Source organism: Mytilus californianus, unplaced genomic scaffold (genome assembly GCF_021869535.1).
Source record: "Mytilus californianus isolate M0D057914Y unplaced genomic scaffold, xbMytCali1.0.p SCAF_6, whole genome shotgun sequence".
Taxonomy (NCBI): domain Eukaryota; kingdom Metazoa; phylum Mollusca; class Bivalvia; order Mytilida; family Mytilidae; genus Mytilus; species Mytilus californianus.
The window spans coordinates 106140270-106284448 of NW_026262712.1; the positions used below are offsets into that span (position 1 = coordinate 106140270).

A 144179-nucleotide genomic window follows, 5' to 3' on the forward strand; every position below is an offset into this window, starting at 1 on the left:
TCTTTATTCCTTATGTTTAAGCACCCCATTATTCTCTATTCCTTATGTTTAAGCACCCCATTATTCTTTATTCCTTATGTTTAAGCACCCCATTATTCTTTATTCCTTATGTTTAAGCACCCCATTATTCTTTATTCTTTATTTTTTTGTCCATTTTTCTCTATTCTTTATTTTTTCGCGCATAATACTCTATTCTGTAAACCCCCTTCCAGACCCTCATACTAATATGAATGATTAGGATATACTATATACATGACTGTGTTCAAGTTAAAATAGGAAGAAGATATGATTAAAATTCGAAAAAGTTAAGACCTGATAAATATTATCGTAATTTAAAATACTTTTTTTCAGTAATCAACTTTATCCTTTATAAAATTTAACTCAACTATTTGCACTAACAGTAATTTGTTGCAGTCTTCCTCAATACCTTCAACCAAATGATTGCTTTTACTTCGATAATATATGCAAGCTAGTATTTATCCGACTTCAAAGTCACTGAGACTTTACGTGACATCTAATGCCTCGTTCACACGTTCATTTAATTCGAATTGAATTCGAATCGAATGCGAATCGAATTCGCTAATCTCGTTCACACACTCTTCTTTTTTAATTCGAATTGATTCGAATTGGCTAATTCGCATTAGCCAATTCGCATTACAAATACGTTTTTGTTAATACGAATTAAAAGTTAACGTCGTTCGAATTTGACGCGCATTGCAATTCGAATTAGAATATACGTTCGGACGTAAAACGTTTCGAATGCGTATTGAACTAATTCGAATTAGTTAATGCGAATCGAATTCGAATTACGTGTGAACGCAGCATTAGTAAAGTCAACGACGTGTCCAGTCAAAGTAACGTCTTTGACAACGACGTCACAAATGTAACCTACAGCGACTTTTCTTTTGGATCATGCAACTTGAGACGGCAAGATGCACAGCTTACCCAGTCGGCAGAAAATTGTGAAGTCGCCCAAATACAAGATCCACAGACGTCAAACACCAGAGTTCCGTGGTACATTTCCGGAAGAATGCATCGTTCCTCAAAACACACCACGCGAAAATGGCTACGAACGCCCAGAATCAGTTCTTTGGAGGAAATTTCCAGTATTGAAGAGCAGTTCAACCTCAAAAATCGAAATCCATTCTCGTCCTTCTTCACAGACTGGGTTAATAGGAGGATGTGGACGTTTAAGTGTGACTCCCAATATGACCTTCGAGAAGATTCCAGCAGAAAAGCGTTTGCCGCCCATTGTAACTGTACAAGACTGGCGGGAAATATCTCCAGAGCTATTGAAAAGAGATACTGCATGGAATGTTTTGTGTAAGCATTGCCCTGGAATAGGTTCCCACTCTAGAAGAGAGTACTTTCAGCGTGTTATAAAATGGAGGAAAGGAATTGTTGATGAAAATGAGAAGAGAAAATGTCTTATATGTAAAATCCAGAAAGCAACGACAAAGCCAATAAAAGTGGAACAATCTGCTTACAATGACTATGATCGAGTTGTCAGCAGATTGGCATATTCGCATAATTATTACAACAAACTTATTAAAAAGGGAGAACTAAAACAAGAAGGAGATACTTCATCAAATATACAGTTAAGTAGGAAGAAGGACTTACAGAAGAAGTGCAAAATTTCAATTCCGACCCCTCCTCCACTGCCAGGTTCACCTTTAACGTATAATCCGACTCCTCCTCCATTGCCAGGTTCACCTTTAACGCATAATCCGTCTCCGGAATACAAACAGATAGAGTCTGTCGACACTCCCGATATGGCATATTCTGTTAGAAAAGTAGCACGATATTTGCAGTTATATTATCCACAAAAAAAGGCAATACATTCCAAATGTAGACCATTAAACAAGATTTTCGAGCCTGCTTATCAAAGTTTACTAGGACCCTTAAAAATAGTATATAAAAGGAAGGGACTTCCAGGATTACTTCAAAAGAAAACTAAGCCTCAACAACCTGACGTTCAAAATAAAAAAATGTATCAACAGTTTGAATGTGAAGTTGGAAATTTAGGACTTGTTTATAGCTTGCTGGATAACAATCCAAATTTGGGAAAAAGACACGTGAGCATTCCCCGTAATACAGACTTCACGCGCTCACGTGAGATACATAAGAAGATCGATCGCACAGCGTCAACTCCAGTAATCCCTGCCATTCCGAGATTTAACAAACCTCTAAAAAATATGTAAACTAGGACAATTGATTAGAGAAAAATATGTAAATCATAATAGTGTAGTTTATTTCCAAATAAAGTTAGTGTTATTTAACTTAACCGATATCTTGTTTTTAATGAAATCAATTTTGAATATGTTGTGATTTATTTTCCCTGTGAAAAAAAGTTTAAAAAATGACACAAATCTAGTTACTAATTAGAGCTATTCTTCCATATAATCTTTCACATAATTCTCACTTAAAGAAATCATAATAATTGGGTCATAAAGAATTTGGCGTGGAATTATATATGATGAAAAAGATCCTTGAATTCTATGATATAACCAATATACAACTTTATACTTTTAGAATCTGAAGTGGCTTATTCGGTTTTGAAAGATATAAACACCAATATAGAATCGTGACTTCTTTGCCACCCTTCCCCATTTTGAATATTGAGAGATTTCTCTCGGTCATCCTGTTTGACATTTTTATAATTTTATATTTTCAATAAAACACCGTTTACGCCTGAAAAAAATATCTAACTCGAAATAGAAACAGATAAAACCACAAAATCTTAACAATTAACAACGAAGTATGAAAATGAGGTCAAGGTCATATGAACCCTACCAGACACACATGTACACCTTACAATCTTTCTCTAAATCAGATATAGTTGAACTATTTCTTAAAGCATCTGATAAACTGATAAACTGACAAAATTACAAATACTTATCATTGACCAATGAACTATAAAAATGAGGTCAAGGTCATTTAAACCCTGCCAGACTGTGCAGACATGTATAACTTGCAATCGTTCCATACATCAGATATAATTGACCTATAGCTTATAATATTCGAGAAAAAGACCAAACCACAAAAACTAAACATTGTCCAGTTAACCATGAAAATGAGGTCAGGGTCAGATGAAACCTGTTAGAGGGACATGTATACCTTAAAATAATTCCATACACCAAATATAGTGGTCCTACAGCTTATAGTACATGAGAAAGAGACCAAACCACAAAAAAGGATGAAATTTGAAAAAAAGGCAGGACAGGAGTTTTGAGTAAAAAAAAAAAGGCAGAATGAGCAACTTGGCAAAAAAAAAAAAGCAGGATGACAATTTATGTAAAAAAAGTCAGGATAAACTAATAAAAAAAGTTAGGACCGAATAGAGCGAAAAATAAAAAGGCAGGACAGAGATTACAACTAAAAAAAATGCAGGACAACATTTTTCATCCTAGCTCCCCCATAAAAATCAAATGGTAGCTCCCTAAAACAGACGAAACATCGTAACATAAGGTATCTATATACAAGGTAAAAAGCATCCAGGTCTTCTACCTTATGAAATATAATAAGCTCTATACAAATAGTTTACACCGCCGTGGTTGCCGCCGGATTGTAAACCCCTGTCTCTCATTCTATGACTTTCCTCGCAGGCGAGACGAAAAATCAGCCTGTTTTATATTTGGAATAAACTGCTATTTGGCTATAAATAATGGGTAGATAAGATAATACTTATGACACACACACTAATTGTCAGTCTGTAATTTTTTTAGGGAATTCAGAATAGATTTCAAAGTATAATCCATTTAATTAGTGAGGAAAGTTCAAATTAAAACAGTTTTCGATATAAATCAAGCAAAAAGATGCATTTACTTTATCTTGAAGCAACTAAAGAATAAAACTAGAGGCTCTAAAGAGCCTGTGTCGCTCACCTGCCTCTTCAACAATGGCCATTTTTTTAGTACAAATCAGCATTAAAGGGGAACAACTCTATTAAGAGCTAACTGACAATTTCAGTAATACTGACATATTTGTAGATCTTATCCTGCTGATAATTTTTCATTTTCAAAGTTTCTATTTACCTATTATTGTTTTCAAGATGATAGGCAAAAATTGCAAAAAAATGTAAAAAAATATCATTAAAGGGCATCTCAAAAACGAGTCTACTGAAGATTTCGGCCATTTTGGCTCATTTAATTGTAGATCTTGTATTGCTAATCATTTGTGCTATTTTGAGTTTCTATCTATCTATAACAGTTTTCGATATAATAGGCAATAATGGGGAAAATTGTCATTAAAGGGCAATAACTTCAATAAGGTGTCGACTAACCATTTTGGAAACGCTGACTTATTTGAGGATCTTGTCTTGTTGATCCTTTTTACTTAGTATTGTTTCTATCTATCTATTATACTTTTTAAGATATTAGGCAAAAGCGCAAAAAATTGTTAAAAATCGTCCTTAAAGGTCCATAACTCTAATAAGGAGTTGTCTGACGATTTTAGTCATGTTTAATTTAATTTGTAGATCGTGTCTTTCTGAAAATTTTTGCTTTTTAAAGTTTCTGTCTATCTATTCTTATTTTCGAGATAATAGTAAATAAATTGCTTCGCCAAGCGCAGCTGGATACGACCGCAGAGGTCCAACCCTGAACAGTTGGGGCAAAAATGGACACAATATTCTCGCTTGATACAGGTCTGAATTTGGATTGTAATTAAATGTTTGACACATAATAGGTTTCTGACACAGAATAACTGTAGTCAAAGAACTTAGAATTGGTTATATGATTACGATATACAAAGAATTAGCAATTGTGACACACAATTTTTCTTTGGAAAATTGACAATTTCTTAAATCTTGAAGAAAAATTGCCCCCCCCCCCCCCCCCCCCAAAAAAAAAAATTATTTTCTTTCCCTCAATATATGGTCATAATCTCAATTCAAATTTCCAATGGAGTTTGCAACCATAAAAACCCATTTAAATACATCATAAAAGTATTAAAATAGAAAATGACATACCTAATCATGGCTAAAATTAATATACCTTCATCAGCATTTAATAGTAACTTCTAAAAATAAATTGACAGCTAATCACCTCAAGACAATACAACATTTCTTTATAACAAAGCCATTGTAAGAGAGGTAACTCTTAATGCTAAAAAAAACCCAAACAATTGATATTGATCACAAATAAACAATTCTGAATATGAAATTTTTTAACCACTGAACCCTTTGATAAACACTATTATTATATTATATATACTTCCATCACAGTATTTGATGTTTCTAGAAACAGCTAAAAAATAATTCATACTAGGACTAGCTGACAACTTTACATAATTTAAAAGCAATGTAAGGGAGGTCATTCAAATATAACATTGTAATTATTATCTTTTAAATTTTATTTAATGTTTATTAAATCAAACAAAACAAATTGTATAGCCTTAGGACCAAAATTTGGGCCAATTAGAAAATGGGCCCAACAACCAAATACACAGTTAGATTCAGCATATGAAAAAAATTGTAATACTTATAGCATGAAAAATTGTAATAATTATAGCAAAAAGTCCCAAATAAAGAATCAAAGCTTTCTCAAAATCAAAATCCCAAAATATTGTTCTCTTCTATATACTGTAAAATATCACGAATCAATCGAATGATATCCCTTATATAATGCTTAATGGTCCAATATATATTTCATAGAGATCCAAAGACCAATACTTAAGTAATTGTCCATTAACCAGGAAACCCTTGTTTTCCCCCCTTTTTTGCCCATAATTCCTTAACGGTTTGAGCCATAACCCCCCCCCCCCCCCCAAAGCCAATCCTAACCATCCCTTTGTGATATGGAAACTTGTGGTATAATTTCAGAGAGATCCATACACTGTTCCACAAGTTATTGTCTGGAAACTAGAAAAATGCTTATTTGGGCCCCTTTTTGGCCCCTAATTACTAAACTGTTTGGACCATAACCCCCAAAATCAATCCTAACCTTCCTTTTGTGGTTTCAAACCTTGTGTTAAAATTTCATAGATTTCTATTTACTTATACTAAAGTTATTGTCCGAAAACCAAATGTCTTCGGACGACGCTGACGCCGACGACGACGTGATACCAATATACGACCGCAAAATTTTTTGCGGTCGTATAAAAAGTTTTAAAAATGGTAAAATTTATCATTTAAGGGCAATAACTCCTATAAGAAGTCATCTGACTTTATCGACACAAATAGACAATAGGTAAAGCTCAACATTCTGAACATTTTTGCTCCTGTTGAAATTTCTCTTTTTATAGCAGTTTACAAAATAATAGGCAAAACCTGCATTTTACCCCTATGTTCTATATTTAGCCATGTCGGCCATCTTGGTTGGCAAAGTAGTTTCAGAGGAGAAGATTTTTGTAAAAGTTAACAGACGACGATGGACTCCAAGTGATGAGAAAAGCTCACCTGGCCTAAAGACCAGGTGAGCTAAAAAGCAATTCAACAAAGTGGCGTTTACACGATGCTAAAATGACAAATGCTTTTAAAAACCAATTAAAGCCAATGACATCTAAAAGTTCATTACATGTATAGATTTCGGACAATCCACTTTACAAGCTTCCCTGCTTAGAAATTGCCACTGGATGTTAAACAAACAACAACCTACCAATCAATCACTGCTGAGAGAATTGGTTGGATCATAAGCACTTTAGACCACTTGACAAGTGTGATGCAATATTGATTTCTGTCACTTTGGTCTGAGTAAACTTCTCAGTTAAATATATTTCGTTAGTTTATTGTAAAATAATCTCATAAGCAAGATGTTAACTGTTTCCATGTTTGCTTTTTGTATGAAGCTGTGTATGGTGTTATCATGTTTTTGTTTCTGCATTGTTAAATGTATATTTTATCCTGTAATAATTGTCTATCCTATTTTTCCTTTGATAGAAATCAATAAAAGGAGATGTGGGGTATACATCAATAAAACCGGAACCCAACGTCAAAGAAAACAAGAGTACACATGCTGAAACGTCTTTCCCTCTTTACTGACCATTGATTTTATGATGATAGTCCTAAATATAAAGCTTTACTACAACTATCACACAAAATTAACATGATCCAAGAAAAAGAGGTCAAGGTCAGATAAACCAAACTGGAAATACATGTACACCTTACAATCATTCCATACACCAAATATGCTTCAAATATAGTTGACCTATTGCACACAGTATCTAAGAAACAAACTGAACCAGGAAAACTTAACATCGATCAATAACTATGAAAATGTGGTCAAGGTCGGATGAACCCTACCAGACAGACATGTACACCTTACAATCATTACATGCTTTAAATATAGTTGACCTATTCATATAGTATCTAAGAAACAAACTTAACCAGGAAAACTAAAGATTGATCAATGAACCATGAAAATGAGGTCAAGGTCAGATGATAATTGCTAGACAGACAACACACCTTACAATCATTCCATACAACAAATATAGTTGACCTATTGCTTATAATATTAGAATAAATTGCTTCGCCCAGCGCAGCTGGATACGACCGCAGAGGTCCAACCCTGGACAGTTGGGCCAAAAAATTGAAACACAATATTCGCGCTTGATACAGGTCTGAATTTGGATTGTAATTAAATATTTGACCCATAATAGGTTTCTGACACAGAATAATTGGTAGTCAAAGAACTTAGAATTGGTTATATGATTTGAATTTATTTATATTCAATTTCTTGCTTTTGTGCAATACACTATTGACAAAATTGACAACCCCCCCCCCCCCCAAAAAAAAAACAATTTACCCCCCCCCCCCTTTTTGGGGGAAAATTTTTTTTTTTAATTTCTGAAATCTGAAACAATTTCTTTTTTACCAAAAAAAAATCTTTCCCTCAAGATATGGTCATAATATCAATTCAAATTACCCATTTAAATACATCATAAAAGTCTTAAAATAGAAAATGACATACATAATCATGGCTAAAAATTAATATTCCTTAATCAGCATTTTTAAATAGTAACTTCTAAAAATAAATTTACAGCTAATCACCTCAAGACAATACAACATTTCTTTATATATAATTAAAAGCAGTGTAAGGGAGGTAATCCAAACATAACATTGTACTTTTTTTTAATTGTTCATTAACCAGGAAACTCTTGTTTCCCCCTTTTCTGCCCCTAATTCCTAAACGGTTTGAGCCATAACCCCCCAAAGCCAATCCTAACCATCCCTCTGTGGTATGGAAACTTGTGGTATAATTTCAGAGAGATCCATACACCTTTCCACAAGTTATTGTCTAGAAAAATGCTTATTTGGGCCCCCTTTTGGCCCCTAATTCCTAAACTGTTAGGACTATAACCCCCAAAATCAATCCCAACCTTCCTTTTGTGGTTATAAACCTAGTGTTTAAATTTCAAAGATTTCTATTTTCATCTACTTAAAGTTATTGTCCAGAAACCAAATGTCTTCGGACGACGACGTGATACCAATATACGACCGCAAATTTTTGCGGTCGTATAAAAACAGACCAAATAAATGGAGAATGTGTCCCCATGGACACAGATGATGCCCCCGCATGCATACAACATTATAAAGGGACATAACTCAAGACCAATAAAAGTGACACTACCCAAATATGTACTTGATCTTAGTTTTGTGATAATAAGTATTGTGTATAGGTTTCATGTTTGGTTGGGGCAAACTTAAGTTACAGAACGGAAATTAAAAATTTTGCAATTTTTATACGACCGCAAAAAAAATTTTGCGGTCGTATATTGGTATGACGTTGGCGTCGTCGTCGTCGTCGTCCGAAGACACATTGGTTTTTGCACTCTAACTCAGTTAGTTTAAGTGAATGGATCTCTATGAAATTTTACCATAAGGTTCAATACCACAAAAGGAAGGTTGGAATTGATTTTGGGGGTTATGGTACCAACAGTTAAGGAATTAAGGGCCAAAAAGGGGCCAAAAATAAGCATTTTTGTAACTTCCAGATATAACTTGTGTGTTAGTGTATGGATCTCACTGACATTGTACCACAAGGTTCCATATCACAAAGGGAATGCTGGGATTGATTTTGGGGTTTATTGCCTCAAAATTTTAGGAATTAGGGGCAAAAAAAGGGGCAAAAAACAAGCATTTTTCTAGTTTCATGACAATAACTTGTGTGTAAGTGTATGGATCTTTCTGAAATTGTTCTACAAGGTTCCATATCACAAAGGGAAAGCTGGAATTGAGTTTGGGGGTAATTGCCCAAAACGTTTAGGAATAAGGGGCCAAAGAGGGGCCAAAAATAAGCATTTTTCTAGTTTCCAGACAATAACTTGTTTTCAAGTGTATGGATCTCTCTGAAATTGTACTGCAAGGTACCATACCACAAAGGGAATGCTTGGATTGATCTTGGGGGTATTTGCCTCAAAATTTTAGGAATTAGGGGCAAAAAAAGGGGCAAAAAACAAGCATTTTTCTAGTTTCAGGACAATAACTTGTGTGTAAGTGTATGGATCATTATGAAATTGTACTACAAGGTTCCGTATCACAAAGGGAAAACTGGGTTTGAGTTTGGGGGTAATTGCCCTAATCGTTTAGGAATAAGGGGCCAAAAAGGGGCCTAAAAACAAGCATTTTTATAGTTTCCAGACAATAACTTGTGTTCAAGTGTATGGATCTCTCTGAAATTGTACTGCAAGGTACTATACCACAAAGGGAAGGCTGGGATTGAGTTTGGGGGTGATGAATCATAAGGGGTTCAAAAACTTTGGGGGAGGGATTTTTTTTTCCTTTTTTTCCTTTTTTTGTCTTTAAAATTTTCCATTTTAAATTGGTTATTTCTGATTTATATATAAAAGCAAATAATAATGATATGGTTTGAATAGGTAAATTAAAAATTTTTAAGTTCCTATACCACATTCATTCTGTGTCAGAAACCTATGCTGTGTCAAATATTTAATCACAATCCAAATTCAGTGCTGTATCAAGCTTGAATGTTGTGTCCATACTTGCCCCAACTGTTCAGGGTTCGACCTCTGCGGTCGTATCAAGCTGCACCCATGAGCACCCAAATCCAACTTGATCTGTGTTTTATCAGTGGAAGGCAAAATTAAACATTGCATTGTATAAAGCTTTGATTGTAGTTGATTCAACTATAATCATGGACAAAGGAAGATAACTCCAATTTAAAAATAATTACTTGAACAATGACATCATTGATATTTTAACAAAAAAAATAAAAAATTTAGCAATTTTTCAATTTGTAAAGGGGAATAACTCTAGAACAGTAAAAGTGATGCCACCAAAATTCAAACTTGATCAGTGTACTGTGGTAATAAGCATTGTGTATAAGTTTCATAACATTTGGTTGAGGCAAACTTAAGTTAGAGAACGGAAATGAAAAATTTTGCAATTTTTCCATTTATAAAGGGGCATAACTCTAGAACTGTTAAAGTGACGCCACCAAAATTCAAACTTGATCTGTGTTTTGTGGTAATAAGCATTGTGTATAAGTTTGATAACATTTGGTTGAGGCAAACTAAAGTAAGAGAACTGAAACCAATTTTGGGACGTACTGACAGACGGACAAGGGTAAAACTTAATGCCCCCTCCTCTTCTGCGGGGGCATAAAAACAAAAAATTAATATTGAGCAATGAACTGTAAAAATGAGGTCAAGGTCAAATAAAACATGCCAGACTGACATGTACATCGTATAATACTTTCATACACCAAATACAGTTGACCTATTACATACAGTACTAGAAAAACAGACTAAAACACAAAAACTTAACTTTAACCACTGAACCATGAAAATGAGGTCAAGGTCAAATGACACCTGCCAGTTGGACATGTACACCTTACATTCATTCCATACACCATATATAGTAGACCTATTGCTTATAGTATCTGAGATATGGACTTGACCACGAAAACTTAACCTTGTTCACTGATCAATGAAATGAGGTCGAGGTCAAGTGAAAACTGTCTGACAGGCATAAGGACCGTGCAAGGTACGCACATACCAAATATAGTTATCCTATTACTCACAATAAGAGAGAAATTAAGAATACTAAAAATGATAACTTTTTCAAGCATTCTCTGAACCATTAAAATGAGGTCAAGAACAATGGACATATGACAGACGGAAACTTCATAACATATGACATCTATATACAAAGTATGAAGGATCCAGGTCTTCCACCTTCTGAAATATTTAAAAGCGGTTAAAAAGTTTGTTAATGCCATTGAATCACTATCCCTATGTCGAGCTTTCTGTGACAGAAGTCGCAGGCTCGACAAAAACCAAATGACATCAGAAAGCTTGTATAAATCTTTGTATGGTATTATCATGTTTCTGTCTCAATTTTGTGCCAATATAATTTATTAGTCTTTTTTTCTAGATGGATTTTTCTTGTTTTCTCTTGTATTTTTTCTCATTCTGTCTGTCTGTCTTACATAGTTGTTGTTACTGTATTTGTTGCCTGTTCGTTCAATATATTTAGTATTTAAAATTTGAATATTTTTGTTAATCTCTCATGAATTGTTTCACTAAATTTTGTAGCAGTACAACTATAATTCACCATAGGATTGAGTGTCTATTCATCATTGTGTCCTTCTAGAAGATAATTTTTAGCATCTGAGTATTATTGGTTGCTGTCGGACTGACTTTTACCTCATTTCTCCTACCATTTAACCACCTTTTCCTGTTTTCCAATAGGCGAACTAACACTTTCTGGATTTAGCTGAATTGTCTCCAAATGACCCTAGATATGTCTCTGAATAACCTTCTGATGTCATGCAACAATAACTTTTTAAAATTATGATGTTATTTTGCCTGATTTTGTGTGATCTTTAGTAATGGCAGACAAATTTTCATACAACTGTAAATATGTCTTTGCAACTAAACATGGAACTTGTGAACAAAATAAAAAGTTGACATGGATATTATGATGAGGAATGTTTATTTGAGCTGTAATAGAACATCCTCAAATCAGATCATAAATATACAATATATCAAAAACACTCAAATCACTTCTTTTCACTGATGTCATCATTTTTTAAAGGTATTCTGTGTTGATAAATATAAATGAATTATAAAGTTTATAAGTAAGACAACATTGAGATAATAGATAAGTAAATAAATATTTGGATCTCATTTCTCTTTTTTCTATTTCTTCTCTTCAAATTTTAAGAAAAATATTTAAGTAAAATTGTTGGAAAAAAATGGTTGTTACAGTTCTGTGAGAACATTGAAAAGTTTTAAGATTTTAGTTTTTTTTCTTTCATCTATGCTAGTTTTAATAAAATAATACTTAATCTAAAACAAATCCATTAAGGCCACATTATGTTAATTTTCAGATTTTTAGTCACCCATCACCAGAAAAATTGGGTAGGTGATAGGATTTCCTTTTGCAGGGTATTAGGATAACATGCTTAATCGGAATTTCACTCCTTTCTGTTTTTTATTTGTGAATAATTTTCCCATTAAATAACTGGTGGCTATAAAACTACTATGTTTTTCTCAATTTAGACTGTAATCACAAACTTCATAATACAGATCACAATGATTTCCCCCAAGAAAAAATGATACCAATTTGAGATTTGTTCCGTGTTTTATAAGTAGATGTTGATATAAGTTATCTAAGGGAGAGAACTGACTAATAGATGAACATTCAGACATGTGCAAAATGCGAAAGTAGATTCGTACAAAATGGTTTTCAAGGATAACAAAAATAAAATTGATAAAAATTGGGACTTGGCCATTGCAGTGAGGACAGGCAGTCTTAAGGATGGTAAATTAATTTATTGTGACCTTAACATACAGAATTTTCTTCCCCTAATTATGGATTGTTACTATCAAAAGTGATATTAGATTATTAATACACCTATGACCATTTCACTATACAAAAGCTAAATAAATCAATACATGGGATTTCATCTGATAAATAGATGAATTAAACAAAGTACATGTATAATTACAAATACTTTCACATTTAAATATCAGTGCATCCACAAATATTCCAATGTAAATATGTGCATACATAAAATAACACTACAATGTAACCACAGACCATATCCAACAAATTAATATAAAAATTATGATTAACACTTCCCCTACATTTTCTTTTTAAACTGACTTTTTCTTAACAGGTATATACAGAAGACTGGTAATAAAACAGATTCTATGAATCATTTAATTTTAAACTTCATTAGCACAAGGAAAAATAATTGAAACATTTAAAATCAAATTTCTTTGTATGAAAGCTATTTGAGTAGTGTACTTTTTTCTTAAGAATTTTGTGTCATGCTCAATATTGACACAACATTAGAGTGCTTTTCAATCCCTAAATTTCCTCTGACAGCTGTCATATAAGCCATTTTCTTAACCAGTTCAACAACTCACAAGTGAATACCTTTACAAATGTTTCCAAAAACATACTGAAGATCAAAATGTCTTCTCTTGTCATCATTATTCTGATTTTACAAAATGTGAAAAACTCGAACCTCAGGATTAAAAGGATCTTTATTTGTGGAACAAAAGGCAAGTGTTTTAGAGGTTTTTAATTATGTTAATCAATTAAGTGATCATTCTATTTCAATTGGTTTGCCTAAAAAAGTTAGTAATGTATACATGATCTTTTCATATATATGGAATAACAATAAATCATCAGTTAAAAAAAATCTGAGACTTGGAAATCTGTAGAAATGCCAAGTCCTTGTCCAGCCTTTATATCTGTTTCTTACTATGTATCAAGAAAATTTCTATCCAAGACACTGCATGGTCGCTCCTCTTGTATTGAGACACTTCTTAACTATTCAAAAGATGGTATTTTTTTTTTTAATTTTTAAATTTTGGATCAATGCAAAAACCACATAAACTTATCAAATTCAAAACATTTTATTAAAGTTATAAGAAATTCTTATATATTTACAAATGTTTTTTACAGTCAATACAAACTGACTGTCTACATAGCACAATTGTGGTATAGAACAGTTCATATGTAGATATTAATATTATTTTTAATTGTATCTATTCTTATATGATTTAAAGAAATTTTGAACTTTAATCCAATATATACAAAATTTAAACATGAGAACAAATATAAAAAAAAAAGGTTGGAAAATTTAATTCAGAAGGTCAGTCTTAGAAAAATACAAATTGAATATAAATATAAATCAAATTCTACAAAAAGAAGAGCCCACTGGGTTGCAGTAAATTATTTCTATATAAACTAACAACAGCTGATTCTGTATAACACCTAATATAAGAAAAAAGCTTATTTGGCTTTTTTAACAGTTCAACAAACTACTCTGAACTAAAAATAGCCAATTTGTTTCAGGCTGCATGTGGTCAATGGTTTCATATGTTTTGGTATTACCACATCATTAGAAAGAAATACTACCCAACAGGTGCTAATTGGCTAACTTTCACAGTAATTATTGAATTGTCATTATCGGGGATACATTTTCACGTACAATTATAAGAACCAGAACCAGAAAGAGAAGAAATATTACTAAAACAATTCAATGTTTTTAAATACATGTAATTATATTAACCATTCATTTTTAATATTGCCAAAACTAGCAACAGTTAAATTTTCAAGTACAAAAAAAGGCCTATATATCATAACCTGGGCTCATTCCAATTAACTATTGTAAATTAATTATGGTATAAAAATTCTACTTCTATATAACAATATTTTGAAACAGCTAATTAAAATAAGAATATCCAAATCAAATTAAATGCTACTAAAAAAAATAAATGCTATTGAAGCAGATAGAAAAAAACTTTTTTCGTGTCAATAATGAGTCTAGATTAATATGTTTCTAATTAAAAAACTACCTGATGTACATATAAGTTATAAATATAAAATTAAAGAAAAGTCATTAATTTGACTGATATTTTAGAAGATTAAGAGTAAAATATTAACAATCTAAATTTCATTATGTTTAAATCAATTTGAAAAAGTGGGTTAAATAAATGTACATGTATTACCATGTTGTGCAAATATAAGTTATGTAAATAAAAATATAAAACCCATTATTTTATTGGTTACTAATTACAATAACATCAAAAACAATTTTTTTAATGTTTTGGTCCAATTTTTTAAATGTTTTGGTCACTGGACCTCATAAATTTGCCCTTTTCTTGCTCTGTGTGGATCAGTAAGGTTACTACTTCTACACAAGTACAAATTATTCACATATTAAAACCAAAATGGTACCAACAAAAAACAAAATACAAGAAAAATATTTGTGCCATTGTTCACATAGTTTTTTTGCCTTATAATAAATCAATGTTTTATGATTTGTATGTGTAACTGGAATTTTATCTACCTTAGGTGAAAATATACATGAACATGTATGTCAAATATTATTTTCTTTATGAATGTGCAACATTCACCTACAAGACATACACAATTTATGATATTATCTTGTGTACTTCATTCATAAAAGCAACAATGCACCTAAATTTGAGACCTAATGCATATGCTAATTAGCTATAAAAATTGAATGTCTGCCCGTACTATGCTTCAACTGATTTTGTCCTATCAAAAATATTTCATTAAAACAATATCCTTACTTTCTTAAAAACAATAAAATTGTGTTAAATTTGAGAAGATTCTTGTTTTAATACTTTGAACAAATTATTTTCAGATAATCCCCTATAGATTCTAAAGTTGACAAGACCTTACTTATATGTATCTATTTCCCATATAAATCTTGAAAACTCAAAAGCTGAAGTGATGATTTACAAATGAGGGACACAGGACGTCACTACAGACACATGACTAGTTACACAGTATGGACTAGTGCAAAAAGGTGCTCTGTTATAAATATTCACAAAGGAGTAAACTATCTAGAAACTAACCATACCCACAAATGTAATTCATTGAATAAATATTTAAACTTTGCTTTACGAGATTTTACTGATACTAGGCAGTATTCTTCTCATGTAAATGTTAACATTTTTATATGTGAACATTTCCCCCTTATTTTCTTATAATTGATTATTGGTGTTTAAGGCCACTTTCAGCACTATTGGCTGTATCGTGGCGGCCAGTTCAATTGTCGGAGGAAGATGAAGTGCCCAGAGAGAACTATGGACCTTTGGCCGGAAAACTGGCAATCTTAGTCAATAAAGATTAGACTTGAAAGCACTTGCCACATGCAGGGGTCTTACTCACAACCTCAGTGTTGACTGGCTAGTGATTGCTGTAGATGAACTACTTAGACCACACAGCCACCGAGGCACCTATATTTCCCTTAGAAAAATAACCCAAATGTATTAACATATATATGTGCAAATGATATTATGCTATGAGATAACGAAAACTGAGTACAGTGCCTGCAGACAAAATTGTCATTTTTTATTTTAAAATGCCCCCGAAATAAATATTTTTCTCTTATAAAACTCAAAATCCCTCAAATCAATATTGAGGAACAGATTACAGCTGTTAAACATAATATTACAAAAAATGTTACAAAAATGACAGAAAAAATTTAAAATGTTCTTGTCTTCATATTAATAAGCACCTTGGCTTCTTTTTTCCTTTCTTTGGACCTTTTCTTTCTTTCTGTAAAATAAAGGTAAAACATAAATAATACAAAAATTGAATGATAAATCTGAACTTTATCAAGTAATAAGTTATACAATGTATTTTCATGGTCAGTCCTAGCTTATTATTTTTCATGCATACCACCACATGGTGTAGTTTGTTAGGTGTGAAGCTTCATAAAAATCCTCTGAAATTTTACCTTTACAAGGTCAATAACACAGGGAAAAATAAATTGGTGTATTTTAGTTATAATATAATTTTGGATGTACAAATGTAACACATCTTCTGATTGGCTGAAAGTTTTTTATCTATCAGCTCATAGACATAATTTTGTCATGTGACTGTGACTTCATGAACATTTTTTCATAATTTACTCCTTAAAAATGGAATAAGAATCAAATTATAAGAAAAGACTAATATTTTTTCTGTCTAATCGAAATAACCTTAAAAATGTTGTGCAGACTTTTAAATAACCTGCTACGCTACGCAGGTTATTCATTGTGCACCACATTTTTGATGTTATTTCTTCATAGACAGAAAAAATATTACAGTCATTCCTTCAATATCCCTATCAGATGCAAGTCCAGATTTATTTTACTTCATCAATCGTCTCTTCATATGGTGTACTATCCTGGTGTGAATATTTGATGGAATTTTACCAGATGCTTTTGGAAGACTTGGACTTACAAAGTAGGTATCATATCACAGATTTACAATGTAGTTTAAACATATTTAACTTGCATCAACACTATTGATAAGACACAAGTCAAACAGACTTATGAAGTCTTTTTCATTTAATAATTAACAATACAATATATAAGACAATGCATACATTAAATATTATTTCAACATTTGCATAAACTGGACAGAAAATCAAAAAGGCCAAAAGATGAATATCATTAATCATATACATTAGTTAAAACTGTCTGCCCTTAAAGAGTCTTGCAGGAATTAATTTGCTGCATGCACATCTCAGTACACTGTAATCACAGAAGTAAGAAGGAGTTAAGCCAGTTTAAAAGATTAGTTTTAACATACTTTATTTACTTAAACATTCAAACTCATAAGTCGAAAATTAACTGACAACGCCATGGTAAAAAAAGAAAAAGACCAACAGACAAACAACAGTATATAAAACAGAACATAGAAAACTAAAGACTGAGCAGCATGAACCCCACAAAAAACTGGGGGTGATCTCAGGTGCTCTGGAAGGGTCAGCAGATCCTGCTCCACATGTGGCACACAAGTTAATCAAATATACAAAGTCTTCTTCCATGAGAACAAGAATTATGGACAAAGAGGTAATTACAGTATACAAAAAGCTTTACTAATTGCTTATAAATTTTAGGGTTTGATTTTTTTAACCTTTTACATTTACTATGGAGATTTGGACATCTTGAGAATGTTTACTTTATAGACAGCAATAATGTATTCAAGATAAAAGTAGCTACGTTCTTAAATAACTTGACTTACATATTTTCTAATTTCTCTCACTAGAGTATAAAAAGCATCATCAACACCCTGTCTTGTTTTGGCTGAGGTCTCTACATATGGTATATTATAACTATCGGCTACTGGCCTTGCTTGCTTTGCATCTACTGTCCGTGTCGGTAAATCTACTTTATTTCCTACCACTGAAAATAAATGAAAATAAGTTATAGATAATGCATATTTTTCAGGTTTTTCTTGTTGTTTAACACATCCCAGGTATATATAACAAGAATAAATGGGGAATGTGTCCATGGGACACAGATGATGCCCCCGCTTGCATATAATGTAATAAGATAAGATATTTTTTTTTTTTTTTAAGATAAGATATTTTATTTCCAATTATGGGCCCCAAAGGGCATAAACATTACAACATCAATAATTTTTTCATAATACAATACAAACAATGAGATAAAAAAAAAAAAAAAGTTAAACGAGAACTATTTAAGTTCTTAAAGAATACGTAGATAAAGAATCTATAGTATGTTGTTTTTTTTAATACTAATGCATTTTATTGCAAGTGTGGTTGATATAGATAACAAACAAGCAGCCCAAAAAGAAAAAAAAGAAAAATAGATATCCACATATGTATAGTACACAAAAAATTGGATCAATTAAATATATAATAATTAGTTATAAAGGGACATTAATCAAGAACCATAAAAGTGACGCTACCCAAATTTGTACTTGATCTGAGTTTTGTGGTAATGAGTATTGTGTATAAGTTTCATAACATTTGGTTGAGGCAAACTGAAGTTAGAGAACGGAAAGGATACGCCAAATATCAAATCAATATCTTCAAGCATGAGGAAAACAGAAACGAAAAATTCAGCAATTTTTCCATTTTTTAAGGGCATAACTCTAGAACAGTAGAAGTGACGCCATGAAAATTCAATCTTTATCTGTTTTTTGTGGTAATTAGCATTGTGCATAAGTCTCATAACATTTGGTTGAGGCAAACTGAAGTTAGAGAACAGAAACAAATATTTCAGGAATTTTGAAATTTGTAAAGGGGCATTACTCTAGAATGGTAAAAGTGACGCAACCAAAATTCAAATTTGATCTGTGTTTTGTGGTAATAAGCATTGTGTATAAGTTTCATAACATTTGGTTAAGGCAAACTAAAGTTGGAGAACGGAAACAAAAAATTCAGCAATTTTTCCATTTGTAAAGGGGCACAACTCTAGAACTGTTACAGTGATGCCACCAAAATTCAAACTTGATCTGTGTTTTGTGGTAATAAGCATTGTGTATAAGTTTCAAAACATTTGGTTGAGGCAAACTAAAGTAAGAGAACGGAAACGAAAAATTCAGCAATTCTTCCATCTGTAAAGGGGCATAACTCTAGAACGGTAAAAGTGACGCCACCAAAATTCGAACTTGATCTGTGTTTTGTGCTAATAAGCATTGTGTATAAGTTTCATAACATTTGGTTAAGGCAAACTTAAGTTAGAGAAAGGAAACCAATTTTGGGACGTTCGGCCGTACGTACGTATAGACAGACAAGGGTAAAACTTAATGCCCCCTCCGCTACGGCGGGGCATAACAATCTTAAAATATGTACATCTGACTTATATACCATAAAAAATATCATTCTCTGTAAAGATTTGCACGAAATTGTATCCCATTTTATCAATATCATTTAAGTGGGAGATGCTTTCTTACATGTTTAGGTATAACCACCCCCAACCACTCAATTAGAAGGTTAAATAAAACTTACTAATCTAGATATATATATTAGCAATCACTGTCCTGATTCATTATAAATCTTACTGTATAAGTCAGAAACAAGAAACAAATGAATTGTTACAGTGTTAGAAAAATGAAAATGCATGAACTGTCATGAATACAAAATTTGTCTTTATTTTCCTGGCACTACTTTTCCAATACACAAATACACATAAAATAACTTTGTTTACAGTCATTATGACTGATATACTTACAGACCATTGGCACTTCATCTGCATCTTTTACTCTTTTGATCTGAAAAAAGTACATGTAAAGGGTAAATAGTTATAAAAGGTATTCCTCAATTAATGTATTTTAACTTTAACAATTCAAGTTTCCAAAAGTCTATTTCATGATCATGTAATATATACATTATCTATATAATTTAGACTTGTTTATAATTTTTCGTTTGGGCTTGTATCATATTTGCCTTCGGGTTTATATGATCCGTTCATCCTATTTCGACTCTTTCAAAATTCAAGAGTCTATCCTAAATTGAGGTAAATCATATGGCCTTCCAAATACCGTTTCGATTCCTAACATCACTGAAGAGACATTAATTGTCGAAATCCAGATATGGTGTACAAATTTTTGTACCTCATGTTTGCGGTATACCATCTTTTCCGCAGGTTTATTGTTTTCTGTTTGGTAATCAATTAATAATAAGATCCATTTTGTTACATCTGGTGATCTGTTTATTTGGCAATCGCCAATGGCAGTCAGCAGGGTTTAAGAACATCAGTTGTTCGACCTGCTAGTCAAATGCATTTTGTTAAAATATACTTTTTCACTTTTTTGGTCTTTTGGAAAATGTTGTTTGTGCTGTATTTAGACCCCTCTACCAAGAAATTTGTTTTGCATGCACATGTGTAAAAATTGCGGTTTTTATCCAACTCAACCATAGGTTTGAACGTTGTTTTCAATTTAGACTTGTTAATAATCTATATATATTCATCACACTGCAGCCAGACAATACACAAAATGTAGGTGTGGTTGCTGCAAGTAAACAACTCGGTAAACATATTGTTCGGTATCTCAAGTGTATAAATTTACTTTACATTCCATCTGGTTTATCACAGGAATTATTCCCAAATATATGGAGAATCAATGCGTTCATGGGACACAGATGATGCCCCAGCTTGCATATAACATTACAAAGCGACATAATTAGAGTACTGTACAAGTGACATCACCCAAATTCGAACTTGATCTGTGTTTTATGGTAATAAGCACTGTGTATGAGTTTCATAACATTTGGTGGGGCAAACTAAAGGTAATTTTCGTACGGATGGACAAGGGTAACACTAAATGCCCCCTCCGCTGCTGCATGGGCATTTAAAAATGTTAACGTTAATTTTTAAAAATACTGAAATCAATATGAATCATGAGTATTTTTTTTCAGACGATTTTCGAAACCTGATATCATACATTTAGTGGAGTTGTTAGTTTATGATTCAAAATACTATTAGTCTATGCCATGATGGACTTTTGTTGTCTCTAAATTATTGGGTAATTAAAGTTCCATAATAATATCTTCTGGTATATTCTTTTTTACAACTTATGACTTATAAAAAGTTTCTTAAGTTCTGCACTTCAATGGAAAACTAAACACTACACAATATTAAATATAAGTAGCAAGCTTTTAAAAAGTAGACCATAGAGATAACATAGTGAGTTTTTACTTCTTATTTTTGATAGAAAAGTAAAAGACAATCTGATATTGAGGAAAACACTCATCGTATGTAATTCAGATGACCTAATTATATATAAATACATTACAATAGACCTGAAAATTTCAAACTGTTAGAATATATATTTTTTTTTCTTTGTGTCAGTCATATGCTCAAACTAGTACATGTATATATAATACAAAACAGTAACATGGCCACAAGATTTTCTGTAAGTCATGGAAAAATTAAATAAAAGAACAGAGTTTCAATGTTTTTTTTTGCACATATTTTATCTGACCATGGTCCAAGGACAATAACTAAAATGAAAACTTTTTTTTGTTCTTTATAACTTTTTGAAAATATCTTAGAGAAATGAAGGCTTGAGAGCAAATGCAATGCAATTTCCAACATAGTTAATATTTCCAAGGGCCATAACTCCTTAATAAATAATTGATGGGCACTGATTTTCAAACTCATCCAAGACATTGCTAATAAGCTAAAGCTATGATATGAGTTTCATAAAAAAAATTGCAAGACTTATACACATGAGAGCACTAAAGATGCAATTTCCTATATAATTAATGTTTCCAAGGGCATAACTCTTTTTAAAAATAATTGATCGGCACTGATTTTTTAACTCGTCCAAGACATTGCTGATATAAATCTACAATATAAGTTTCATAAAAATCTGGCAAGAATTGTACAAATGAGAGCGCTAACGATGCAATTTTCCATATAATTAATGTTTCCAAGAGCATAACTCTTAAAAATACTTCATCGGTACTGATATTCGAAGTTGTTCTAGACATTGCTGATATAAACCTATCAAATAAGTTTCATAAACTCTGGCAAAAATTGAACACATGAGAGTGCTAACAAGACCGGAGAGACAGACACACAGACGGACAGATGTCCGTCAGGTATTTCTATGTCCCCATCAACGGATGGCGCGGGGGACAAAAACAATGACATTCTTGGCAAGACAATATATTATATATGAGATTTAATTGGTGTTTTGTATCTTGATAGATAGCCCAAGGTGTTAAGCAATAAACATTCTATACATTCCAGTTATATGGTACCTTAGCATCTGTTATTGCAAACCCAATGAAAGTTTTCCACAGTGCCATCTCTATCTTGACCAGGTATTTAAACTTTTGCAAGTTCACCTGTCCTATTGAATGAATACAATAGCTATTTTTCTCTGTGTAGTTTATTCACTGGGACCTTTAAATTTCTTCTAAGAGAAATCTTTCATTCATTGATTAAATTACCTGTGTAAAAAAAAATTCTTATATATAGACAAAAATACTTTTTTTATACTCATTAATTGCGTGTGCTCAATATTAATAATATATTTTCATTCAGTTTAATATAAACATTGATTCAATCATAAAAAGTTGATTTCTGACAAAACTTTCAACATTGTTCCTTTTAAAAAAAAATTTGTTTGATATGAATAAAAACTTGAAAATTATGATGTTCTAATTAAGATCTTCTTAAATGTATACTATAACTAGACAAAAAAAAATCAAATTTCAATAGGAACATTGATAAAACTTTTGTTTGAAATCAACTTTTTATGATTGAATCAATGTTTATATTAAACTGAATGAAAATATATTATTAATATTGAATAAATACATCATCACACGCAGTTATTCAGTATAAAAAAAGTATTTTTGTCTTTTTATAAGAATTTTTTTTTACTCAGGTAAATTAATCAATGAGTGATAGATTTCTCTTAGAAGAAATTTAAAGGTCCCAGTGAATAAACCACACAGAGAAAAATAGCTATTGTATTCATTCAATAGGACAGGTGAACTTGCAAAAGTTTAAATACCTGGTCAAGATAGAGATGGCACTGTGGAAAACTTTCATTGGGTTCGCAATAAAAATCACTATTCCTTCTATTCCCACATGCAAATAACAATAGATGTTTTGATAAATAGTTTGTTTTTATAACAATCAAGGTTAATTAAAAATTCACCTAAGATTTACCTGTATTTTATTTTTTTAAGAAAACATGTTTCTTACAATGTTTAAGTATAATATTAAAAAAAAAATAATTCAATACAATGTTTATTTGTAATATGTTTTTTTCTTCTTCAAAGAAATACTGAAAAATAAAGAATAAGTCAGATAAATAGAAGTAAGATTAAAAAATCATTGAATTTGTAAACTTAAAAAAATGTCATCCGAATAAATAAATTGATGATAGATAATATTATAACAAAATATAATCTTAAGATGTGAAATAATGTTACTTGGACCAATAATCAAAGATGTGAAATAATGGGTGAAAACTGTTCACTTTACTTCTAAGCATGGATAATAAATGGACAGCAATCAGATTTGATTGATTTTATTGCGAACCCAATGAAAGTTTTCCACAGTGCCATCTCTATCTTGACCAGGTATTTAAACTTTTGCAAGTTCACCTGTCCTATTGAATGAATACAATAGCTATTTTTCTCTGTGTAGTTTATTCACTGGGACCTTTAAATTTCTTCTAAGAGAAATCTATCATTCATTGATTAAATTACCTGTGTAAAAAAAAATTCTTATATATAGACAAAAATACTTTTTTTATACTCATTAATTGCGTGTGCTGATGTATTTATTCAATATTAATAATATATTTTCATTCAGTTTAATATAAACATTGATTCAATCATAAAAAGTTGATTTCTAACAAAAGTTTTATCAATGTTCCTATTGAAATTTGATTTTTTTTTGTTTAGTTATAGAATACATTTAAGAAGATCTTAATTTGAAACATCATTATTTTCAAGTTCTTATTCATGTCAAACAAATTTTTTTTTAAAAGGAACAATGCTGAAAGTTTTGTCAGAAATCAAATTTTTATGATTGAATCAATGTTTATATTAAACTGAATGAAAATATATTATTAATATTGAATAACTACATCATCACATGCAATTAATGAGTATAAAAACAGTATTTTTGTCTATATATAAGAAATTTTTTTTACTCAGGTAATTTAATCAATGAATGATAGATTTCTCTTAGAAGAAATTTAAAGGTCCCAGAGAATAAACTACACAGAGAACAATAGCTATTGTATCTATTCAATAGGACAGGTGAACTTGCAAAAGTTTAAATACCTGGTCAAGATAGAGATGGCACTGTGGAAAACTTTCATTGGGTTCGCAATAAAGCAAAACTTATATTTATCTTTAGTTACAAGTTTGACAGAATCTCAGCTGTCTAAATTAAATAATAACATAATCTACCTGTTCTCGATACTGATTAATGTCTTCAAATGATTTTGTATTATTTACAGCAAATACACAAAGGAATCCTTCTCCTGTTCTCATATACTGATCCCTCATAGCACTGAAGAAATAAAATAAAATATAACACAAACTTCATAATAGTGAAATATTTCTGTTTGAATCTCTGATAAAATTTAAATAACTAAGAAAATATGATATTTGTCTTCTTTTTAATTCCAAACATTTATGTAATATCTCCACATTAAAGTTATAGGATTTTACTACTGCTATGTAAAAACTCCACATTAAAGTTATAGGACTTTACTACTTCTATGTAAAAACTCCACATTAAGTTATAGGATTTTACTACTTTAGATGTCAATTTTTATGCTGTTTGACCTAATGGTGTTTCCCTTAAGGTGGTACATAACACTACAGGGAGATAACTCTGTAAAAATCAGCTGAACGTTTTAATCACATTCTATTGTTAAAGAAATATTAAGCTTCTCAATGATCAAAATTAGTGTTTGTCAAACTGCTATAATTATATCCAAATATTTTTCCGATAAAGTGTGTGGTTCAAGTTTTTTGAAATTTTTATATTTTTGTCAAAGGGTCAAAGTAAATATTTTGTCAAAATTTTATGAAAATTAAACGAGCCAAATTAATTTTAGTCAAGGTGTTTGGTACCACCTTAAAACAATCACTTTTGACTTGTGACTTCAAAAGTCTTCTGTTGTAAATCCACAAAATGGTATGATAAAATGCCCTTTACTACTGTGAACAGGGCCTAAAATATAAAATCATCAAAGCCATTGGATCTATATTTTTCATAATCCCCTCTTTCGTTATGCAACTTATTTTCATACTGCAAATCTCTTCATATTTGTATTTTAATTCATATAAACTCTTTGCTAACAAAGCCTTTGTTTCTAGGTTCTTAAGGTAGTGCTGACAGAACCAACCATTATCTGGGCATATATACAAAGTTTGCACAAATAAAATATAAGAAACTATACAGTATGGGTTTTTCTCATTGATGAAGACCATACAGTGACCTACAATTGGTTTTACACGTATCTTTGTTATTTAAACTGTGTTGGATAGTTGTTTCACTGGCAATCATATCACATCTCTTTATTTTTATATTGTTTTTGTACCTGTATTCTTCTTGTCCTGCAGTATCTAGGATATCTAGTAGACATGTTTCTCCATCAATTACCACTTGTTTTCTGTAAGAATCCTCTAAAAGAATACAAAATTTTATTGTGTAAGGGGAGTTAAATCTTGATCAGCAGTATCCATATATTAAATTCTATTGATATTTAACTGCATAAACATGAGAAATGTATATAAAACTGAAATATGATCTTTAAAAATCAATAAAAATGATTATATAAAAGATATCAACACGAACATATGGTCTCTGAAAGTAAATAAGTGTACCTTAATATTCATTAAATTCTGGTGATATGAATAAATTTGCAACAGTTCATTAAAAGTTGGATATAAAAATTTTATTTAAGAAGGACAAACTGATAAAAGTCTAATTAAGAACGTTATACAATACAGAGACATATTAACTGCAAATTGGAACTTTTAAATCAGATGCTAATTTCCACTGTTCCAGTTTCAGACTAATGGTCCAAGGACACAGTTATCGTCCTTCGGTTTTCGTTGTCTACGAATATAGTCCCTAGTGTGAACAGTGTATAACTTGCATTTTTTTTTGATACACTTTCCCAATTTATTTCTTGATATTTTATGCATGAAATATTAAGTAAGGGGATGAAATTACATGTTAAAAAAATTTGGGTGCTGAATCTTTATGTTAAGTAGTGATTCGGTCCAGTTTAAAAAGGGCAAAAATTAGAATGTCGGAAGCTGTCAAACTGAATTTTAGCCCCCCTTAACACAGAATTGTCAATATTTTGAGTTAGAGCTGGTAGAAGTTTCTATAATTTTGATATTATTTGTATCAATAGTAGTACACTACACTGTAAAAATCTTTTTGAGATAGAGCAGGTGCGATTTTTTTAATTTGAATTTATTGTCTAAAAGAAATGCACTACAAAATAACTGTGTTCTCGGGCCTAAGAGATGAATTCCGTAAATGTAGATTCTGTACTTTGGCAACTTTCCTGAATGGTTTTCTGGTTTCAATTTGTCAAACTCAATAAAAGTAAAGGATTTACATCTTTGTTTGACAGAAATTCTGTTAAAATGTCCCATTTTGGCATTATACGGCTAAAATAAGCATTTTAAAGCAGTTTCCATTTTATGCCTAAGAGCCATGCTGACTTCCTATCTGACAGCTTTTTATGTTCCTGATATTTGTGTTTCTATGCTTAAATCAAATTAAATTAACCATTTGTGAACTCGGAATCTAGAGAAAAGTAGATTATCACAGAAAAAATGTGCAGAATATTTGTATTTATGTCCCTGGTTAAACGGCCTGTTTGATGTATGTGAAATGTGAAGAGCTTTGTACATAAAATCTGTAGTCCGTCACAAATATTTCACTAAATCTGTAAAAAAAACACTTTAGAATGATCAGTACACCCTATTCATTTCATATGCTACCATAATTTTCTTCTTTAGGATAGTAAGTGGTTCAAATATATGCCAAATGAGACTAAAACTACATGCAAGTTTTCCATTGAAAAGTGAAAAACTGGTCATCAGACCATACTGTCTGCAAAAAAAAGTTGAATTCAAGAGTCCTTTTGCAATTAGACTTCTTGTATCATGACATCTTAGCATAGAAATGAGCAAAAAGTAACAAATTTCACTTCCTTATAGCCTCTGTGTGCATTTTTATATGTAAATATGGGCTACGGCCTAAATCAACTCTAAATAATTCTCAGTCTTACATGGCCTAAGACCATTTTATACTCATGTGGTATGCTTTTTGTAACTTTTCTTTACATTTAAAGTACATTTAATATATATGGAAGAATAATGTATGGTTAAAAACCTTCAAAAACTTCAAATTGGTTGAAAAAAATGCATGTTTATGTAAGGCTTCCCTTAATTCGAAAATCTCTATTTTCAGGCACAGGCTCATATAAATTTGACTTTTGAATAACTGTAATAAATCTGATAAATCAAATGAGTGTTCCGTTGCTTTTAATACTTATTATATTAAATTCAAGAGTATTTAAAAAGCAAATTTTTGCAATATTTAAATTTTTTAGGCCAAAATCTTGACAGTTGAAAATATTTGATTTAAACGTCAAAAATAAACATCCAAATTTCAATATTAAAATGACCCTAGTTTCTATAATATATATCCTATGGCCATGAAACTTGGCCAACTATCTTAAAATTGCCTAAGCTTAGGTCATGCAAAGTTTTATTAAAATTGGTCAAGTCTTTCTATCCTATTAGGTCCAAGGACACAGTTATCGTCCTTTGGTTTTCGTTGTCTACGAATATAGTCCCTAGTGTGAACAGTGTATAACTTGCATTTTTTTTTGATACACTTTCCCAATTTATTTCTTGATATTTTATGCATGAAATATTAAGGGGATGAAATTACATGTTAAAAAAATTTGGGTGCTGAATCTTTATGTTAAGTAGTGATTCGGTCCAGTTAAAAAAGGGCAAAAATTAGAATGTCGGAAGCTGTCAAACTGAATTTTAGCCCCCCTTAACACAGAATTGTCAATATTTTGAGTTAGAGCTGGTAGAAGTTTCTATAATTTTGATATTATTTGTATCAATAGTAGTACACTACACTGTAAAAATCTTTTTGAGATAGAGCAGGTGCGATTTTTTTAATTTGAATTTATTGTCTAAAAGAAATGCACTACGAAATAACTGTGTTCTCGGGCCTAATATAACATAACAGACTAAATAATGACTGGTACCTAACTGTTACCTACCTATTGTAGGATCATATTCTTCTACAAAACTGAAAAGATAAATAAACCAGATCAATGACTAAGAACCACATGTTACAGTGCCGTAAATAAATAAATCATGTATTTCAAAATGTAATCACAATATGTGTCTGATGTAGTTTCTGTATCATATAGTCACAACGTTATAGATTTAGGACAAGTAAGAGGTTGACATATTGTTTTAACAGCAGAGGTGGGCTTTTTTTTTAGGGGGGACAAGAAGCTGGTTAATGCATAGACTTTTACATGTCCCACTCTAAATGATGTCTAAATGATGTCTAGTAAGTTTTGGGGCCCCAGGCCCCCCTTTTTCAAAATCCTGGATCCACATCTGAACAGGTATATGTTGAACATTAGATTTCTTATGGTTATTTTTGTTGTTGTTAGTTTGCTGTCTCATTGATGTACAGTGTATACCCCACATCTCATTTTATTCAAATTCTACGTATGCATCAACTTTTTTATCAGCTGAGTTTGTAGAATTCCTGTTTCATCTATGCCTATCAAAGATCTCTTCTTTATTTAGATATTTAAATTTCTTCTTAAAATCAATTTTGAAATTCATGTATTACTTCTTTTTTAAACACATATTTCTATTTAGTATAAAAGTGTTTCCTGCAAAGCATGTTTTTCTCCATTAAACTCAAGTGTAAACATATTTGACACACCAGTAATTTCAGTTCATTAAAACTTCAAGCTTATAAATCTGTTATCAAATACCCTCATTACGCAGAAAATAAATCACTGAAAAACAGTTGGAGATTTTTTTCTGTTTTTTATCCAATTTCATTGGGATTGACTCTTCATGTTTTCACGACTAAGAAATTTTTATAAATAAAATAAGAGTGGGCAACTTATTGAATTTCAGGAATTAAATCAAGTATTGTATCATAATTTGTTGCTTTATCACTTTTTGTCTTATTTTGTTATCAAACATTAATTATATCCCACCCTTTGGAAATGTTTATTATATCCCACTCTTTGTCAGATAAATCTGCTTAACAGATTAAGATGAACATAGGTACATGTACAAATAAAACGAATTTGACCTCAACCACAGGTTAACATGTCTGTCCCATGTCAGTAGTTTCTCTAGTTACATATTAGTGTTTTGTGCTTCAAAGAATTTGGCGTTTATGACAGACTATAACTAGTCTCTGTTACCATTGTTACATTTAAAACTTGACATATCAAAAGTATCTATAGACACATGTTTTATGTTTTTTTATGACCGTATCTTGACCACTAGTTTTATTGTCGTGTTTTGGTTGCTCTCATTGATGAGGGTCCTCCATTCTTTTTTTTTAAGATCATTTCTCTCTATCCTTCATCTTTTTTGTCCATTATACTCTATTATTTTTATTTTAACACCCCAATATTATCTTTTCTTTATTTTGTTTGCCTTTTTTTTTCTGTCTTCTTTATTTTCTTAGTCCTTTATTCTGTACCTTTTGCTCATTACTCCCTATTCTGTAGACCCCATCCAGACCCTTATTAATATGCCTTTTTTTTTACTCCTTTCAATCATGAGTTATCAATACAATGCGTTGCTTGTGGCTAGTTGCCATGAAATAACAGCTATTTTTAAGTTTTCAGAATTTTAAAATTATCTAAATATTTGAATACAACTAAAGAGGACAAGACAAGAGTTATATAATATGATCTTTAAACAAACAACTATGCAATGAGTGCATGTCACCTCCCATTTGCAAGCAATCATTAAGTTGTTTATTTCCAGGTTCACAGTGAAAACTTCAGTTGAACAATTGAAATGGAAATGAGATGCGCCAATGCTAATATGAACTACTTACTAAATATCATTGATTTACAATAAGTGGTTCCCCTAAAACAGACCTTAATACCAGCTTTTTCACTCTGTCAAGGTGAGACAAAAATGTCTCATGGAAAAATTTTGATAATGACTAGTAGAAACAAAATTAATTAATGCTACAGGTAGTTTCGGTAAAAGAAGTAGAAAAATGCCCAATATTTATTGAGCAGAGTAATTTTGAAATGGTGTCAAGTCATATCATAGAAATTTAAATGAAAATAGTCCTTGAGGAATCTTACCATAGCTTTTTTAAACATTTAAAATTTGTTTTCCCTTAGGTTTGTTGTTTTTTAGAATGCTAAGTTGCTGTTGACAAGGAAGCGAAATTTAACATTTTTGAAATGAGATATGCCAATGCTTATACAACTGCACACTAAATATTATTGACCTATCACTAGTGGTTCCCCATAAACTGACCTAATCACAAACTAATACATGTAAACTAAGCAAAGTTTCAAAGTCAATAGACCTTGACTGAGGGGGCGGGGCCAAATAATCTCAATGGTAATGAGATGTGCCAATGCTAGTACAACTGCATACCAAATATCACTGACCTACCACTAGTGGTTCCCCATAAACTGACCTAATCACAAACTAATACATGTAAACTAAGCAAAGTTTCAAAGTCAATAGACCTTGACTGAGGGGGCAAGGCCAAATAATCTCTATAGTAATGAGATGTGCCAATGCTAATACAACTGCATACCAAATATCATTGACCTTCCACTAGTGGTTCACCATGAACTAGACCTAATCACAAACTAATACATTGTTGATGCCGCCGCCTCCGCCGGAAACAGCATACGTATGTCTGGCTTTTTGACTCCGTCAATGCGAGACAAAAACAAGTCGACGATCCTGTGACATCAGTCAAGCGAAAATTTATGTATTAACAAAATATCAATTTATAAGAAAATGATTTTAAATCTATGCATTGGTTATTGGAGATTTGATGATTTTAAGAAACGTTTTTCGTAGATTTTAAGTGCTCTCTATACATATGTGTATTTTTTCTTAATTCAGTAATATTTCAGAAAATAAAACTGATAAATGTTTTTTTCCGATTTCTGTTACTATAGTTCAACAAGCCAATGTTGTATGTAAATTTAAACCAACATTTGTGACATAGTGCACTTTAGAAAATTTTTACTGGCAATGTAAAGGTCCTAGAGAACTTTTCTAAAGGGTACAAATTGAAATATGTCATCAAGACTTTAAGCTTCCTTTAGATAACACCAGATCCTTTCAGGTTGTAATTAATTTCCAATAATTAACTGGATTTTAACATGAATAAAAAGGACAATGCCAGGTGAGAAAAGAATTTCTTAGGGCTCCTGATTACATCATCAGTTTACATGTACCTCTTCACCAAAGGTATTTTAAATTTCTCTATTACATTCAGTGTAAAGTATCATCTTTCAGAGCAGACCCATTTATTCTCATTTTTTATGAAAAGTTTTCCTTTGTCGGTATATACATAGGATTTCTCTATTTTCAAGACACTGACAGTAAAACAGATTGACAAGCTTTTTTTTGAACTTTGAAAGGAGTGACTATAGAAGAAAAATAGCAATTATTACTCCAAAAAATCTAATTTCAGAACTGTTCATTGGAACCTCTATCAGTAAAGAAAGAGTAGGATGATTCTACATCCCGTTCTATTTCTTAGGTGTAGTATTATGGCTTACAATGCATGTTGTTCAATGACTGAAGATACACAAATATCTTTCATTTCTTCACTTGGTGACAGTCAGACACACATTTGCACATGAACATATGCTTGCATTTAGGCCATTTCTTTTGCACAGATTTTCAATTAAAGTTTAAAAAACAAAGAGATAATTATATGTATATATAATACCTGTCTGAAAAAATGTGTTAATATAAACTATATCTTTAAGTTCAGCATTCCACAGGCTGTTGTTAATCATGGTAATTGTTTTCAATGTATAATAGAAAGGTCATCTACCTTACAACATGGCTACACTCCACCTTTTTTTTAACATCATTTATGCAAACAATATTGGATGTTAACTTTGTGAACGTAATATTGATCTAGTATCTTTAATTTTTATCTACTTGTGAAGTCTAGGTATAAAAGTATAAGTCTGGGTTAAAAGTATAAGTCTAGGTATAAAAGTATAGCTATGTAAATTATGGACATCTTCTACAAGTAACCCCATTTGTTATAGTTTTCATCATAAATGGCTTACTTCCATAGTATGCAATGATGTGTGTGTACAGAAATGTATGTACCGGTATTATAATTTTATGGCGACAAACTTTTAACAAGATTATAGTCTTCAAAAAATTATACTGACAAAGAATTATTTTCCAATCTTATCACATAATATCTCAAAATTTAAGATAAACATGATTAATACCTAGAAAATCAAGAGTGGTGCTAACCACCCTTTTTAAATAGTCTGTGGTGATCCCTGTTTTTAATTTTACCAAAATGGAATTATTGTAAAGACAGTATCTAATGAAATTTTACAAGTTTAATACCCTGTTTTGTTTTATAGCTTTCTGATGTTGTGAGTCTTTGCTAATTCTTTGTTTCTGTGAATCTGAAGAATTGTGGGTAATTTCATCGTTTGTATAAGATGCAACACTATTGGTTAGATATTCATTAAGACATTGTTAGCCAATCACATTGTTTTGGTTTAACAATATTTCCCAGAATGCATTAGATTTTAAAACCAGACATTGCCAAAGATCCTCAGTGACAGTACACACATGCTACATATTTAAAGTAAAAACAAATCTTAATGTCTTAAAAATCAAGATAACATGAGAATAAAAGTTTTCTTAGATCTAATCTAGGCCTAAATCTTGTATCATTAATTGGGATATTTTTTTGGAGGGGGTCCTAAGATATGTTTCCAAAGTTAAACACTAAAATAAAATATTCATCAAACAAAAAATGTAAGAATTTCAATAATCATAAGTCAAACCCTTTAGATTAATAATTATAATAAAAAATTAAATTTGACCAATATAGTTTAATGAAGGTTAATGACAGAAAAATAAATGGAAAATGTGTCCCCATGGACACAGATGATGCCCCCGCTTGCATACAACATTATAAATGGACATAACTCAAGAACAATAAAAGTGATGCTACCCAAATTTGTACTTGATCTTAGTTTTGTGGTAATAAGTATTGTGTATAGGTTTCATGTTTGGTTGGGGCAAACTTAAGTTACAGAACGGAAACAAAAAATTTTGCAATTTTTCGATTAATAAAGGGGCATAACTCAATAATGATTAAAGTGACACTACCCAAATTCAACTTGATCTGTGTTTTATCAGTGGAAGGCAAAATTAAACATTGCATTGTATAAAGTATTGATTGTAGTTGATTCAACTATAATCATGGACAAAGGAAGATAACTCCAATTTTAAAAATTACTTGAACAATGACATCATTGATATTTTAGAAAAAAAAATAAAGGGGCATAACTCTAGAACAGTAAAAGTGATGCCACCAAAATTCAAACTTGATCTGTGTATTGTGGTAATAAGCATTGTGTATAAGTTTCATAACATTTGGTTGAGGCAAACTTAGAGTTAGAGAACGGAAATGAAAAATTGCAAAATTTTTCCATTTATAAAGCGGCATAACTCTAGAACAGTTAAAGTGATGCCACCAAAATTCAAACTTGATCTGTGTTTTGTGTAATAAGCATTGGGTATAAGTTTGATAACATTTGGTTGAGGCAAACTTAAGTTAGAGAACGAAAACCAATTTTGGGATGTACGGACAGACGGACAAGGGTAAAAATTAATGCCCCCTCCGCTTCGTCAGGGGCATAAAAAATAAACAGTTACATTACATATAGAATTAAGATGAGCAGGATCAAAACATCAAATAATGTAAAAGTTTAATGGCCTTCTTGCTTGATTCCAGATCAATAGATTATTGTACATGTGTTTTAATTCACTTGGTAACACAGACAAAATACAGTGTAAATTTCATTTGATACCCCCAGTTCTAATGTCAAATGATTTATTGCAATTAATATTAACAGATTGATTTTTTAATTCTTTATGCTTATCATCATAATGGTGTTCATCTGTAATACTATATTTTTATTTTAATTTGTCTTCTTTTTTCATTTTTAGGTGCCGAAACAATTTAATTTCCAATATTAACTAGTCACTAGAAATATCACTAGACCAGACTATCCTAATTTACTGTACTGCATTGTTGACAATAGTTTGGTAAGAATAAGCGACTGATTATGACCTGGATTAGTATACATATTAGGCCAAAAATAAAATCTAAATTGTTTGATGTTGCCTACCTTAACCCACCTAAAAAGCAGCCTCCCCGAAAACATTTTGACACAAAATGTTTCAAATTTTTTTTTTTATATTTTTTTCCTGCTCTAACATAATTTTCTTGTCTAAAACATGATGTAACTTATGTTTTTGGTCAAAAAAAAAAGTAAAATCCCTACCTACCTACCAACCCTACAACTTCCAAGACATGGGTATAGTAAGCAACATCAAACAAGGATTTTTTCAAGGATGGCCTAAGTTCATCTTTAACTTTTTACGTTGTTCTAGCAACAGATTGCATTTAATTGATTGATTGATTGTTGGTTGCTTAACGTCCAGTGGCAAATATTTCATGCATATTCAGGACGAGAACAAATTAACAATAAATACAATAGGTAGGTTCTGTAATAGAGGCGTCTGGGATTGAGGTCGGAGAAATTTAGACTGCCATGGGAAATGAGGGTATATTGGATAGGGACAGAAATTTAGCCTTGCAACAGGTCACCTACGGACTTCTCAAAGAGTTGTTGCAAGGGTTCTTAACGTGCACAGAGCGTGGCACTCTCTTTACACGAGGCATCGGATTTAACGTCCCCATTCTGACCGGACGTGGCTGCAAATTTGTACATCCCGCACAGCCAAACGGACGCCCCACTTTGACGAGGGTTTTACCGCCGGTCAGAGGAAGACCAATGGTGACCATACTTCTATTCCCCAGTCACCCTTGGGGATGATTGCATTTAAAGCTAAGGTTCCAATTGCATGGCCACTTAAACTTACTTCATTCGACAGGTTTTTCATTTTAGAAAAGCAGTAGTTCTGGTCTTTATAGATTATTTATCAATACATGCATATAAAATTGGACAAATTTAGTAGTTGTAGTTATCCAGAAATGCACAAAAAAGTAGGTATATCCCAGAGATGCATCAAATTGTAGCTCACATTCTCGTAAGGTTATTTTTTGATTAAAAACATACATACTTGTATCATTAAAAAGATAATGTATATCATGGCAATTTAATCAAAATACAGATCCCGTGTCCAAGCTTTGCTAACACGGAAGGATCTGTAAATGCTCTGTTCTACTCCTCTGGTTTTGTCGGATTAATACACACCTTCAAAAAATTTGTAAGGGTTCCACAGAACCCAGTGTCTCGCCTACTTTTGCTGTTAATCGCAGGCTCAACAAAAAAGAGGAAAAAAATTAATAAAAATATTCCTCTCTATACTATTTTTTTATTGTAAGTAGCTTCTGTCCAAATTTGGTAAAAATCCAGGATAGTAATAGTTTATGAATCTAATAAATGTTTTAAAAATTTAAACTGCAGACTGTATGTAATGTTAACTGGAAGAAAAACTGAGTCCATTTATAAGTAAAATACGGAAAAAATGGAATAAAATTTCCTTCTAGATACTAGCTTTTAATCATAAACAAGCTTCTGTCCAAGTTTGGTACAAATTACAATCCAGCATAGTTTAAGAAAGTTGTTAAAATTTTAAAAACTTTAACCACAGAGTGAATGTAATGTTAACTGGCAGAAAAACTAAGTCCATTTATAAGTAAAATACGGAACAAATTGAATTTTTTTTTTTACAAAATTTACTTCTGGATACTATCTTATGATCATAAACAAGCTTCTTTCCATGTTTGGTAGAAATCCAGGATAGTTTAAGAAAGTTATCAAAATTTCAAAAACTTTAACCACAGAGTGAATGTAATGTTTCCTGGCAGAAAAACTAAGTCCATTTATAAGTAAAATACGGAAAAAATGGAATTTTTTTTTTACAAAATTTACTTTTGAATATTATCTCATGATCATAAACAAGCTTCTGTCCAAGTTTGGTAGAAATCCAGGATAGTTTAAGAAAATTATTAAAATTTCAAAAACTTTAACCACAGAGTGAATATTTGTGGACGCCGCCGCCGCCGGAATGTAGGATCGCTATGTCTCGCTTTTTCTACAAAAGTCGAAAGCTCGACAAAAATTGAAGGCTGAAATTTCGTTGGCAAATATAAAATTACCAGAACAGAAAGGAGACATGGTAAAATGGGGTATTGTCAGACCTGTGTAAGCATAGCTTGGACAAAGGATCTATATTTCAATCAGATTGTATAACATGGTATATTCTGACTTAAACCTGAAAACATTAGGACTCTACTGAATCATACTGATACTATCACAACACACTATACTCAAATTGACAACTGAATCGTACTGATACCATCATAACACACTATACACAAATTGACAAAGTATTACCGTAGGTGTGCCACATTGATGATCAAGACAGCACAGTATTTTTAAAACATTTTTTTTCACAATAAACCTCGATCATAAAGGAAACAATAAGACCAGTGCTGATTACATTACATATGAAGATTTACCACTCAACTAGACTTTACTACACTAGACTTTAGTCGGAGAGAACATAATGACATTAATGTATTTACTTGATATTGGTTTTGATCTAGCTTTCAGTAAATTTTTGTCTTTTGTTTTTATGTTAGTTATTTTTTGCTTTATGCCAATCTGCCATTTCCAACAAATGTTTCATTACAGTTTGTTCTTATGTTGTGCTGAAAAGTGACATCACGGTCCCAGGTTAGGAGAGGGTTGAGCACTAACAAACATGTTCAACTTTTCCACATTTTGTGCCTGTCCAAAGTCAGGAGTCTGCTCATTGTTGAAGACTGTATGGTGGCCTATAGTTGATTGAAATCCACATAATTTGGACTCTGTGGGATAGTTCTCTCATTGGCAATAATACCAAATCTCCTTATTTTATAAACTTACTGATTCTGTATAAGTTGGATGGTTAATGCACTTTTGCCTACGCCACCAGCTGAAAGAGAGAAATAAACTTACTGATTTTGAATAAGCTGTATTGTCAGGGCACTTTTACCAACACCACCAGCTAAAAGTAAAAAGCAACAGTTAAAGCAACAAATAAAATATAGAATCTTTAAACCCTACATGTAAGTGTGATATGGCACCTACAATGGAACTTAAAAGAAACATTGGTTACACACATATATATTCATGTTAAATTCAACACTGTGTCCAAAATCGGTATCTATATAGTAACTAACCACTGCATTGTCAACCAATCAAATGCCACTATCAGTTACATGTAAAATATATATAGAACAAGCTATATTTAGTCCCCTACGGACGAAGTCGAAGGGGACTTTAGTTTTGCACTCTGTCCGTCTGTCTGTCTATCCGTCAGTCCAGCAAATCAGTTTTCCTCACTTTTTTTCTTCGTGCTTGAAGATATTGATTTGAAATTTGGTATATACTATTATCATGACAAGTTACAGATCAAGTTCGAATTATGTTCCAGTCTGATGATTTTGTGCAGAGTTATGGTCCTTGGACTTAGAAAATTCACTCAAATTATCAGTTTTACGCACTTTTTTTTGCCATGCTTGAAGATGTTGATTTAATAATTGGTATATAGTTTTATCATGACAAGTTACAGGTCAAGTTCGAATTTTGTTCAGGTCTGATGATTTTGTGCAGAGTTATGGTCCTTGGACTAAGAAAATTCACTCCAATAATAAGTTTTCCACACTTTTTTTCGTCATGCTTGAAGATATTGACTTAATATTTTTTATATAGTTTCACTCAAACTCATTTCATATAGAACCATTCAATCTCAAAAGTCAAAAACAAACTGACACAACGCCATGGCACAAAACAAAATAAAATGCTTCGCTGAGCACAGCCAGATACGACCGCAGAGGTCTGACCCTGAACAGTTGGGGCAAGTTTGGACACAATATTCAAACTTGATACTGTCTGAATTTGGATTGTGATCAAATTTTTGACAATATACAGGTTTCTGACACAAAATAAATGTGGTCAAATTAAAGATCTTAAAAATTTGAAATGGGACATTTAATTTACATAGAATGGTCTGATATCCAAAATCTAACGACATGGTTAGATTCAGCATATAAAAAAAACACCAAAAATTTAATTTTATTTGAAATCAAACAAAGTTTAATTTTAGACCCTTCAAACCTTAATATAGACTAATTTGAAAACAGGGCCCAAAATAAAAAATCTAAATGCACAATAAGATTCAGCATATCATACAGCCACAATAATTCAGTTTATGATGAAATCAAACAAAGTTTAATTCTGGACCCTTTTGACCTCAATGTAGACCAATTTAAAAATAGGGCCCACTATCCAAAAAAGTAATACAAGGTTAGAACCCCCAAAAATTTAAGACTTTAAATTTATCCCATTGAAATTGGTTAAAAGATTTGTATTTATTTTCAATTGAAGATTTCTTGCTATTGTGTAATACTGTGCAATTAAAGATTTCTTGCTATTGTGTATAAATACTGTGCTATTGCGCAATACTGTGCAATTGAAGATTTCTTGCTATTGCGCAATACTGTGCAATTAAAGATTTCTAGCTATTGCCCAATACTGTGCTATAGTGCAATACTGTGCAATTGAAGATTACTTGCTATTGCGCAATACTGTGCAATCATTTGAAATTTCAAAAATTTTAAAGAAAAAGAATATGAACCTCCAAATAAAATTGGAAAAATAAAATCCCCCCAAATTTTTTGAACCCCTCCCCCTTGGAGTAATTACCCCCAAATTAATCCCAGCCTTCCCTTTGTGGTATGGAACCTTGTAGTACAATTTAAGAGAGATCCATACACTTAAACACAAGTTACTGTCTGGAAACTGGAAAAATGATTGTCTTTGGCCCCTTTTTTGCCCCCAATTCCTGAACCGTTGGGGCAAAATCCCCAAACTCATTCCCAGCCTTCCCTTTATGATATGGCACCTTGTGGTACAATTTCTGAGAGATCTATACACTAACACACAAGTTATTGTCCAGAAACTACAATAAATTGCTTCGCCAAGCGCATCTGGATACAACCGTAGAGGTCCAACCCTTAACAGTAGGGGCAAAAATGGACACAATATTTGCGCTTGATACAGGTCTGAATTCAAATTGTAATTAAATATTTGACACATAATAGGTTTCTGACACAGAATAACTGTAGTCAAAGAACTTAGAATTGGTTATATGATTTGAATTTATATTGAATTTTTTGCTTTTGTGCAATACACTTTGCTGTTGTGAATTGACCCCCCTCCCCCACAAAAAAAAAAAAAATTACACCCCTTTTTTTTTTGCTTTTGTGCAATACACTATGGTGTTGTGTATTGACCCCCCACCCCCACTTTTTTTTTGCAAAAAAAAATAGTATGTGACGAATTTTAATTTTTAATTTCTGAAATCTGAAATGAGAAGAAATTTATCCCCCACAATTTCTTTAAACCCCCCCCCCCCCAAATTTTTTTTAACCTCCCCTCTTTTTTCCCCCAAAAAAATTCTTAATTCCCTCAAGATATGGTCATAATCTCAATTCAAATTTCCAATGGAGTTTACCCATAATTACCCATTTAAATTTACCATATTGCTAACTTAATCTATTTTATAAAAGAATTTAAAATATGGTGTCAAATCTTTCATATGGATTTTTTTGTAAAAAAAAATATGCAACATTTGCAGATATTTTTACTTGTCTTCCTTTATAAATATGCATTTCTTTATACATAATTTAAAAGCAGTGTAAGGGAGGTAATCAAAACGTTGTGTTTGGATTACCTCCCTTATACTGCTTTAAAATTGTCTGTTGACCATTTCTTTATACGTAATTTAAAAGCAGTGTAAGAGATGTAATTCAAATGATGTGTTGAATTATCTCCCTTACACTGCTTTAAATTATGTTTTGTACTAAAGTTATTGTCCATTAACCAGGACACCCTTGTTTTTCCCCCTTTTTTACCCCTAATTCCTAAACGGTTTGAGCCATAACCCCCCAATGCAAATCCTAACCATCCCTTTGTGGTATGGAAACTTGTGGTATAATTTCAGAGAGATTCATACACCGTTCCACAAATTATTGTCTATAAACAGAAAAATGCTTATTTGGGCCCCTTTTTGGCCCCTAATTCCTGAACTGTTAGGACCATAACCCATAAAATCAATCCCAACCTTCCTTTCGTGGTTATAAACCTTGTGTTTAAATTTCTTAGATTTCTATTTATTAATACTATAGTTATTATCCGGAAACCAACTGTCTTCCTACGTGGACAACGTGATACCAATATACCACCGCAAAAAAATTTTTTCTGTCTTATAAAAATGCTTGTTGTTGGCCCCTTATTCCTAAACTGTTGGTACCATAACCCCCAAAATCAATCCCAACCTTCCTTTTGTGGTATTGAACCTTCTGGTAAAATTTCTTAGTGATCCATTAACTTAAACTAAAGTTATGTCCGGAAACCAAATGTGTCTTCGTACTACGCAGACACCATAGCATTATACGACGCAAAAAATTTTTTGGCTGTCGTATAAAAATGACCACAAGACGGTATACAAAATATAACTTGTAAAACTAAAGATGCGGTCAACATATTCACCAAACTTTGAATTATTAATTACGAGGACATTATCTATAAGGCTATATAGCTGAAAGAGAAGTTAAAGGATAATGCTAGCTTCTCTTCATTCTGTATGAACTAAGACGTCAGCCTCATATGAATAAAGGAACAAGTTGTCAAGATGAGGAGCACAGTTGGTTCAAATGGGATTGTTTGTTGAAAAACATGTCCTTCAAACGTAACAAATGTGTTGTCAGTCAGGAAATCTTGATAATGTCAGTTTCAGAGAATTTTTTGTTTGAATTTTTACTAAGTACAGTCACTGTATGATATACATGTATCCCTCCTTAAGACAAGATACTTGTACATGTGTATTAATGGTTGCCATTCTTTTTCATGAAGCAAAGCAGGAACAATTCTTTCAATTTGTCTTTAAGTTTGGAATGGGAAATACTTGTATAGAACCTGTCTCATATTATTAATAACATGTTAGCTGAAACACAGGTACAAATAAATGGAAAATGTGTCCCCATGGACACAGATAATGCCCCCCCCCCCCCCTTGCATACATTATAAAGGCACATAACTCAAAAACAATAAAAGTGACGCTACACAAATTCGTACTGAATCTGAGTTTTGTGGTAATAAGTATTGTGTATAGGTTTCATAATGTTTGGTTGGGGCAAACTTAAGTTACAGAACTGAAACTAAAAATTTTGCAATTTTTCGATTTATAAAGGGGCATAACTTGATAATGGTTAAAGTGACGCCACCAAAATTCAACTTGATCTGTGTTTTGTGGTAATGAGCATTGTGTATAAGTTTCATAACATTTGGTAGAGGCAAACTTAAGTTAGAGAAAGGAAACCAATTTTGGGACGTACAGATGTACGTAGAGACGGACAAGGGTAAAACTTTATGCCCCTTCCACTACAGCGGGGGCATAAAAATGTTGTACATTTGTACATATGTATTATCTTTTTGGACCTTAGGTTTGTGACATTGGGAATGTTCAAGAAAATATGCATGAATTCAAGTTGTTTATACATGTAGTTTTGTTCAAAGATAGTTACATTTTGTAGTCTGGGAACATGTATAACATATATCATTTACATGTATATAGTCCAATCTCATTTTACACACACCAGTCATGTGATAACACTATATTCATAAGATCTAAGCACATGATGCAGTGTAAGGATTAAAACAACATAATCTGCATGAATTCTCAATTTATGTGTATGTCACCTTACCATAGGTTTCTTGAGATTAGGGGTTAAAAAAACAAAGTGGTAGAATATTTCAATTTACTTAATTTGGCTGTTTTAAAACTAAGCCGATGCACATGTAATACGAAACAACAACTATCTCAGAACTATTCTATTGATTTTACTGAAACATAAAGTCCTCAGGGTCATAGTAATATCACCAAAACATGTACTTATATCAGGTTATTTGGTCATAATGTCTACCAATAATCGGAAAATGTTTTGAGACAAATTCATATACTTTAGTTTCATGACATCTTCTATCAGTACAATTTCACCCTGAAGATTTGTTTTATTCATGTCCCAAATTGAGCAAAACCCTTTTGTTTTACAGCTTTTCAAATCAGAGGCTGATTTTGTGGGAAACATTTGGTTGATTATTTAGGGAATCACTGAAGCATTACCAAGCGGGCCCCCTCTTATGGCAGTCAGTTGTCGCCCCCCCCCCCCCCCCCACTTTACGAAAATTTCTGAATCACCACTGCAAATGTCTTACATGTATAATTCTGTGTGTAAAATTGAGAATGGAAACTAGGAATGTGTCAAAGAGACAACAACCCGACCATAGAACAGACAACAGCCACCAATGGGTCTTCAATGCAGCAAGAAACTCCCACACCCGGAGGCGTCCTTCAGCTGGCCCCTAAACAAATATGTATGTGCCTTAAAAAAAAATAGTTATGGTTCAATAAAGGAAAGATTTTATACAAGAAATACTCGTCAGTTTAAATCAGACTGCTTACTTGGCAAAGGATGCAGACCAACTACATCATCATGTATTATTTTATTTTGGTAAAATTGGCCTTCAAAGAAAAAAATTATTTGAAGATGACACAATTTAAATGGAAAATGGTTAAATATAAATTTATGCCTATACTTATCAATATAATTTTTTTCTGTCCCTTCAAAAGACTGAAAGAAGTACAAGACAAATTCCATTTACGTTACATTTTGGATATGAAATAATCAGGTTATGCACAATATCACTGGCCGCAGGTACACAGGGGATTGTGTAAATGCTCTTTTGTTCCGACGTTGGAAAGTTCCGGGCGGAAAGAACTAACTAGCCGAAAAGTTCCGGAGGAATTTGTTAACTAGTTACTTTGTTCTTCCTCTGGTTTAAAAGTTCCACCGGAACAAAGTGACTAGTTGAAAAGTTCCAACGGAACATATCAACTAGTTAGAAAGTTCCTTTTTGCCAAATTAGTCAAAACCGGAACTAACAAACTAGCCCAAAAGTTCTAGCGGAACTTATCAACCATGCAGAAAGTTCCATTTGGAGAAATGATGCAAATTAAAAGCGCAACATATTATATTTGAACCTTTCAAAGGGAAACCAAAATACTGATTACAAAAGTCAAAAGGAACTTATCAACTAGCCACATGTTCCTCTTTTGCAAATAAGTCAAAACCGGAACTTACAAACTAGCCCAAAAGTTCCAACGGAACTTATCAACCAGTCACAAAGTTCCATTTGGAGAATTGATGCAAAGAACCACATGAGGAGGGGGGTATTCTTCCCTCTCTTGAGGGTACTATGAATACTAAATTTGCATGATAATGCAACTTATTCCGTTTTATGTGAGCTATGAAATACAACTTAAATTTTGCACATTTGTCCCCAAAGAAACCCCTTTCAGTGCGTTGGGTATTCTTGTAAATTAATGATTTGCTCTTATATATATACTGATACTCATTCTTCCCCCTCTTTCTACAAAAAGGACGAAATATGGTATATTCGGAACGATGTAACTAGTTGTTCTGTTCCGCCAGAACTATTCAACTAGCTACATTGTTCCGGGACTTTTCAACTAGGTACTTTTTTCCGGAACTTTTCGACTGCACTCGGAATAAAACAACTAGTTAGAAAGTTCCATCGGAACGAAATAACTAGTTGGAAAGTTTTGCCGGAACAAAGTAACTGACAGAACATAGTGGCTGTTACAATTTCACTTTATGTTAATTATACCCCCAAACAGTTGGACAATTCACATTTATCTATGTATATGATCTTGTAGTACACTGTATTATATGAAAATATATGCATAATATTCAACAGGTTGCACTCTTAAAATACTCAGTCTATATGTTTTGTCATCATGACAATAGTATTTAGTGTTGCTTCTATCACATTTTATTCAGTTATTGTAATATTTCCTAAGACTAAATGCTAGAAATCATTTATGTTCTATACTTATAATTTAAGGGAAAATAGTCATGAATTTTCAATGTGAAGTAAACAATGCTCTCATGGGCGATGTCTGTTTTGGTGTCTTCTGTTCTGAGATACAACAAAAATATAACAGCTGACACACAGTAAATGGCAGTTTGTCATCCTCTTCTTTTATACAATTTATTCAAAATACAAACCTCCAACAACCACAAGCTTGTATTCTGTCATTTGAAAGACCAGTTCATAAATCCACTCAAAATAAGATGCACAAATATTACAAATTTTCACCACACACAAAGATTTTTAACCCAGTGACCCTCCGTTCTTTGAAGCGAGGCACAAAACAGGCAGTTATGACCCATTTTTTCTCAGTCGCATTTTATATACCCCACAATTAGTTTGAAACGTAAGGGATAAATTGTCATTTACCAAATGAAAATGGTCGTATTTCTTAGATAACAAGGATTTTCATTTAATTGTTTTTCTGTTTTGATTATTAGTATTTTAAATACACATTAAAACTTTTAAAAATCAATTTTATTCATCTAAAGAAAATATGGAATTTAACAGCAATCTGTTCAACGGTTTTCAAGGGGTTACCGTGCTATAAATAGAAAATTATTTTGATTAAAAATAGTAACACATAGTCTCACTTGTTGATTCGTCGGTTTTTTCGGAAGCTTTGAATCATTATCCACACCAACGAAAAAAATGAATGAGATCAATGTGTATTTTTTCATAACTAATAAATCATTAGAGTTGAGGATCACGCTGATAAAAAAATTATCAATCAATTTTAAAACTGTGATTCCTTCAAGGTGCCCCATTTTTGAGGTCTTTATCATTCTTGCGCTTGTTCTTTTCGTGGTTTTTATACAATACAAGCATCTTTCCAACAACGATTTCTTTTGGCCGGGCTGCCTCGGTGCTTTCCGTGACTGAAGACCCCAGAAAGAAGATAACTCAAAATTTCAAAGTGCGTGGCTTTCGGACTCCACTTTATGTAGGTATTCCGAGTGATGCCGATTTGCTGTTTCACTTTTTCTGTTGTGATCACATAAAATTTTATGAAAACATCGGAAAAAATGACGTCTAAACCCTGCAACATCATTTCCTTGAAAGAAGGAAATCAAAATGGTGGGCGTCACATTTCTTCCCGCGTCCATAATGTCCAGAGTACAACTATTGTCCTTTTGAAGCGGGAATAATCTCTACTGTTTTTTTGTTTTGAAACTTTTACTTTTAATACTTATAAATATACAAGGATTCGAACAATGATTTTCCCCTTTTGGGCTTTTAACCTTACCTGAGTCACTTCTTCTCTAAAGTTCCCTTAGTCCAAATATAATTGTGAAGTAAGAAATGAGAAAATGCATCAGATCATGTCTGATAATTTCTGTCATTATGATTATTGCAAATAAAAATAAAAAAAGGAAAAGCGTGGGAAATTCAGTTGCAACTTTATTTGAAGATCAATGAAAACAGTTCCATATGGCACCCCACATAATTAACTTAAGATGTCATTGCGTCATATTATGGAACTCTTGTGTTTCACCATATCTTTTGGTTAAAAATTTATTCTAAGTACAGACAAAAAGATTTAAAAATAATTATTTAGAATGTAAGTACATGTAGATACCTTGTAAGCATCTCTTGTTGAAACATTTGTTTTTGTTTGTCAATTACATATATGTACTTAGTAGTCCTATAACATGACTTCAGGGTCATTATTTTCTATTTCTGTTTATTTCTGATATTTTCTCTTGAGTACTTTACTTATTTTGCTTTTTTCATTTATATTTTATGTTTTTAATATCAATGTGCCACCCGGCACAGAAATAGCAGAGGCAGCCCGGCCAAAAAAATCTTTTTTGGAAAGATGCTTGTATCGCATTATAAAAAATAAATAAAATATCAGCATGAAAATGTTGAAAACTGAATAATCTGACTTCAATGTGAATATTTGTATAGGATAATTATATGTAAACAAACTCATCATCAATATCAGGATCATAGCCTGATTAATTTAACGATAGACACTGTTCTAAAGAATATAGTTCTATGATAGACCAAATGTAGATTAGATAGATAGACACTGTTCTAAAGAACATAGTTCTATGATAGACCAAATGTAGATTAGATAGATAGACACTGTTCTAAAGGACATAGTTCTATGATAGACCAAATGTAGATAAGATAGATAGACACTGTTCTAAAGGACATAGTTCTATGATAGGCCAAATGTAGATAAGATATCTAGATAGATATTTTGCCCCTTTTAACAGTACAACTTTTTTCTGCAAAACTGATGAAAATATTTGAGAATATCAATTTATATCACTTATACATACATGTAACAAGCCAAAAGTCAAAAATTTATGTTAAGTATTGCATTTACCAGTCAATTAATTATATAAAGATAGAGCTCTTGTTTCTACATGTATGTTAATTTGTACGTGTAAATATGAAAAACCTTACTTTAAATAAAGATTACTTACTGTAAAGATTACTTTACTTTATTTACCTAGCTCTGCTAAATGTTTCTATGTAATTAAGATTCCTCGGTTGTAAAATCATCCATCTTATTCTGCAAAGGTTAAAAAACAAATGTTACATTCCAAACCAGTAGCAGGTAGTCCAGTGGTCTTTGGTTGCTGTCTGTTATAATTGGTTTGTTTTACATTTAAATTATACAAAATGTAGTACAAATCAGATGGTTGGTTTTCACTTTTAAATCGTTTCAAATTTTTTTGTCATCTCTGGGCTTTTTATAGCTGACTTTACGGTATGGGGCTTACTCTTTGTTGAAGGCTGTACTGTGACCTATAGTTGTTCACATCTTTGTCCATTGGTCTTTACCTTGTCTCATTGGCAATCAAAGCCAATCATACCAAATCTACTTATATATATTTATCCCATGTTTGATTGAACTTTAAAAGAAATTATAGAAATGCAAGTGATAAGTCTTGCACAGATTATTTACTAAAGCATTATTTATTTTGTATATTTTTCAGAATTGAACTATAATCCTGGATAATAATGACAACTGTAGAGATTACTGCTCCAGTTGGTGGCGACACCAGATTACTTGCTCTTAGAGTGACCCCAGAGCAAGAGATTGCCATTTATGCCTTTTTCCAGATAAATGGATGGACAATAGTTACAGAAGGTATTTCCTTAACAGAATTTAAGAGTTATAGACATGTACATTATTACTTCAGCTTGGCAAAAAGCAATGATGAGGTTTTGCCATCGTTTGGCATCTGTGGTCTGTCATTAACTATTTTCATAGATATTCCTCAAAATTACTGAACCAATTCAAACCAAACTTAACATGATTGATCCTTAAAAGGTGTCTAGATAATACCATTATATTATGGTCCATCAACCAACATGACTATCACAGCTAAAAACAGTACATAGAAGGTAATAAACAAGTAATTATATCAAATCTTGAAAATCATATATTGATACAGATAAAGATAATCTGATTAGAAGCAACATTCTGACAGTAGTAAAACATCTACCCTCTTTTTATTTGTATCAAAATTATATCAGATGAACCCTCAGAGTTCTTTCCCTTGAATGATGATTTTTAGCCTATTTTAGTGTTTTACCTATTTACAAGAAAATTGTAATAGATTGACAGAAACAGTTAACAGCAATACAAGATCTTCAAAAATGCTGATATGACTGAAACCTTAAATTGACCCCTTAGAGGAGTTATTGTCCTGATATGACAACTTATGATGAATTGTAGCATTTTTGTATAGGATCTTGAAAACTATGGTACATGTAGATAAGACAGAACAAGTAAACAGTAAAAATGATCACCAGTACAAATCAACAAAAATGTGGCTATGACATAAAAGGATTAACTGACTCCGGATAAGGGATACATTTTATGGTTGTATTTGGTACATTTCATAGTAGGGACTCATTTTTTGGAATCCTAGAATTGTATTTTAAAAATTATTTTGGTTTCAAAAAGTCATTGTTTTGTAACTACATGTACATGTAAGTATTTTTTGGCTGAATTTAATTTGCTTTGATTTCAGAAATTGCCAAAAAGTGTGAGAATTGTGGGATAGGGATAAATGGTGGAGATGATCCTCCAACATGTCACATCTGCCAAAAAGCCATTGAAAATGCTGAGGCTTTAATGGATGAAACTAACGAGGAAGAGAATGGAGAGATGAGTGATACAGGTGACATCCAGCAGAATCAGCCAACTATAATTCAGGTACAAGACGCTCACGGGAAAAAAATTGTATATGTAGGTAATGCAATGACGGTGGCAAAACAGCCGGCACCCCCTCCACCAGTTAAGACAGAGATTGTCACCACAAACAGTGTTGGTACAGAAACTAGAGTACCTCAATCTGTAGCACCAAAAATATACAATGTCAATAACAGTGCTGAAAATCGTCCATACAAATGTGAACATTGTGGTAAACATTTTCGCAAAAAATCTCATGTTGTTGCTCATGTAAGATATCACAATGGTGAAACATTACCTAAATGTAATGTATGTGGGAAAGAATTCCTTTACAAGCACAATCTGATTTCTCACATGACAATCCACTCTGGAGAAAGACCATTCCACTGTACTGAGTGCCAGAAGACATTCCGTAGGAAAGATGACTTACAGGTTCACATGAGAACACACACAGGTGAACGTCCGTATGTTTGTGACATTTGTGGAAAGGCATTCACGACACAAAACCAGCTTCCTAAACATCGCAGAACACACACTGGTGAAAAACCTTATGAATGCGAGATCTGTCACAAATGTTTTCGTACAAAACCTCATCTGGAGAAGCATTATAGGACTCATAGCGGTGAACGTCCTTATCCCTGTGTCGAATGTGGTAGAGCTTTCTCACAGAATGCACACTTGATGGCACACATGAGAATACATACTGGTGAGAAACCCTATAAATGTGACTTGTGTGATAAAGCATTCAAAGAGAGTAAGACATTAAAGAAACATAAACTTATCCACGAAAATGGCATGCCATATATTTGTACCATCTGTGGAAAAGGTTTTCTTCGATCCCAGAATTTAGATGTCCACATGTGTGTGCACTCTGATGATCTTCCAAAGTATAAACGTAAGTTGTTGATGAAGAAGAAACTACTAGAAGAAATTGAAGCAGAATCTAGTCAGACATTTGACAATTCCAACATTGAAACAGACATAATCACAGAAGAAACAATTGCGGAGGTGGAAACACACATCCATGAAGCTGAACAGGCAGGACAAATTATACAAGTACAGAATGTAGAAGATCATCACATCAAAGAAGAACAAGTTGCTGAAGTTGTTACTGATGGACAAGATGAAAATTCCATCGCGAATAGTCTGTTGACTCTCGTAGAAATGATCACAAGTTCTAATCAAGATGCTCACACAACTACTTCTGCCAATGGTAATTCACATGTTGATCTTTCTAATGTACAGATTGATGACTCGGCACAGAGGCAAAATATCATCATAACTACTTCAGATGGAACACAAATTCAGCAGCAAGATACCGTCATGGAGGATGGAAGTATGCAAGAAGTTAAAACCATCTTTGTTGATGAACATGGCAGAGAAATTGGCACTAGTAATGAAAATGTAGTCATCACATCTATGGGAGATACTCAAGTAACCACAGAACAAGTCATTGACAGTGTTACTGGACAGTATGTAGATGGCAATACATATGTCATGGAAGTAGAATATGTAGAGCAACAGTAAAGGGAATCCATATGGTATGGAAGTAGAATAAGTAGAGGAACAGTAAAGGGAATGTGTATAGCATGGAAGTAGAATATGTAGAGCAACAATTTGTTATCAAGGTGTTTAATGTCAAAAGTTTATCATTATGTTTTAAGACTTTTTTTTATTGTAAATGGCAAATTAGCTACAATTGAAAAAAAATATGTGTTGAAACATTGTATATTTAAAATAAAAATAATATGGATAAATAATGTTACAAGAGCATGAGAATACAATTGCAATAATGCTTAATCATTGTTAACTCATAATGAAAACATTCTGCCAACTGCACAAAAGTCAATCAACAATTAATTTCTTGTTAAATTATACATGTTGCTCCGTGTTGAAGATCGTACTTTGACCTGGTTTACTTTTATAGATTGTGACTTGGATGGAGAGTTGTCTCATTGGCACTCATACCACATCTTCTTATATCTATATATAGTAAGATTTCTTTTTGAAAAAGGGTTAATAATAACAACAACAACAATACTTTATTTTAAGAGGTTTACACAGTTACATTTTTGTAGCTACATTGTATATAACTAATCTTCCCTGAGGCCCTCATTATAGAAAAAGCATAAACAAAAAATGCAAACATATAGTACACATGGTACATGGCATACATTAGTATGAACGTATAATGATATTATGTTCAATACAAGAAGTAATCAGTTGTTATAGGCTATTTAAAATACATCATCTCAGATGGATGAACATTTTTTCATCATAAATGAGTTAACTTTTTATGTATAATGTATACCATAATGGTACAACAGAGAGAATGCTTTTAGACAACCTGGATACAATATCAAACCCATATTATGTTTTTATAACAAAATTTCCTTCCTCTCAGACTGATGGAAAATTCACATAGATTTGTTTTTTAATGTCAATTAGTAAGCTGAATCTATTTAACCTAGAATTTAAAACCACAGAATTTAATGACACACCATGCATACCATGTGAAAGTAATAATTTTTATTTAAGACTTTTCATTGTCTTTAAATGAAGATTTATTAATGTTTTTGATGTTTTAATCCAGTTGGGTTTAGTCAGATACAGTGCACCTCCACTTTGTCTTAACATGCGTCTGGCATACAAAATTTCAATCAATGTGTATAGGATGACTTTATATAGAAGTCTTCTCTTATCAAAACTGGATTAAGTAAAAACAAGGGAAGAATTGATATTCAGTAAAATGAGGATTTGAAAGAATTTTGAATAAATGGAAACATTGTAAGGCATAAAAAGTTTAAAGACATTATGTGTAACCTTTTTAATTAAACTTGTAGACATACATGAATAAATTTTTTAGGGGGAGGAAGGGAGGATTTCAGTTTATTTAAAAGTTAAATTTGCCAACAAGCAGGCAATTGTCGTTCCATTTACCTACAGAAAATGAAAGGATATGGAGTAAATGTACATGGGACAAAATCGCACACAATACATAGAAAACATAGAAAATTACCTACACTTGTCTAGTCTATTGTTGAAGACCATGTATTGACCTCTAGATGTCTTTTTTTTTTTTTAATTGTGTGGTTCGGTTGCTGACTTTTATCCAACATCTTATTTATTTTATTTCTATGAATTAAGACGGCGGTATTTTTAGAGAGTTCAGTATTTGTATTATTAATGAATTTTCATGTAAATATGTTTTTTGTTAAATGAATGTTAATTATAAAGATATAGACCAAAGTTTGGAATGTGTGTGTTTTAGCTGCAAAATTAAGATAGTTAAAACATTAATTTAACTACAGTCAAACCGGTAACTGTTGATTTTTTTTAAGTACATTTTTTTGTACATTGCACTTTGAAATCAACAATCAGAGAATTTTACCTCTGAATAATCCTTTAGAAAATATTAAAGTATTACTGATGACTGTTTCATGACTGTTACTATTGTACATTTGTAATTGTAACACTTTTCAGTAAACTTACAGAATTTCATTCTGTTCATGATAAATCATATATAGTATTTATTTATTGTAAAAAGATAGTGTATATAAGTTGAATACAGTACCAAGCATGTTTTGAATCTTTCTCTTTTTTTTCCTGTTTGCATTCTCATTCAATGTTCATGTAATGTACATGTATATCTACATTTTCTTCTGAATTGGTTATCACAGAGACATAATTTCTGCATAGCTGATCTTCAGTCAAGACAACAGTAAATAAATATATGCAATTTTACTATAATTTTCACTAATTATTTGTCTTTTTTTATTTGACTCTTATATATAATTAATAATATGGGATCCAATGATGTTGTTCTTTTGCATTACACATTGGCAATATAAAGTCACAGCTTTTGCTCATGCTTTAAATCCATTCTCTTTTTGGTTTGATTTTAATCAAAAAAGGTAAAAGGATGAAACATGCTCAGTGTATGGCCTGACTAAATCATATACGATGTTTATAATGTAATATAGTAAGTTATACTAGGTAAAATATTTATCTTATGAGATATTTTACATTTATCAAAATTTTAAAATAACTATTTATATACTGGAAAATTTGATCAAATTAATATATATAATACATTGTAATTAAAAATCATAAATAATGTACAGAATAAAAATTACTTTGAAATTAGGGCATGTTTGTATTTTGATTAGTGTGTTAAAAATGAAAATGTCTTACCTTCAATCTGATTAAAATACAGATCTTGTTTTCAAGCTTTGCTTACAAGGATCTTAAAACTCTCTACTTTCTGTTTTAAAGACCTTTAGGGATCCTCTGGTTTTGTCAGATTAATATACACTTTCAAAAATTTGAAGGCTGAAATTTCATTGGCTTTTGATGTTATAATTACTGGAACAGAAAGTAAAACAGAGTATTGTCAGATCCTTGTAAGCAAAGCTTGGACACATGATCTATATCTTTATCAGATTGTATTATCTTGAGACATTGCTATGCCTGGCTGGTGAAATAATTTTTCAACAAATATTGTCTGTATTTTAGTCGAGTTAATATTTTCTGAAATCCATAGCTTTGGTAATGTTACTTATGAGTGAACTTATTGTAATGCAAGATTTTATTTTGTTAATTTAACATTCACCAATTAATAAAAATGTTTACTTTTAATTGTATTATTGAATGAATAATATTGCAGTACAGCTGTTTCAGTACAGATAAGATCTAATAGGTAAAACATATAATTTTCAAGCAAAATGGCTAAAATTAATCAAGATGTTATTTTCATGGCTTCCAATTATGAGTCCCCTACCGACGAAGTCATAGGGGACTTTAGGTTTGCACTCCGTCCATCCGTCTTTTCTGTCTGTCTGTCTGTCAGTTTGGCAAATCAGTTTTCCACACTTTTTAATGCCTCCGCCGTAGCGGAGGGGGCATTAAGTTTTACCCTTGTCCGTCTGTAAGTCCATACATAAAAAATACTTTTTGAATTTTGGTGGCGTCACTTTCTACTGTTCTAGAGTTATGCCCTTTAAAAATGGAAAAATTGCTTAATTTTTCGTTTCTGTTTTCTTCATGCTTGAAGATATTGATTTGATATTTGGCATATTGTTTTATCATGACAAGTTACAGTTCAAATTAGAATTTTGTTCCAGTCTGATGATTTTGTGCAGAGATATGGTCCTTTTACTTAGAAAATTCACTCAAATAATCAGTTTTCCACACTTTTTTTCTTCATGCTTGAAGATATTGATTTGAAAATTAGTATATAGTTTTATCATGACAAGTTACAGATCAAGTTCGAATTTTGTTCTGGTCTGATGATTTTGTGCAGAGTTATCTGCCTTGGACTTAGAAAATTCACTTAAATAATCAGTTTTCAACACTTTTTTTCGTCATGCTTGAAGATATTGACTTGATATTTGTTATATAGTTACACCATGACAAGTTATAGATCAGGTTAGAATTTTGTTCCAATTCAATGAATTTTTAACCGGTAGGGGACTATGTATTGCCATGCAATACCCACAGAATGCTTGTTATTAGCAGTATTTGGACCAGTTATAGATTCAGCCATTACTATAACTTTGCTTTGAACTCTTAAAGGACTTTTATAAACTTTCTGGACTTTTGCCCATAGAAAATAAAAGATGTGATATGATTCCAATGAGAAAACTATCCTTTAGAGACGAGATTATGTAGATGTAAGAAACAGTAGATAGAGAATAATCAAAACAAGAAAACATGTGTCTTGTCTGCTTAACTGATCATGATTGAATTTATAAAGTTGACATAATGCTTACAGTACCTGAGATACAGACCTGCCTTGAAAACCTAATATTGACTTGTGAACCATGAAAATGAGGTCAAGGTCAGATGAACTGTTCCAGACAGACATGTACACCTTACAATCATGCTATCAGAGACATATAATACAATTATTGTATTATATGTCTCTGATGCTATATACCAAATATATTTAACCTATTGCTTATATGTCTGAGAAATGGACAACCATGAAAACCAGACATTGACCAATGAAGCATGAAAATAATGTCAAGCTCAGATAAACCTTGCCAGACAGACATGTACAACCTTAAAATCATTTCATACACCAAATATAGTTGCTATTGCTTATAGTTCTAAAAAAGTACTAAAACACAAAACTTTAAAACCTATACTACTAAAACACAAAACTTAACATTGACCAATGAACCATGAAAAATGAGTTAAAGGTCAGATGAAACCTGCCAGACAGACCTGTACATCTTACAATCATTCAATACACCAAATATATATTGTTGACCTACTGCTTATAGTATTTGAGATACAGATTTTACCATGAAAACTTAACCTATATCACTGTTCCATGAAATCAGGTGAACCCTGTTTAATGGACATGTAGACCTTACAAGGACCCCATATACCAAGTATAGTTATCCTAATACTTATAATAAGTGAGAAATTGACATGACAAAAAAATATACATTTTGTTTAAGCAGTCACTGAACAAGGAAAATGGACTTTAACACACAAAAACTTTATAAAATAATGTATCTGTTTTCAAGGTGTGAAGCATCCAGTTCTTTTTCCCTGAAATATATAGCTTTCTGCAACCTCTGGATTGTAATCCCTATGTAATGCATTCAGCAACTTTCATCGCAGGCTAGACAAATATCAATTGAATAAGCTAGGCTTTATTCATCAGATTGACACGAAGCAAAATAAAAAAAATAAAAAATAAATAAAGACACTTTATACAGATCTTTGAGAACTGAGAGTTACTGAAAGCTAGAACAAAGCCAATTATCATACAACTATTGAATATATAATGTTTTCAAGACAAAAATATCAATCAGTAAACATCCAATGGATTTAGTGTAAGACGTTATTAACAGTCGGAGAAAAACATGACTTTTTGCAATGCCAAAATATAAGTATGGACAGTTTTCTAGAAAAACATGACTTTTTGCAATGCCAAAATATAAGTATGGACAGAACATAGGTCAGAAATTGTTCATAACTCTTAACTTACGAAAACATGAAGTTTTAAGTAATTTGTGGTAGCGAAATCCTAGAATTGACCTATTAATGTAAGAGTTATAAAATTGAGAATGGAAACGGAGAATGTGTCAAAGAGACAACAACCCAACCAAAGAGCAGAAAACAGCCCAAGACCACCAATGGGTCTTCAACACAGCCAGAAAATCCCAAACCCGGAGGCCGGCTTCAGCTGGCTCTTAAACAATAATGTATACTAGCTCAGAAAAAAAATGGATGTCACACTAAACTCCGAAACATATAAATGAACCAAAATTAAAAAAACATACAACACTAACGAAGGCCAGAGGTTCCTGACTTGGGACAGGCGCAAAAATGTGGCAGTGTTAAACATATCTTGTGAGATCTCAACCCTCCCTTATACCTCTAGCCAATGTGGAATAAACAAATACACCGACGGTAATACGCACAGTAAAATTCAGTTTAAAAGAAGTCGGAGTCCGATGTTAGAATAGGTAACAGAAGAAACTAAGTAAAATGACAATAATCAACATAAATTAACAAAGGACTACTTGCAGTAAGGGGACGACCATTTGATATTCTGGGGGGGGGGGGGGCAGGAGGATTTGTTTTGGATCGGTTATTCATTTTTGTAAACTAAGAGGACAGATTATTTATTTTCTGCACTGTTGAAGCAAGATTTTTCATTTTCATTAAAACAAGGGACTGATTATTCATTTTCATAACTATATTAATAATATTTGAAAACATACAATTTTTAAATTCATTTTTTATTATAAATAATACATGTACAGTCAAGTCATTAATGTACCATTTAATCAGAATTAATCATCATCCTCTGCGGAAATGAATCTTCTGAATTCCAAACTGCATATACATGTATTGCATACATACACGGTATTAGAGTTGGGCTGTGACTAGCCTCTTTTAAAAGTATTGCCAAATATATTTACGCCGAGCGGAGCGAGGCAAACAAATTTTGAAGGGTTTTGAAGCCCCTGAAGGCCCAAAGAAACTATAGAACACATGATGCAAAATCGTGCTTACTGGGCGTTCCCAGACCCTTTCTTATTCTGAAAACGCAAGTTCTGTTTTAATAATTTTTTGACAATATTTTGGTCTCAAAGCAAAATGTATAGATTCAGCGTAAGACTTAAGTTTTTATGGACAACATCAAAAGACCAATATGAAGAATAAAGTAAAAATGTAATTCACATAGTTAAGTATGTGGCTGCTGTTTTTTTTTTTTTTTTTTGTTGTTTCGGCATGCAGAATTTAAATCTTTTATATCTGTAAATAATATGGGGTTTTATTCAAATTAAGTTAAGAGGGGGCTGATTATCAGTGATGTAACTATGACAAGTAATTTTTAATAACACATTTCAATTACAACTTGATGTAGCTCTTAACTGGGATACAATTTAAAGTAGTTAAGTTGAAAAATTAGCTAAAAAGTCTTAAATAAAATAAAACTCATGATCAAGTTGAAAACAAAATTACTAAATCACAAAAGGAATGCAACACTAAGAGAATACAGAAGGGCAATCAATGAACAAAAGACAAATTTAAAGAAACATTGATCCTGAAAAAAACAGGTGCTACGTCCAAGGGAGAACAGAACTTGCTTCTTGCAAACACTCGCTGTGAAAACAATTTGATATGAAGACAAGCTTTTGGTTTTAAAATTTCCTACATAAAGGCATTTGCCTCAATGTAGTTACAGCCCTGTAAATTAATAAAAGTGAGGTAAGTGTTCCTGAGCCAATATACCTCAAGTTAATGAAACCATGTTCAGACATTTCAAGTATATTTAAATAATATTTATACCTTTATTATTAAAAGATTTGGGAAGTGTTTCCCGAATTTTTTTTTGAAAAAAAGATGAATTTTATGAAGAATCTGGTGCCACCTCATACTTTTGAATAGCATTTATAAAATGGCTTAAAGACCTGCCGAGTTATTCATTTTCAATACATTGTAAGTCAGGTTATTTATTTTCGAACTACCACAGAACAAACCATTTATTTTTGTGATTATCAAGGCGGAGTTATTTCTTTTCAAAATCCTCCAGGCCTCCAGTTTTGTTTAATTTATCAATTAAATGGAATTTAGACAGGTTTTTACTGAGTTTGGCCATAAACTGATTCATAATGATACAGGAAGTATCAGGTATTAAAGGGTCACAATTGATGCTAGTAGAGATGCCTACAATCTGTCAATAAACTTTTTTGCTGAATCATGAATAGATATTGTTATTGTGAAATTTAAATAATCTCATCACATTTCCAGAAAGAATAATGGCATATTATTTTTTTTTCATTTCAGAAGAAGGGTTTATATGAGTTCCAGCAAATAAATTTGCAATCAGATTTTTAAGGACCATTTAATTAAATAAAAACACTGTGTACATCAGACCTTCAGAATGAAACTTTTGATTTAATCAGTCCAAAATTATGTTTAGGTCTTCAACTGTGATTTAATTTCTAAATATAGAGGACCTATACAATCAGTAGTGACTAGTCAGCATACAATTGTCATATAGTCTAAAGTTTTTATTCAGCTAATGTTAACACTTCAATAAACTATGAAAAAATAGTCTTTATTACTTATAATTTCAATAAAATGCCTTATTGATACATGAAGTTTTGGCATTGATTTCCTATACTGTAAACATATTTATGTGGTGTAGTCATAGTAATAATTTTACAGTACATCATCAATATTCGGTGTTGTTGCATATTTAAAGCATGTGTAACAGTTTTATTAAAACCCTTTTCCTTTGTCAGTGACTAGTTTCATCTTTTTCAAAGAAAATGTTTAATAGGTCTTCCTATACAGAATAACTTGTGATGGACCATTGATTTTATAGAATGCTCTTGAATTAGCTTCTGAAAGTCTCATTTCCAAGAGATTGTGAAAACTCACTCGAGTCATATTCCACTTAAATTTAAGTGATTTCTAGTATTAAAGCTAGATGTTTCCTGATTAATACTTGTTATAATATATTTATTTTTTCAAATCTTTTATGACCCTGCTTCTTTTTTAAAGGATATTCGGTACATAATCCTTGTTGATTGATTCAGATCAGTAAGGCTGACTTCCTCGGTCATGTATAAGCATGCTTGCCATGAGGGCATGAGGTATCTGGTTTACACCGTCTGGTTTAAACTGAAAACTTAAGATTGGTATTGGATTTCTTCTCTGCCAATCTATGGCATTTGTAATAAAATGCTTCGCTGGGCGCAGCTTGATACGACCGCAGAGGTCGAACCCTGAACAGTTGGGGCATGTATGGACACAACATTCAAGCTTGATACAGCTCTGAATTTGGATTGTGATTAAATATTTGACACAGCATAGGTTTCTGACAAAGAAAAAATGTGGTCTAAGAACTTGAATTTTTTTGATGATTTACCTATTATGGTCCAATGTCCAAAATCAAAATACATGGTTAGATTCAGCATATCAAAGAACCCCATATATTCAATTTTTGTTGAAATCAAACAAAGTTTAATTTTGGACCCCAATTTGGACCAACTTGAAAACTGGGCCAAAAATCTAAAATCTAAATACATGTTTAGATTCAGCATATCAAAGAACCCCAAGAATTCAATTTTTGTTAAAATCAAACTAAGTTTAATTTTGGACCCTTTGGACCTTAATGTAGACAAATTTAAGAAACAGGACCTAAAATTAAAAATCTAAATACACGGTTAGATTTGGCATATCAAAGAACCCCTATAATTCAATTTTTGATGAAATCAAACAAATTTTAATTTTGGACCCTTTTGACCTCAATATGAACAAATTTGATAGCGGGGTCCACAAATAAAATATCTAAATACATGGTTAGATTCAGCATATCAAAGAACCCCATATATTCAATTTTTGTTGAAATAAAACAAAGTTTAATTTTGGACCCCAACTTGGACCAACTTGAAAACTGGGCCCATAATCAAAAATCTAAACACATGTTTAGATTCAGCATATCAAAGAACCCCAAGAATTCAATTTTTGTTAAAATCAAACTAAGTTTAATTTTGGACCCTTTGGACCTTAATGTAGACCAATTTTAAAAACTGGACCCAAAATTAAAAATCAAAATACACGGTTAGAATCGGCATAACAAATAAATAAATGTGGTCAAAGATTTTTAAAATCTAATGCGCCATACTGTGCAACTAAGGATTACTTCTTGAAATTTTTCAATATTTGAAATTTGAAAAAAAATAATATATGAAGAATAATTCTTTTTAATTTCTGAAATCTGAAATGAGAAAAAATTGACCCCCCACAATTTCTTTTTACCCCCCCCCCCCCCTTTTTTCCCCCAAAAAATTCTTTCCCTCAAGATATGGTCATAATCTCAATCAAATTTCCAATGGAGTTTGCAACCATAATTACCCATTTAAATTTACCATAGTGCTAACTTAATCTATTTTATAACAGAATTTAAAATATAGTGTCAAATCTTTCATATGGATTTTTTGGTAAAAAAAAAAAGATGCAACATTTGCAGATATTTTTACTGGTCTTCCTTTATAAATATGCATTTCTTTAAACATAATTTAAAAGCAGTGTAAGGGAAGTAACCAAAACGTATTTGGATTACCTCCCTTACACTGTTTTAAATTATCTTAATTGTTCATTAACCATTACTTTATTCATAATTTAAAAGCAGTGTAAGGGAGATAATTTCAATGATGTATTTGATTTATCTCCCTTACACTGCTTTAAATTATGTTTTGTACTAAAGTATTTGTCCATTAACCAGGACAACCTTGTTTTTCCCCCTTTTTTGCCCCTAATTCCTAAACGGTTTGAGCCATAACCCCCCCCAAACCAAATCCTAACCATCCCTTTGTGGTATGGAAACTTGTAGTATAATTTCAGAGAGATCCATACACTTACACACAAGTTATGTCTGGAAGTTACAAAAATGCTTATTTTTGGCCCCTTTTTGGCCCCTAATTCCTTAACTGTGGGTACAATAACCCCCAAAATCAATCCCCACCTTCCTTTTGTGGTATAGAACCTTATGGTAAAATTTCATTGAGATCCATTCACTTAAACTAAAGTTAGAGTGCGAAAACCAATGTGTCTTCGGACGACGCCGGACGACGACGACGCCATCGTCATACCAATATACAACCGCAAAATTTTTTTGTGGTCGTATAAAAACAAAAGCAAAATCTGAATGGCTGAAAGTCAGAATAATATAACTGGATAAGGTGACATGTCTTCCTGTGGACTAAAGTTTGTGAACTAGCACCTTTTAAAAATGTCCCAGCTTGTCATTATACTACTTAGCAAGGTGTATTCATATCTAATTAAAATGTTATCATCCTAGTATCCATATATCGTTATATTTAAGTCTGGATATTATGCAGCCATCAATCAATCTCCAGGTTGAAACTGTGTGACATCATTATCTTATATATATGCCACTTCATCAACAAATGATACATTTCTTAAAAGCTTGAAAAAATAGGCAATTAATTTAAAAAGACATTTGAAAATTGATCTACTGAAATAAATATTTGCTTTTGAAAGCCATTTTAATACCCATGCAACTTACAATGTTTTTACCAATCACTTTGTTGTTTCCAGGATAGCACCTTTACTTTTTTTGTGGTATCCTCTTTAAATTTGGAACAAGGTTTCCCTTCATCCAACCTTGAATTTGTTAATATTCAGAAAAATCTTGAACGAGCGGACCATTTTTACAGGAAAGGAACTTGGAAAATATCCCATTTTAATTCTTGTTGCCAGGACAGCAATCTGATTAAAATACAGATCATGTGACCAGATCCAACAAGCTCTGTCCACTTTCTGTTTTAAAGACTTTTCAGGATCTAGTTTTGTAGTTTCAGAGAAAAATTTTGAAATTTGGTTAATCAGAATCTAAAATTGTCTCTGGCAGCTATGTTTTTCATCCAATTAACCAAATGAGGATATAAGTATTGGACTTTTCATACATTATTCTGCAAAATTGGTTAAAATATGCCAAGTTGTTTCAGAGAAGAAAATAAAATGTGATTTTTCCTTGGGTTTCTCCAATGTTGCCAATCAATGATAATGATGATCATTTGTAGAGTGTCTTCCTATCATCAATCCACAAACATCTACAAACATTTCGTTTAAACCCGCTGCATTTGTTTGCACCGGTCAGGAACCTGTTTCAGTGGTTGTCGTTTGTTGATGTGGTTCTTAAGTGTTTCTCGTTTCTCATTTTTTATATAGATTAGACCATTGGTTTTCCTGTTTGAATGGTTTTACACTAGTCATTTTGGGGCCCTTTATAGCTTGCTGTTTGGTGTGAGTCATTAGCTTGGCTCTGTGTTGAAAACTGTACTTTGACCAATAATTGTTTACTTTTTACACATTGTGACTTGGATGGAGAGTTGTCTCATTGGCACTCATACCACATCTTCTTATTTCTATTTCCTCTTGTACACAGGAAAAATTGCAACATATGTTTTTCATATGTTTTCAAAACATATGAAAAACATATGATTTTCATATGTTTTTCATATGTTTGTCCCAAACATATGAAAAACATATGTTTACAAACATATGTTTACATATGTTTTGAAACATATGAAAACATATGGAAGCAAACATATGTTTTCATATGTTTTAAAAAATGGGTTTACATATGTTTTAAAAAATGGGTTTACATATGTTTGTAAACATATGAAAAACATATGATTTTCATATGTTGTCATATGTTTTAAAGGGCATTTAAAAAAAAAAGTTTTGAGAAAATGTCAAAATTTGTCATTTAATTATCACATACATTTTTTCATTCATTATCTATATAGTGTATTTCTCAAACAGAAAAGTGCACTCAATTCTTTTTTTTATCAATAATCCCAATATTTATTCTCTATGATTCTTTATTCCATATTTCTGCTTTTTTTTAGTATCTGTTCTTTATTTTTTTTGTTCTTTATTTTGCACTTTTTGTCATTATTTTCTATATTCTTAAACCCCAATCTTGATTCCAGACCATCATATATATATATACGTAAATGTACGAAAGCTTGCATGGTACGTCGAATACGGAAACTCGGAAATCTTTTCACCGTTACCGTTTTTTGATACTATGACGCAAAATCCATGGACGCTCACGCGATCTGCTGTTGTCATTTAAAAAGTTTGAATGGACAGAGATAGATGATACAAAGAACTTTGGTTTTTCAAACTGGTGAATCAAAATTTATTATAAACAGATAAATTGAAATGGGTGACTTGTCGATTAACTGGAAGAAACTGGGGAACGAAACATAGAAAATTTATAGAAAGTCAACGCAACGAAACAGCGAAAGTGTTTTTGTTTTGATGGATAGTTTTACGTACCCTAAAAGCACAACGAAAGGTAAATATAATTATGCACATTTTGTTTAATTATTGGATAAAAGCAGGAAGATGTGTGTGCTTTATTTTTCACGAAAAACTATTTGACTGTAGATATTTCACATAATTGTAAACCTGAGTCTGAGAACGATATTGTAATATAAATATAATTGCATTGGGTAATCCGTTTCATTATCTATTTATATGTCAGAATGAGAATGTTACAAGATTAAGACACAAATACATCCAAAATAACCATATAATTTGTAAACCCTTTGACAATATAAGACAAACTTGGAAAAGGGGGGGGGGGCATCATATACTTGATGTAATGTATTGAAATTGTTTATCTAATGTCACTACAGAACTTAATTACTTTAACTGATGCTGACCTGCATAATCGTGTCTTATGGTGTGTGATATTTGTATTTGTTTATCAGTTGTTTTAAAACCATGACACTGTGCAGAAGACTTTATAATCTCTTTAGCAATTAGTAGCTATTTTACAATTAATACATGTAGATAAGGGTGCCCCTGGGGATCAATGAATCTGGGTCCGTTTGCGCCCAATCACGTTCGCCCACCTTCCATTTTCAAACCCTACACGTTCGCACCCAAAGTCTGTTCGCATCCTACACGTTCGCGCCCAATTTTTATTGGTTTTGTGTTTAATAATTTGTAAACGAGTTTTGGTAAATGTATTGCTATAAATATATATTTTTTCATTGTTTCTAAATAAAGTGAGATTCTGACGACCAGTATTTTATTTTTGTGTTGAATAATTTTTAATCATGTTTAGGTAAGTGTATTGCTCTATATATATCTATATATATACATATAAATTATTTTTGTTCATTGTTTCTAAATAAAGTTGAGATTCTGACAACGTTTTTTTAGGTGTTGATAAAATCTTAATCATGTTTTGGTTAGTGTTTTTTTAGGTGTTGATAAAATCTTAATCATGTTTTGGTTAGCAGTCAGGGGACTTACTTAAATGAGTGATTTTCTAAATCACTGATTCAAGTAACATTATGTCCATAAAGGTTGGAAGTAAGAGTTGTCTTTCTTTAAAAATCACCTATTTAAGTAGTACAAATTAATCACTAGACTAAGTGATTTAATTTTATTGTAGCTTTAAATATAGAATACTAATGATCCAGGGACTAATTATGTTGCTAAAATTATCAGAACCAACATCTGTGTTGATAGGATGACCGGGTCATGTCAGGTGATGACCTTGTACTAAATCTAGGATAATGACATAAAAATCACTTGTTTAAGTATCATACCTCAATTTCCTTCCAAAAAATCACTTCTTTAAGTATCATTATTTTAATAACCCCCACTAATTTCAACACCCCCGAACAGTGAAATTTTGATCGTGAACAGTAGAATTTTATTACATAATCTATAAGATGAAACCTTGAATTTTACAGGAAAAATACTCCCACTGCTGGGAAAAATCTGTTAAAGAAAGTATCAGTTCATTATGTAAAGCCATTTTTATAGCATTTTTTCAACTAAAACAGAATTTGCAGCTAAATGATTGCATCAAAGGCATAAACCTTGCTGCTTAAAAGAAGCAAAAAGTTCATTTTTTTCAATTTTACTAATGAAAAGATATTATCTAACCCTATGTGTTTAAAATTTTAGTAAAACTACAAAATCACAATTTGTGACAAAACTTCAAATTTGCTACTTAAATAAGTGATTTAAAAATCACTTATTTCAATAAGTCCCCTGACTGGTTAGTGTATTGGTATAAATATTTCTTTTTTATTGTTTCAAAAGGAAATGGGATTCTGACAACGTTTTATTTATGTGTTGAATAATTCGTAATCATGTTTTGGATAGTGTATTGCAATAAATATTTTTTTCATTGTTTATGAATAAAGTGAGATTCTGACACACATTTATTTTCAAACTTTTACTCATACCAAGCTAAATACATGCAGTATTTACATTTAAAGCAAGTTAAAACAACCATGACAACAATCATGATTTTTAAACACTCAACAACAACACCAAATTAGGCTGTGTATAAATACCAATTAGCAGTAATCATACATAATTAACATTTAATAATTAACCATCATATCAATTTAAAACAATATTTCATTTAAAAATTCCCAAATTTTTATTTATGAAAATAAAAATATTTTGATATAAACATCTACAAAACATCTAAAAATTTATCAGGTTTTTGAATAAAAAAAAAGGGTGCGAACGTGTAGGGGGCGAACGTGTGGGGTGCGAACGTGTAGGGTGCGAACGTGTATTGGGCGCGAACGGACCCGATACCAGGATCGATTACTCCCCCCTTTTCATTAAATTGAGATTTAAAAAATGTATATATACCTTTTCATACATTGCGTAGGTAATAATGTACATGTAACCTTTTCCAAATTTTAATTATGAGCATGATGAGTGATTCCAGGACATGCTGGAGCAGACAAGAATCACATTCTGGCATTACCGAGAAAATCATCACATTTGATTAAAGCTCAAATCTGAGGCTCAAATTCCTTATGTTATGTTAACTTAAGGCAAAACAAGACTTGCAACTAAGAAAATTACAGGGCTTTGCATATGACAAGTACAATAAGCCTTAATTATCCTGAGTCTGAGACTACTATTACTGAGTACTATAACAATAAACATCTAGTAATTCTCAGCCTTATCATACATGTCATACATGTATTATACTTCTGATAGTTTTCCACACCTATTCACATATTTTTAAGCTGAAAAATATGATCCAGGCTATGACAGCGGCAGGTCTTATCACCTGGTTGAAGTTGTACATTATAAGAAGTGGACCCCTAGAGTGCATGAATGGTCTACTTTATATATACTTTAATGTGAATATAAAAATAAGAAGATGTGGTACATGTACATGTACAAATGATGTATGCCATTGAGAAGAGTCCAATTCTCCACCAGAGATCAAATGACATAGAAGCTAACAACTATAATAAGTTATGGTACAAGATGACTTCAACAATGAGCAAAGCCCATACCACAAAGTCAGATATAAAAGACATTTAATGAAAATGACAAATGTAAAACAATGCAAATGAGGAAACTAAAAGACTGATATATACATGTAATGATTTATAACAAAACAAGGAACAAATAAACAAATATGATATACAGCAACAAAGTGAACAAACGACAGCTTGAACCGCTGAATTACAGGCTCCTGACTTGGAACAGGAACATACAGGATGTGGTGGAGTCAGACTAGTTTATTGGTGCCAAACCTTCCCCTTAAGGGAGCTATAATTTGTTTTTTATGTGTGTGTGTGTGTGGGGGGGGGGGGGGGGGGGGGGGGGGGGGGTCTAGGATGAAATTTGAAAAAAGGCAGGATGAGACACTTTGCCCCCAAAAAAAGGCAGGATGACAATTGATGTAAAACAAAAGTCAGGATAAACTATAAATAAAAAAAAGACAGGACTGAATAGAGTGAAAAAATGGAAATGCAGGACAAACTTTTTCATCCTACACCCCCCCCCCCCCCTAAATCAAATGGTAGCTCCCTAACATGGGATAGTGGTGTGAAAAGGCTTAACTCATCTGACATGAGATCTGTGCAAAGCAGATTTAACCACTTTGATTCATCACTTCATACAACGGTCATATGGATTTAATAAACATACATTGTAAGATGGATTAGAACATTCAAATAATTTAATACTTTTTACATAGTTAATTTTTTTTTCAGGGCAAGTGTAGATCTGTTGTTCTTGTTTTCAAAGATCAAAATAAGCCAATTTTGTCATATAAAAAATTTTAAGGCAATAAATTTGGCAGATATACATATTAATATTGTAACTTCATTTTATTATACATTTGTACATGTCATACATTATTTCTTTTAGCATTTTCAATGAAAGTACATTTTGTACTTCAAGAAGTAGAAGAATCTAAGCAACAGAACAGAATTCATTTGAGGCATTGCTTTCTAGATTATATAATGGATTCATAGATTGTCATATTGATTTATGTGCGTATAAGGAGCAGCAGGCAATAATTATTTTGTGATAAGAGGTATGTAATGAAAAGGATAACTTTGTTTAAATATTTTGTTTATTCATGTAAAATAAAGGCAACAGTAGTATACCGCTGTTCGAAACTCATAAATCGATAGAGATAAAAACAAATCTGGGTTACAAACTAAAACTGAGGGAAACGCATGAAATATAAGAGGAGAACAACGACACAACATTAAAATGTAACACACACAGAAACGAACTATAATATAACAATGGCCATTTTCCTGACTTGGTACAGGACATTTTAAGAAAAAAATGGTGGGTTGAACCTGGTTTTGTGGCATGCCAAACCTCCCGCTTTTATGGCAACGTCAACACAACACCAAAACGACAACATCACATGACAGGACCACAATACAAATAAATGGGAGAACATATAGGACAAAGAAACACACAAATAATAGCTAACAAAAGGTACTAGGCTTAAAATTCAATATGCCAGACGTGCGTCTCATCCACACAAGATTAACCAGTGACGCTCAAATTGACTATAAAGGGCAATAACTCCTAAAGGGGTCGACTGACAATTTTAGTCATATGACTTATTTGTAGATCTTACTTTGCTGAACATTATTGCTGTTTACAGTTTATCTCTATCTATAATATATTTGAGGTCCAAAGGGTCCAAAATTAAACTTTTGTTGATTTCATCAAACATTGAATTATTGGGGTTCTTTGATATGCCGAATCTAACCGTGTATTTAGATTTTTAATTTTTGGTCCCGTTTTCAAATTGGTCTACATTAAGGTCCAAAGGGTTCAATATAAAACTTAGTTCGATTTTAACAAAATTGAATTCTTGGGGTTCTTTGATATGCTGAATCTAAACATGTATTTAGACTTTTGATTATTGGCCCAGTTTTCAAGTTGGTCCAAATAGAGTGCAAAATTTAACTTTGTTTGAGTTTAACAAAAATTGAATATATGGGGTTCTTTGATATGCTGAATCTAACCATGTATTTAGATTTTTGATTTTGGGCTCCGTTATCAAATTGGTCCACATTGAGGTCAAAAGGGTCCATAATAAAACTTTGTTTGATTTCATAAAAAAATTGAATTCTTGGGGGTTCTTTTATATGCTGAATCTAACCATGTATTTAGATTTAGGATATTGGACCATAATAGGTAAATGTCTAATTTAAAATTTTTAAGTTCTTAGACCACATTCATTCTGTGTCAGAAACCTATGCCATGTATGCTGTGTCAAATATTTAATCACAAACCAAATTCAGAGCTGTATCAAGCTTGAATATTGTGTCAATACTTGCCCCATCTGTTTGGGGTTCGACCTCTGCGGTCGTATCAAGCTGCGCCCTGGGGAGCATTTTATTCTAAACTGTAGACAGCAGAATAGATCATCTTATATTAGAAAAAGTTCATACTATACTGAGACGGGCTTAGGCTATACATATATTAATAATATTAGCTACACTGTTGATCTTTTTGTTGTTTGTTGCATATTGTTTCCATTCACTCAAAAGTAAAAATATAAATTAGTGAGCATCAGTTCATACTACGTCTACAAAAATGATCTTGTTTTTGTCTGGACTTCTGGATTAAATTAAGATTTACAATTTCAGCTTATATGGTTACCAAATGAAAGGAAAGTACAGTATTAGAATCAATGGTGTACATGTAGGTGCGGATGTCAGGCAAAAAGGACTGGTATCAAAGTAAGTTCATCTGTAGAATTGCAGTTAATTTAAATAATTTAATGTTATCTATTTAAAACTTTTTCAAGTGTAATTGTACATGTTACAGCATGTATACCATGTATACTGTTGTTTATTTATGTCTTTCTGATGTCAAGTATGCATCAATTTGGTGGCCTTCGGCTGTTGTCTACTCTATGGTCGGGTTGTTGTCTCTTTCACACATTCCCCATTTCCATTCTCAATTTTATCAAGGAATCCTTCTTCTGCTCCACACACACACACGCATAAGATGTCAGAATTTAAAATAATTATAGCATTTGCTTATATTATGAATTGTATATTTAAAAGTTGTTCTCATCTTGAATATACATAAAATATTTGCCACTGAATCTTAAATTAAAATTATTAAGCTAGAAAAGTCAATCAATTATTGTTTTTGCATTATAGGAAAGAGTTTTCAAACATATAACAATTGAATAATTTCCTTTTAAGATTTTTTATGAACCAGCATATAGATATAACATGTTTAACATGTATGAGGAGATGAGGTACATGTATGATTCTAAATATGACAACTATCAATTAAAAAACCAAGGGACGAAGATGTAAACATTTCCTGGTCACTGTACAGCCATAAACAATGATCAAAATACATACCATAAAGTAACCTATTATGGCTATAACTTGTATAAGGATGAAAAAATGTGAACCAATGAAAAAAATAAAACTACACACAGTATGGCAGACAGCACCCAACATAAGAAACAAATGTCAAAATCAGCCAGAAAGGGCTGGACTCATCAACAAGCACTTAAAAAGAAATAACAAAATAATAAAAGATGCAAAAATTATGTTTTCCCAAACTAAAATATCAATCAATTCACCTTCGACAGATTTAATCAATTAATGTAACAACAAAACATTTGTCATTTCAAACAGTCTAAGAAAGCATGACTTTGTGTAATGCCAAAATATTGAACACACAAGAATATGTAGGACCATAACAGCATATAAGTATTAATAATTGCATAGAGTTTCTATTTCTGAAATACATGTTCTGCTTTTTGTCAAGCTTGCAAATTTATTTCACAAAAGCGAGACAGTGATCCTAGATTCTGCCAGGGGCAGCGTCGCTGTCCTAAAATTTAGGTTCTGTCTTCGGTTAAAGTTTTTTTGTAATGTTAATTTCTCTCTTATTAATATTATTTATAGTAATCATGGTAATAGGATATTTCTATTTACTTAGTATGTGGGTACCTTGCAAGGTCCTATAGCTAGTGTCTGTCTACTCTGTCAGAAAGTTTTCGTGGTCAAGTCAATATCTCAGGTATTATAAGCAATAAGTTATACTTACTGTATTTGGTGTATGGAATTATTGTAAGGTGTAGATGTATAACTGGCAGTTGTAATGATGGCCGATTGAATTTTTTCAAAAGAGTTATGCCTCTTGCAAATATTAAATTTATGGAAAATGGCCTCGTAATTGCTCTCATTTTTTTTTATTAAACTTATAGACTCACCTGACTCTACTTGGGTTTTTGAAATCATATAAAAAAAGATAAAAATCATAACAGATACTTATAATAATGTTTGAGGCCAAATTTGGTTTAATATTGCTATGTTTGCTTTCATTCCATTCAGTGGTTCTCTAAAAGAAGACATATGTAAGTATTTCGCGTAGGGTCCTTTGTTAAACTAAGCCCCCAGCTGGTGGCCATCTTGGATGATGGATCGGCTACAAAGTAACAACACTTGGTCAGCACCTCATAAGGAACATTCATGCTATGTTTGGTTTCATTACATTCAGTGGTTCTCTAAAAGAAGACATTTGTATGTATTTCCCATAGGGTCCTATGTTAAACTAAGTCCCCCCGCTGGCGACCATCTTAGATGATGGATCGGCTACAAAGTAACAACACTTGGTCAGCACCTCATGAGGAACATTCATGCCATATTTGGTTCAATTCCATTCAGTGGTTCTCTAGAAGAAGTTAAAAATGTAAAAAGTTAAAGATGACGACGGACGACAACAGACGCCAAGTGATGAGAATAGCTCACTTGGCCCTTCGGCTCAGGTGAGCTAAAAATGTGCGACTAGGTGGACATTGAAACTCTGTTCTTTTATTTCTACTTGCAGGAACTGAAAAGTAAAGAAACAGAACCAAAGAACATTAATTTTTAATTAATACAATATTGAACTCAAAGTCAATTTAGTTGTCTTTCTTAATCATACAGGATATTTACAAAAAGCAGCTGCATACACATGCACCAGTAATAGCCAGCAGTGAAGACAATTACATATCTGTGTATGGTGATATAGCAATAGAAATATCACATACATCATGGTAAAATAGAATATAGACAATAGAAATGGAGTATGTCAAAGAGATAAAAATATGAAAATAGAATATAGACAATAGAAATGGAGTATGTCAAAGAGACAAAAATATGAAAATAGAATATAGACAATAAAATTGGGGTATGTCAAAGAGACAAAAATATGAAAATAGAATATAGACAAAAGAAATGGAGTATGTCAAAGAGACACTCATATGAAAATAGAATATAGACAATAAAATTTGGGTATGTCAAAGAGACACACATATGAAAATAGAATATAGACAATAAAATTGGGGTATGTCAAAGAGACAAACATGAAAATAGAATATAGACAAAAGAAATAGGGTATTTCAAAGAGACAAACATATGAAAATAGAATATAGACAATAGAAATGGGGTATGTCAAAGAGACACACAAAGTGATATGAAAATAGAATATAGACAATACTAGAAATGGTGTATGTCGAAGAGACAAACAAATGAAAATAGAATATAGACAATAGAAATGTGGTACAATGTATGTCAAGGAGACAAAACTATGAAAATAGAAGAGACAACAACTTAATAAAAAAAAAATTCTACTTGATATAAAAATTATGGAGCACTTATTGTTTTTTATTTGTTTGAGCTTTTGATTTTGCCATGTTTTTTCTGTGGAATTTGGTATTTTGGGTTTCTTACTTTTTAAAGCAACAACTCATCACAATGAAGTATTTACACTCAAAATGAGTTCCTGACAGAAAAAAAAGACAACAAATTAAAGAAAAACATATTAAAAATCATAAAAACGTTACCCTTAAAAACCTATCGCAAAAAAAAAATACATATATATACAAACCATGTTTAGAATCTATGAGAAAATAAATGCATTTGAACAATTAAAAACATATTTAAAAAATATATATTTAGGACCAAGATCAAATCATATGAAAACATATGTTTGGGCCAAACATATGAAAACATATGTTTAGGACAAACATATGAAAACATATGTTTAGGCCAGGTATGAAAACATATGAAAAACATATGTTTGTAAAAAACATATGAAAAACATATGTTTTTCATATGTTTACATGTATGAAAAACATATGTTTTTCATATGATTTTAAAAACATATGTTTTTCATATGATTTTAAAAACATATGTTTTTCATATGTTTTCCATATGTTTTTCATATGTTTGAAAACATATGTTTTCATGTCGGGCCTAAACATATGTTTACATATGTTTTCAAACATATGAAAAACATATGTTAAACATATGAAAACATATGTTGCAATTTTTCCTATGTAGTTTCAGAAGATTTTTAAAAATGGCCAATCAGAAACAAAAATTAGTTCTGGCAGCTACATTTTGTCATTTAAATGGAACCAAAAGCATGTAAAAATACTAATAGGCCATTAATTAAGAATTGAATGCTTCTTTTTGTAAGTTTATTGGGGTGTAAAAGCATTGAGTGAAGTACATTTTGTATGAAGGGCGGAAGCGCATCATTTTAAAAATGTGCTCACGGTCAACGCTTTTACAACTCTATAAAATTACTAAAATAAGCATTCAATACTTATAATTACATTTTTTTGCTAGAATCATGAAAACATGATTTCTATCAAGTTTTTCAATTGTTTACATGTGCACTTTATTGTGGAAGCTCATGTCGTCATGAATGTTACATTTCATTTTAAAATGAAGGTTGATTTTAGAATGACGTGAGATTGCTGTGAGCCAATCAAAATAACGTATTGAAACATACATGTAATGTAATTATATCATTATAACAAAATTAATTAATTCTTTCTTTTATTTTCATCAATTTTAAAATGAACATAGACAACCTTTAAACAAATTCATGCTTAAAATAAAGATAAATACAATGTTGATAAAATTGAAATCAATAAAACATTTGAAATTCACATTCAATAAAAAGCTTTATACATGATAAAAAAATATATATAATACTGACGATGAATGATAATGGATTGTATGTAATTTAATGCTTTTAATGAGGTAAATAAAAAACTTAATAATAAAATATGTCATAATCAAATTTGTTATTATACTGGCACTTCATCACTTTCATAAGGTCTCTCTAAGTGAAAAACAAATTAAATTGTAATCAAACCGAAGATATGATTAATTTAGAATAGAATAGAAATAGAAAATTTACATTACAAACATAAGCTCTGTAGAGCTTTTATCCGACATGTTATAGTAACAGTTTTATTCCTTTTTATTTTTGTAACATATCCTGGAAATAAACATATTAACTTCCACTAAAATTCATGTATATCCTGAAAAATTCCTATATATGAAGAACATTTTTCTAAAATTATTCCAAGGTAAAAATTTGGCCACACCTTTTTCATAATCTCTACATTGCATAAACATTAAGTATTCATTATTTACTTGCATTCAGCAATACAAAATTTTCGTTCTGAAACTCAGAATAAAACAAAATATCAGTGGTCATGATCTTTCCTTTTTTCTGGAAAGGTTCTGAATAATAATAAATTGAAGACAGGTATGAATAAAATGTATTTGTCTTCCAAGGAAAAACTTCATCACCTGCTGTCTCCAAATAATATAAGTGTGTGTGGAATGGGAAACCCAAAAAAATCACTCGGTCAAAAATAGCAGGTTAAACATCATGTCTTAAAGAAGATTTTGTGAAAATTTGGTCGAATTATGTCAAGCTGTTTTCAAGGAATTAGGGAATAACAAGTGTGGCATGTGTGACTAAGTCGACAGAAATGACCCCTACTACAGGCAATACAATAACATTATTCATCAAGATATAACAAATTAGGATAAGTGTAGATATACAGCTTTTCAACAACAAAAAAAACATAATTTACTTTCGTGAATACAGTACTTTCATATGCATTAATTTGACTAGGTGAGTTATTCTGAGATTGATTGAAAATTAGTGAAAATAGCAACAAAATAAAGTTACATTTCTGACTGGTTTGTTATCAATACAAACAATCTGAAAACATAGAGATCTCATTGAGACAGCAACCTAACCACACATCTAAACACACAAAGCCACTATACAGATATTTATTGATGGACAAGCACCAACACTGTATTTAAGTTTTTGTCAAAAACTGCTTCTTTTATCTAAACTATAGTAATACATGAACTATGGAAAAAATATTTAGTTGCAAGTTATTTATATTATCAAAATTGTAATTACATAATAAAATACTTATGGTAAGAATTGTGTTGATATTTCTAAAATTCTTTATTTTTGTTAGAAGAAATTTATGCATAAAAACATCACTTTAAACCCTTCATGTTAACAGAATATGCATAGACATACACGAATGGGGTTTCAAAAGATAGTCTTGCCATTGGTGCAATAAATTCCTAAAAAATATGTTATAAAATGTTTTAAACTTGCATGTAAATTTTGTACTTTGGCATGATTACAATTTATAGCAAAAAAGTGTCAATTAAATTAAAATGGTCCCATTATACAAAAATATATTTCTATCAGTATTTATCTTGCAGTCAGATCTATCATCACAAAAAAAAATTAACCTGTCTGAATAATAATCAACCCTACTGAGTCGAAGATTATTCATTCTATACATGGAAATAAGAACAAGTGTAAGTCTTTGATTCAAAAAAAGTTTAGAATACACTGGTAACAATCATTTATACACAAAAATGTGAAAAAAAGTTTTTTCAAAAACAAAAAGATTAATTGGATGCAAAAAAAATGAAATATATCATACATTAACAAAAAAAAAAAATTCCTCATCATTTAGGTACTTTTTCACCACCAGTAACTCAAATAAAACTAACCTACCTATTTCATTTAAAATTGACCATGTTTATATTTTCAGAAGGTTTTTATAGCAACTCTCCCATTAAAGGTAATATTTATCTATGGGTTTTCACTTAGCAATTACGGAGTTAAACATTGTAATAACAATCTTTTCATAAGTTGCCAGTGGTTTACATAATTTTATAAACCCTCTACAATTAAAACTGATATTTTAACATGCTTCTGAAAACTTGCAATCTCAAAAGTTTTACTTTTTATATTAGACAAATAGTGTACCACACATTGAAACAAAAATAAAAGAATTTACATGATTTTAAAAGTACAATTAAAAAAGTTTATGTGTTTTTTTCCACATGTAAAATACAGAACTTCAAAAACAATATTTTTTTTTAAATACATAAAATCATAAATTTATAAGTCAATGTTCACTTCATGGCACAGTAAATCATACATTAACAGATGTTCTGACAGACACCACTCTGCTTTATTAGGCAATAACCGCTTATCAACTAATTCTGCATCGCCCTTTACACTATCATCTTAAAACAGTAAATATACTTTTGGTCTATGGCAAGAAACTGTTATTGGTCCCAGAAGGAGAATGTCATGGATGAAACCTACAAACTTTCTCATACAAATATCTGGATGTCTTTTTTTATTTCAAAGATATGATGAGTCTTTTCGTCCTCTGAATTTCCTTACTAAACAACAAGAGAATATAATACCCAACAACTGAAATAGAACAAGACGACAATGTTAAGTAATTATTTGTGACAATTAAAACATTATTTTATCTTGAAATAATTTCTATCAATTCTAAAAGCTGTAAAGATTTTTTTTCATGTTTTTTTAACATGTTTAATAAAAAAATAGAATTAAAGAACTATATATTGGCAATAAATACTACAAATTCTGATTACATTTTCAAGCAAGATTTCATGGAAAGCTATAATAAATGTATGCATGGCTCAAAAATGTATTCACACAGCTCCCCCATTTTGCATAAATATGACAAAATCAATATTTTGCAAGTGTCACTGATGAGTCTTGTGTAGACAAAAAGATCCTCTTGTGTACAAAATCATAAGCCTGGTAACTTTGATGAGGTTTTTTGTGCAAATGTTTTTTTAAGTTTGACATATTTCATTTTCTTACCTAAATTGAATCAATTTCAGACGAAAGTTTTTAAATACAGCTGGTTTGACAATTTTGTAGCAAATAAGTCAAAAGTGATGTGGGTTTCCTCTGATTATAACCTTTCAAGATTCCACTGTATATATCATACATACCTGTATACAACAAAGTCCTAAACCAATTCCACCTATTAGAATCAGAGAATCTTTTGTATTCTTCTCCAATGCTTTAGTACAACCCTATAAATAATACAATGATATGGATCGTGTGTTATCACATTTTAAATTTTATATCAAGGTTTAATTTCTGTTTTATTATACAGATACTGATGATTCGTCAATTTTCATGGGTAACAATGTTACAGATTAAGGAAAAATGTGTTTTCATCGCCAATAGATAATGTATACTTCGTTGAACATTTAAATTTGTGGTTGACCTGTTCTCATGAAATCCATGAAAATTGGTATCCAACTAATAACATAGAATCTTCAGTATTGATAAAAGAATAACAAGAAACTTAACAAATGCAAATAATAGGAACCTTAAACTGTTTTCTTGTCAGTCTAAGTCTAAGACTTGTATCAAATGATTAACCAAGCTGGGAGAGAAAAGTCAAGTCCTATACTTTAAAAAATAAAAATAACTGAACTTTATGAAACCTGATTTATAATTTCAATGTTTCTTTTGCTTCTCATCCAATGATAATATATTTTGAAGTACAGTGATTGGAAGAGGACTCAGAATTAGTTTGCATAGAAGAAGTCAGTTATGGCATTTTTCAGGTTTTTTTCCGTTTTTGTTCCCTTGATCAATGTATCTTTGATAAACTTGAACATTTGTGGAAGTATTTTTATTCATGACAAGCAAGGCAGATGAACTTTGTTGCTTGATTACACAGCAGCCAGAAATTCATTCTAAGTGAGTTCTTGGCTAGGGCTTTAGAAATTTTCAGCCCCCGTTTATAGTAACTAATACCAACAGTATGTAATGTTTCCCAAGTTTGTACAATACAAAAGGTCTTTACATCAGTCATAAATACTTTACAAACTTTTTAAAAATGACTATTGATAAATTGTAGTTTAAAATACTTTTGATATCATTGTCATTTAGAAACACATACATGTAGATAAGATTACAAACTAAACAGCTGCAACAGAAGAGCAACATATGAATGTTGTATGCATATTGAAAAAAAATAAACTGGAATAATGCTAAAGGCATGAAGACTGATGTGGTAGTTTCATAAGAACCAGCTGCTCTTTCACAAAAAATCTTAAAGAGTAAAATTACTCGTAAGTCATACACATTTCAGTATAACTTACGATCAATTTTAATCGTAATATTTTTTGTGAAAAGAGTCTCAGATTGTTATTCTATAAAGTCATTTATATTAGAAAGTCCTATCAGATAGATACCTCTGGATTTATATTTGATGGACCGTTACCAAATTTGGCACAATCAGTAGAAACAGACAAACAACAGGAATCTGGTACTCTGTCTTTTACTGAAGGATCTTCTGTTATCATTTCTTGTATCCATTTAGATCTCTCCCAGTTTTCATATCCTGTTGCACCACAGCATTCAAACTATGAAATAAAAGTAACAATTGACTCTACAGGCTTTAGCTGCTCATAAAGTAACATTCAACAGTTTATGGTTGCATTAAGTTGGAAATGGCTCGACTCATCAGATCAGCATAAATCCCAAAATGTTATTGAACAAAAAGTCAAAAGTCACAAAGTATCAGTCCATGGGTATCAGTTACTGAAAGCTAGTTCATAGTCAATATTACAACTAATAAAGGAGTAGGGGCAAGAAGGCCCTTGTTTGCCCCAAATATTACTGCAAATTTCTAGGTTATCATACATATTCTTAACTTTGTCCTTACTAGACTAAGGTACAAGGTTTTCAGAAAATAAAAACAAATTTCACATTAAACGAGCTACCATGGCAACAAAACATGACGAAATTTGTATATTTTGTCAAATTTCTTGAATTTCCTTGTTTTTCATCAAATTCTAAGTAAATTTTAGATTGGCAAAGTATGTGCGCACCCAAGAAACAACTTCATATTTGGTGAGATTATGTCAATAGTTATAATAAAACTTCTCTTAAATTATTTTGTTGTTTCTTGGCTGCGCACAATGTTTCCGTAATGGAAATAACAATTGAAGACTACACAAATTCTGTATTTTTCATTGTTTTCATTTTTCATCAAATAAACAATCTTATGTTTTTCATTTATATTTCTTCACTCTATGCATTTCCAAACATTATGTGCCAATTTGAAATAGTTGTCATTTTATTTTCTTGGGCCAAAACCTGGCCTTATTGCTCCTACTCCTTTATCCACTACTTGATCACCTATTTTGACTTTGTGATTAAGTTAAGTTGTGTAATTATACATTTTGTCGATCTTTGTGAAAAAAAGGATATTTATATGAACTATCCAATTATTTTAAATTTTTTGTTGAAAATCTACAGATAGACATTATTTCAGGGGCCAATCTTCCTAGATGAGACAAAAAATATTTTAAGTATGACCTATCTATCCTTGTGACAATTACCTCTTTTTGCATATCATCTATTGCTTTAGTGATAACTGTGTCATAATGATAATTATTCATCATTGTAGAATTTAAATTTCGTGATAATTCTTCTTTTATCTGAAAGAAAAACAATAACATATGACATAAGTGCTGAATGCTTACAACACATGAACAAAGTCCATGAAAAATTAGTATCCTTGAAAATAAAGCAATTCACAGTAGTATACAAGGTACAACTTAAGCAAAACCAATACTTTTAAACATTAATTTTAGTATGTCATCTTTCAAAATTTAAATAGCCATGAACTGTTTCAATTTACATTCATCTTCTGCAGTATTAAGTGTACCAGGGCATGTATATACTTAGGGTCAGAATAACGTCAGATGTTAGGGGTATAAGTATCATTATGCATAAGTGGTGTATAAGTATCTACTAATAGCAAATATCTCAAGTACCTTACACTGGCGATGTAGAAAATACTTACTGTGCCTTCATACATATAAGCTAGTACTCCTGATATTGCTTCTGTCAGGAAAATTATCAACAAAAACAAGGCATACTGAAAATAAAACAAACTTATATATAAAGATATAGAAAAAGTTATTGTGGATTCATTAGTATTCGTTGGATAACAATTTTCGTGGATTTAGTGGGTACAGGTGAACCATAAATTCCAAAGTACAATGAACTGCAAATTTTCTATAAGAATGTATGCAGACTTTGGCAAAACCACAAAATCAAATATCTATTAAAATGCTAGTTTTCCTCAATCCAAGAAAATTGGTATCCATGAAAATAAATGAATCCACAGTATGTAAGCCAGATGTAGAGACACTGAAAACAATAGGAAAACATATATGATATATAGATAATTACATGTCAATATCAAAAGAGATGCTTTGGAATGAAGTTTAGTACAATAGGAATTGTCAGTATTTTTTACAGAAACAATTGATATAAAAAGTTAAAAGTTTCAATCCTCACAGTTAAAACTCTTGAAAGCTTTAGCAAGGAGAATCCCAGTGAAATAACCCAATAAAAATTGGTGAGAGCAAAATGGTAATAATCACGATCTTAAGAATAAATCCAAACTTATTTTTATTATACTAAAAAACAAGAATATGTGTCCATAGAACATGTACCATGTCCCACTCACACTATCACATTTCCATGTTCTGTTTACTGTGAAATCCAGGTCAAAACTGTAATTTACCATATAATTTAATAAGTACACATAATAATGATCATGTGTACAAAATTTCAAGTTTATGTGACCACAAATTCATGGTAAACTATACCTCTGCATAAAACTTTCACCTGATATTGGACAGGTGGACAGTTGGACGCTCAGAACTAAAAACATTATGCCGTACAATGGTAGGAGGGGCATAACAATAACATGTAATTGGAATAAGCAGGAATGAATTTTTTTTTTTAATTTGAAGTTAGCTTTAGTAAAAAATTGGAAACTTCTTTTTTGTAGATAAAAGAAAAAATGTAGTCCCAGTCAACAAAGTGGTCAAAGGGAAACAACTCACCATAACCATAAAACATCTATTTTCTATACATGTCCCTGTACAACCAATGATTCCTGACAAGATTATAAAGGCTCCTGTCCCTAGCAATAAGTATGTTGCCAAAGGAAAAGTACTGCTCCCTAGCAGACTGATATAGGTATGCTTCTGGAACTTGATATATATTCCTAATGCCAGGAAAGCTATCCCTGTCAGCTGAAAAAGACAAATAGAATTTGCTGTGGATGTCGTGGTATTTTTGCAGATGGAGATCATATTTTAGCCAGTCACCTATATAATTATGTGTACTTTTCAGTATTATGATAACTAGAATTTTCCCATGCTGCTTTTACTTTAATCATGATAATGGTGCCCTATTACTAGTATTACTAGATTAAAATGTCATATTAGAACATTATATGTTACATATTTACTAGACTTGAATAAATGTTTTATTTTGACATTTTCTGTTGATATTTAAATGGGCGCATCTCTGAATGTCAATCAGTTTTTAAAAAAATACCTGGGATATAGGAATCCCAATTAACAGGAGGCTGCGTAGTTTTTCAGACTTCATTAAAATCCATCATAAATTGACAATAATCAAGATTATTGTATAGACCAATCTCAAGTTCTTTTTTATGAATGAGTTACACAGATTGACTTCAGATCAATCAGCATACATTGCCGCATTGAACAATGGAATTTCTTACTGTGATGTAATAACATAAGCATTGTGACGGGAAAATGGACAAATTTTAAAGTTGTCAAATACCAAACGATCAAGGTATATTCTTTATTTGCAGCAGACATGTCATATATATAATACAGCAAACAACAAACTGAGAAAACCAAGATAATTTTCATTTAATCTGAACAAAGAAACAAAGGGAGATAATGCAATTAAATCTTCTATATTTTATTACGTTTACAAATTATATAAATTTATATAGTAAAATTATCAAAGTTGACTTTTTGTGATAAAATCTATATAATACACTTACCCAAAAGAAAAAGTTGAACACATAAAGGACAACTTTAAGGAAGTTTTTACCACACGTATCTCTTTTTCTCCTATTTATTCCTCTAGAATTATGATTCATTTTGGCTTTTATGGTAAATTCCCAAAACTAATAAAATGCTAAATTCTGTTCAAACACTGTCTGCTTAATGGACACTAACAACCTTTTGTTACTTATATCATATGAAGCTTTTCTCAAATTTAATGTGGCTATTTGTATCAGTTGCCATCCATCTATTGTGAAAGAAAAAGAAAATATTAATTTCAGCATAAAAACTGTCCACAGATATACTGCACTTAAAAGTTAACAATAGTTACTTTCCTGACTATATCAATTAGATAATTTCACATAATCTTTTCTTCATGACTTTATAAATTTTTCTCTATCACATGAAAAAGTAATTATAATTTAATGCATATAATATACGTAATAAACTGCAGTTGTCTAGTTATGCTTCATTTCACAATTTGAAATCTGTATATTATTTCCAGATGTAATGAAATGCTATAGTCCTGAGAAAGCTAATAACTACATTAGATCTTGTCTGTCTTATTACCTCTTGAAAAACTTAAATTTTCTTAGCTTCACTTAGATTGCATTAAAACATATGAAATACAATCCAAAAACCAGACAAATTCATTTATTTTCTAATTTTCTGCTGTTTTATTCTTGTGCAGTATCCCATTCATTCATTAATAACTAGGTTGGTGTTTTAGAGGTGATCACCTGACAGTTTGATTGACAGATCACATGGCAGTAATGTGACATGTACAATTATCTTCACAGCTACTACCAAGTGTTCCTGCAATTAGATGAGTAAATTGCCTGCATCAAAGAACATGAAAGGACTAAGATTAATTACATAAAGAAAAGTACATTCAATGGTCATATATATATAACCTATTCAATAACTGAAAAATCCAGAAGTAAGAGGGCTGATACCGGTCTTTCATTAATTAACATAGAGTAATTGGTCAGATAATAAATAATTGCTATAACAGACTATGCTGGGCTTTAAATTCCTCCAGATAACCAGACCAAATAATGTCATTATATCAAATCCTATTAACTTTTCCTTTATATAGTATTAAATCGATTCTTCCTTATTTAAACTGTTTTATATTCACGGACTTGTCATACCAGATTCTTCAGTTAGGTGAATAAAGATTATTACCGGTAGTCTAATTTCCAAAAGAAAACATTTTGAAGAAAAGGTTCAAATTAATACTGGCAATGCTAAATTGAACAAAGTATTCTAATATTTTTGTTTGTATACCATTTAAATGCTAGAAGCAATGGTGTTTAACTACTTTTAATATTACCAATTAATAATAAATAAATAAAGGTTTTTGTCAAACACAGTAATCTTTGTGTTCTTGAATTTTTATCCTACATTTCACTGAGTACTTTAACTAGCCTTTTTGTCTTACCTGTATCTAACAATTCTATTACTATTAAATATATGAGTTACCTACAAATCTTATTCTTTCAGAAGATATATTGCAGGCCTACCTAGCAATTCTGACATTGGACACAATTTTAACAAAATTAGGCTTTTCCATTGATTTAGAACTGTTTCCAGCCTCAGTTTTGTCAACATACGACCTAACATTATTGTCACCTATGGATATATTTCACTAAGTGTATTTACCTTACAGTTTTTATAAATTGGGGTTTTTTCAAATTTTCAATAGGATAAGCACACTTCCAGAAAATAAGTTTCATATTCGTCAATCCAACACCAAGAAAAGTTATTGTTCATGTAACAAAGGGATAGCAGCTGGCTACTTTGTTTTTGGGGGTTGTAACTTTATGTGTAAAATCACTAAAAAATTTGTAAAGGGTTCCATGGAATCCTGTGTCTAGCCTGTGATTGCTGCTGTCAGTGTAAAAGTGTAATGTTGACTTAAAAAGTGAGTCCATTTATCAGTAAAATACGGAATTTAATAATTTTTTTTTAAACTTTTTCTTTAGCTGATATTCCATGGTCTTAAAGATTAGCTTCTGTTTAAGTTTTATAACAATCCATGAAAGTTTACAAATTTATCATGTCAACAAATTTAATCCCAGACTGTCTGTAAATGTTAACTGTAAAAAAACTAAGTCCATCTATCAGTAATACTGAAAATGAAAAAAATATATTTTCAAAAGTTTGCTTCAGACATTATCTTTTAATCATAAAAAAGCTTCTGCCAAAGTTTCATAAAATTCTATGAAGGTTTGATAAAGTAATTGAGGTGTAACAAACTTTAATCCCAGACTGTATCTATTTGTTAAATGTAAATAAACTGCTTCACCGAGCGCAGCTGGATACGACGGCAGAGGTCCAACCCTGAACAGTTGGGGCAAAAAAGGGACACAATATTTAAGCTTGATACAGGTCTGAATTTGGATTGTAAATGTAGTCAAAGAACTTGAAATAGGTTATATGATTTGAATTTATATTCAATTGAAGATTTCTTGCTGTTGTGCAATACACTGTGCTGTTGCGCAATACTTAGTAAATCTGTTTTCAGACTATATACAAAGAATTAACAAAATAAATTGTGACCCCTAATTTTTTTTTTGGAAAATTTATAATTTCTTAAATCTTGAGGGAAAAAAAATTGACCCCCCTCCCCCCCCCAAAAAAAAAAATTTGTACTCCCAAGTCATCCAAGTCACAATGTGTAAAAAGTAAAAAATTTAAATATAGTTGACCTATTGCACATATTATCTCAGAAACAAACTTAACCAGACAAGTACACCTTAAAATCATTACATGCTTTAAATATAGTTGACCTATTGCATATATTATCTAAGAAACAAACTTATAGATATAAGAAGATGTGGTATGAGTGCCAATGAGACAACTCTCCATCCAAGTCACAATTTGTAAAAGTAAACCATTATAGGTCAAAGTACGGCCTTCAACACGGAGCCATGGCTTAATTTTTCTCTTATTAACCAGAGAGACTTAAGATTGACCAATGAACCATGAAAATGAGGTCATGGTCAGATGACATTTTCCAGACAGACATATGCACCTTACAATCATTCCATACACCAAATATAGTTGACCTATTGCTTATTGTATTAGAAAAACAGACCAAAAAACTTAACATTGAGCAATAAATGTAAAAATGAGGTCAAGGTCAAATAAAACATGCCAGACTGACATGTACATCCTTAAATATTTTCATACACCAAATATAGTTGACCTATTGCATACAGTGTTAGAAAAACAGACCAAAACACAAAAACTTAACTTTAACCAATGAACCATGAAAATGAGGTCAAGGTCAGATGACACCTGCCAGTTGGACATGTACACCTTACAATCATTCCATACACCAAATATAGTAGACCTATTGCTTATAGTATCTGAGATATGGACTTGACCACGAAAACTTAACCTTGTTCACTGATTAAAATTAAGAATAACTTTTTTTTCAAGTAGTCACTGAACCATGTAAATGAGGTCAAAGACAATGGACATATGACAGACGGAAACTTCATAACATAAGGCATCTATGTACGATGTATCAAGGATCCAGCAACTCTTTTCACAAAAAATCTTACGATTAAAATTGATTGTAAGTTATACTGAAATGTGTATGACTTAAGAGTATTTTTACTCTTAAGATTTTTTGTGAAAAGAGCCGCAAGTATTCTACCTTCTGAAATATTAAGCTTTTATTAAGTTTGTTAACGTTGCCGCCTCACTATCCCTATGACGAGCTTTCTGCGACAGAAGTCGCAGGCTCGACAAAAACTGAGTCCATTTATGAAATTATCAGTAAAATACCGAAAAATAAAAATAAACATTTTCAAAATTGTGCTCTGGATACTGTCCTCTGGTCATAAACAAGCTTCTCTCCAAATTTCCTAAAATTCCATGAAGGTTTGACAAAGTTATTGTTAACTGAAATACTTTAAACTAAATCTGAATGTTAAATGTAAAAAAAAAATAAGTTCATTTATCCGTAAAATACAGCAAAACGAAAATAGATATTTTAAAAATTTAAACACAAACTGAACCTATGTGTTGACGCCGCGACAGAATCTAGGATCACTATGTCTCGCTTACTTGACAAAAAATGTTGAGGTCAGCTCTTAAGATTTTATATTTTCTTCCAAGTCAAAGTACAGTGCAATGGTTAATGTAGGAATAATATGACTCTTACTGCATAGTATTACTATTCTTCTCTGATTTAGTTTACTTTTAAAACAAATTTATATTGTATCTCCATGACAAGTTATTAGCACTCGAACTGAGTAAACAAATTCACTCTAATTAGCACAATTATCATAATTACAACTCTGTCCAACTAATAAAATACTCATGGTAATGAAGAAGTCCGTATAATTAGAATTCGTGTAATCAACTGTTGACACATCAATTTCGCTTATTTTATGACACCAAAATTATTATGAGTTCATGTCTATAGAAAAATGTTGAAACTCAAATAAGTCTTATTATTAATGATTGACCTTAATTATGACATTTATTTCAAACTTTCACACTACTGTAAATTTACAAATTATTGTGTGCATTTATTATTGCAATTTTTGAAGAATGGACAAAAATGTAAGATTAATTATTGATATTTCAGGAAAATCTACTAACAGATATGTTTCAGATATCACAATACAAGTTCTTATAATTGCGATACTCACCCAGTCGTGTTATTCGCAATAATAAACAATAATATCTGAATTTATAGTATTTTAAATGTTATACAACAGTTTTACCAAGTATTTAAAATTTTAGCCCCATGGGTTTCTGACACAATTCATGAAACCAAAGGGTTTGACTTTGACGCTGGTCAGACTGTATGTTGATATTTAGATGTCTTTTGACTTTTTGTGTCATTAGTTTGCTGTCTCATTGACATATATCCCTTATCTACTGTCTCATTGACATATACCCCCTTATCTCCTGTCTCATTGACACATACCCCTTATCTCGATCCTTTTTTTATCTTCATTTTGTGGAAAGCACATGCAGTAAGGTCATATTCAATTATCAAAAGAACTTATGCAAGATACTAAGAACTTATGCTAGATAATGCCTGGAATCCCCCCTTTCAAATATTGATGTAAACAGAAAAAAATAATAATACAACATAAATTTTACTGATTCAATAAGATATGAAGTGTTTTGTTCCATTTTATTACCTTGGAAAATCAATTACTACATAACCATGATATCAGAAATAGTTTATGACTGATTAATTGCTGTCACACCTGTCTATATAAAGATTGCTTTCCTTTACTTTAGTTTGATAATAAAGTACATCAAAACAATTTTGAAACTTCAGAACTACTGAAATTTAAGATAACTAATTTCATGCTAATTAAAAATTTATATATAACTGTACATTTATATTTGAATACTTGCAAACATATATCTGTAATTTTTACTTTCCCAGTAGAGTTTCTCAGTAACAGGACAGGCTATCTGAGCCAGAAAATACAAATTTATGGATGTTTTATCAAATTATTTAATTAACAGTAAATCAGATTCAAATGCAAAATATGCAGATTTTATTTACATCACTCAGATACGAGTAAATGTCAGTGTCTGTAGTTAGGTATAACTTTCAAGTGTCTAGACTGGATATATACCCCTCAAGTTCTTATAATGATCCCATCAAAATCGACCTTATTGCTACTTGTTAGGGGGTGGACAGCTTTTGAGGGAGGTGGGAGGTGGGGGTGGGAGGTGGGAGGAAGGGGGGCAGGAGGTGGGAGACAAAAAATAGGTGGGAGAAAAAAATAAGATTCTAAAAGTGGGAGGTGGGAGATAGGGGGCGGGAGGTGGGAGAAGGGTACCCCCCCTGTCCTCCACCTCATTTGTGAATCTGCGACACTCTGCCTATTGACAGCATACAACAATCACTTTTCCTTTGTGGCATCAGACATTTTCTATTGTGACATCAAAATTTTACTGGAACCTTTGTGATGTCCTGAGTGAGTTATGGCAGACTTAAAGGGGATAAGGTGTATTGGAGGGACGTTCCTTTGACATGTTAATTGGTTAATTCCTTCTCATGAGTTTGTTGTCTCATGTATGTCTGCCTCATTTCCTCTCTTTAAATCAGAGATAAATTGTCAGTCCTACACTTCAGGCATTTGTTTGTGACAGAATGCATCTTACTGTAGAGCAGGTTATTTTTCGTGTTGTCTTATGCAGAACCTCTTTGTAAGGGTTTTATTTTCATGTTATTCTTCTTCTTTTCTCTTGATTTTACAGAACTTTACGCAAATGAGATTATCATTTTCACAATTCTATCTTGATAGCAAAATTCGCAAAATAAACCCCTTACAAAAAATTCCTTTACTACAGTATGTGGATCTATTCTCCCCTACATGTATGCATAACTGCATATATCAACCCTATACAGACCACAGATAGATGATTTAAACATGCTGAAAAAATATTCCAACTTTTTCATATGCAGCATAATACAAATGTGACAAATCAACAGATCCCTGTTTTCAACTAGTTATACATGTACTGCAATTTTTCAACATACTTAAATCAACTATTTGCACAAATGTAATGATTACCCAAAACAGGTAATTACTAAATTGAAAAAAACCTACAAACAAAATTTAATCTGTCTCATCCTAACAATGAGCAATGATCCATTGGTTGCTTAAGGGAGTTATACCTTATCATTATAGTGTACATCTGGATAAAAGAAAGAATTTCATACCTTTAACGAGTTGTCCTATCAATAGATAATGTACCTGTGTAGCCTTTTATGTCCACCCCACAGGAGAAATATATAAGTTATAAAAGAAACATTTTAAAGTTAAAAGAATGTTCATGAGAATTTAATATCAAATACTTTCTGTATTGTACATATGTTTAATTGCTCAAATCTACATTGATGTAGGTTATTTATATGTGAATAAAGTTTTAAAATAAATTCTAAAACGTCAAGTTCAATCAGTCTACATGCTATATATGTATATTCAAAATAAAATAAAATGTATAAAAATGTTGAAATTTTGTGGGGGTAAATAATACAATATGCATCCAGTCTAGACACTACAAATATATTACAAATAATCTACATTACATTTTGATATATTTATTGAAAATATTCTAAATTAACATAAGGTTTTTGGCATAATATCTTAAGATTCATTTTAATGTATAAAAGCAGTGCCTTTAGCGTAAATTTTTGTTCAGGTCTAAATTTTTTGTGAATCTAATACAAATTTAATTAATATAAAAAATTTACTTGTAACACATACTTTAAATATTTTTTGAAGAAAAATAGAAAAAAATAATACAGATGAAGCTTATAATGAAAATGTAAAAATTTTTTCAAAAGATTTAATTGCTTATCAAAGAACAGATATACTATTGAGCTACTTTCATTTTATAACATAATAACAAAATAGTTCTATGATGAATATATGATAAATCTCTTACCTGTATTGTACTATATAGTTATCTGTCAACTTTCACAGTACATCCTCTAAAATCAACCAAAAAGTGACATTAGTTTGACTTTAAATCTTAATTGTTCGGTGAATCATCATCGTGTAATACAAAGCCTAGAGGCCAATACATCTTCAGTACAGACAGATGTTCATTTCATCATTAGACCTGGACATCATTTGTTAGTTTCCTGATTAATACAACAGTCCGTGTTATTGTGGTGGTAATTACTCGCCCTTAGAAGGATGTTAATTACCATATCAATGACCAAGTCTCTCAAGACCCATTTCATTTCAATTTAATGTTAGCCTAGCTAGGAGTAGGGTAAAAGGTCAACTAACTATAACAGTTATTGGAAAAGTAATTGAAAGCCAGAGCGAAATAATTATTCTAGTTTATGGAACTTGAAGCCAGAGGCTCAAAGGACACTTAAAAGCAGTTCCAGGAAGTGATCTGAAGTGAAATTCTCAATTTTTATCCAATTTTATAATGGCTATTATTTGGTCAAAATTATGTCAATCCAAGTAGGATTTATTCTGAACATAATATACAATTATGGACTTTTTAGCTGGTGGTCATCCAGAGTTTTTTAGGGTCGTTTTCCATAACAGCTGTAGTCTGGGGGAAAACAACTCTCACAAGTTGACATTTCTATCGCCAAACTTCCACTGGTCAAAAACATGAACATATACTGATGGTATATTTTAGACTTAACATACTAAGGATGATTCAGGCTGACTATATTTCATAATTCCAAAGTGTTTCAAGACAAAAAAGGTTAATGAAAATTTTTACACAAACATATTACCAATTGATTATTGTTTACTTAATGTCAAGACAGGAATTTAAGATATGTCGTATTTGACCACTAGGTGAAATAGCTAGCAATAGAATGGAAGCATATTGTTGAATTCTCCTCTTCAATGGTTATAATAACAACTATCCTGATTATCAAATAAAATAGTAAACGAATCCAAATAAATCACTCCTCCCAAAACATTTATTAGCCTCTTTACTAAAAATGTGTACATGCTTTTCCTTCATATACAGCGTTCTATGTCCATTAATTAAAAACATTAGAGAAAAACACTTCGCTTAAACTTAATAAACTATATGTGCCTGATGATGAGTGCTTCAAAAGATCTATTAATTGGACTACTTAAAATCCAAATACCATAATAAGAATCAAAGTTTAATAGATTTCTTTGCAGCCCAATAAATGTGTTATCTAATGCGAAATTCAACTCCAATATTCAAAGACAAAAAAAAATGATGATCCTTGTACATGGATTGATTGATTGGTGTTTACCACCACTTTCAGCACTATTGGCTATTTCGTGGAGGTCAGTTTTTACTGGTGGAGGAAGCCAGAGTGCCCAGAGAGAACCACCTACCTTCGGCAGGAAAACTGACAATCCTAATCAATTAAGATTTGAGTCGAGCACACCTGACAATGCAGGGTTCAAACTCATAACCTCAGTGTTGACAGGCTAGTGATACAGTAGTAGAACTACTTAAACCACTCAGCTACCTAGGACCTCTTTGAACTTAGACGAACAGCTACACAATGTACATTTAAACTGTAGATTCATTTATTAGAGCATGAACCAATTTTCTTGGATTTAGAATAATACTGTTTTCACAAATTCTTGATTTAATATAAAAATAAGGAGATGTGGTGTAATTGCAAATGAGACAACTATCCACCAGAGACCAAATGACCAAAGTCACTGTATGGCCTTCAACAATGAGTAAAACCCTTAACATTAAGTAACATATAAATGTACAAATATAACAAAATGTGAGACAATTCCAAATACACCTTATAGCTATTCCCGGCTGACCCGAGAATCTGTCCCGCTTGAACTATTGACGTCATACAACAATCACTTTTCAATTGTGGCGTCAGATATTTTGTATTATGACGTCAAAATTTTACGGGAACCTGTGTGATATCCAGTAATGGCGGACAAATAGCGATAAGGTGTATTGATGGCCTGACTCATATACCATGTATACTACCCCATATCAATAAACAAAAAACAAATATGGAAAACAGCAACCGATAACAACCGCTGATCTAAAGGCTCCTGAATTGGGGAAATCACATAAAGAATGTGGCAGTCTTCAAATTCTAATTTAGTTGGACAATGAAAAACAAAAAATAGTAACCCACGACTATTAATGAATCCACAGTTTATCATATAAACAGCTACCATATACACTGACAAATGTACATTTTTTGTTAAAGTAAATGTATCTGATTTCATGTGACTGTGATAAATTTAGAACATTGATTAATCTTATATTTCTAATTTGCAGAAAGCTAACTTTTTACCTCAACTTTTAGAAAATAAAATTCTATTAAAACTTTACTTTTACCTGCTTTCAGTCTAATATCACCAGCAGTGAAAATTTTCCCAGGACAATTTAAATGACACAAGGAGACCTTATGTCACCCATTATCATGTATCATTACCTGAATTCAATAATAACTTATCATAGTAACTGTTTACCTCTGTTTGAAGTATATCATTGTTCAAAGCAGTATTACATAATATCACCTGGAATAAACTTCACCAATGATCAATAAAGATCTTACAACCAAAAATATACCAGTGGGCTTTAAAGGCCTGATAAGTACATTGATAACAGACTTCACTAGACTAGGCCATCTGACTGTAGAATGTCAACAAACAAAAGCCCAACAAGTAGTCTTCATTTAAAGCAAGTGTGGATCTAGTATTATATGCTCCACACTTATCACAGCAGTAACTTCACAGACCAATTCTATTTTAAGCACCTATTATGTGTGATTGCAGTCCACTGACCTCTTATAACTTGCTTAAATGTAGGAAATTATAACATATAATTTGTCATGTCTATTGCCATATAGTTCTCATCAAGAGGAACATAGTAAAGGGAAAACATCCTTTCGAGATTTCATTGAAAATAAAACTCTATGTATATTATATACAAAGGTAAGATTTTTTAGTCCTCTGGTCTATTACATCCAAGACATTATAAAAGTGCACACAAGCCTTTGCTGCATTAGTGTATGGTCATAATATTTAGCAAAAACACAGAAATATGTCTCGCCTGTATGTAATTTTGATCGTATAATGCAAATGTTGAAATCAGATGGCAATACTTGAACTATGCAAAACATTCAAAGTCAATACGCTATGACTAAAGGTGAAAAGCCAAATAATATCCACGGAAATGAAATATGTGCCAAAGCTAAAACAACTACATTGCACATACTTATGATAATTTTTCTGTCTATAGTGAGTTTGTGTCTATCCATTAAAGTTTTCAAGAGATTATAAATCAAAGTGCTTGTGAGCATTGAAAGGTAAAGATTGCATGCATTTTGCATTGGAGTGGGAATTTAACTTTAACATTGACTTACTGTGAATTGGAGATATCTTCCTTTAAAGTCCATTATTGTAGTTGTTGAACTACAATTATAGACAAAGGAAGACAACTCCAATTTTAAATGTTATTTTATAACAGTGACATCATTGATATTTTTATTTTAGAACAGATAGATTACTGAAACATGAACAATTTATGTTATTTTCTTAACAAGAAGTATAGTGATACTCATACACATCATTTTGTAACTTGAATATCTGAAGATATGTTGTGTTGATAAATTTCTTTAAATGTTCATGGATATGATGAATTGAATGCGCTAAATGTAATATTTGTTTTGCAAGTCACAAGCAGTGATAAAGTTTGGAATATTGATAATTACATGTATAAAGCCATCCCCATATTGAATGTTTTAATTGCATGAATGTAATTGTTAACCTAAAATCATGGTAAAAGGTCATAACAAGAGGCACACCTGTGCATGTATTGCTCACCTGGTGAAAATATAGCCAGTTTGCTAATTAGGACTTTTATATGCACATACTATGCTCTTTGTATTGCTGATCATTTTTGCAACATTCAGTTTCTTTAGATAACAGCCAAACTACTAAAAACTGTACAAATCATCATTTCAAGGGCAACAACTCCTAAATTGGTTGTAAAAAATATCAGAGTATATGTAGATAGATCTTGTCATGGTGATCAGTTTACAGTTTTAACCTACATTTTGTAACTTCTATAGTTTTCCAAATAACAACAAAGCATTTGAGAAAATTGTATATTTCAGGGGCAATAACTACAAAAACAAGTTTACAGATTTTTCTGAAATTCTCAGAGTTAAAATTCTTTTTTTGGGGAACCTTTTTGACCTAGCTATATGTACTATATTTTTCCCAATAACCATGATAACAGCCAAACATGGCAAAAAATGAGAATTTCATGGGCAATAACTCCAAAACAGGTCACCAGATTTTTTCTCTATTTTTCAGAGTAGATACATCTAGTTGTACTGAACCTTTTTGAAATTCACTCTTTTAACCTAACTCTTATATTTTTCATGACAACATCCAAAATCTGCAAAAAATAATTATTTCAGGGCATATTAACTCCAAAACTGGTTGACAAGATACATTTTGCTGCGCTGAACCATTTTTTGCAATTAACACTTTTAACCTAGCTCCTATAGTTTGCACAATAGAATAGAATATTTTTATTTCCTAAATTACAGGGCCCATAAAGGGCATAAAATCAGTTACAATTGATTGACATAATTGATAAATACAACAAAAAACATCACAGTGTACATGTATTGTAAATGTATATTTAGTATATTAGCATTGGTCAGAATCATAGCCAACAACAATATATATTGTGAGATGCACAATAAAATAATAAAATTACATTTAATATATGCATTCATTCTCAAATTATTTACTACACTTACAAAATGTAGTATCAATATTCATACCTGATCTTCTTAATTCAAAACACTCTCTAATATAACAGCCCATTTTTTCCATAAGAGATACATTTTCTTGTGTCAACAGCCATAAAAATTTGGAAGATTTAAAATTATAACGAATGTTAGAAAAATAACAGCCAACTGCTAAAATTGGATACAATTTAGTTGACATCCTTTGAAGCAGACAAACTTTGGTTTCAATCTATTGAGCAGTTTCAGAGGAGAAGATTTTTAAAGAAAATTTACAGAAGACATACAGTAAAAGCTCAAAATCATCAAACAATGACATTTAAATAACTCCAATAACACAACACCTGACAATTTGCAGTTTTTGTCATATCTATGCTTTGTCTCGCATGTCTCGATTATCACTGTGTTTTTACAGTTTCTATGTTAAAATGTGACATCACCAAATTTATTCTTACACGAGTAACATAACAGTGCCATATGTGGAACAGGATCTGCTTACCATTCCAGAACACCTGAGATCAACCCTGGTTTTTGGTTGGGTTTGTGTTGCTCCTGAAGTCTTTAGTTTTTTATGTTGTGTTTTGTGGACTTGTTTTGTCTTTCGACGCCAGTTAGTAGCTGTATATATGCTTTGGAAAGGAAGTATACTTTAGTACATGCTGTATATGCTACTTACATGCATATAAATACTTGTTGATTCCAAATGGGGGTATTTTTCCTAAAGTCAGTAAAGACATCCTCAGTCATATAGAATAGAATAATGTTTTATATATATAAGTCAGTTCTTTTTTTTCCAATTATTTCACGTAGAGAAGAGAATAGAGCGTATGCAAGTAATCGTTTTGCTTATTGTACCCTTTTTTCTTGGGTAAGAGCGGAGAAGGTATTGCAGATCTCGTCTTTTGTGCTCAGGTGTTCCACATGTCATGCACGTGGTTTTCAGCACAATTAATGGGGTTTACGAGGTGCAAATAGTTATCGCTACATTAAAATGTCTTTAGAATTGCACACACAATTTTCAAGCACACTTTGGATAAACAATTATCAATAATTCATAAGTTAAAATTTCAATATTTACCTGTCACCAATTCACCTGACTTAACCCTTCACCCCAACGAGAAGAATAAAGGAAAGATTTAGTATATAAACTGGGACTATTATACTAGTTTAATAGTCCCAGGTATAAACAATTTTTTTTTTTTTAATACAAGTAAATAAACATTTACAGCAACACAATACAAGGATTGGAACAGACAAGTGACAAGTCTTAAAATATCTTAATCAGTTACGTTATTTAAAAAAGCCGGCAAAATAGCATATTTCTATAGTGCACAATGGCTAATTTGCCGGAACCGGCAATATAGTGAATTTCTTATTTTGCCGGTTCTTATACACAGTGAATTTTAATATTTATTTTGAAAAGTACTACGAAAATGTGCATTGTCAACATAAAAGAATCAAATTTTTACTCATATAGTTAAATAAGATAACGTTCAGTAACAATAATTGAGATCCATATAATCGTCTAAAAAACTTTTATGAATCCAAGTGAAAATAAGAATTTGAATGAAGATATAGAAATAAAAGTTTGAGCATCCATTTGTAGCAATGAAATCATATCATAACATGTAGTTGAAATAAATTCTACAATCAGTCACAGTCTAATGCTACATGTATGCATAAGAATAAAATTCTCAAATTGTTTAACTGTATGTTGTAAAAAAATAAAATAAAAAATCTCATTGCATAAAACATTATACAATCTAACAAAATCAATCACATAACTTCAAAATAAAAAAAACGTCTAAATTAAATTTGCTTTTGAAATAATAGTACGTCAGTTCTTTCAATTGCATATCTGTAGACAAAATCGTTTTAGTGGCAAAATTGGCGTCCACTTAATTACCTAGAGCCGGCTTAATGGCATATTTTCAATTTTGCTGGTGCCGGCAAAATAGCAACTACCTAAGTTTTTATCTAAAACATAATCAGGAGTTGCTCCCTGTCAGTCCCTTCTCTGATACACTCTAAATTTAGTCTAAATTAGGCTGACTTTGATTCCACTCGAGTTATTTCTTCTTCTTCCTTGCTAAGGACTGGATTCCTATTGGAATGCTATAAGTCCACTAGACGGAGAATGAGACAGCAATTCTCCTGGACGTGACTATTTACAGATAAAAAGTCCCGAGATATATACAATTAAAACTATGTACACTTGGCTGCTGTCTATGTGTTGATTTCTGGGGTGCACTATAGTTGGCAAGTGCACACTGGAACCCTCTATTGTCAGAGCATCCGTAGTTGCTGTTGGAAGGCTGTTTCACTCTTGTATATAGTCCGAGGAAGTATGAGTACTTATAAATTCTTATTTAACAGCAACTACATTGGCATTATTTTTGGTAAACTTTATCAAATTCTAAACACAACGCAAAGTATATAAATACAATTACATTTTCTTTTTGAACTGAGTTTTGAATAGTACTATTCTTATTTGATTTCATTTGACTTGAAATACTTTAATTCCTTTTGATTTCGTTTGACTTGAAATACTTTAATTCCTTTTGATTTCGTTTGACTTGAAATACTTTAATTCCTTTTTATTTCGTTTGCGAACTATTACTATTTGATTACATTCCGTTTTTGAACTTAATTTTTGAAATTCTACTCCGAGTTTTTTTTATTTCATTTGACTATGTTTTACCTGTTTGTTGCTCATTTGTAAATGCATTATTGAGTTCTATTGGATGTATGTCTATGTTCAGCCAAAATCTTATATCAGGTATCCTGATGATAGAATAGGGACGAAGTACTGGCCACTACACGTCCCGGGAGGTGTCGACACTGACCCCTACTGTTACACAGACCTAATAACGTAACATTAACCTTAATCACTGATCCATGAAATTAGGTCGAGGTCAGGTGAACTTGAAATTTAATTGACAGTATTAACAGAACATTCAGTATAATAATAAAGTTATCCTTTTACTCATGATAAGTGAGTACTTCACATGACAAGAAAAAACTTTTTTCAAGCAGTCACTGAACCATGAAAATGAGGTCAAGGACAACAGACATATGACAAACAGAAAGTTTCTGTATTAAGCTATATATTTCAGAGGGTAGAAGACCGGGAGGTTTCAAACGTTGTATACAGATGCCTCATGTTACAATGTTTCATGTTGTAACATAAGGCATCTGTATACAACGTTTGAAACCTCCCGGTCTTCTACCCTCTGAAATATATAGCTTAATCCGAATAGTTTACGGATTGTTATCCCAATGTCTAGCATTATACGATTTTCGTAGCATGCGAGACAAACACAACACTGGGTTCCAATACAATGTTAGTATACGTACTGACGCTGTGAATCATTCCATTGCCAAACTTAAGTTTTGTTTCACTGAGTTTATTTCCCTCATACATATAATCTGCATTATGGCATTATGTACATGTGTATGCTTTCTCCGAGTTTATTTTTGTACTCTATGTTTTATTTTGCAATTATCCATCATCACTTATCTAAAAATTATATATGTGCTAACATTTTTTATTCTTTGTGTAATTGAAACCTTGTATTCTGATGTTTTGTATAACTGTTATAGTCGAGTGTAAGAACTTTCTTAAGCTCACGTTTATTGTTTGATTGTACCTAATATGTGCCGACTGAAAATTTACTTATACTATCAACAATATAATCATTTGTAGTTACTCTTCTCTTTGGCATCTTTAACAAATAAAATGATTAAAATTGAGAATGGAAATGGGGAATGTGTCAAAGAGACAACAACCCGACAAAAAAGTCGAATAATATACTATTTGGCTTACTGCGAGTTGGTCAGTTTTCACTGTTACTCCCAAATGTTGGGCGCTGGGAACACCAAATATTAGAGATTTTTTTTAAAAAGTAAATCAACTTGTTTGATGCCGGTTTAAATAGGTTTATTTTTTTTTAATAGATGCACAACATTAAAAATTTCAGGATACTGTGATGTCTAATATGATTTATAAAAATCCGAATTCTTCTTTTAATTATTTAGTTTGTAATTAAAACTGATTTGATATACTTCGTGCTTTTTATTCCTAACTTAGAATGATCATAATCAGAGCCGTGTTTACTGGTACCCCTCTTTTCGCCCCTTTTCTTTTTTTGATGTCTTAATCAAAAATTGAAAAAATCAAACTTTCAAAACGCGAAATAATCAAAACTGCACGTTAAGTTTAGTACATTTAAAGTTTGATAAAATATCTAAACTATCAAATTTAAAAACGATATTTAGAATTCTAAAATTTTAATTATTTGGTGAAAATTTCAAAATTTCAAAACTTTCAAATAATTTGAAATTTTGATATTTCAAAACTTTGATCAAAATTCCGAAAATCTAAAATTTGAAAACTTTTTAAAACTTTGAATTGATAAGTGTTACACGGACTGTTGATGGATAGACTCATATTATACAATACAGCTTAATTGTAAATGAAAAACGCCCAAAGGGCAGAAAAATTACAAACAATATATATATTGAAAGTGCCAATAAATGTTTCGGAAAATTGATATTTTCCTCTGTATAGCAAGAATATGTGTCCATAGAACATCATGCCCCGCTTGCATTTCTTGTTCAGTGAAATGCAAAATATAAGGCAAAACCCTAATTGGCATATATTTAAAAAAAAAAACTTCACATCACAATGAACATGACTTGTTCAGAACTTCGTCTTTTTCTACGTGTAATCTTAAGGTGCGTTCACACGGTACGATTTTCCATTCGATTTTTACCTACATGCACCTGCTTTCGACTAAAATTGTACCGTCTGAACACTAAAATCGGAAGTCAAATGTCAAGTCGAAATGTCGTTTTAAAATCGAAAAACGAACGCTATTTCCATTCGACGTAAATTATGATTTTTCACTGTGTAGGGAGGTCATTGGCTGAAACTATTTTGGTCTACATGGATTATCGACTTCGTGCATTTGGGCAGTTCTATAGATAAAACCATCCCGGCTTTGATTTTTCAAGTTGTATGTATTTGAATATGTCTTCATCTATATGACCGTGTTCACACATGTTTTTTTTTCAGATCTGTGATGACTGTTTTGTTGAATTTATGAGTTGTGTCTCTGAAGACCATGCAGACGTAGAAAATATACAATTTTTCATACGAGATATAACACACTATCTTAAGAAAATGGAATCTTTGAACACTCTCCCACCTGAAAAAATCTCGTCTCGCTTGACGTTACCTCTCTCTATACTAACACCCCCCTCCACGAAGATGGTATTGAAACCTATATGTTAGTCTGGAAGCCTCGCGGCACTTTACACCCACCAACTGAATGTTTAGTACAGCTTCTAACTTTGGTATTGAAATGCAATAACTTCATATTCAATGGTGAACACTATCTCCAGATTAATGGAAAATAAATGGGAACAAAGATGGCCCCGTGCTATGACGATATTTTTATGGGCAAATTAGAACAGCAAATTCTCTATACTCATCTTTATCAAAATCTCTCTCGGTTCATCGACGATATTTACATGAAGTGGGATAATACTGAACAAGAACTAATGTGTTCATTAAACATGCCTAAGATGCCCATCCCTCAATTAAATTCACTGATGAAACACTGCCTCTAAGGTCACATTTCTTGACACTGCGGCATAAGTGAAGGATTGGATCATATTTAAAGATATGTATTGCAATCCCACAGACAAACATCAATATCTTACTCCCTTGAGTTGTCGACTAAAACACTGCATCAAGAGTATTCCTTGCAGCCAGGCCACCAGAATAATGCCAATCTAATTAAAATATAGCGAAATCAGAGTTCTATATTTTCCTTAGATTGCAAATGTGCTCCACCAATGATACAGTGAAAAGGAGATTACAAGAACTTCGCGATCACCTAAGACTACAGAAGAAAAGACATTGATAGAGGTTTCTCTCGTGTCAACAACATCAGCCGTGATGAACTTTTACAATATAAAGAGTAAAGTGTAAACAAAAGAGTCCCGTTTGTTCTGACTTACCATTCTGAATTTGACAGGTTATCACATCTTATCCGCGAAAATTGGAAAGAAATCGAAAAACATTCTAAACTATCCAAGATCTTCTCGAGCCACCCGTACCGGCTTTTCGTAGGCCCAAAAGCCTTAAAAGCTTATTGTTGAGAGCTAATTCCCAACTTTCGCGGTCAATCCAATGTTATTAAATAACCATATTTTTCAATGTTACATGCAAGACTACAAATACTGTGTATCTTCTACAGTGCAAATGTGGTAAACAGTATATGTTGGTGAGTCAGAACAGCCATTTCACAAGCGTATGAACGGCCATCGTAGTGACTATGAATGTAAGCCAGACCTTCCTTTCAGTCGACATTTGAGATCCCCTGGTCATACTTAGGCAGATCTCAATCGACTGCATGACTATTATCATCACAGACCACAACACTGATTGATCTAGGGAGGAGTGATTCACTCGGGTAAGATTTTGGGTAAGAAAATAAAAACGTTGGCATCTAATGGGATCAATGAAAAGATTTAATTCAAATCGTGCAGTGCAAACAACGTAACTGGATATGTTAGTTTACTCATGGATGCATAGATACGCAGTTCTGTTGTAAATATTAAAGGAGTAATTTCACGAAGGGTTTAAACTTGGCCCTAAGAATTTGCTGATTTTTAATCAGGCCGAAATACTACAAATTTTACTTATAAATACTTGTAATATAACTATTAATACAAAATAACTTCTTTTTGGCACATATCGGTATCACATTAAAAATGACTAAGAAATGACCCCTCAAGTGTGCATTAACATCAGTTATGGTCAAATTTTCAATAATTCTAAATAGTTTTTAACATAATTTACTTTAGCCGCCACCCAAGAACCAGAAAGGTTTTGTGTCTAGGGATTCAATATCATCATTGGCAACTTTTTGCTACAGAACATGCATTTTGGATCCAAGGTTGCGGCCAAGGGTTTCCTCAGGCTTTTGGGACCGAAAATGCACAAAATCATCGTTTTTTTGGACAATATAACCAAAATGTGCTGACTTTGAAGTCTAATAAAAAGATTTGTTTAACCTAGTAGTAAGGCTTTTGAAATCGATCTATTAAAGAACCATGCAAGTTATGGCCATTTTTATATTTTATGATATAAATTGTAAGGTTGAATATCATTTGAGGTCATCAATTATTTTTTAGTTCCAATAAGTATACATTTTGGATTTAACTAACTTTTTCCATTGAAATTTTGAAAAAGGATTGTTAAAAAAATCATTTAGGTCAATAATGCCATATTTATAGTACTTTTCCTTCATTTCAATAACCAACTATAAAAATAGAAAGACGATTGCGATATTTTATCTGTAGTTGTCTTTCAGCTAGCCGCCATTCAATTGTGTAAGCTGAGGCTTTCCATAGTTTTGCACTTCTCTTGTTATATTTCCAACTAAAATGATAGCTTTGACATGGATTTCAGATTCACTTCGAAGCAGTCCAGACAAAATATAAACTGCAGAGTCAACTACATTAGTATTCAAGGCCAAAACTTGTTTAATTCATTTTTTGTATTGAATAGAAATATTGTTCGGTGGTTTTTTTACCCAGTGATGTTTAATAATCTAAACCATTTCTCCATGGAGAGGTAACGTGTCCATTACCTAGGCTATTCATTGCTCTTCGTGCTTCCTTTATATTTTCATTAACAGGGGTGTCTTTATCAGATTTTTGAATTCCTATATGAGAGCGATGGGGACAATTGGTATGCTATTTCCATTTAATTTCCAAAAACCATCCTCTGACAGGTTTTTACTCGGGCGATTACATGCACTTTTTGCAGGTTGCAATAAATATAGCCTTCTCTGTTGTTCAAGTCTACGGGTATATTAATAATTATTTGTAATTCTAGAGGGTTGTAAGGGGCAGATGTAACATCATCTGCACAGCTGTCATTTTGATTTTGAGTAACGAACTCAAAATCAAAATGACAGCTGCAAAAAGAATACTTCGAAAAGCACAAAGACAAGCTTATGCCTCTCAGAGAGAATCAACAGCGGGAAAAATTATGAAAGCTTCAAATGCAGACACAAAACTTTTTTACAAGCTTTTTAACATGCAAAGAAAAACACCACTTACTAACACCAAGATACTGAAACTGAATGAAAAGACTGCAGAAGATGGACCAAGCATAATGAACATTTGGCAAGAACATTTCCAACAACTAGCTACGCCAACATTAGAAGAAAATTTTGACACTGAAAAGCTAGAGCTTGTAGAAATACAAAACAATATAATAGAATCCATAGAAAGGGAAAAAGGTCAAGGCATTGATCATGTCAATGTAAAGGAGGTTAATAAAGCTATAGAAAAACTTAAAGCATGAAAAGCACCAGATGAGGTTGGAATTTCGGCAGAACACTACAAATATGGGATGGATGAGTTAACTCCCTTTATAGTACATTTGCTAAATTTAATTTTAACATATCTGGATGTACCAATCTTCCTAAAGACAGGGATTCTTACACCAATCCTAAAGAAAGAAAAAGACAAAACATTACCATCTAGCTATAGAGGAATAACTGTGACTAAAACCTTTGCAAAAATATTACAAAGTATACTGAAGGATAGAGTTGACTCTGTATTTAATAACATACAAAACTCCCTGCAAAGAGGCTTTACAGAAGGAGTATCATCACTATGCGCAGCTTTCCTCACATCAGAAGCAATCGAAGAATGTAAGAAATTAAAGATACTGATGATTTTAATAACTCTTGATGCAGAAAAAGCATTTGACAAACTAAACCATGAAATACTATTCAACAAGTTGTACCATTATGGAATAAAAGGAAAACTCAGGATACTACTGAGAAACTTGTATAAAGGCATGAGCATTAAGGTTAAATGGGAAGGTCAATGTACAGAAGATGTAATGGTGTTACAAGGAATTCAACAAGGAGCAAAACTATCTACAACGCTATATAAATGCTACAACAACGTCATACTGGATGGCATTTTAAAAAGTGGACTTGGAGCATGTATTGGTAATATACAAGTCCCTGCACCCACATGTGCCGATGACATTGCTGTCCTGGCAAATAGTACTGCAGACGCACAAGGAATATTAGACATAGTACAGCACCATACAAGCAGAGATCTAGTTAAAATCAATCCAACTAAATCTGAAGCTGTTTTATATAATGCAAAAGGCTCAAACATAACAACACTGCAATTCGAAGACGATGACATCAATATACTAGTAACCAATGAAACCAAACATCTAGGTATCAAAAGAAACGAGCAAAACCGGGCAAATATCTCTGAAAGAATAAGAACTGGCAGGGCAACAATATACAGCCTTCTCGGAGCCGGTTTACATGTCTGAAGGGGATTCTCACCCATGGTCGCATACAAGCTATGGAGAACATATGCAGTACCAAGAAGCATCTACGGACTTGAGGTGATGAACTTACTTGCAAAAGAAAAGGATATGCTAGAACTGGCAGAGAGAAAAATCCTCCGATAAATTCAAGGGCTTCCAAATAATACAGCAAATATGGCTGTCTATACCCTGGTAGGATCAGAACCTATTGCCATCACATTAGACAAAAATCTACTTACCTTCTTCATGAATATTGTTCGAAATTCAGGAACCATAGAATGTGAAATTCTGCGTCGACAAATAGCATTCTCAGACCAAAGAGGAAAAGACTTTATCAACAGAGTGGAAAAAACTCTATCAAAATACAATTTGAAATCTAGTAGTTACTACATAGAAAAACCACTTAAGAAAATCGAATGGAAAAGACTAGTAGGAATAAAGATCAAGGAATACTGGAAAAATGAATGTCATTATGAAAAAATGGAAAAACATCACTTAAATACATAGAGATACAAAACAATATATGCACGGAAAAGCTTAAAAAACAATAGTAAAGATGTAAAGGCAGGAGAAATAAAAGCAAGAATAAGTACTCAAACGTACATATTACAAGCCAAAAGATCTAAGTTTGATCCGAAAGTTAACCCGATATGTACAATCTGTCAACAGGAAAATGAAGATCTAGAACATTTTATTCTACGCTGCAAGGAATTGGAGCAAATAAGATCTAAATATTGCTCAAAAATAGAACAGACAATGGATGAAATTGATACCTCAACATACAAGAAGATCATACAAGAAGGGAATTTACTGCAGCTCATAATGGACTGTACTAGCAAGGACATAAACTGTTACTCAACTGTGTATGAAAACATTGAAACTCTGGCTAGAAATATGTGCTACGAGATGCACAGACTGCGCACAAAAAGGATAAAAAAAACTTGAACACAAGTACAGTATAAGTAAACTTTTTTAAAATAAAATAGTTCCCTACTTTACCATCTTACTATTTTATGACTTATTAGGACCTAAATTAAATAAAAAATTTTGCAAAGTTTTAAGATATATCCAGTTACCTTTAAAGAATAATGATAAGATCCGAAATAAGGTAACTTTAAACTGTGAAGGAAAACTTATGTATATATGATGAATTGTTCTAAACCCCAACCCTTTTATATAAGTCTTATAAAATAACCTTCTCATTATAAATTCTGATGTACGTATAGCACCTTTAACTAACAATTATAAGAAAGTTTAATTTAAGACCACTTAAATTCTAAATTCTTATTTGTAAATATATCCAGTTCTTACTTAACTTATTCTTACACCTCAGCACATTATGAATATTATTTTCAAAATTTTATGATGACAATCCTATGAATTAGTTATGATATTAATTATTTAGTAATTATTATTGCCTAAATTCAGTCATCTGTACATAATTAAATGTTTCCTTATGTTCTAAGGTGTATATAGTTGCTACAATTATACCCTATGGGTAGTGCTCCACAATTAATGGAGGAATATACAAGAAACTGAACTGGTATAGGGGCACATGTTGATGTTTCCGACTATGCCACCTAATTAATGCTGATGTACTTAGAATGTTTAGTAGAGGATTTCTCGTGTATAAGTCAGCGCTTAAGGCACCTCCTTGATGGACTCTTGCTCAATTTGAATATTTCCTTTGATATTTCAGTGATTGTTCCATTTAATACATATAAATTATCTAACAGCAAAATGGATTGACCGAAAAAGTCTATTTGAAACATACAGCGAATCAAGTTAATATGTACCACAACATTGAATACTTGCCTTCTAATATAAGATATATAGTAAACTGTGAATTTTAGATCTTTGCTCTCTCTTTCAAATCATCATGTCTTCTATGAACAATTCGCAGATCAGGCAGTAGATTTTGAGAATTTAGAATTTAAGGACTAGTACGTTATCTCCCAAGTTCTTTTAAAATCTTCTATAATTTTCGAGAGGTTGGAGTTATAGTAATTTTATAGTGTTAGCATTTTGTGTCCCCCCTTTTTTTTTTTGTACATCGGAAATAAAGTTCCATTTTTTAACCGTTTTATGCTAAAAAAATCATATCATTGAAATTATGAGAAACTTTCGATTTTTTCGTGTATTGGCGATCAAAGGGGATATATGCCTCCTTGATCCGCAACTGTTCAATATAATTACATTTCAAAGGGACTAATTTATTCATGTAAACATAGTTAATCGATCGCTACTGATTTTCGGACATGCCCAAGACATTGCTGATACAAACCTTTGAATATAAAATAACGGCATTGAAATCCTGTAAGAAATGTAGAGGGCGCTTAAAATGAAAGTTACCAAGAGGCATACCTTCTTTAAAAATAGTTGATCGGCAATGATTTTCGAACATGTCAAGTTCGAGACACATTGCTGACATAGAACTTTCTTAACCAATCTGGCAAAGGTCGGAAATCGCTTACAAGACAGGAAAGACGGGCAGATAGACAGACGAACGAACGCCCGGTATTCATATGCCGTCCCCAGCAACGCGTTGCGCAGTTACAAACAATTAGAGTAGCAATGATACAATGAACAGAATGAATCCAACATAGCAAAATCAGACTCTTCGCAGACGACAGTATAATTTACAGACAAATCTCAAAATGACTGCCTCAAGCTTCAAGAAGATCTAGAAGCTGCCATACAATGGGAGCAAGACTGGCTCATGTCTTTCCACCCAGACAAATGCAACATCATGAACATAACAACCAAAAGAAATCCCATCCACTTTTACTACAACATGTATATGGACACATCTTAGAATCAGTAAAACATGCAAAATATTTAGGCCGGTATCACAATTTCCTCAGATCTAAAATGGAACACCCACATCCAACAAACAGCCGCTAAAGCAAATAAATCTTTATGTTTTATCAGAAGAAATCTCAAAGTCCAGCCACAAAAAATTTAAGAAAGAGCATACCAAACACTTATAAGACCCAAATTAGAATACTGTTGTACTGTATGGGACCCATACACAATTGAAAACATAAGATCATTAGATAAACGGTACAGAGACGAGCGGCAAGGTATGCATGTAACAGACATCACAACACCAGCAGTGTGTCTGAGATGCTAGACACCATGAAATGGCAAACATTACAAGAACGCCGACTAAGAACAAGGCTAATAATTTCCCACAAAATTATAAATGAAAAGATTGCCATACCATCTCAAAATTTATTACAGCAGAGTCAGTCCAATACAAGATCCACCAATAAAGATGCCTACCGACAAATCCAATGTAACAAAGACAGCTACAAATTTTCTTTTTTTTTGTCAAACCATTCAAGACTGGAACAAATTATCCTCCGACATAACCAAAAACACCACTACAGAAACCTTCAAGGGTGCACTCACTCACGATGTGCTCCTTGATACCTATCCACACCTGACTCAGTAAACAGGCAATCATGTTTATCTTAAACTAAAAAATTAAATAAAAAATTAAATATTAGAAAAAATTAAATAAAAACGAAAAATCTAAAAACAAAGAAAAATTGTAAAAATTGATAATATAACAAATACATCAAAATAACAAAAATTTGGAAAACACAATTTGTCAATACACCTTATCGCTATTCCCGCTTGACCCGAGAATCTGTCCCGCTCGAACTTTTGACGTCATACAACAATCACTTTTCCATTGTGGCGTCAGACATTTTCTATTATGACGTCAAAATTTTACGGGAACTTGTGTGATGTCCACTAATGGCGGACAAATAGCGATAAGGTGTATCTATAGGGGGGGGGGGGGGGGGGGGGGGGGGGGGGGGGGAGGTCCCGAATTTAAAAAAATTTAAATCCCTACATCCCGAAATTCGAAAAAAGAATTCCCGGATCCCGAAAGGATCAATCCCGAAATCCCAAGTTTAACTGAAACACCCGATCCCGGAGTCCCGATAAAGGTTATACCCCCCTATCTATGTTTAACAGTACTTAATAAATTATAAATTTTTGAAACATTTACCAGGCATGCGCCGGAAAGTTAACATCAGTATGTTGATGGTTTTCTGAAACTGAAGAAGAACACGTCCACATTCATTTGATAAAATCATACCTTTATTCATTTTTGTCTGAATCCCTGCTTGTTCACAACAGGAACAGTCTACTCAGATTTGGGTGACGTTTTAAACAACCATGTGCTCACACGCACAATAGCAAATGGCGGAACACATGGAGGTAATGTTCATTGTGATTTTTTTCTATAATAATCAAAAATCGGTTGAAATGGGGGAAAATGAACAGGAACTGTTCAATAGAAAATGTCGATGTTAATGCAATGTACAAATATTTAAAACAATAGGTAGCCATGAGATTTATTTTCATTGATTCGTAAACTTTTTTCAAATTCCCTCTCGTTGTCGCATATCATTTTATGACTAAACACATGCTAAAGGCATGGAAGTATATACTAATTATGCGTCCTTGCTACAGGCAAATCAAAAATATTTTAATTCTTATCTGTTTTTTTTTTTTACATAACATTATTTTATTTTTGAAACTTATATAATTGCCATTCCATGTATAACTTGAGTTACTTATTTGTTCATTCTGCTATGATTTGGCCAATCCTTTTCCTAAACAGGGATTATCCATTTGGGGTATTATAGTCATGACAGTCCAAATGGAATATAAATTTTCAGTGCAAATCTTAATTTTTGAAAATTGCAAAAACATGGACATGATTGAAAAGTGCATTTGTTTACATCAAATAATTTTTATAGCAGCAACTTTAATTTTGGTTAGCAACTTTTTATACGACCGCAAAAAAATTTTTGTGGTCGTATATTGGTATGACGTTGGCGTCGGCGTCGTCGTCGTCGTCCGGCGTCGTCGTCGTCGTCCGGCGTCGTCGTCCGAATACACATTAGTTTTCGCACTCTAACTTTAGTTTAAGTGAATGGATCTCAATGAAATTTTACCATAAGGTTCAATACCACAAAAGGAAGGTGGGGATTGATTTTGGGGGTTATGGTACTAACAGTTAAGGAATTAGGGGCCAAAAAGGGGCCAAAAATAAGCATTTTTGTAACTTCCAGACATAACTTGTGTGTAAGTATATGGATCTCTCTGACATTGTACCACAAGGTTCCATATCACAAAGGGAATGCTGGGATTGATTTTGGGGGTAATTGCCTCCAAATTTTAGGAATTAGGGGCCAAAAAGGGGCAAAAAACAAGCATTTTTCTAGTTTCATGACAATAACTTGTGTGTTAGTGTATGGATCTCTCTGACATTGTATCACAAGATTCCATATCACAAAGGGAATACTGGGATTGATTTTTGGGGGTAATTTCCTCCAAATTTGGGGACAAAAAGGGGCAAAAAACAAGCATTTTTCTAGTTTCAGGACAATAACTTGTGTGTTAGTGTATGGATCTTTATGAAATTGTACTGCAAGGTTCCATATCACAAAGGGAAAGCTGGGTTGGAGTTTGGGGGTAATTGCCCTAAACGTTTAGGAATTAGGGGACAAAAAGGGACAAAAAAACAAGCATTTTTCTAGTTTCCAGACAATAACTTGTGTTCAAGTGAATGGATCTCTCTAAAATTGTACTGCAAGGTACCATACCACAAAGGGAAAGCTGGGATTGATTGTGGGGGCGATGAATCATAAGGGGGTTCAAAAAATTTGGGGGGGGGGATTTTTTTTTCCTTTTTTTTCTTTAAAATTTTCCATTTTAAATTGGTTATTTCTGATTATATATAAAAGCAAATAATAATGATATGGTTTGAATAGCATACATGTGAACCTCCCGACAGGAGTACAATAATCCTGTTTTCAGGAGTCTCCTCCCGACCTCCGGTTGAAGAGGAAAATTATAATCCCGTGTATGAAATTTTTCATGAATGAAAAATTTCTGCCCAACATATCATCTCAGGCATCTGGTGTAACTCACATTACCTGAAGTTATATTTTACCTGTAAATCAATTAACATGCATAATTATATGGCTTCACTTGTCAGCTTGGGTGTCAAACATACTGGTAATCAACGATTTTTTACCTCAGGCTAACTGCCGTTGTGTAACAAAAACTGTGTATTTATTTGGTTACTTCCCTTGATTTATCCTGTTTTAAGTTACTTTCCTTTTAATAATGAAAATTTTTAAAAGAATATAAATAAAATATAAATTGAACAAATAATCATAAAAGGATGGTAAATAAATGATTTTAAATGTCTTAGGACAAATAAAAAAATAATAATTTGAAAATTATTTGAGGATTCTATACTTCCTTTCAAGGCTTAAATTGAAATTTATATAATAACTATGACCCTTGTTTAACAGTTAGCATGATTTTCTGAGTATGCAAACAAAAGCTATTTGCAGATAGTTAAACAAATGTTCTGGTTGCAATAAATGTGTTATAGAATATGAAGTAAAAAATTTAAAGAACATACTGAAAAAAAAAAAAATGTTAGATTGAACATGTAAAATATAAAGATGGAGAAACTTTATAAGTACAAGGGTACTATAAACATAATAAATTGGATGGAAAGTTGAAGAAAACATACTTTAAAAGACCATTTTTACAGCACACGGCTACATTTACGACAAAATTTATGTCGATTAAAAACCTCCTGATCTGAGTCCTAATCTCCTGACCAAAATTTCCCAATCTCCTGATCTGAGTTTCACAGTCCATCACATATATGAATAGGTAAATTAAAAAATTATAAGTTCTTAGACCACTTTCATTCTGTGTCAGAAACCTATGCTGTGTCAAATATTTAATTACAATCCAAATTCAGTGCTGTATCAAGCTTGAATGTTGTGTCCATACTTGCCCCAACTGTTCAGGGTTTGACCTCTGCGGTCGTATCAAGCTGCGCCCCAGCGGAGCATTTTATTTAGTGAATGAACTAAGTCTGCTAGATTAATCACTCTGAAAATCAGCATTTTCCAAGGAACCAAACTCCTATTGGTTGAGAACAACCTTTCAAATGAGGGATAGCCCCTAAAAGTAATGACTATCCCATTCAATTTTCATGAGGGGTAAATTTCAAGTGATATTTTTTTTGTTTTGTTTAAAACAACTTTTTAAGTACAAAAGGGCACATGTTTACATTGTTTGTGGAAACTTTTCCCAAAGAACAATACATCTATCTGGTATTATATCGTCAAAACAGATCCATCAATTTTAGAATACTCATGGACTTCAATCTTCTTTATTATTGAAAATAAGAGGACCCCTCTTTTAGAAAAGTTGTTCAAAATATATTAAGGTTTATTATAACAAATGGACAAATATGGCCGTATTTTCACCTCAAAAACTACACTGCGTACAGACTTACCTGAGCAGTTTGGAAAGTTTTAAGGCCTGGCATCCACTAGATATATAAAAGTTAAATGTATTTTGTATATCAGAAAGGTAAAATCTTTTTTGGATTTTAATGGGCATTTTTTTTCATTCCTGCAGAAGGTGTAAAAATAAACTAAGTTGGGATACAACTTTGAGATGCTCCCTCTCAGGTAACAACTGGTTTGTATTGTATTGATTGTACTTGATTGGCATGGACAATAGATATCTACACATCTATAGGTGAGTTAAAGGTAGTAACTGAGTGGACAGTATCAAATGCAATTCAGGTGTTTGTTTTTACACCTTCTGCAGGAAGGAAAAAAAATGCCCATCAAAATCCAAAAACGATTTATCTTTCTGAAACACAAAATGCATGTAACTTTTATATATCTAGTGGATGCCAGACCTTAAAACTTTCCAAACTGCACAGGTAAGTCTGTTCACAGAGTAGTTTTTGATGTGAAAATACAGCCATATTTGTCCTTTGTTATGATGAACCTTAAATGAATTTCTCCCTTTTAAGTTAAAAAGGCTAAGTTTTTCTTTTTCTACAGCAGCAAAATAACCCCTTGTCTGAGGGACAGTCCCTCATTTAAGGGATATACCTTATTTGGGGGGTTGTTCCCATCCTGATAAACTCTGGTATTCAGAAAAGTTGCTAACCAAAAGTTGTTACCTTTTATGTAATCAGTTGCAATATTTCCCTTGAATGTTTTTTGCACAGTATAATTATATCCCAAACAGGATATAACCCATTTTGGAGTTAATCCCCAACCTGCCAAATCCTCAATCTTTAGGTCTAATTACACTGCTGTAAGTACTACAAATTTAAATTTTCCATAAAGGACTAGAAATAAAATAGATGTGTTTCCGGTAGCCTGAATGACCCTAACTTTTTTTCAGAAAGAAATAGAGAAATAAAAATGAGAAAATTTGGCAGTAATCGGTAAAAAAGCTCTACATTAGCATGTTTCAAAATTGTCTGGGTCTAAAAAGCGTTTTTTGTGAACATTAATGGTGACTTGCATATCGAATGTGCTTGCAGTTTGGTTTATGAAATGTAACCATGCACCTGTTACACAAACGCCCATGACAGTTGCACACTCAAAAACATATGAACAACTTCATGATGAGATTGATGAGAAAAATATCCTGACTTACCAACCCTTTATTTTTGGTGCATGGGGTCAGTAGGAAACACCAATTTTTGTTGGTGTCTTATGTGCATATATTTTTTTTTGAAATTCTCAAATGTGGTATTCTCTGTGCTTTATTCATATTGCACCAAGGTTGTTGAGAACTTGATTAAAATTTCAGTAAATTTGAAATGTATTTCTGAATTATTTAGGAAGTCCCCCTTTTCAAATCTGTCTCGGGCCTTTTTTTTAAACGAGAAATTAAAGCTATCACTATAAACCATAAAATTATACATAAGGAACAGCTATGTAAGAATATGAAGTATTACTACACAACTGTTGAGAAAAAAAGTGATTCTTCTTCTTGGTTGATAAAGAAATTTTTAAAATCCACTGATATAGTTTTTTTATTCTAAAAATTTGATTTTAAAGGTTGCTTGCTTATCTTCCTTATCATGCGTAAACAAAAGTAAAGTTAGCAAAGGACAATGTTTGGAGGGTCAATGGTCAAACTTTGGACCAATAGTTAAGTCCTAGGTCGAACACAGTAAAAAGATATTTTTTTAAAGAGATTTTTTTACTGCCATACTGGACTGTTATGGCAGAATGTTCAGTGAACCATGTAGCACCTTTGCAATCTCTGCTAAGTTTTATTTGTTCTTTATAGAAATTGAAATAGCACATTCACAGAGGAAATATAACTGAGATTTTAAGCATGATGGCCAGCAAAAAGGTTATGATAAAATGTGAAGGTGCTAAAATGTCCCAGGGAGAAATGTGCTTCTTTTGAGAGTTTTATTGGGTATCTTTTCTGTCTCTAAATACAGTTTTACTACTGATATCTTGAAATTGTCTGGGAGAAAAACTGGCTTAGCATTAAAAATTTTTTTTTTTTCAGTCTCAAACTGTGAGCTGCTACCCTTAAATCTGTTAAGGCAAATTTCTGTACTGATGTAGTTTGATTTTTATTTTATTTTACATGTAGACCACACAGACAAGTTTAGACACGGCCGGTTCAACCAAAACTCCAAATGGAAATGTTGCACCGGAGGAGATGACGTCAAAAGATTATTATTTTGATTCCTATGCACATTTTGGCATCCATGAGGTATTTATTGTACTTATAATTGTTTATTTGTTTCTCACAACACAAGAAATGCATTGCTACTTTATGTAAAAAGGTAGAGAAAATGTGTGTAAAGGACAAACAAGATAATACATATACGTGAACACTTCAACCTATCTGCAGGAAAGGCAATTCATATTCTTATTTTTCTTAAAATGTATTGGTAAGCTTATTTTTCCAATTTAATATATAGGAAATATTGTTCTGATAATAAGTTTATCTGTCAGTCCACAACTGTCCTGTAAATCAACATTTAATCACATGGTAAGACCAACTAATAAAAAATCCACCAGACAGGACGGATTTTGACCTGACAGGACCAAATATCTAGAGCATATTTTAACTTAAGAAGTCTGATGGAATGAATATTTTGTACTTGGTTGCAAACAGGACTGCACACTTAACTATCTGTAACTGACTTTCAGAACTTTAAATTTATCAAGAACAGATATGAATCCCATATATAAAACTTTTGCAAGATATTTATACAGTAACACATATAAAAGTTTGTGTTGCCTGTTCATCCCAATTAACAGATCTACCTCAGTGACTACAATTACTTGAGTTATAACTAAATAACTGCCTTATCTGGGGGCGCGAGGGATGCATGTAGTGTCCTTGACATATGCTCACTCAAGCTTACAGTAAAAAAAAGTACAGTTCCTTTGTTTTTGGTTTTGTTGGCCATGGGTGTCTGTTGAGTCTGTGAATAAAATATGCTACAAGGCATGTTGTAAAGAAAAAGTATTGGTTTCTTTTATTAAGATACATGTATGTTTATGACCTACAGGAAATGTTGAAAGATGAAGTAAGAACTTTGACATACAGAAACTCCATGATCCACAACAAACATTTGTTCCGTGGAAAAGTAGTACTGGATGTAGGCTGTGGAACTGGAATACTCTGTATGTTTGCAGCTAAAGCAGGGGCTTCAAAGGTCATTGGTGTAAGTACACATAGAAAGGATTTTTGTTGACTGAACACAAGTTAAAAATATAGATAGTTTTAGCTCCATAATTCATATAAAATGAGCTACATGTATGGATATAACAAGAATTTGTGAAAGGCGTAGTGTCTTTATTCAATAATAAAGCTGGTAGAATCTGAGTTGGTTAAGTAGCATGTCAGTACCTGTATGAATAAATGAAGCATTTAGCACTTTTGTCAGGGTTTGCCAAACAATTCAGTCATCTGCAAAAAATAACATGGTACAAGATATTCCTTTAAGTGATTGTCAGTAACTCATAAAAGCTGTGGTTTACCATGAAAGTAAGCCCTTAAAATAATCAAGATAAGATTTGTGGTTTATTTTTTATAAGACCGTAAAAAATTTTGTGGTCATATATTGGTATCACGTCGTCAGCGTCGTCCGAAGACATTTGGATTAGAAATTTATGAAATTTAAACACAATGTTTAAAACCACAAAAGGGAGGTTGGGATTGACTTTGGGGGTTATGGTCCCAACAGTTTAGGAATTGGGTCCAAAAAGGGGCCCAAATAAGTATTTTTCTAGTTTCCAGACAATAACTTGTGGAACAGTGTATGGATATCTCTGAAATTATACCACAAGTTTCCATACCACAAAGGGATGGTTAGGATTGGCTTTGGGGGGTTATGGCTCAAACCGTTTAGGAATTAGGGGAAAACAAGGGTTTCCTGGTTAATGGACAATTACTGAAGTATTGGTCTTTGGATCTCTATGAAATAGATATTGGACCATTAAGCATTATATAAGTGATAGCATTCGATTGATTCATGATATTTTACAGCATATAGAAGAGAACCAGTGTTCCAGCTTGAATCTCAGGGCAGAAGGGTGCTTAAGTTGTCTGAAAGGGCACTTTAGCGTTATAACCCAGATTTTAAGGGCAATGTTGGACATTGTATAAATTACCTTGAATATTGCTAGGCTCAGCTGGAGAACATTAGTTGTATTTAAACCATATTCAGAAATTAATGTGTTCTTGATGTTGGTTAGTAAGAATTTTTTTTCATCAAATTATCATACCATGAAGCAAAGCATATCATTCTGATGTTAATCTAAACAAACTTGTACATTTGGTATGGAAAATAATCATCAGAAATTTCAATGTTTTATAACTTATACCAAACATGCCAAAATAAACAAGTAGTTTTGAAAGATGGAGTTATACATGCAAAATTGAATGCTGAATGTAATTAAATTATCCACATTTAAATTACTTGTTCAAACATATAGTATATATATGTTATTGAAAGTTATTTATTATCTTTTAAATTGTTACAAAAAAGTATTTTTAAGTGCACACCAAAGTGCTCCTCAGTAAGGAGTTTTATAAATATAACAGGTGAGACAGGAGATGATCATATTTATATTGATGCAATAATACATGCAGAAAGTATAAACAGTTACTTTTTTCTCCATCATTGTTAAAAATAAATTTGTTGAGTGCTCCATGTCAGGAGGATTATAAAATACAAGAAGTATTAAAAACAGGAAGTGAATCTTGTTATGTTCAAAGTACAAATTTCTTTGATTCCTCTTTAAATTTCATACTCATCGTTATGAAACAAAACATTTTTTTACCAATTAAGTCAAAACTATGTATGCATTTAAAATTGTTTAAGATTTTACTTTTTATGCTATGCCTTCTGAAATAAATTTTTTTCAGGTGTACATGCTGTACATAAACATTACAAATGGATAACATGTTGACATTTCATTCTGTATTAAATATCTAGTATTTGTTCAATTATCTTAAATCCACTAATTAGCAGTAAACAATCATTAACAAAGGTGATAAAACTGCCAAAGCATTAGGTATTTAACTTAATCCCATTGTCAGTTAATTAGTGTTACACAATCAGGTAACATTTTTACCGGAAACGCCGGTAGGCATAAAATTTTGAAATTATATTTTTTTTGAAAAGGCAGAGGGGTGCATTCTTTTACTTTTGAGGGCAGAAGGGCGGGGGTAAGGGCACCAAGGTCATTGTGCCGCCTTCAACAATGAGCGTAAGCCATACTGCATAGTTAGTTTTAAAAGGTCTTCTTCTCTTCCTATTTTTTGGTGTGAGGTTACACTTTGTGAGACAAAATAGTGAAGTGAATATTCTGTAGATCTTATCCATATCTATGTCAAGCAATTTATTATTGTATATACTCCGATATTCAGTTTACAAAATTATGTTTTTGTATTTTCATACTTTTCAAGAAACCATTTTATTAAAAACTACATCAATTGTAGAAAGTATTTACAGTGTACTGACAATTATGGAGAAAGGGGGATAACTGAATGAAAAATATTGCCTTAACATGTTTCTTAATCTGCTTAATAAATGAAATGTTTAAGTTCATAATGCACAATGAAAGCAATCTTTTTCCGCTTAGTGCTGACAAGCACTTTAATTTCTGAAGGATAACTGTTCAAAACAGATAATCAGTGTTGGATAATTGTTTACTTTTTGAAGATGCAGTATTTTAACAAATGAATTTATTTTGTTTCAGATTGAATGCTCTGGTATTATAGAGTATGCACAGAAAATTGTTGATGCTAACAAGTTTTCTGATGGTAAGATTTTTTTTAACAGAGCACTAAACTTAATAGGCTGTTATTGAAAGCAATCAGTGTATTTGGAGAAAACAGTCTGCACAAGAAAACTTTTTGCCACATATCAATGCTTAACCATTAGCTGAAGATTTGAGTATTCATTAATAGTAAAGAAAATAAATGCTCTGTGTACAGAAAATATTAAATCTATTCACCAGAATATAGTTCAATCTTGGTACTATATCAGGATTATTAGAAATTGCAAAACTCCTTACAGATGATTAAATTGGTTTTGTTCTAGAAAATCTTTTAATGCATGACCACTTGAAATATATGTATGGGTAATTGCCTGTTATTCGTTTCCTGAAAATCACCATGTTGCGTTTGCATATCTATATTATGGTGATTGTAATACTTTTCAGTGGTAACTCTGATCAAAGGAAAGGTAGAAGAGGTGTCATTACCTGATGGTATAGAGAAAGTAGACATCATAATCAGTGAATGGATGGGGTATTGTCTTTTCTATGAATCTATGTTAAACACTGTCATCTTTGCCAGGGACAAATGGCTGGTAAGAATTTATTTTTAATCACTGTCATCTTTGCCATAGAGACTTTTCGGTGAAAAGTAATACTCTTGTTAGATACAATGTAGGTCTGGTCTTGGTTGTTCAGGACGTTTACCAATCTGAAATCCAAATAATTATTTCTTCTCAAAAGCACCGTACTGTTTTAATTATAGCAGCTATGGCCGTCAACGAGAAGTATAATAACAATCAGATTGTGGGTGAGGTCAGTATCTAGAACATGATGCCTATCTCAATACAGTCTGAGACAAGAATGAAATATGTAAAACTTTTAAATAGAGAATATCCTGGTTCAACTAGCCCTACAGGTCACAAGCTCAAAAGAGCATTCATTCTGTTAAGAATTCACTGTCAGAAACAAAATTATTTTTTTTAAGCAGGAATGAATAAATATAACTAAGTTCACCTGACTAAAGTAGGATTGAGCCAATTTGATGTAATGGTCATGCTGTAAACATTTAAAATGGTATAAGGTGTTAAAATTGTACAAATGTACAGAGTTAAATGGACAGCATGGCTGTCTTTTTAAATGTAAATTCCTTTGATTACTGTCCTTATTATAAATAACTGCAATTTCATATGTGCATTTTACATTTATGACATTTGGGGAATAAAGAAAACCAAATTCTTGAATTAAGAAAATGCACTTGAAACACAAATACTTTAGAACTGTTAAAAAATTGACTTAACCAAAACAATTTCATATATCTTTAGATTATTGTTGTTCATGGCATTTTTTTAAACAATTGCATGAGCAAATTATATCATTAGATTCCTACATTGTTTGAACTGTAATTGGTCTTCTTATAATTGATAGGAAAATAGTAAATTAACCAAGAACAACTCCTTTATCTTTGCACCATGCAATGATGAACCAGTAAGGGTTCCATATGTCATGTATTTTATTGTAGATTTACTATTTACTAGCTGATACTGTAACTTGTTATTGTTTGTTTCTGGGAGCTACTTTTAATAGAATTGTTTCCTTGACGTTTACCAATCTGAATTCCAAATGATTATTTCTTCTCAAAAGCACCATACTGTTATAATTATACCAGCTATGGCCGTCAACGAGAAGTATAATAACAATCAGATTGTGGGTGAGGTCAGTATCTAGAACATGATGCCTATCTCAATACAGTCTTGAGACAAGGATGAGATATGTCTGTTTCGTCACTAAAACTTACAAATTACCCAGGAAAAGCAAACCACTCAAATTTATTATTTGTATTTACTGTATGTTCAGAAATTTTTTGGATTTTTTAAATGTTAAAATTGTGACATGATATCATTAAGCTTCACAGAAATTAAATCTTGCATGGGAATTGTTATTTAGCACTAATTTTAAACTCCATTTCCAGAAATTGCATTTAATAATCTCATGTTTTGTCCTTTAATTAACAATTACATTAATAATTTAAAATGCACAAAATAATTTCTGAGTTTATAGTATACTTGATGTTAAAGATATGTTTTGATATATTCACATATACATGTACAACACAAATGTACTAACATTTTAAAAGTGCTTTCCCTGAAAATCTTGCACATTATAATGTAAGGGCTTTCAGTAAAACTACATCCACTACCTTCATGACCTTGTGACCTTATATTATTTTGTTAGACACCTGGTGGATTGATCTTCCCGGACAGAGCAACTATGTACGTAACTGCAATAGAAGACAGACAATATAAGGATACTAAAATTAACTGTAAGTCTATAACAGTCCTCTTTCTTTCTGTTTCCGTAGAATCCAGGAGGTATGATTTTCCCAGACAGAGCTACATTGTATGTATGTGCCATTGAAGATAGGCAATACAAAGATGAGAAAATCAATTGTAAGTGTTGCTATGGGTACATAGAACTTGCTTGATATGTTGCTATGGATACATACAACCTGCTTGATGTGAAGCTTGACATGTTAAGTTTGTGATACTAATAAATGTCTCTGTAGCTTGAGAAATTTGTATGTTCAAGGAGACAGAAGTTGTTGTAGATAAAATAGAAATACAAAATGTACTTAAAAGCAATTATCCTGTTGGATTTCAGAAAAGATTATCAGAAATATTACATTCATTCAAGTTAGTCATGCTTTATGAAAATAAGTTGTGGTATGATTGCCAATGATACAACTATCCACCCAAGTTCAAATAAAGTGGATGTAGCAATTATAGACAACTGTACAACCTTCAACAATAATAAAAACCTGTACTGTATAGTTAGCTATAAATGGCCTGACATGAAAAATATGAAACAATTCAATTGAGAAAACTAACGGCCTAATTTATAACAAAATTTATGAAAAACAAATATATGAGAGATATGAACCCACAACAACCACTGAACTATAGGCGCCTGACTTGGGACAGGCACCTAAAGAATGTGGCGGGTTAAACATGTTTGTGAGTGCTCAACCCTTCCCTAAATTGAGACAGTGGTGTTACAGCACAACATAAGAACAAACTACAAAAATCAGTTGAAAAGGGCTTAACTCTTTTGTCTTTTATGAAGTATTTAAAGCACTTTTAAAAAGGGTTAAAATTACTGGTATGGTGTATATATGTAAGACTCTGGGGTACGATGGGCTTCGTCAGATGTTGTCATTAATTTTGCTGCATTCTCTCGACTATGTTCTTAAAAATCTGAAAAGCTGCTTCTAACAATCAAATTGACTTCTTCATCGGCGTGTGAATATGATAAAAATTGACAATAAAGTTTATGTAATCCATCGAACTTAAGCATAACCACCAACACAATTCGTAGCTATCAACAAGAAAAAGGCACAATGCCACCATTGCACTTTGGCATAATCAAAATGACTTCATTGTCAAACCATCGCACTTCAGCATGACCATCATGGTTTGGAGTACCATCGCACGGGCCCAGTCCCCCCTTATGAAGCTTCATATATGTTAAATGCATAGACGTATCACTCCAAGCATTGGCTTGCAATGGGGCCCCCCTTTTATCAAAATCCTAGATCGCCTCGTGTTCATACATTTTTCTATTCCTACATCCATGACATTATTTTGTGTATAACATTTAATAAAGTCATGGGTATTTCTGAGAAGGGATACCAGTATATATGACATCTGTACTCTCCTACCTCGAGTTGATAAGTGGCATGAAATATACTAAATAATCCTGGTTTTTGTATATAAATTGAGTCAAAGCCTAAATAGGACAACTTACTTTGGTATATAGGCCAATTATAACCTTAGTATAACAATTCTAAAAAAAATCCTGGTTTTTGGTATGGAATGATTTTAAGGCCAAAAAAGTATATGTGTGTTTACTGTAACCTGAAGAAAAAATAGGAAGGGATGGTCTGCAAATTATTTTTTTTTTTTATTTGATCTTCAATCCCAGACATGGTTTTATACATTTGAGGAATTGGATATCTTATTGCATTTACCTATATTTCTGTTAAGGCAGCTATTGCCAAAGTTTTTATGTCAGTCAGATGTTTTAACACAATACTATATTGTTTACGATTTTCATTAGTAAGCTAGTAGTTAATTAAAAAGAATATTGCTATCAAGAATAAAACCTTTGAAAATATAATTTGCTAAATTTTCAGTGAAAAAAAAAAGTAAGGGTTGGTCAGGGTATAGTAAACTTGCATGTTTTTTTCTGCGTGTAACACGTTGCGGGGGACATAGAATTACCGGGTGTCTGTCTGTCCGTGTGTCCTTGATAATGTTGTGTTGGAGTGATACTGAAGTAAAACATTGAAGCCTATAGCTATCAACATTAAATTCAGTTATAATCAGTAAAGTAGGTGAGACATTTCAGAGTGTGCACTCTTTTTTATATTGGCAGGTATTCTCACAAAATCCTTTTGTATTGGCACATCTCTGAACTCCAGAAGTATATGAATATACTAGGTATTCATTTTCTTCTCAAAAGCACCGTACTGTTTTAATTATAGCAGCTATGGCCGTCAACGAGAAGTATAATAACAATCAGATTGTGGGTGAGGTCAGTATCTAGAACATGATACTTATCTCAATACAGTCATGAGACATTGTATCACAGTCTTCAGAGAGTTTTAAATGTTCATCTGACCTTGATATAATTCCCATGGTTTTTTTGGTCAATGTTAAGTTTTTGTGATTAGGATTTCAGATATTATAAGCAAAAGTTCACATTTATTTGGTGTATGGAATGATTGTGGTGTGTCCATCTGGCACATAATGGATCATCTGACCTTGACCTTATTTTCATTTACATGGTTCATTGGTCAATGTTGCTTGTTTTTCAGATACTATAAGCAATAGGTCAACTATGTATGGGTTTATTGTCAGATATACCTGTCTGTCTGTCAGGGTTCATCTGACCTTGACCTCTTTTTCATGGTTCATTGGTTTCATAAGTTTTTTATGGAATGGTCATTTTCTCAGATACTAGAAGCACTTAAATATGTCAGCTATACATGGTGTATGAAATGGTTATAAGGTGTACATGTCTAAATCTGTCAAAAGGGTTCACCTAACAATTACCTCGATTCATGGATCTGTGTTCAATGTTAAGTTTCATAGTTGGATAAGTTTTTAAGCAGGATTCATTCGACTTTGAGGGAGCCTTGGTGGCCAAGTGGTCTTAGCAGTTATCTACTGTATCACTAGCCTGTCAACTTTGAGGTTGTGAGTTTGAACGCTGCATGTGGCAGGTGCTTTCAACTCCTTAATTGACTAGGACTACATTTCCTGCGAAAGGTCAGTTGTTCTCTCCAGGTACTCCAGCTTCCTCCACCAATAAAAACTAGCCATCACAATATAGCCAATAGTGCTGAAAGTGGCGTTAAACACCAACCATCAATCAAATATTGGACTTTGACCACATTTTATGGTGCATTGGTCAACTTTATTTGGTGTATGGAATGATTGTATGGTGAGCTTGTCTGTCCAGTAAGATCATTGGACCTTGACCTTATTTTCTTGAATCATTGATAATGTTAAGTTTATGTGATACCTGTAGTAAAACTTTCAAGCCTTCTAACACAATTATAACCAGTTAAGCCTGTGCAATCTTGTTAATGCTAGCAGAGTTTCTTTCAAAATCTTTTTGTCTTGGCACATGTATCTCTGTACTCCTGAAGTATATGATTAAACTCTACTGAATATACTAATATATGTATTCATTTTCTTCTCAAAAGCACCATTCTGTTATAATTATAGCAGCTATGGCCGTCAACAAGAAGTATAATAACAATCAGATTGTGGGTGAGGTCAGTATCTAGAACATGATGCTCATCTCAATACAGTCTTGAGACATTTTATTGCAAATAAAGTTTTCAGTTTGTATTTTAAGTGTTCATCTGACCTTGACCTCATTTTTATGGTTTTGGTCAACATGTTTTTGATATTAATTTCTCAGATACTGTAACCAATAGGTCAATTATAATTGATGTATATAATGATTATTACATGGAGGTGTACATGTTCGTGTGGCAGGTTTCATCTGACCGTTGCATTATTTTCATGGGTCATTATAATGTTAAGTTAATGTGAAATATATTAAGGAGATGTGGTATGTGGTGTGATTGCCAATGAGGTGACTATCCGCCAGAGACCTAATGGCGTAGTTGCCTGCAGTAAAATTTGAATCTTGAAAGACTGTCAGCATAAACTTCACTGTTGATCAGTAAAGCAGAAGAGACACATGGTCACCCTTGTGTTGATAAAAGCAGGCATACACTTATTGAAAACTCTAATTATTTTAAATATGACTATTTGCAGAAAAGACTTTTTTTTAATCAAGCTGACATTCTGAACGTTTCTCACCACACATAGTTTCATTTTGATGTTATGTTTGTATAGTGGCTTTCCTCATATGAGTTCTATCTTTATTTTCAGGGTGGGACAACGTATATGGCTTTGATATGAGTTGTATCAGAAAGACTGCCATTGCCGAACCTTTGGTTGATGTAGTTGACCCTAATATGGTTGTTACCAATGCCTGTCTGGTCAAGGTAAGTCTGATATATAATGCTATACTAAAGGAATGTCTGCTTCACACTAAGTTCAGTATTGGTAAGTATATATGTCCGACAAAAAAAAAAGGGGGGTATGCTTATGATCACCATGCAGGCCCTCTTTTTTCCACCATTTCCAGACATGTATTTTTTGGTGAAAAAATTTATCTATCATGGCACAATAAAGTTGGAATACGATTTTGTGACAGTTCAGTTTTTATAGAAGATATGCAAATAAAAAGGGTGGACCAATTTAGATTGACAAAAGTTGGCCCATTTTGCGTGCTAAAACAATAAAACTTTCTTTATAAAGTGAATCCTAAGTCAGCATTTGAAATGGTTCAATATATAAAGTTATATAAATCATTAGAGTTGTGTCTAAACTGAATTATTTGTAACTTCACACAGGATACATTGAAGTGTTACTTGTTCTAAATTGCAACTGTAGGATACAGGGATTAAAAAAAAGTCTTTAATTTAACATTAGTCATTGGCAGATTCTTCTTTAAAGCACCATACTGTTAAAATTATACCAGCTATGGCTGCCGTCAACGAGAAGTACATAAACTATCCGATTGTGGGTGAGGTTAGTGTCTTTTCATGGGGCTCATCTCAATACAGTCTGAAACAATATTTTTAAGGCTTTGTAAAAAAATTTTCAGCATGCAATATACTGTAAAAGAAATTTTTGTTGTGGTATTATTATTGGGAAAAATTACTACAGGATTGGCTACACTCAAAACTTCAATTAAAAAACTATAATAAGTATTTGTATGCAGCATTTCTTGAAATCGTATTAATAAATCTCACATTTTTGTGTTGTTATTCAATAATTACAATTATAAATGAACACAGATATTTCTGAATTTACAGTATATGGTAATCGACTTTACCTACAAAACTGCAGAAAAGTAAAGTTGAATTGTTTTTTCCTAGACTAATTCTACAAATAATTTTTCAGGAGGTTGACATATATACAGTACAATTAGATGACCTGTCATTTACAGCTCCTTTTCACCTTCAGTGCCGTAGAAGTGATTATATTCATGCTCTTGTCACATATTTCAACATTGAATTTACGAAATGTCACAAACGAACTGGCTTCTCAACAGGTATAGTTTTTTAGCAGTGTTAAATGAAGTTTTAGAATCAAAACTTAGTTTGACATTTTGTACCAAATATTTAGAATGGATTTTGTGTATCTATAATACTTTAATGGCGTACGTGTTGAAAATTCTGTTCACAATTTGGCTTCTAAATTCACAGAAAACCTGTTTCAAAACAATAACAACTGCAGGGTATATGGAGAGATAAAAGTAAAAAAAATAAAACTGTAATTACAGATTCTTCTCAAAAGCACCGTACTGTTTTAATTAAGTCTCCCAAATGAAGTTTGGGAAGACTTATTGTTTTTGCTCAGTTCTTATTATTATTATTATTCTTCTTCTTCTTCTTCTTCTTCTTCCGCCGCTTTTAAATTTGAACTTGTCCGCACCCGTTCTCCAAAACCGCTTGTCAGATTAACTTAGGGTTTCACAATATGTTAGACTAACATGTCTAGTGGTGCAATCAGGGTTTTGTTTGTGCAATGGGGTTTATAAAGGGGTACTTTGAGGGGCAAAAAGAAAAGAGGGTTTTACTAAAGAACCCTATGGGATTTTATTTTTTAAAATTTTCAAATGATTATAAATTGAAAACCGTTTGTGATAGACACAATCTTTTTAATTGAAAATGTTCTAAATGATAAAGCCCATTAAATGAAATACAGGGTTAGTCCCCAGGGGTCATCCCCACCCCCTGCCATTTAAGAAAGTTCTAATATCTTCTAAGTGGTCAAGATCCCCACCCCTAAACCATATATATTCTGGTTTGTCATGCTAAGATGGTTTGAATGATATACAGGGTTAGTCCCCAGGGGTCATCCCGACCCCCTGCCATTTGAGAAAGTTCTAATATCTTGTAAATGGTCGAGATCCCCACCCCTAAACCATATATATTCTGGTTTGTCATGATAAAGCACATCAAATGTAATACAGGGTTAGTCCCCAGGGGTCACCCCCACCCCCTGCCATTTAAGAAAGTTCTAATATCTTCTAAGTGGTCAAGATCCCCACCCCTAAACCATATATATTCTGGTTTGTCATGCTAAGATGGTTTGAATGATATACAGGGTTAGTCCCCAGGGGTCATCCCGACCCCCTGCCATTTGAGAAAGTTCTAATATCTTGTAAATGGTTGAGATCCCCACCCCTAAACCATATATATTCCTATTTGTCATGGCTCGAACATTTGAATGACGTATACGGTCAGTCCCCAGGGGTTCCCCCCACCCCCAATGTTCTTATATCTTGTAAATGGTTGAGATCCCCACCCCTAAACCATATATATTCCTGTTCCTCATGTAATGAACATTTGAATGACATATAGGGCCAGTCCCCAGGGGTTCCTCCCCAACCCCAATGTTCTAGTATCTTGTAAATGGTCGAGATCCCCACCCCTAAACCATATATATTCTGGTTTGTCATGCCAAGATGATTTGAATGATATACAAGGTTAGTCCCCAGGCATCACTAATGCATATAACTTTACTGGACCAAACCAATTTTCACTGGACGTTGCCCAATGTCAGGCGACCCTGGAAATTACGAATTATGGGAGCTTCGTTTGGGAGACTTCGTAACAGCATCCTGTTACAATCATTTCTTGTTATAGCAGCTATGGCCGTCAACGAGAAGTATAATAACAATCAGATTGTGGGTGAGGTTAGTTTCTTTTCATGGGGCTCATCTCAATACAGTCTGGTACACTGTTTAAAAAACAAAAAAATTTAAGCAAACAATTTTCGTTTGCATAAGCATTTACATTTAATCAAATTTTCCACAAAAAGACCTTTTTAAACTCATAAGTTATCTAATGCAGTAGATTTTTAACTTTCACTCCCCATATCTACTTTATTCTAGTACCAGGAAATAAAGTCTACTAAGTCTTCTAATAAGTAGATAATGTAAAAATAAAACATAGCTGCAAGTCCAGTTAAAAACTTATTAGTGATTGAGAGTGATGCTAGTAGAAAAAAGGTTCATATTGTGTCTACCACATAATATATATATAAAAAGGGACTAGGATGAAATTTGAAAAAAAAGGCAGGACAGGAGTTTAGAGTAAAAAAAAAAGGCAGGATGAGCAACTTTGCAAAAAAAAAAAGGGAGGAAGACAATTTATGTAAAAAAAGTCAGGATAAACTAATAAAAATAAAGGCAGGACCGAAAAGAGTGAAAAATAAAAAGGCAGGACAGATTACAACTAAAAAAAAAGGCAGGACAAAAGTTTTCATCCTAGCCCACCCATAAAAATCAAATGGAAGCTCCCTTATAGAGATGCTATTTGTCTATAGAATTGAATTCTCTTCATTCTTTGTACACTGTTTCTTTTTACTGCATAGATTGTAAGTAGATTAAAAAAATACTAATGTTGATCATATGCACAGCTATCAATTTTAGGACTATTCTAAAATTTGAGTTGCATATTTACCCATTGCGTAGCAGACATTTAATTTAATACTAATATCTTCTCATGATTATTTCTGTGTAAATCGATATAAAATGTAATATATATTGGCATATTTAGTTAAAAATAAGTAAGTAAAATGGTTTTGAACTCATAGATATTTCTTTTATTCCTGTGACTTGATTTTGTCTTGGCTCTACTGTGAACTATGGATGTATATGATTAAACTCTTTTAAATGTACTATTTATTCATTTTCTTCTCAAAAGCACCGTACTGTTATAATTATACCAGCTATGGCCGTCAACGAGAAGTATAATAACAATCAGATTGTGGGTGAGGTCAGTATCTAGAACATGATGCTGATCTCAATACAGTCATGAGACATAGTGCTGATTGTAGAGAAGTGTACTTGAAATTGCTAAGCCCAGTTGTCAGAAACAGATTAGCAATTAAAATCAGAAAAGAAAGGTTGAGTTTCAATTAACCATCATGTGTTCTATGTAAATTCTACTGTAATAGTTTTACTAAATATACAATTTATTTATAATATAGATTAATTAAGTTAATCAACTTTATGATTGTGTAACAAAAGGTTTGTTTTTTTATAGCACCAGAAGCACCATATACCCATTGGAAACAGACAGTATTTTATTTTGACCAGTTAGATCTGACAGTTAAGAAAGGAGAAGAATTATATGGAACTTTAAGTGTGAAACCGAATAAAAATAACGTGGTTAGTAAAAAATTGGTTTTCACTCTCTAACTTAAGTTTGCCTCAACAAAATGTTATGCAAGTTATAGACAATTCTTATTACCACAAAACACAAATCCAGTTTGAATTTTGGTGGCATCACTTTTACCTTTCTAGAGTTATGCCCTTTACAAATGGAAAAATTGCTGAAATATTCGTTTCTGTTCTGTAACTTTAGTTTGCCTCAACCAAATGTTATGAAACTTAGGCAAAATGCTAATTACCACCAAACACAGATCAAGTTCGAATTTCGGTGGCGTCACTTTTACTGTTCTAGAGTTATGCCCCTTTACAAATGGAAAAATTGCTGAATTTTTTGTTTCTGTTCCCTTACTTAAGCTTGTGTCAACCAATTGTTATGAAACTTATAAACAATGCTTATTACCACAAAACTCAGATCAAATACAAATTTGGGTAGTGTTACTTTTACAGTTCTTGAGTTATGTCTCTTTATAACAAATTTATTGCAAGAGTGGGGCATCATCTGTGTGCCATGGACACATTTCTCATTTATTTTGATATACCTGTGTTTTCTAATGCCTGTGCCTAGTGGCGACGGGAGCATTAAGTGTTACCCTTGACAGTCTTTCTGTCAGTTTGTCCGTCTGTCCCAAAAGTATTTTCACTTATTATAAGCAAGCTTGAGCAGGGGCATTCGTGTCCCCCGACACATTTTTCTTTTATTTTTTATTGGATTTGTTCATTTTCGTGTACTTTTTTCTGTATTGTACAGTCTTTCTATTGAGTCATGTTCTTTTTCCTTTAACACAGTTACCAAAAAAAAAAACCCCACAAAATGGTTATTGCATGAAAGGTCTTTGATGTTATCCTTTTTAGAATATTAAACGCACTTGAATACTTCCTGCTATGGAAAATATTCATTTGTATTAAATTGTTCAACAAATACTGTTAACATTTAACACACATTAAATTTTATATATATTTAAATTATTTTTAGCTCAAGAATATTTTGTATTTTTCAGAGAGATCTTGATTTTGAAATAGATGTTGACTTCAAGGGAGAAATCTCAGCAATGAAGGAGTCAATGGTCTATAAAATGAGATAAACAGTATGAAGTGAACCTACGGCTGATAAAATCATGGCCGTGCCGAACTCTGCGTGGTCCCTTTGTGTTCTTGTTGAGCAGGAACAAAAGTTACTGGAATGTGTGTTTGAACATCAATACAAAGAGCCAGATCACCAGCTCAACTGTAGAAACAAAAACTAGAATATTTTTAATATTGTATACTCTTAATTTTTTTTACATCAACAGTTCTTGTTTTATGAAACAATGAAAAAGCTATGAAAAAAAAATTATTTTATCTTTTATGTCAGCACTGAAATAATATATTTTGCTTGTGTATGGATTTTCTTGTAAATGTATGTATAACTTTCAAAGGTTGTGTTAGAAGACAAAGCGCTCTTATTTTGTGAATATCATGATCGAAATTAACCAGTTGGTTGCATATATGTCAGTCCAAGAGTCCAAACAAGGAGTTGCTTTGAATTCGCTCTAAAGACCAGTTAAAATTTCTTGCCTTCCTGTTCAAAAGGGTGATTGCTGACAATTTTTTTCTGACCCTAAACTTATTTACTGGTCTTGAAGGGCACTTATTGGAACCTGTCAGTCAGTTGTATTGAAACTTCACAGTGTTGCGTTATATATTAAATGAATATTATGAGTTATGCAAGAAATTCCTGAATTTGATCTGGAAGTAAAAGGAGATGTGACAGGGGTTTGTGATAAAAACAGTCATTCAGGAGTTCATGTTTTGGATCCCCTGTTCAACATTATTTTGATTCAGTGCATATACTTAAATGACATGACATTAAAATGACAATGACTTCACAGTATGTATGTACTGTAGTATTGAAAATAGTACCGTAACTGTGTTATATAATCATACTTGTTTATTTACTTAGTTTGAATATGTCAGTATTTGTGTTATATCTTTGAACAAATTGCATGTACATGTACTAGAGAAATCCCGAGTGTATTGGTAGCAGATTGAAGGAAAGGAACTGGGTTATTGATGTGCCAATGTAGATCTGTATCATTATATATATATTATGATATTTGCTTTAGTTTAAACATAAATGTGAGTAGTTTTTTTAAATACCTTTTGTCAGGAAACACTCTGCAATATGGAAATCTCTGACCAACAACCATTGATCCTGATGATCTTCAAAATTCGGGTAATGATTTAAAGCTCACTGCTAAATTGATTTTGTCAGTTCCTTGCAGTGAAAAACCTGCAAAGTATAACCATATAGGTAAAATTGATACATTTTACCTGTTGTAACATTTTTAGATGTATTTTGTGAATCAGGCTTCAATCGTAACCTAATTTTTGACCTGGCACTCAATTCATTGCTTCTACATTATATCATTGTCATTTCACAATTATCAATTTCATATATCATGTCTCTATAAGCAAATGAATTAAAAATTACAAAAGCTTTTTATTGTGTGCTTTATTCTATGATTTGCATTGATGAAAAGGAAGTTAAATTGAGAAGTTAGTAGTGGTTTGTGAATATTGATATTCACACAGGGGACATAATGTCTTCAGGACTTGTATTCTTGTTGTTATGATTTTACAGCATGCATCCATCAATCATGTATTAACTTTTTGCTTTAAGGTTGTTTTCCATGAATAACTTGAAATTTCATTAAATTTTGATTTTCTAAATCAGCATTTATATCATTAGTGAATTAATTATATCAAAACTTGCATGGAGATTATATGAAGAAATAGGTTAGCATCTATGCAAGATTGAATTTGTATAAAATTCTTAAACTATTTTTTTCTTGCATTTCACAGACCTGTGTTATCATGGTGTTAAATTTTATTGAAATGTTTTGGCAGTTATAGGATCATAATAGCAACAATAGAGGTTAATTATTAGGAGATTAAAGAACAATGAAAACTTTCTGTCTTGTCTTCTCTTCTCAAAATGGGAGACACTGCAATGTGATGGGGAAGTGATGGAGTTTCAAAATTGTAATATATAATAATATTTGAAAAGGTATTGGCATCTATATAGTCACTTAGATGGTACCAATCCACTAATGCTTTTCGTAATCTTTGGATTACACTCAATAAGTTTATAAGACATGTTATTGGCAAATTGTCTCCACGATATTGAAGTAGAGAATTTCACTATAGTGATTTTGCTTTTATTTGGCGTTTATTCCTTGTCAGTGTTAGTAGATGCAATGTGTGGCATCAGTCCCTCAACATAATCTGCTTTTAGTGTTTACTTCGTTCCTGGAGAGGTTATAATTCAAAGTTCGGATAGCATTTGTGTGACACATTATATTCCCTTCGAATTATAATTATGCAAGCAGAAACATGCTGATCTCTTAGTGTGCTCTTGATCTTGTTCAATATTCTTGGTTAAAGGGTACAAAAAGAGATGTGCAATAGTCTGGAAGGACTGGCTAATCAAAGTATAGGTCAACTGATATTTTGAGACCTAGATAAGGGGTTGTTTTAACTTCCTGATCTGCAATAAGTCTTACTTTTGATTTAATACTTTTGGTCAAGTCGTTGACCTGACAGTAGTGAGTAGAGGTTCCAATACTCTGCCTTGTGGGACCACAGAGTTTACAACATACCCCTTGGTGTTTGGTAGGAATGAAGCTAACCATATATTACAATTACCACCTATTCAATTGACGACTATACACATAGTATTGTTTGTATTCTTTCTGGAATAAAGCGATCATCCTTGACCTCGTGTTCATTCATCTTTCAGTTACTTAAGAAATAATTCATGGGGGCTTGAATTTATCGTGATTTTACCACGGGCTCACCGTGTGATTTATATGCTCTTAATAGCTTACAAGTTATTAATTAACGGAAATTGGGCGGCAATTAGCTGCCAAGTGAGTAATTCCTTTCTTGTATCTCTCCAATCTTGTGGAAATTCGCCGGTGTCAAGTGGAAACGAAAAATTTCTTGATAGTACTGGTGATAGTTCTGCAGCTGCTATTTGCAGTAGTTTGGTTGGTATTTCATCTGGTCCTGCTGCTTTGTTGGTGTCTAGATTTTTTTTAGCAGTTTGCGAAATGCGCATCTGGTGCAGAAAAATTAGTACCGTTAATGTTATTACAACCACTGAGTCGATACCTCGGCTGGTGGACTGTTAGTCCCGAGGGTATCACCAGCCCAGCAGCCAGGACTTGAAAATACGGATTTTATGTAATTAAAATTTGCTGTTGCAATATATTTTAAACTGTTCTAAATCTCCCTCACGCAAAGCTCTGATTCCTTGCCCGACTTTAGCTTTACTTTTTTGACATTTTTGGTTTATAAATTCTTCATATTTTTATAAGCTTTGGATTTTCAAATATTTTGACCTCGAGCATCACTGAAGAGACATTTATTGTCGAAGTGGGCATCTGGTGCAGAAAAATTGGTACAGTTAATGTTATACATACATTTTTATACGACCGCAAAAAAAAATTTTTGGTTGTATATTGGTATAACGTTGGCGGCGTCGTCGTCCGAAGACACATTGGTTTTCGCACTCTAACTTTAGTTTAAGGGAATGGATCTCTATGAAATTTAACCATAATGTTCAATACCACAAAAGGAATGTTGGGATTGATTTTGGGGGTTATTGTACCAACAGTTAAGGAATTAGGGGCCAAAAATAAGCATTTTTGTAACTTTCAGACATAACTTGTGTGTTAGTGTATGGATCTCTCTGACATTGTACCACAAGGTTCCATATCACAGGGAATGCTGGGATTGATTTTGGGGGGTAATTGCCTCAAAATTTTAGGAATTAGGGGCAAAAAAACAAGCATTTTTCTAGTTTCCAGACAATAACTTGTGTTCAAGTGTATAGATCTCTCTGAAATTGTACTGCAAGGTACCATACCACAAAGGGAAGGCTGGGATTGATTTTGGGATAATTGCCTCAAAATTTTAGGAATTGGGGGCCAAAAAAGGGAAAAAAACAAGCATTTTTCTAGTTTCATGACAATAACTTGTGCGTAAGTGTATAGATCTTAATGAAATTGTACTACAAGATTCCGTATCACAAAGGGAAAGCTGGGTTTGAGTTTGGGGGTAATTGCCCTAAACGTTTAGGAATTTGGGGCCAAAAAGGGGCCTAAAAACAAGCATTTTTCTAGTTTCCAGACAATAACTTATGTTCAAGTGTATGGATCTCTCTGAAATTGTACTGCAAGGTACCATACCACAAAGGGAAGGCTGGAATTGAGTTTGGGGGTGATGAATCATAAGAAGTTTCAAAAATTTGGGGGAGGGATTTTTGTTCCTTTTTTTTTTCTTTAAAATTTTCCGTTTTAAATTGGTTATTTCTGATTTATATATAACAGCAAATAATAATGATATGGTTTTCTTATGAGTTCTTAGACCACATTCATTCTGTGTCAGAAACCTATGCTGTGTCAAATATTTAATCACAATCCAAATTCAGTGCTGTATCAAGTTTGAATGTTGTGTCCATACTTGCCCCAACTGTTCAGGGTTCGACCTTTGCTGTCGTATCAAGCTGCGCCCAGCGGAGCATTTTATTCTCAGTAACTGTGATGTAATTCATCGTGTTGACGTTACTAGGGCCTTTATTAGGAATGGTGCTGCCATCTACCTCGGTGAAAACCAATAAAAAAAAAAAAAGAAGAAAAAAAAAATAAAGAAAAAAATCAAAAAAGAAAGAGAAAAAAAAAAGAGAAAAAAAAAGAAAAGAAAAAAAAAAGAAAAAAAAAAAAAAAAAAAAAAAAACCTCGGTGAAAACCGAGCAAAACTGTGCATTCAAAATATTGGCTTTCCTCTGGCTGTCGCTTTTAAGGAAGCCTTCCTTGTTTTTAAGTGGCGCAATTCAAACATTAATCTGTGATTATTCACATCTTATTTTTATTTGTTCGTCTGAATATGGTTACACGAATAATTGATTATTTTAATAAAATGTAGTAGGACATTTATCACGTGTCAGTATACTATTTGAATCGGTGAGACATTCTAACATTTGCAATCACGTGTTTTGATTGGTAGGTGAGATAGAAGTTAACTTCACATTGAAAAGAAATACTAAAACACGAAAATTTCGAGAAAATCAATATTCAAAAATATCCCGTAAAAGGACTATTGCCATTCAACTTCGGGTAGGTGATACCTTTATGATAACATTAAGAATAATTGGTTGAAGCCAACTATATTAAACATGGCTGTCATTGTTACTGTAACTTATGTTTTATAGTATTTCCAGTCCATTACAAATAATTCCCATAGCAGTTTGCATCACCAACTAAACAATTGGGGAAAATATTTTTGCAAATCTACAATCAAATCATCAATATTAGGAGTGTTTTGATGAAATATAGCATACGTAATTTTAAAACTTATAGATTTGATACGGGTTATGTTCTTCTTGTATAATTTATGATGGCATGATACTAAACCCCTAACGGGAGGGATTATGGTTGATTTTTGATTCAGCCATGCTGGATCTATGCGATCACTCTGTTTTTGGAGATGGTGCAGAATACCAAGTTGAAGACATATCATGAAACTAATCATGTGTTTTTATGACTTGCAGAAACTTTCTACACCATTTTAATCATCAACTGCCAACTTTTGACATGTTATTTGCCCATAGATTAAGAAAAGATTGGTCGAACAACCCTTTTATTTTAGATATACACTTGCATATTGTTCCTTTGTAAATCAAAATTTATAATGATTTACTATTTATGTAAATTGAAAAAGTATTTTTACATCAATTGAATCAGTTGCTAACAATTTTGAAAGTATTAGATTATTATCTTATGCTTGAAGTTTTTGTTCTATGAAATTTAGGTCAACATGTGTGTTAATATATCTAAGTTGATTCCCACACTTTTTTGAAATGGTATTGCTCCAATTCTTTCCATAGGCAAGTAAGAGTCAGTATGATTATAAACTGTCATGATTTTCAAATAATTACAATCAAAGGTGTAAGTATTAATTGGAAAAAACCCAGTCTTAATTGCTCGATAGCAAATCAGATTCATATGAACGGCTTTGGACTTTAACCCTCTTAGTGCGGGCCGTTTTACAAAACACTGTCCAGAAACGGCACAATTTCAGTACCAAATAACATTTTAAGTCAATTGTTATAAAATCTTGTATTTTCAATGGATAATTAATGACATAATAAGATATATAGTAATCACGTTTATTTTTTTTAAAATAACGTTCCTAATATGACATCATTTAAGCGTCATAAGGTAAGAACGTCACGTCTTCAGCAAGTTTGGCGCTTTTCAATTAAATAACGTCAAGCACTTTGCAATGCTAAGAAGAAAAACAGAACTTTTTTTCCGAAACGTAATGCAACCACAAGAAACGTATTCTGTTCACTAACGAAAGCGTTAAAAGAACTATTTGAACCCTTATACAATTTATCTTTCTTATGTCATGATTTTAAGATGGGGGCATGTAGCTGTATCTTTATTTGGTCAACAGAAAAAACATACATTTTTCCAAATTTTTAATTTGGTTCAATGACAGTTCACATCACCAATCGTAACACATCGTATATATACACCTAGTAATACAGCAAACAACACAGTAGTTAATGAATTTCACAAGTTATTTTACTCTTCGTGTTGACGTTGCTTGTGTTTGTGATAGTCCTTGAAACACTTTCCTAGACAGAGACCTTCTCTGCACTGTTGGCACCAAGTTCTAACCTTCCGTTTATGGCAGGAAACACAATTCCTCCTCTTTCTTCGAGGGATTTCAAACAGGAAATGCTCTGATGTTGCTCTACGAGCCATTTCTTCTCCATTCCTACCCAAAACTCGACTTTGAATGTTATGCTCCCCAACTAAGCCAGTCACAATTTCCTGTTGTAACTTTTACCCCAAGAGGAATGATCTCTTGTGGCAAATATATGCATTCACTGTAAGCAGGATAGTATAATATATATACAGCTAAATAATAGTTTTGAATTCTTTGGAAATATTTTACATAATTAAGTTTCGTCCAAAATCGTTTCAGCGATTACGTCATTGTGTGACTGTCGTGCAGCGGCATTTGGACTTTATAAGCAATAACAATATAGTTTAGTTCGTACATGAAATGTATCTTAGTTGTCATGCAATTTTTTATACCATAAAAAGCGCTCTTAAACATGTTTAAACCCGCCACATTCTTCCTGTACCTGCTCAAATCAGGAGTCTGTAGTTTAGTGGTTGTCATTGGTTGTCGTTGGTTCATGTTTTTCATATTTGTTTTTCGTAAACTGTTTTGTTATAAATTAGGCCGACAGTTTTCTCAATTGAATTGTTTCATATTTTCTTGTCGGGGCCTTTTACAGCCGACCTTACGGTATGGGTTTTTCTTATTGTTGAAGGAATTACGATTGTCTATGATTGCTTAGTACATCCACTTCATTTGAACTTTTGTGGATGGTTGTCTCTTTGGCAATCATACCGACAGCTCCTTATTTTTTTATATTATACAGTTACGTTATATTTTTGGCATCCTGAACTCAGCTAATTAAGATACTACTTTTATGATAAGGATAACGAATGTATAAATAATAACTGTTTAGTGTCTTTAAATATCAGCTGTATTTGTACGAGGCTAAGAAACAGGTGTAATTGGAGCTTAAGCGAGCTATTACTCCTGTTTCGAGCCGAGTATAAATACAGCTGATATTTAAAGACACTAAACAGTTATTGTCTTTATCCTGCAATTAATTTTGTTCATTTTATTCCCATCCCAATCGTTGAATTTGTTTTTGAAAGAAATCGACATGACTTAAACGCGGACCGGAATGAGGACGTAAACAGTAATTTGACATAACCGTTCGCTCGCAACAGAAGCAGGATACCATGCAGGAGACTATATACGTCTAGTATACGTATATCGCTTCGTGTTGTCTGTACACTTGTATTAGTATAATAGAAAGGTCGATTGCAGGATAAAATAGCATATGCATGTTGAAATGTTTGCTAATAAGACGGACGTTGGTATTCTACCGCAATGATCATTTGAGCAGATGCAGTAGGTAATCGTAAATTCATTGACGATTGGTTATCTGAATCACTTTGTATACGTATATATATATATATGAACAATAAATAATTGCCATTCGTTTTTTTCTTGTTAGATGGCACATTTTATTATTGAAAAAATAATTGTATTATAAATAACTAAAATACTAGCCACAAGCAGTCAATAAAAGATTAACAAGAATCTTTTTCCACAGTTTCACTGAACGTATGTCATAAACTGAGATAAGTTGATCTCCTAAATCTACTCCCCCCATGTTTTCATTGTAAGTATGGACAACTCCCGGAGCGACTTTTTCCTTTCCCTTAGAATTTGAAGCAGTTTCCAACCTTGCAATAAAAATAACTTATCAAATCAGATTTATAATAGACTATAACTTTACTTTCATATTACAGATTTGCCTGTATATGCTACAACAGAAAATCGTCATCATCATCACCATTTTTATTTTTCTTTATTTATTATTATCATCATAAATTATCTTCGTTTTAATTTTTTTAATTTATAACTATCATCATCAATTATCATTATTGTTATTGTTGTTGTTGTTGTTGTTTACTATTTCTTTTATTACTATTACTTTTATCATTAATATTATTCTAATTACTATTATCATTAGCATTTTCTGAACACTCTATACATCAAATTACAAAGTTATTAAAACTTCAATTATGAATTCAAAGGTTCTTAGGCAGCCTATCTAAATAAATAACGAATTGCTGTACGGGTCATTTCACGCGCATTCTTAATAATCAGAGGTCGGCAATAGATTACGTATTTTTGACAAAAAGCTTGTCAGAAAATGTCTCTAGTGTTTTCATAGACGATTCAGGCAGGTTCGACTTGCACAGTGACCATGTTTTGATAAGATTAACTCTAATTTGTAAACCTATTGTACAGAATAAGACACAAAATAATAAATCCGTTTGGAAAATAAAGGATAAAACAGACTGGACCCTCTTCCAGAAAAAAAACTCAATGAAATCATGAGCCAATTTACTAAAGAAAGTGACAAATAAACAATGTAAACCGACTCTGGGATCTGTTGAAAAATGCGGTAGAAAAATTCGCAATGTTAGCTATCGGTAAAGCCAAACCCGTGAAAAATTACAAAGACTTCTGGGATAAAGAACTTGATTATCTTCTAAAACAACGCCGCAACGCCAATAGATTAAACCGCACCCATAATAAATGTCATGCGCATGATGACGAAATTGGCAAAAGACTGAAAGAAATTTATTTTAATCGGAAAGCACAAGTACAAGAGGCCATCAAACGAAAAGAACGCTCAGCTAAAATCCGACAGTTTAATGATAAATGTATAAATGTAAAAAATAAAATGAAAGGGTTTTGGAATTTTCTTAAAATAAAACGAACCGATACAGGTCCTATAGAGCTTAACGATCTACATGATTCGGATAAAATATTAACGGCTACGGATGAGATAAATAATGCCCTGTCCAAGCATTTTAGCTCCATAGGTTCCTTTCAAAATGAAAATGATGAACTTGAAAAAGATGTTAAAACCCTTATTACAAATATTGACGAAAATATATTAATATCAGATTCTCCCCTATCGGTGACTTTCGACGAAAATAAAATTTCACAGACTTTGAAAAGTCTCAAATCTGGAAAAGCCTGTGGTACTGATGGAATTCCTAACGAATTCCTTAAATATGGTGGGGACATCTTGTTGAACTCCCTTGTTCATATTATTACAAAAATTACAGATCTAGAAACAATTCCAGATGAATGGCATAAAGGAATCATTATACCTATACACAAAGGTGGGTCTGCACACTCTCTGAGTAATTACAGAGGTATAACTCTTACATCAAATGTATATAAGGTGTACTGTACGCTAATTGAATGTAATCTTATTGGCTATATTGAAGATAAAGGGATACTTGGGGAAACCCAAGGTGCTTTCCGAAAAGACAGGAGGGTGGAGGACCACATTTTTACACTTAACGGAATTTGTTCGATGAAAAAGTCAAGGAAGGAAAAGACTTTTCTTGCCTTCCTTGATCTTTCATCGGCTTTCGATAAAGTTTGGCGGGACGGACTGTTCTATCTCCTGTGGAAAAAGGGTATACAGGGTAAATGCTGGAAGATTCTACGGGCACTATATAAAAATGTTAGCAATAAAGTTCTTTTTGGTAATTACGAGTCTGAATGGTTCGATCAAGAATTTGGTCTTAAACAAGGATGCGTCTTATCTCCTACACTTTTTCCCGTCTTAATGACTGACCTATGCGATATGCTGAAGGAGGCAAATTTGGGTATAAGCATCGCTTCTGAATTAATTAACTGTCTTCTTTTCGCTGATGACATTGTCCTGTTAGGAAACATGGAAGATGAGCTACAAATTCTTTTAAACATAGCGCATAAATTTGTCTCAAAAAGGAGGTTAAAGTTTAATTCATCCAAGTCGAAGGTTCTGGTTACAGGTAAAAAGAAAGAATCAGATAAAACATGGTATCTTGGGAATGATCTCATCGAAGAAGTAAATGAATATGAATATTTAGGCGTATATTTTTCAAGATCCCTTAAATCTACATACCATATAGAGCAGTACCTGAAAGAAAATTTTCAACGGAAAATAAATCATGCAATTCGTATTTTAGGTGATCATGGGGATTTCAATCGTATAAATTTTGGACATTCTCTGTGGATGTCGGCTATTCGACCATCACTGACGTATGGATGTTCAGTATGGTTCCCGTCATCCCAGAAATGTATCGAATTACTAGAAAGTTTTCAATATAAAGTGGGAAAAATCATCCTAAACACAAAAATGAATATCCCCACATGTGCGCTTCTAGCTGAATTTGGCTGGGAGTCAATAAATAGATTTATGGATAGACAAAGAATTGCATACTACGCTAGATTAAAAAAACCTGCCCTATAATCGGCTGTCTAAAATTATCCTAAATGAAATTATACCTGTTAAATGTAATGAATGGAAATATATAGAAAATATCGAAACTATTCTACAGACTGCAGGTCTTGACCATTGTCACCATTATGCAAATGGAAACATAAACGTAAATATCTTTAATAAACTTTATGGTAACGAAACGACCAATACTCAACTATCTAATATTTTAGGAAAGAGTAGCCTAAACTTGTACCAATCCTTTGTGGTTGTTAAACGTAAACAGCCGTATCTATCAAATGTTGATGACTTCCGCTCAACAAGGCTAAAATTTTTGGCGAGAACGAATTGTCTGCCTATAAATGCAACGCTTCAACGAATGAATCTGATAACAAATAACGAGTGTCAGTTATGTTCCTCAAATGCGACTGGGAATATCTTTCACGTTATGTTAGATTGTCCTTCTTTCTCGGCTATCAGGAAAAGAACGAGTACTGACACACAAGCATGTTTCGAGAGTTTAAAAATGGATATCTGTTTTTCAGAGTTGCCGCCCTTAACACAAATACAGTTCATGATAGGTGATCTGGGTTACTTGTATTCTCCAGACTTAGGTAATAGTTTAGATAAGATCGTGAAAAAATACCTTGTAGACGTTATGAATGAACGTTCTTTTCTACTTGATAAAATTTCCAATGTATAATATCTTGAACTTTGTGCGAACGTTTTTAGTTTCAAGATCTTTTATGGACGTTGATTCCGAATGGACGTTGTATAGCAGCACGAAGATTTTGCACAGATCACAGATCCAAATACGGAGAGTTTCTAAGTCTTTATTTGCACTTGCATCCTCACAATTTAATATTATAGGTCACTACACTGTAAATTTTGTGGACGCCTGACGTGTACGGACGCGTTCCAATTTTAAACACAATATGTTCGGTTATTAACACTCGTGTTCCACATTGAACACAAGCGTTAAAAAGTATAACACATTGTGTTCAGTCTTTTAACGTACATGTTCAAGAACAGTGTTCTGAATTTGAACACTTTAGTGTTCTAATACTGTAAAAGGGGGGGGGGATATTTCATAGCTTAAGAGTAAATTTTAAGAGAGAATTTGTTAGAGAATTGTATATTTAAAATTTTAAATATACAATTCCTTGGTTAGATTAAGATAAAAAAAATGCATAAGGGTTTGTTCACATATACAAGTACTGTCAATGTCAAGACAGTAAGTTGTAAAAAGACACATGATTTTAATTTTCTAATGAATATGGTATTGATAGCTTTCTCATTCTTATATACTACTTCTAAGTAATTCATTTCAGCAAATGTGCACCATTATGCACTTCATATTGTAATGTATTCCTTTGCTACTTTTATAGGGTACAAACATAACCACTTAAGAGGTAATTGTACGTGCATACCTGGAGAATTCATAGAAAATTTCGCGTTCCTGTAACCTTAGAGATGGCTACTTATCCATCACCATAAAAGTATTTTATGTAAGTTTAAGAATTTCACGAGTGCCCATTGACTTCTTACAATTTTTGGAGTTTTGTTCATGCAGATTTATCAATAAAATGTGCACCTTCACAAACACTTGTGGAAATGAATCAGAAAACTATTTTAGCAGAAACCTATATACAATTTACTTCAAATTTAATCTAGGGAAGTATTTTGATAATCAAATGGTGGCATTACACGTATACAGATCAATGATGAAATTCCTACGCATTTGTTTTTGAAAACAGGACTTGAAATATCATATATTAAAGCAAATGATCATTAGTTTCTTGAGATGTTAGCAGTCAATTTAGTGACATATCTAACGACAAAATTTTGCATAAAACACCTATGACAATTTGCTGTACACTTCCTATCATCTTTATTTCAAAAAGCAATATAGAACACGAGAGTCCGATACTTGAAAATATACCACTCTTTTAAAAATCAAACAGTAAAAAATATTAAACAGTATTAAATATTGCACTGATTTAAAAAAAATATCTACATGAACAATATTTTTTTACTCATACACTTTTTATTTGACATTTCAGAAATTACAGTTGGTGGATTACAAGATTAAGGAGTAGTTATAACCAAAGTAGACGAATTCTCTTAATAAAGGAAGCTCAAAAACAATTTTAGGCGACTAGAAATATATTTTAAATGCCAAGGTAGCAGTGTTACATGAGAACTGACTCAATAACTAGCAGCATATATACAGGGTTTTTTAATGTTTGATATTGACTATCTGAAGTGCTATGAGGGCAGTGGATTATGGAAAATATTGGTGATGAATGAGCCATAGACCTCTGAGTTTTTTTAAAAGAAATGCAGGACAGTGCTTGACTTTAGAGGTTGCAAACGATGAGTTAAACAGTGCTCATAAGCCAGTAGACTTTCTTGTAATATGATAATATTTGTAATATGATAATATTTGTAATATGATAATTTTTAATGTGACGAAACTTTTGCATGATTAAAACAACAAAGATAGACGACGTGAGGAAGAGAATCTGCAATATATATGGACGCATTTAGCCAATTAAATTATAGTGTAATTTCGAAACTGGTTATCAAATGTTATGTTTCTAACTTGTCTAACTTGAATTTTGAAGTTGCTTCAATGTTTCACATTGTATTGTACTTTTTGTTTTAATTTTGCCTCTTTTAATCAATTAAAGATGTTTTTTTTAATTAATTTGATTATTATTTTTACAAGACCACAAGAATATTTCAAAGAATGGAACATGTAAAAATGTGCACTATATATAAATTTGGACACATTTTGATAATTTAATTATAATGCTATTTCGAATGTTATCTTTCTAACTTGTCCAACTTGTAATTTTGAAATGTTACTCATTGTATTGGCTTTTTTTGAATTTTGCCTCTTTTAATCTATTAAGATTTTTTTTAATTATTCAATAATTATTTTTACTTGACCACAAAAAATGTTTCAGAGAATGGAACACTTTTTTCTGGAACATGCAAAAAAGTGTTCCAGTAGTACACACTATGCGTTCAGGATATTAACACATATTTCTGGAACACAGTCCGAGCGTTCAAGAAGTGTTACAAGGCTTGGAACGCGTAACGGCGTACAATTTTGCTCACAAGGACATGTTCCAGAATCAAACACTAGGCGTTCAAGGAGTACACACAATCCGTTCCAGAATTACACACATAGTGTTCGAAAGATGCACATATGATGTTAAAAATTGGAACACCAATGTTAATATTTCGAACACTGTTACGTGTTCCAGAAGTGTTACAAAAGGGCGTCCAAAAAGTGTTCAGATTCTTAACACTTTTATTTACAGTGTATACCTTGTTTTAACTAATAATTTCAGGCATTTTTGTAAATTGCACGGTGTTTTCAGCTAACTTTTCCTGCAGGCCTTGCCGTACGGCCATTTAATTTCCAGCGCCATATTTGAATTTTGACAAATAAAATTTTATTTTTTCAGACAGTTAGTCTAAGTCTTTTTGTGACTTATAAATAATTAAAATAAATAATTCAGACATCTTTATAATCATTTCGAACAGTTAAATAATTTTTTCTATTCTAGTTAAGTTTAAATTTTTGACCACATAGTCTGTAGTCTAGACCCCCCCCTTCTCTTATTTTCTTTTCTTGTTAAATTTAATTTATTGCATATATATATAGTTTAATCAAACCTTTAAACACACTGTACTTGTGTTTCAACCAATATCCTGTGTTTGAAAGATAAAAGAAAATTTGAACTTAGTACTCTGTTCCCACAAAGATTGATATATGTCTGAGACTAAAGTTGTAAAGTCAAGCAGATACTTCAGAGTAAATAAGAGAGATATTCAGGATAAAACAGGCCAAAGCCAACCCATAATTATATCTGAAAGTAAAGGCAACTACATTAAGAGAGCTATTACAACTGAAGACTTCCTAAATATAAAATTTATCACAAAAAAGGACAAAAAGTACAGCAAACTATTGATTGGGCCGAAAAAGAATTACCATCTATCTGTCATAAACACAAAAACATCACATTTTATATTTGGCTAGGAACCTGTAATTTAACCGAACTTAACAAAACTACCAGATACATCTCTCTTGTGAACCAAAACAATTCAAACGTCCGATATCTAAGAAGAAACTTTATTGAACTTAAGGCTGTCATCACCAAAATAAAACCAAAATCAGAAATCATCTTCTTAGAAGTACCGCCATACTCCATTCAGTGCTGGAACAGATCACAAGGCCACAACATATAGGTTCGCGTTGCTTTTCTTAGCGTAATTTGTACTTATCTCCCATGCCTATCAATTTTGCACTTAAAAATACGTGTCTCATCACAGCGTTTAAAAGACATCTCAGTTCCGTTAGGGCTAAGGAAAATAATTTATTTGGCCTTTGGTATAATGCAGAATGCACGAAGTCTCTAATAACAAAATATAACGGGCGCACATATCAACCAATCAGGATTAGCTATACTCTTAATTCTGAATACCATGTTATGCTCATAAAATGGCTGCGCCCATAAAATCTAATGGTTGATTGTAACATGTAGGAGCTGCTCTATTATGGACATGGACGTGGTTAATATATCAATGAGAAGCAATAACTCAATTATAGATACAGAAGAAACAATACCAAAAGTAAGTCTAGAAGAACAAGGCTCGACAGAGGAATATAGTGAAATGGCCCATATAGTTAAAAACGTGCCAGACAATACATCTAAAGACTGTCCAACTAGAAATGACATTACGAAGAAAGAAGCAGGAAATGCAAACACAGAAGAATTAGAAATGAACAAAATGGCTACATACAAACAGCCTAACCAAATATTACAGAATGGCAGAAATGAACAAATAGAAAATGTAGATGAGCCAAAAAACATGAAAGCAAAACCGAAAAGGCAATATAAGTGCAAAAATATAAATGAAACTACTCAACAGCTGGAAGATCAATTAGCACAATGCAGAGCAAGACTAGTCATAATGGAAGATACCAATAGAGACTATAGAAATACAATCAATCTACGTAGGATGCAAACAGAAGAAAACACTATTGATAAAGGTAATTTAAAATCCTATCAGCCAAATTGTAACTGTAGCAACAATTCGCAGGAGCAGACTATATACAAAGCAGATATGATGCTGAACAACTTCAGGATAGAAATGGAAAATAGAGACCTAAGAATTAAACATCAAATGGAAATGAATGAATTAAGAAATAAACTGCAAATAATGGAACTACAGAAAGAACTAAAAATGTGGCAAAGACCAGGAAGTCATGAATATTATCCTTATAGCCAGAATATGGATAATACTAGGAACACAAACCAACACCAAATGAGTGATCAGCATACTGGCGTACAGCTAACAAATCAGTAATCCAGGATTCCTAATCAAGCCGAACCACTATTCATGAATCATTTGGCACCTCCACACTATAGCCAGATACCAACAGAGCAGAGCAGAATAAATCATGGCCATATACAAGCGCCAATGTACCACAATAGCAG

At 32.1% G+C, this 144179-nt stretch overlaps 4 protein-coding genes and 1 long non-coding RNA gene across 9 annotated transcripts; 3 read left to right on the plus strand and 2 right to left on the minus strand.

Moving 5' to 3' along the window:
• Window positions 1–11873: 11873 nt before the first annotated feature.
• Window positions 11874–44865, minus strand: LOC127706468 (GTPase HRas). 2 transcript variants are annotated; one of them, XM_052211098.1, is made up of 8 exons: window positions 44701–44865; window positions 37433–37481; window positions 28502–28530; window positions 25775–25859; window positions 24633–24735; window positions 19921–19960; window positions 17963–18123; window positions 11874–16507 (listed from the first exon to the last, which is right to left on the minus strand). In XM_052211098.1, exons 1-8 carry the CDS (start codon window positions 44729–44731, stop codon window positions 16451–16453), a joined length of 555 nt encoding a protein of 184 aa, XP_052067058.1. In that variant the 5' UTR covers window positions 44732–44865; the 3' UTR covers window positions 11874–16450. The 2 variants fall into 2 exon arrangements, with proteins under 2 accessions (XP_052067058.1, XP_052067057.1); XM_052211097.1 differs by lacking the exon at window positions 37433–37481 and adding an exon at window positions 37505–37553 and having other exon boundaries at window positions 44701–44864.
• Window positions 44866–45414: 549 nt separating this feature from the next.
• Window positions 45415–53360, plus strand: LOC127704560 (zinc finger protein 260-like). Of its 2 annotated transcripts, none has more exons than XM_052208650.1 (3): window positions 45415–45506; window positions 47518–47672; window positions 48562–53360. In XM_052208650.1, exons 2-3 carry the CDS (start codon window positions 47543–47545, stop codon window positions 50247–50249), a joined length of 1818 nt encoding a protein of 605 aa, XP_052064610.1. In that variant the 5' UTR covers window positions 45415–45506; window positions 47518–47542; the 3' UTR covers window positions 50250–53360. The 2 variants fall into 2 exon arrangements, with proteins under 2 accessions (XP_052064610.1, XP_052064609.1); XM_052208649.1 differs by lacking the exon at window positions 45415–45506 and adding an exon at window positions 45528–45640.
• A 9107-nt stretch (window positions 53361–62467) lies between these two features.
• On the plus strand, window positions 62468–70986 carry LOC127704967 (uncharacterized). The gene is made up of 4 exons (XR_007983593.1): window positions 62468–63093; window positions 66954–67122; window positions 68708–68800; window positions 70920–70986. It is a non-coding gene; the product is annotated as an uncharacterized LOC127704967 (long non-coding RNA).
• A 1920-nt stretch (window positions 70987–72906) lies between these two features.
• LOC127704325 (CD151 antigen-like) lies at window positions 72907–94499 on the minus strand. 2 transcript variants are annotated; one of them, XM_052208332.1, is made up of 10 exons: window positions 94462–94499; window positions 88565–88610; window positions 81689–81934; window positions 81115–81365; window positions 80135–80326; window positions 79081–79155; window positions 78614–78712; window positions 77462–77632; window positions 76202–76285; window positions 72907–75644 (listed from the first exon to the last, which is right to left on the minus strand). In XM_052208332.1, the coding sequence occupies exons 4-10, from the start codon at window positions 81211–81213 to the stop codon at window positions 75573–75575; spliced, it is 792 nt and encodes a 263-aa protein (XP_052064292.1). In that variant the 5' UTR covers window positions 81214–81365; window positions 81689–81934; window positions 88565–88610; window positions 94462–94499; the 3' UTR covers window positions 72907–75572. The 2 variants fall into 2 exon arrangements, with proteins under 2 accessions (XP_052064292.1, XP_052064293.1); XM_052208333.1 differs by lacking the exon at window positions 94462–94499 and adding an exon at window positions 90956–91035.
• Window positions 94500–106912: 12413 nt separating this feature from the next.
• On the plus strand, window positions 106913–129206 carry LOC127706752 (protein arginine N-methyltransferase 1-like). 2 transcript variants are annotated; one of them, XM_052211412.1, is made up of 10 exons: window positions 106913–107001; window positions 112249–112371; window positions 113180–113335; window positions 115878–115941; window positions 116343–116491; window positions 118131–118218; window positions 122366–122481; window positions 123446–123596; window positions 126601–126725; window positions 127727–129206. In XM_052211412.1, exons 1-10 carry the CDS (start codon window positions 106984–106986, stop codon window positions 127808–127810), a joined length of 1074 nt encoding a protein of 357 aa, XP_052067372.1. In that variant the 5' UTR covers window positions 106913–106983; the 3' UTR covers window positions 127811–129206. The 2 variants fall into 2 exon arrangements, with proteins under 2 accessions (XP_052067372.1, XP_052067371.1); XM_052211411.1 differs by lacking the exon at window positions 118131–118218 and adding an exon at window positions 118258–118345 and having other exon boundaries at window positions 106963–107001.
• Window positions 129207–144179: the final 14973 nt, after the last annotated feature.

Bases quoted from the DNA above. Each gene is read 5' to 3' on its own strand.
- LOC127706468 (XM_052211098.1), bottom strand. From the start codon at position 44,731: ATGACAGAATACAAGCTTGTGGTTGTTGGAG. The intron at 24,736-25,774 runs GTACAAAAACAA...TTATTTCTTCAG, and splicing joins GCAGGACAAGAAGAATACAG to TGCTATGAGGGATCAGTATA. The intron at 16,508-17,962 runs GTAAGTCAAGTT...TTTATTTTACAG, and splicing joins TGAGAGAAATTAGAAAATAT to AAAGAAAGAAAAGGTCCAAA.
- LOC127704560 (XM_052208650.1), top strand. From the start codon at position 47,543: ATGACAACTGTAGAGATTACTGCTCCAGTTGGTGGCGACACCAGATTA. The intron at 47,673-48,561 runs GTATTTCCTTAA...CTTTGATTTCAG, and splicing joins ATGGACAATAGTTACAGAAG to AAATTGCCAAAAAGTGTGAG.
- LOC127704325 (XM_052208332.1), bottom strand. From the start codon at position 81,213: ATGAATCATAATTCTAGAGGAATAAATAGGAGAAAAAGAGATACGTGT. The intron at 79,156-80,134 runs GTGAGTTGTTTC...TTTTATTTTCAG, and splicing joins ATAGATGTTTTATGGTTATG to TATGCCTTGTTTTTGTTGAT. The intron at 76,286-77,461 runs GTATCTATCTGA...TATTATTTATAG, and splicing joins CATCAAATATAAATCCAGAG to GGTTGTACTAAAGCATTGGA.
- LOC127706752 (XM_052211412.1), top strand. The intron at 112,372-113,179 runs GTATTTATTGTA...TATGACCTACAG, and splicing joins CACATTTTGGCATCCATGAG to GAAATGTTGAAAGATGAAGT. The intron at 122,482-123,445 runs GTAAGTCTGATA...ATAATTTTTCAG, and splicing joins CCAATGCCTGTCTGGTCAAG to GAGGTTGACATATATACAGT.